Genomic DNA, 128,302 nt, shown 5'->3' on the forward strand with positions numbered 1-128,302 from the left:
CTGTCTTATCCGTTGTCCTGTGTGAATTTAAGTATGCTCTTTCTAATTCTCTTTCTCTCAGAGGACCTGAGCCCTAGGACCATGCCTCAGGACTACCTGGCCTGATGACTCCTTGCTGTCCCCAGTCCACCTGGTCGTGCTGCTGCTCCAGTTTCAACTGTTCTGCCTGCGGCTATGGAACCCTGACCTGTTTACCGGACGTGCTACCTTGTCCCAGACCTGCTGTTTTAAACTCTCTAGAGACAGCAGGTGCGGTAGAGATACTCTGAATGATCGGCTATGAAAAGCCAACTGACATTTACTCCTGAGGTGCTGACCTGTTGCACCCTCTACAACCACTGTGATTATTATTATCTGACCCTGCTGGTCGTCTATGAACATTTTGGCCATGTTCTGTTATCTCCACCCGGCACAGCCAGAAGAGGACTGGCCACCCCTCATAGCCTGGTTCCTCTCTTGGTTTCTTCCTAGGTTCGGGCCTTTCTAGGGAGTTTTTCCTAGCCACCGTGCTTCTACACCTGCATTGCTTACTGTTTGGGTTTTTAGGCTGGGTTTCTGTACAGCACTTTGTGACATCAGCTGATGTAAGAAGGGCTTTATAAATACATTTGATTGATGCAGCACTCCAACACTCTCCTTCTCGGTCAAATAGCCCTTACACAGCCTGGAGGTGTGTTGGGTCATTGTCCTGTTGAAAAACAAATGAGCGCAAACCAGATGGGATGGTATATCGCTGCATAATGCTGTGGTAACCATGCTGGTTAAGTGTGCGTTGAATTATAAATACATCAGACAGTGTCACCAGCAAAGCACCCCCACACCATCACAGCTCCTCCTCCATACTTCATGTTGGGAACCACACATGCAGAGATCATCCGTTCACCTACTTTACGTCTCACAAAGACACAGCGGTTGGAACCAAAAATCTCCAATTTGGACTCATCAGACCAAAGGACAGATTTCCACCAGTCTAATGTCCAGTTCTTTTGTTTCTTGGCCCAGCAAGTTTCTTCTTATTATTGATGTCCTGTAGTAGTGGTTTCCTTGCAGCAATTTGACTATGAAGACCTGATGCACGCAGTCTCCTCTGAACAGTTTATGTTGAAATGTCTTATCTGAACTCTGAAGCATTTATTTGGGCTGCAAATTCTGAGGCTGGTAACTCTAATGAACTTATCCTCTGCAAAAGATGTAACTCTGGGTCTTCCTTTCCTGTGGCTGTCCTCATGAGAGCCAGTTCCATAGTGCTTGATGGTTTTTGCGACTTGAAGAAACTTTCAAGTTATTCATTTTCTGCATTGACTGACCTTCATGTCTTAAAGTAATTGTGGACTGTCATTTCTCTTTGCTTATTTGAGCTGTTCTTGACATAATATGGACTTGGTCTTACCAGATAGCCCTATCTTCTGTATACCACCCCTACCTTGTCACAACACAACTGATTGGCTCAAAAGCATTAAGGAAAGAAATTCCACAAACTAACTTTTAACTTGAGAAATAGACGCCTCACAAGTCCTCAACTGGCAGCTTCGTTAAATAGTACCCGCAAAACACCAGTCTCAACGTCAACAGTGAAGAGGCGACTCCGGGATGCTTTGCAACTCTGCCTAGAAGAACAGCATCCCGGAGTTGCCTCTTCACTGTTGACGTTGAGACTGGTGTTTTGTGGGTACTATTTAATGAAGCTGCCAGTTGGGGACTTGTGAGGCGTCTGTTTCTCAAACTAGACACTCTAATGTACTTGTCCTCTTGCTCAGTTGTGCACCGGGGTCTCCCATTCCTCTTTCTATTAAGGTTAGAGCCAGTTTGCGCTGTTCTGTGAAGGGAGTAGTACACAGCGTTGTACAAAATCTTCAGTTTCTTGGCAATTTCTCGCATGGGATAGCCTTCATTTCTCCGAACAAGAATAGACTGACGAGTTTCAGAAGAAAGGGCTTTGTTTCTGGCCATTTTGAGCCTGTAATCGAACCCACAAATGCTGATGCTCCAGATACTCAACCAGTCTAAAGAAGGACAGTTTTATTGCTTCTTTAATCAGGACAACAGTTTTCAATATTAATAATATAAATAATAATGTATATATAATATATTTGGCTATTATAAAAAGCTAAAACGTTGATACAAATACCTGTCATTGAAATGAAAACATCATTTGTGGAATTTTAGGTTTCTACACGATGTAAAAGCTCTATTTTCCTATTGACATGCATTACATAGAAAATTGTCAGAAGTTTTATAGTATGTGAAATTTCAAAAATCGAGTTTACTTTAAATGCCTGGATGTCATTATAATTTAGGCTTTCCATCTAGTAGAATTATCTGCACACTATTGAGGAAGACAATCGTCTTTTCACATCCATGTGTATTCGACAACAGCTGAAAATCAGAATAGGGGACGCCCTCTCCAAAAATGAACAACAAAAATGATTGAATGGCGGGGAACAAGCACGATTGCTGATTTGATGATGCCTTCTCCGTATAGATGAGCCTAGCTGGCTACCTAAAGCCAACTTAATAAAATTGCTAGGTGGCTAGTATTACAGAGAAAAAACTACAAATTTTAGTTGTATTTATTAATCAAGAAGGAATTGATAGGCTACATAGCTTGATCAAATACATTTACAAACATACATTTGAAGTCGGAAGTTTACTTACACTTAGGTTGGAGTCATTAAAACTTGTTTTTCAACCACTCCACAAATTTCTTGTTAACAAACTATAGTTTTGGCAAGTCGGTTAGGACATCTACTTTGTGCATGGCACGAGTAATTTTTCTAACAATTGTTTACAGACAGATTATTTCACTTATAATTTACTGTATCACAAATCCTGTGGGTCAGAAGTTTACATACGCTAAGTTGACTGTGCCTTTAAACAGCTTGGATAATTCCAGAAAATTATGTCATGGCTTTAAAGCTTCTGATAGGCTAATTGACATCATTTGAGTCAATTGGAAGTGTACCTGTGGATGTATTTCAAGGCCTACCTTCAAACTCAGTGCCTATTTGTGTGACATCATGGGAAAATCAAAAGAAATCAGCCAAGACCTCAGAAAAAAAATTGTAGATCTCTACAAGTCTGGTTCATCCTTAGGAGCAATTTTTAAACACCTGAAGATACCTCATTCATCTGTACAAACAATAGTACGCAAGTATAAACACCATGGGACCACGCAGCCATCATACCGCTCAGGAAGGAGACGCGTTCTGTCTCCTAGAGATGAAGCTATTTTGGTGCGAAAATTGCAAATCAATCCCAGAACAGCAGCAAAGGACCTTGTGAAGATGCTGGAGGAAACGGGTACAAAAGTATCTATATCCACAGTAAAACAAGTCCTATATCGATATAACCTGAAAGGCTGCTCAGCAAGGAAGAAGCCACTGCTCCAAAACCGCCATAAAAAAGACAGACTACGGTTTGCAACTGCACCTAGGGACAAAGATTGTACTTTTTGAAGAAATGTCCTCTGGTCTGATGAAACAAAAATAGAAATGTTTGGCCATAATGACCATCGTTATGTTTGAAGGAAAAAGGGGAAGGCTTGCAAGCCGAAGAACACCTTCCCATCCGTGAAGCACGGGGGTGGCAGCATCATGTTGTGGGGGTGCTTTGCCGCAGGAGGGACTGGTGCACTTCACAAAATAGATGGCATCACGAGGGAGGAAAATTATGGGGATATATTGAAGCAACATCTCAAGACATCAGTCAGGAAGTTAAAGCTTGGTCGCAAATGGGTCTTCCAAATGGACAATGACCCCAAGCGTACTTCCAAAGTTGTGGCAAAATGGCTTAAGGACAACAAAGTCAAGGTATTGGAGTGGCCATCACAAAGCCCTGACCTCAATCCTATAGAAGATTTGTGGGCAGAACTGAAAAAGCATGTGTGAGCAAGGAGGCCTACAAACCTGACTCAGTACACCAGCTCTGTCAGGAGGAATGGGCCAAAATTCACCCAACTTATTGTGGGAAGCTTGTGGAAGGCTACCCGAAAAGTTTGACCCAAGTTAAACAATTTAAAGGCAATGCTACCAAATACTAATTGAGTGTATGTAAACTTCTGGCCCACTGGGAATGTGATGAAAGAAATAAAAGCTGAAATAAATCATTCGCTCTACTATTATTCTGACATTTCACATTCTTAAAATAAAGTGGTGGTCCTAACTGGCCTAAAACAGGGAATTTTTACTAGGATTAAATGTCAGGAATTGTGAAAAACTGAGTTTAAATGTATTTGGCTGAGGTATGTAAACTTCCGACTTCAACTGTAACTCCTGTGAGTCCTGCCCATCACCGGCAGCTAAAATGAAATCAAACGCTACAGTACGTGTGCCACTCTACACACCCTTTCCTCCTCCACTGATGATACTGTCTGCACACAATTGAGGAGCTAGTGTCCTGCCAAGCATATCTTTGCTCCAGGGGGATACTCTTTGCCTGCTCCAGTCTGTGTGCCCCCCCCCCCCCTGACAGATCTTTTTATATATAATTATGATAAAACGGGGGCTTAAAAATGTAATTCATATTACATCTGAACATTTTAAAAACAGGACAAATCAGAGGGGGCACATGCCCCCTATGGGCATGACGCCTCTGCTCTCATCTTGCCCATAACTACACAGATGTATGACATCCAAACAGAAAAGTAATCCTTTGTCTGCTTGTGTGATTTCCCTCCGATGATTTAGGTTGCAAAGAGAGGCTTTTCTGTAAAGCATTTCAGTAAAGACACAGATTTGTTAACCAGTAACAGATATGGAGTTGTGTAGATTATAGCTATCTGTCATCACTGTTGTCGGTTGGTCAGCACACAGGTTTCCACTGAAATGGTGATAATCAGGAACATCACTACACTGATGGCCGTGTCTTATGTTCCCAAGGAAACCAGTATACCGTAAGCTGCCAATATTCCTCAATCACTGCACCATCTAGTGTTTGACGACTTAACTCCACATCTCTACCACTGCTTGTTGACATGGCGTGCTTCGTTTACGTAAACTACGGAAGAGAGATGTAACCAAATGCAGGAGTTTTCTCCTTGCTTTTCCCTGAGTTGGAGCTGTATGTTAATGTAGACCAGGGGCATGTGTCCTCAGCAGAGGGAGGGAGTGTTTTTTTGTTTTGCCAAACTGGCTCCCACCCTGGGCCTGTGTCCAGCAGAATGACAACACCCTCTCCCAGGGAGGAAAGATGGAGTGGGGAGGGGACACTGGGCTTAAATTAAACCCCCGCTGGCAGCCACAGCTCTCATATTATTCTTAGAGGTGTCGGTTGTATTCTTAAATGTTTTCTGTTGATCAGGACGCGGGGTACCACCACCAGTTCGTATTCAATGTCCCTACTTTGACCCTTTTGTTTGTGTGTACGTGTGTGTGCACACCTTATTAAAATATATTCTCAAGTCTCAGAATTCAGAACTGTTCTGTGTACTCCCGTTCAGTGAATTCCTATTCCCAGAACTGAGTAACGATACAGGGTAAGCCCACAGGGACACAGTATAATGGCCTCTAGTCCTCCCAGTAGGAAAAGACCGGTCCTGGTCAGACAGATGAATGGACAGACAGTCCAAGTTTCCTCAGGTGGTCCTGGTGTAACTGGATGTGTGGTAGCAGCCAGGATGATCAGTGGTTGGCTCTGAGAGCGTGGCCATGAGAGAGAGCAGAACCTCTTCTTGAGTGCCCCACTTCCTGGTCCTGTGTAACAGATGAGGAGCCATCAGTATAGGCTCAGTACAGGCGCCATCTGGCACTGTAGCAGATCCAAGGCCTGTAAAACATCTGCTTACTGTTTACCATTACAACCTGAACAACCTATTCAAAGTCAGCGCTGAGAGGGAGTCTTGTAATATGTTTTAGTATTAAACTTTTTCCTAGTGGCCATGTGAGATGTTTTTCTTTATTTGAACATTATGGTTGGGGAATGTCGTGCAGACATGAGAGCAGTCAGAATCCACTTGTAAATACTATAATAGATCTGTACATAATGTTATGTGACAGTGTCAACAGATATGAAGGGTCTTTTCATCGTTACTATGTCAGCCTGCTCCCTCTAACCACTCCTTCTTGCTACTTTCCATCCCACAGAGTACTTCTTTAACCCCAATCGATTTACATGGTCTATCACTAGCCATGCTTTTCACGTCACACTAAGAACATGTCTCACTCTGAGGACTCTTTTAACACCACAGATGTCCCCTCATTCCCACCACTCCAGTCATATTAATCACTTCACACATGCACCCGCACACATGTGCACTTCACACACATACAGTATACACACACACACACCTATACGCGCACACACACTATAGGGTGAAGAATTAGCACTTTCAGTTAACTGTGTATGTGAGGCTGGCAGCAGGCTCCTGCAGTGTAATTTATGGCCACAGAGCTTTTCAAAACTACCTCTTTGTTAAGTGAGTGACATACGCTGATCACAAAAGCCTACATGGAAGAAGGTAAAGCTGAAAGAAGCTAACATTATTTTCTCACAGTGCAACTGGCAGTGTCTTGTGTAAAGAGCTTGAAAACACACCAATCACACAGCAATTTTCTGCAATTGTCATTTTCTTTGTGGCTGTTGTGGTTGAAGGGCTCTGTGTAGTGGTCTTCGTCCTTATTATACTGACTAGAATGTAGCAGGGCCTTCACTCCACTGGATGTCAGGGCTCTGCTCGATAAAGTGCACTTCCCCTACTTGTCCTCTCAAGTGCTTTATCAATCACTGAAACAGATAGACAATGCTGAGTTCACCGCTTAACGCCAACAGCATGTCTTTGAAGCCTTGGCAGTAGAATTAAGTTCCATGTTGATCACTTTTCTCTTTCTCACTGCAGTTTTGGTTGACACAATAGCAGCACAATAACGTAGGATAAACTGATTCAAACAATGCGGTCTCCATAGTGACAAACACACAAACTCCTGCTAGGGAATGTGTAATGCGCACTATAGTTTAAGAAGAAAGAGGTCAAGATAATTCCATATAACTACACATAAACACTAGAGCAGGAGAGAACAATGATTTGTTTACTACATTTAGAGCAGTGTTGGCCTCCAACAGCTCATAGCTGATTTAGACAGGGGGAGGTGGGGGAGATCGGCTAGGAAGGGGGTCGCAATGGTCAGCAGCACAGTATGGGGATTTGAGCAGACTCTGTTTTTGGGAAGGGGGGGTGCACGCCTCTCCCCCCGATCCCCTCAGCCCTACGCTGAGCCCTTAATGCGGCCCTGACGCCTCGCTGGCGCAGAGGCCACGCTGCCCCGCATCTGGAGCCAATTACCCAGGAGGAGCTGTGACATAGAACCCCACTCCCCCGCTCCGCTCTGCTGTCCCACACAGGACGGCCCAGTCTCACATTCACACATTCCTCTACTTTTCACAACCTTATTCTCTCTCACTCTCGCTTTCTCCTTCCTTCCCTTCCTCTACATCTCTGTCTACCAGTCTAGATTTCCATATCCTGTCTTCTCTCACCCCCATAACTTATCTTATTACATCTACTATAGTACTATTCACACACAGTCTGCTTGTCTCTCCATATTAAACTTGAAATAGGAAACACAGAACTCGCTCTCTGACTCTACTCCAAAAAGGGTGGAAGGAATGGTAAAGTAGGATAGTGAAGTCAAATGCACCCTGACTGGGACAAACTTTCTCTCTCTCTGTCTTTCTCCATCCATTCTAAACCTGCAAATATGAAGGTGTCACGTTTCCCAGTGGCAGAGTGCTGGTATGAAATATGCACATGTAAATAAAGGAACACTTAACACCAAATCAGCTTTTACGACTGATTTATGGCATGCTGGTTCTCCCCTCATCTCATCTAAAGGACTGCTTGTTTTATTTTGCAGGTGAGGAAGCAAACTAAGGGGTGCAAAAGCTAGAGGAGGGCAAACATACATTGACTTAGTTCTGCAAAGTATAAATAGTATGTTCTCACAATAACAAATTATCCCCAAAATAAATGTTACTGTCATCCAACGTTGACCACAAGTTGCATTCAACCAAATGAGCTTTTTATAGGGTTTACTTAAGCAATAAGGCACGAGGGGGTGTGGTATATGGCCAATATACCACGGCTAAAGGCTGTTCTTATGCACGACGCAAAGTGGAGTACCTGGATACAGCCCTTAGCCGTGGTATATTGGCCATATACCGCAAACTCGAGGTGCCTTATTGCTATTATAAACTGATTACAAACGCAATTAGAACAGTAAAATAAATGTTTATTCATACCCATGGTATACAGTCTGATATACCACGGCTTTTAGACAATCAGCATTCAAGGCTCAAACCACCCAGTTTATAATCTGGTTTATCATATAGCTTTATCTCTGTTTATAGCCCTGTGAGAACAGTGAATAGGAAAGAGTGTCGCCGATGGTGGATTACATATCAGCTCATTTGGCCTGGTTCTCACACATACTTACACCCCAACACACACTACATACGCCCACACACACATAACATGCGCATACATACATTTGACGCCACAAACACACACCACATACGCTACTGCTCCACATACACTGCTACCACAGCTCAGTCTATTATCTATCCTGTTTCCTAGTCACTTTACCCCTACCTATATGTACATTACCTCGTACCCCTGCACATCAACTCGGTACCGGTACTCCCTGTACTGTATATAGCCATGTTCATTTTACTTATTGTTATTCACTGTGTATTTATCCCTCGTACCACTATTTCTATTATATTTTTACTTTATCTTTAACTCTTAACTGACTTTCCTAGTTAAATAAAGGTTAAATAAAAACATGTAAAAAACTCTGCATTGTTGGAAAATGATCCGTAAGCATTTCACTGTTAGTCTCCATCTCGTTTACAAAACATGTGACAAATAACATTTGATTCTGTATTCAGGACTTTAGTTCTCTCTAGTCTTATCAAACATGAGGGGGCTGATGGGGTATGGTGTTGAGGCAATGCCCCTATAAGTGATGGAGGTAATTGGGTTCGGGCTGAGGGGATGATAGGGAGGGGGTTGATGTGGGAGGCATGGTGCTTGTATACTAGCCCCTCGGGCCTTTCCTTACCGGGGTCAACACTCACATACAGAGGGCTGGGAATGGAGCTCACCATACCTGGCCCATATTACCCATATTCCCTGTTGTCCTGTTTAGCACCAATGCTATGGTTCATTAGCTGCAGCTATAGAGTGTACCTGGGCAGGGAGCCAGAGAATAGAGCTGTCCCGGGTTACAGAAGTGGAAATCTGTGGACGGTGAAAGGAAATGTGGAATCACTACAGGTGGCAGTTACTTCAGTCATTCCAATGAATATCCTACACTGTGATACAGTTGTTGTGGTAGCTGCTTCTCTGTTAATGTGTACAAGAACGTTAACATGCCGTTTTTGTGTTTGTGGAGTACACACCAGAACATGCGTTTGAGTTCATATGTCTGTAGTGTATGATAACTCTTGATTTGGGTTAGGCAACAGCTGTAGAGAGGAGAGTGTAGAAAGGGATGACAAGCAGGTGAAAGTAGGGGAGAGACAGGAACAGTTGGGAAAACAGGGAGACCAAACAAATCATCCTCCATGATCGTAAAAACGCCTGCCATGGATGGCACCAGTGAAACTGTGGGAGGAAGATGGCTATCAAATCAACACTTGAGTTCAACAGCAGTCTTAGCCTGCCCTCTGCTGGACAGTAAGGTGTAATGCTCCACAAACCAGGCAATGAACCAATATTTAATGGAAATAATGAAAGTGAGGAATGGTTACTCACAGACAATGGATGAATTGAATGTGAATACCTGAAATGAACATTTTCTCAAGGGGTTGTTAAAGACCAACATGATGTATTAGCACATTTTTGTCCCTGAATGCCATTTCAACGGGCTCTTGAGTGGCGCAGCGGTCTAAGGCACTGCATCTTAAGGCTTCACTACAGACTCCCTAGTTCGAATCCAGGCTGTAGCACAACTGACCGTGATTGGGAGTTCTATAGGGCGGTGCACAATTGGCTCAGTGTTGTCCGGGTTTGGCCGATGTAGGCTGTCATTGTAAATAAGAATTTGTTCTTAACTGACTTGCCTAGTTAAATAAAAAAAATGAAGACATATCCCTCTCTGTAATGTTTTTATGTCTGACTGAACACACTGACACCTACAGTATACAAATACATCTGTATTCAGGTTAGTCATTCTGTGGTGATGATTGTGAAACAGATGAACCCACACTATCCTATCTGTCACTTTTATCTCATCACTCTCCTCTTTTTATAAGGGCAGGTAAAAGCTGTTGTTTATGACAGCCTTTATCCCTGAGATGTGTAAGAGCCGTGTTAAAAGCTTTGTCTTTTACGACCACCTCTCTTCCCTGGGATGTGGCCTCTTTATTTGAAGCAGCTGAAAGAGAGAGATGTGGGGCGCTGACATTTGGCAGAGAAGGGTGAGAGGTCATGTCTAACACTAATAACGACCAGACTTTGATCATGACATTTATGGATGGACTAAACTCCCCTAAAGCACACCACATAGAGAGAGATAGACAGAGGGGAGAGAAATAGAGAGAACAAGAGGAAAGAATGACAGTTTGCACCGAATGGGGAAAAAATGGAGACCCACAGAGAGTGGGGTCAAGGGAGTTTGGAAATGAGGGCAGAGGGAGAGTGTGTGTGTCAGAGGAAGATATTCAGAGACAGAGGGTGCAAGTAGGGTTAAGACTGGAGGGGAGTTAGGACCAATACATGAGTTTCAAGGTCATCATTTGTGGTTGCTGGTGACTTTTATAGGTTATAGGTCCTCTGAGGCTCTCAGAAGAAAACTCATGCCTTTTCATTATTAGAACTCAGCATAAATCAACTCCACATCTCCCATCCTTTTAATTCACATTAAAAGCCCCGTTGTTTCTCCTATGTCTTGCAGCTCATGGCCATGTGCGTTTAGATCTTCACAGCTGTGCCAGGTGAGCTAGGATTTTTCTCACACAAGAACTGTACAAAAGACCTCAGGGATGAACTACTGAGACTAGATAGCTTGCAGTCTCCATTCTGAGTATTTATCTAAGTGTGAAGTTGAAGAATGTGTAGCTCTAGTTATTCACACTCTCTGTTTATCACAAGAGGGTGCTATTTGATCATTTATTTACAGTGCCTTCAGAAAGTATTCCACATTTTATTGTTACAGCTTGAATTTAAAATGAATTAAATTGAGATGTGTCACTGGCCTACAGACAATACCCCATAATGTCAAAGTGGAATTATGTTTTTCGAAATTATTACAAATGAATTAAATGAAAAGCTATTGTATGCAATAAGTGTTTAACATGATTTTTGAATGACTACCTCATCTCTGTTCCCAAAACATACAATTTCTGTAAGGTCCCTCAGTCAAGCAGTGAATTTCAAACACAGATTCAACCACAAAGACTAGGGAGGTTTTTTATTGACTCGGGGGTGTTAATACTTATGTAAATTATATATTTCATTTAATACATTTGCAAAAATTTCGAAAAAAATATTGCCACTTTCTCATTATGGGGTATTGTGTCTAGATGGATGGGAGAAAAAAATAATAAATTTAATCAATTTTGAATTCAGGATGTAACAACAAAATGTGGAATAAGTCAACGGGTATGAATACTTTCTGAAGGCACTGTATCGGCTGAGGACAGGTGAGTCATTTCGATACCTGCATGCTTTGAGGCAACCCTAAGCACAGCGGTGCATCATGGTAGTTATAGTCGTAATGTACTTTCTCACAGTTTTATATTAATCCTTGACAGTAACCGAGGAGACTACAATCTCTAACACATATTGGCAAGACCTTTTACAGTTGCATGCAGGTAGCAATCAGATTAGTCAGAACAAAATGTAAACACATTGAGAAAGAAGAAACTTTACAGGGAAATCATTGTTGCTACTTCTGGTAGGCTACTTCCTTTTTACGGAACTTGCTTAGAGCTTCTTTGAAGAAGGTCGTTCTCCAGGACGTGCGAGCTTTCTGTTTTAGTTGACTTCAGCTGGGGTGTTTCGGAAGGCAAGGACACACATTTGACCAGGAAAGTGCTCAGGACCAAGGGTCAAGAGCACTGTGAGAACGCATCACCTGCAGATGGCAAATGACAAGAGCAACGCTTTCGAATCGCTTTAGGACCCAACATTGGACTCCAATTCACAGTCAACGATATTGATGTATATTCTTTAGAAATTATATCAGAAAATAAGAATGCTTTGCATGCATGTTAAATCCATAGCGTATTTTTTATTTTAGTTAAGTATATATTGTTTTTACTTTGAGTTTGTAGACGTGTTTTTTTTCTTTAGAGGAACAATATCATGAAGTTCAACGGGTATCTAAAGCTTAGAATTGGTGAGGCGTTGGACCTCAAACCAACTACCTTTTCCCTTCGCCATTCTACAATGTTCAACAAAACAGCTCCCACTTTAGACCCTTACATTGTGATAAAGGTGGACGAGTACAAAATTGGACAGACGCATACAAAGCAGAAAACCAACATGCCAACTTACAACGAAGAGTTCTGCCTCAATGTCAACGACGGCAAGCATATAGAGTTGGCTGTATTTCACGATGCGCCCATAGGGTATGACGATTTTGTTGCCAACTGCACATTTCAATTTGAGGACCTGATGAAAACATTGAACACAGAAGAGACTTTTGAAGGATGGGTGAGTAGCTAAGTCCTGGGCAGTTTGCACTGTGAGGATGGATAGGGATGTGATTGACATGCTTGCCTGACACTTTTATCCTCTTGGCTATTCGGTATAAAAGCTTAATTAATATAGTCAGACTGTAAGACACATACAGTCATTAAAGGGAGTCAAAATACACTGATCATGCTTTTTTTACTCTTTAGTAGTTCCCTTGGAACTTTTGGGGATTTTGCATATACAGGTATTCCTGTAAATAAACACATTGGACCTCAACATTTCTAAATGGTTTGAAACAAAAATAAAAATGATTTTCATGCAGTTCCACATTGTGTACTTAGAGGAATAAAAGTGAATATATATACAAATTGGCCTGTAACTCCACTTATACAACAAGATAGGCCTAGTACTACAGTCGTGGCCAAAAGTTTTGAGAATGACACAAATGTTAATTTCCACAAAGTTTGCTGCTTCAGTGTCTTTAGATATTTTTGTCAGATGTTACTATGGAATACTGAAGTATAATTACAAGCATTTCATAAGTGTCAAAGGCTTTTATTGACAATTACATGAAGTTGATGCAAAGAGTCAATATTTGCAGTGTTGACCCTTCTTTTTCAAGACCTCTGCAATCCTCCCTGGCATGCTGTCAATTAATTTCTGGGCCACATCCTGACTGATGGCAGCCCATTCTTGCATAATCAATGCTTGGAGTTTGTCAGAATTTGTGGGTTTTTGTTTGTCCACCCACCTCTTGAGGATTGACCACAAGTTCTCAATGGGATTAAGTGTCACGTTCCTGACCTGTTTTCTCTTGTTTTTGTATGTGTTTAGTTGGTCAGGGCGTGAGTTGGGGTGGGCATTCTATGTATTGTGTTTCTATGTTGGGTTTAATGTGTTGCCTGATATGGTTCTCAATTAGAGGCAGGTGTTTGACGTTTCCTCTGATTGAGAACCATATTAAGGTAGGCTGTTCTCACTGTTTGTTTGTGGGTGATTGTCTTCCGTGTCTGTGTATGTCGCACCACACGGGACTGTTTCGTTTTCGTTCGTGTTTGTAGTCTGTTCCTGTTCGTGCGTTCTTCGTGTTATTATTGTAAGTTCGTAAGTTCAGGTCTGTCTACTTCGTTTATTGTTTTGTAGGTTGTTCAAGGATATTTTCGTTTTCGTTATTATTATTAAAATTCATTATGTATTCATCACACACTGCGCCTTGGTCCGCTCATTCACCACAAGACGACCGTTACAGAATCACCCACCTCAAAAGGACCAAGCAGCGTGTGAAACAGCAACAGGACCCACCTACACAGGATTTCTGGACATGGGAGGACGAATTGGATGGTAAGGGACCTTGGGCTCAACCAGGAGAATATCGCCGCCCCAAAGCTGAGCTGGAGGCAGCGAAAGCAGAGAGGCGGCGTTTTGAGGAGCTAGCTCGGAAGCAGGAGAAGGATCTGGGCTACACTACGTGGGAGGAGATCGACAGGTGGGCGATCGACCGAGGGCGAATGCCGGAGCCCGCCTGGGATTCTCTGGCGCAGTGCGAGGAGGGATACCGGCGAATGGAGGCAGCACGACGACGCGGTAGGAAGCCTGTGAGTCAGCCCAAAAAATTTCTTGGGTGGGGGCTAAAAGGGAGTGTGGCGAAGTCAGGTGGGAGACCTGCGCCTACTCCCTGTACTTACCTTGGAGAGCGAGAGTACGGGCAGACACCGTGTTACGCAGTAGAGCGCATGGTGTCTTCTGTACGTGTGCATAGCCCGGTGCGGTACATACCAGCTCCTCGTATCGGCCGGGCTAGATTGAGTATTGAGCCAGGTGCCATGAAGCCGGCTCAACGCGTCTGGTCTCCAGTGCGTCTCCTCGGGCCGGCTTACATGGCACCAGCCTTACGCATGGTGTCCCCGGTTCGCCTACATAGCCCGGTGCGGTTTATTCCACCTCCCCGCACTGGTCGGGCGATGGGGAGCATACAACCAGGTAAGGTTGGGCAGGCTCAGTGCTCAAGGGAGCCAGTACGCCTGCATGGTCCGGTATATCCGGCGCCACCTCCCCACCCCAGCCCAGTACCACCAGTGCCTACACCACGCACCAGGCTTCCTGTGCGTCTCCAGAGCCCTGTTCCTCCTCCACGCACTAGCCCTGTGGTGCGTGTCTCCAGCCCATTACCACCAGTACCGGCACCACGCACCAAGCCTCCTGTGCGTCTCCAGAGCCCTGTTCCTCCTCCACGCACTAGCCCTATGGTGCGTGTCTCCAGCCCATTACCACCAGTGCCTACACCACGCACCAAGCCTCCTGTGCGCCTCCAGAGTCCTGTGCGTCCTGTTGCTGCTCCGGTGCGTGTCCTTAGCCCGGTACCTCCAGTTCCGGCACCACGCACCAGGCCTACAGTGCGTCTCAGCCGGCCAGAGTCTGCCGTCTGCCCAGCGGCGCCTGAACTGCCCGTCTGCCCAGCGGCGCCTGAACTGCCCGTCTGCCCAGCGGCGCCTGAACTGCCCGTCTGCCCAACGCCGTCTGAACTGCCCGTCTGCCCAACGGCGCCTGAACTGCCCGTCTGCCCAACGCCGTCTGAACTGTCCGTCTGCCAAGCGCCGCATGAACTGCCCGTCTGTACTGAGCCTTCAAAGCCGCCCGTCTGTACTGAGCCTTCAAAGCCGCCCGTCTGTACTGAGCCTGCAAAGCCGCCCGTCTGCCATGAGCCTTCAGAGCCGTCCGCCAGACAGGAGCCGCTAGAGCCTTCCGCCAGACCGGAGCAGCCAGAGCCTTCCGCCAGACAGGAGCAGCCAGAGCCTTCCGCCAGACAGGAGCAGCCAGAGCCTTCCGCCAGACAGGAGCAGCCAGAGCCTTCCGCCAGACAGGAGCAGCCAGAGCCTTCCGCCAGACAGGAGCAGCCAGAGCCTTCCGCCAGACAGGAGCAGCCAGAGCCTTCCGCCAGACAGGAGCAGCCAGAGCCTTCCGCCAGACAGGAGCAGCCAGAGCCTTCCGCCAGACAGGAGCAGCCAGAGCCTTCCGCCAGACAGGAGCAGCCAGAGCCTTCCGCCAGACAGGATCAGCCAGAGCCGTCAGCCAGCCATGACCAGCCAGAGCCGTCAGCCAGCCATGACCAGCCAGAGCCGTCAGCCAGCCATGACCAGCCAGAGCCGTCAGCCAGCCATGACCAGCCAGAGCCGTCAGCCAGCCATGACCAGCCAGAGCCGTCAGCCAGCCATGACCAGCCAGAGCCGTCAGCCAGCCATGACCTGCCAGAGCCGTCAGCCAGCCATGACCAGCCAGAGCCGTCAGCCAGCCATGACCAGCCAGAGCTGCCGTCCCTCAGTCCGGAGCTGCCGTCCCTCAGTCCGGAGCTGCCGTCCCTCAGTCCGGAGCTGCCGTCCCTCAGTCCGGAGCTGCCGTCCCTCAGTCCGGTGTTGCCCCTTAATCCAGTGGGGTTAATTTGGAGGGTGGTCATTGGGAGGAGGCTACAAAAGCGGGGATTGACTATGGTGGGATGGGGACCACGCCCAGAGCAATTCACACGCATCACACGCTGCGCCTTGGTCCGCTCATTCACCACAAGACGACCGTTACATTAAGGTCTGTTTTGTTCCCCGAGCCACTTAGTTATCACTTTTGCCTTATGGCAAGGTGCTCCATCATGCTGGAAAAGGCATTGTTCGTCACCAAACTGTTCCTGGATGGTTTGGAGAAGTTGCTCTCAGAGGATGTGTTGCTACCATTCTTTAATCATGGCTGTGTTCTTAGGCAAAATTGTGAGTGAGCCCACTCCCTTGGCTGAGAAGCAACCCCACACATGAATGGTCTCAGGATGCTTTACTGTTGGCATGACACAGGACTGATGGTAGCGCTCACCTTGTCTTCTCCGGACAAGCTTTTTTCCAAATGCCCCAAACAATCGGAAAGGAGATTCATCAGAGAAAATTACTTTACCCCAGTCCTCAGCAGTCCAATCCCTGTACCTTTTGCAGAATATCAGTCTGTCCCTGATGTTTTTTCTGGAGAGAAGGGGCTTCTTTGCTGCCCTTCTTGACACCAGGCTATCCTCAAAGTCTTCGCCTCACTGTGCGTTCAGATGCAATCACACCTGCCTGCTGCCATTCCTGAGCAAGCTCTGTACTGGTGGTGCCCCGATCCTGCAGCTGAATCAACTTTAGGAGACGGTCCTGGCGCTTGCTGGACTTTCTTGGGCGCCCTGAAGCCTTCTTCACAACAATTGAACCACTCTCCTTGAAGTTCTTGATGATCCGATAAATGGTTGATTTAGGTGCAATCTTACTGGCAGCAATATCCTTGTCTTTGAAGCCCTTTTTGTGCAAAGCAATGATGACGGCACGTGTTTCCTTGCAGGTAACCATGGTTGACAGAGGAAGAAATATGATTCCAAGCACCACCCTCCTTTTGAAGCTTCCAGTCTGTTATTCGAACTCAATCAGCATGACAGAGTGATCTCCAGCCCTGTCCTCGTCAACACTCACACCTGTGTTAACGAGAGAATCACTGACATGATGTCAGCTGGTCCTTTTGTGGAAGAGCTGAAATGCAGTGGAAATGTTTTTTGGGGATTCAGTTAATTTGCATGGCAAAGAGGGACTTTGCAATTAATTGCAATTCATCTGATCACTCTTCATAACATTCTGGAGTATATGCAAATTGCCATCAGAAAAAACTGAGGCAGCAGACTTTGTGAAAATTAATATTTGTGTCATTCTCAAAACTTTTGGCCACGACTGTACACATTGTTTAAGCAGAGTTCATGTAGACATTGGCAAGTCAAATTCAGGGACTTTTCAAGCGCTTAATAATTGATATAATTGTACATATAGGGCCTAATACAGAACCCCCCCCCTCCCCCAATATGCAAAAAGTGTAAAAAAAAAAAAAATAGGCCATTACCACTTTAAGAATAATGCTTTTTTTAAACCTTGCCAATGCATTGATACTCAAATTATTATTACATTCTAAAATATGTGAGAATAATGTGAACATTGCCTGACTATAGCCTATGTGGCTGACACAGGCCATGGATAGTGGTAGCCTTAATCTCACCATCGCTGTTTTTATAATGAGAAAGTGCCCCAAAACCAGTTCCCCAAAAACCAGTTCCCCTATTTATATGGAATGCCAACATTAGATGTCGTCATAATAACCACACATGGTTTTACCACAACGGAGTAGCACAACACCCTTCAAATGAACCGGCGGGAAACAAATGAAAGTGGCCACATCTCTCACATAAACTGTAAAAAATGAATTCACAGATGAATAGTAATTCTAATTACTTTTCAAGCACCATATTGAGGAAATGTCGGATTTTCAAGGTAGGCCTATTCCAGTAGCCTACTTGAATTTCTGAGCTCCAAATTCAAGTTAAAGTACAGTAGCTTAGGCTACTTCAAGCTCCTTGTATTATTTAAAATTGCAGGTGTAACATGTAAACCAAAATATATTCGTCATGTTATTTCATTACCAGATCATGTTGTGAAGAAGCCCACTAGGCTATGTCATTTGTTGTCATTATATTCAGAATAATGAATAGGAATAGCGTTGGGTGCAAGCAGTAGACTTGGTGTCCAATCCGAGGCACAAAAACATATGAAGCTGGCTGAAAAACATGAACTCATAAGTATAGCCTGATGCTTTTTCTTTTAAATCTAAGAAGACACTGCTGTTAATCAAGCAGACAACAACAGAGGATCAATGTCAGTTGCTAAGGATATTAGATCCAATCTGGATCCAGGCACAACTGTCTTCCACGGCATATTCTGGACATTCCTCAGAAGCACCTTTTTTTCCAGCACTTGGGCTGTTGTTTCATTGCATGCACCATCACAACAGCTGTTCATCACTTGACTGTCAATTGGAAAATTCCTTCCTAGATCAGATGATGATGTGTGCAAATATCATGGCTTAACTAATCAGCTGCACACCAAATGTTCATCCGACAAGTATTTTGCATAATTATTGAAGAACCACATCAATGACAGTATCAGTTTAGGTTTTAAGTATTAAGGTACAGTGACTCTTTCAGTTAGAAGCATTCGATTTTCAAATGCATAGCCTACATGGATTTGTGTGCCCATAAACTCTTTGCACCCAATAATAGGAGACACTAAATGTAACATAGTTGCACTGCATTTCTAAGAGCTGTCTGAAAGCGAGATCCAGGATTCTTAGGGGTTCAATGTCTTATTTAACTGATTAATGCTTAATATGATATAACAATTTACATGCCGTAAATGCAAGGACAGAAAAGGGCATGTTTTATCTCACACGATTTTGAACAAGTTCGTCAAGACACCAACCACGATAAAGGGTTAAACAACTTGTGAATTTTATTGACCATGGCTATGATCCCCCTTATATCTTCATGTAATTACATGAAAAAGGTTGGCAGATTATTATCAGTGACTTATCAACAGTTGTAACAAGTTGTTCAGTGTAGGAAATCCTCACTGGTACCCAAGTTTATAGAAAAGCCCCATACACATTCCATAATGTACTGTATGTTGATAAACTGATGCCAGGAGCCATGGAACACAAGATTCTTCTTGTAGACCTGCATCGTTTACACTCATTCTGCCATTCCTTTTCCAGTCCTTTCTGTACAGGGCAAGTGATATCCAAAGCATGCAGATCCCATAGTCTCCTTTTCCCATAAGAATCTTCAGCAGCTCATTATAGGTGGCATCTGGGTGGATACCTCTGTGTGTTTAACTTAAGCCTGTCAGAAAGGCAAAGGTGACATCATCAAGAGGTATTTGTATTTATTAGGGATCCCCATCATCTGTTGCCAAGGCAGCAGCTACTCTTCCTGGGGTCCAGACACATTAAGTCACTTACATTACACATAAAACAAAAGATAAAACAGTACATCATATAACATTATTACACCACTACATATCTACAATACAAAATGTATAATACCACCATACAACAATATTACAATGTACGTTTGTGTAGAGTGTGTGTTCTAGCGTGTGTGTGCATATGTGTGTGTCTGTACCTGTGTCTGCGTCTCTTCACAGTCCCCGCTGTTCCATAAGAGGTTTTGATTCTGATTGATTCTGATTCTACTGCTTGCATGAGTTACCTGATGTGGAATAGAGTTCCATGTAGTCATGGCTGTTTGTAGTAAAGTGCACCTCCCATAGTCTGTTCTTGACTTGGGGATTGTGAAGAGACCTCTGGTGGCATGTCTTGTGGGGTATGCATGGGTGTCCAAGCTGTGTGCTAGTAGTTTAAACAGACACCTCAGTGCATTCAGCTTACAAAAACAACTAGTGATGAAGTCAAGAGATTGACATGCATATCATTGTTAGCTCCCCGTCTACATTTAAGGGCCATCCGTGCTGCCCTGTTCCGAGCCAATTGCACCTGACGACACGACTGAACAGTAGTCCAGGTGCGACAAAACTAGGGCCTGTCGGACCTGCTTTGTTGATAGTGTTGTTAAGAAGGCAGAGCAGCGCTTTATTATGGACAGACTTCTCCCCATCTTAGCTACTGTTGTATCAATATGTTTTGACCATGACAATTTACAATTCAGGGTTACGCCAGGCAGTTAAGTCACCTCAATTTGCTCAATTTCCACATTATTCATTACAAGATTTTAGTTGAAGTTCAGGGTTTCGTGGATGATTTGTCCTAAATACAATGCTTTTAGTTTTGTATTTAGGACTAACTTATTCCTTGCCACCCATTCTGAAACTAATTGCAGCTCTTAAGTGTTGCAGTCATTTCAGTTGCTGTAGTAGCTGACGTGTATAGTGTTGAGTCATCTGCATACATAGACACTGGCTTTACTCAAAGCCAGTGGCATGTGGTTAGTAAAGATTGAAAAAAGTAAGGGGCCTAGACAGCTGCCCTGGGGAAATCCTGATTCTAACTGGATTATGTTGGCGAGGCTTCCATTAAAGAACAGCCTCTGTGTTCTGTTAGACAGGTAACTCTTTATCCACAATATAGCAGGGGGTGTAAAGCCAAAACACATACGTTTTTCCAGCAGCAGACTATGATCGATAATGTCAAAAGCCCCACTGAAGTCTAACAAACAGCCCCCACAATATTTGTATCATCAATTTCTTTCAGCCAATCATCAGTCATTTGTGTAAGTGCTGTGCTTGTTGAATGTCCTTCCCTATGAGCGTGCTGAAAGTCTGTTGTAAATTTGTTTACTGTAAAATAGCATTGTATCTGGTCAAACCCAATTTTTTCAAAAACTTTACTAAGGGTTGGTAACAGGCTGATTGGTCGGCTGTTAGAGCCAGTAAAGGGGGCTTTACAATTCTAAGGTAGCGGAATGACTTTTGCTTCCCTCCAGGCCTGAGGGCACACGCTCTCTATTAGGCTTAAATTAAAGATATGGCAAATAGGAGTTGCAATATTGTCCGCTATTATCCTCAGTAATTTTCCATCCAAGTTGTCAGACCCCGGTGGCTTGTCATTGTTGATAGACAACAATAATAACCACACGTGCCTCTGTCGTGCTAACTATGCTACCCGGTAGCAGTATGTGAAGTATTGCATTGTAAAGTATGCTGGAAACCACAACTAGCAGAGACTTTGCATCTAATTCCTGTGACTTGCCTGTACAAACAAGCTGAAGTGTGATAATACCCTATCTTAGGGCATGTCATATACAGATGTTAAAACTTCTTATGGCTGCAGGGGCAGTATTGAGTATCTTGGATGAAAGGTGCACAGAGGTGCCCAGAGTAAACGGCCTGCTCCTCAATCATAGTTGCTAATATATGCATATTATTATTAGTATTGGATAGAAAACACTCTGAAGTTTCTAAAACTGTTTGAATTATGTCTGTGAGTATAACAGAACTCATATGGCAGGCAAAAACCTGAGAAGTTCCACTTCCTGTTTGGATTTTTTCTGAGGCTGGTAGATTTTCAACCAAGCTCCCATTGAAATTACAGCGAGATATGGATGAGTTTTCACCTCCTACGGCTTCCACTAGATGTCAACAGTCAATAGAACTTTGTCTGATGACTCTACTGTAAAGGGGGGCCGAAGGAGACAGGAATGAGTCACCACTGGCATGAGGTGACCATGCTTTGACCACTCGCGTTCACGCTCCGTTCCATCGCTCATCTGAAGTCAATGTAATTCTCCGGTTGGAACGTTATTCAAGATGTATGTTAACAACATTCTAAAGATTGATTCAATACATCGTTTGAGATGTTTCTACTGACTGTTACGGAACTTTTGGACATTTCGTCAAGTTTTAGTGAACGCGCTTTGTGACTTTGGAATTGTTTACCAAACGTGCTAACCAAAGTAGCTAATTGGACATAAATAACTGACATTATCGAACAAATCAAGCATTTATTGTGGACCTGGGATTCATGGGAGTGCATTCTGATGAAATTCATCAAAGGTAAGGGAATATTTATCATGTAATTTCTGGTTTCTGTTGACTCCAACATGGTGGCTAATTTGACTCTTGTTCTGAGCTCCGTCTCAGATTATTGCATGGTTTGCTTTTTCCGTAAAGTTTTTTTGAAATCTGACACAGCGGTTGCATTAAGGAGAGGTATATCTATAATTCCATGTGTATAACTTGTATTATCATCTACATTTATGATGAGTATTTCTGTTGAAACGATGTGGCTATGCACTATCACTGGATGTTTTTGGAACTAGTGAATGTAACGCGCCAATGTAAACTCAGATTTTTTTATATAAATATGAACTTTATCAAACAAAACATGCATGTATTGTGTAACATGAAGTCCTATGAGTGTCATCTGATGAAGATCATCAAAGGTTAGTGATTCATTTTAGCTATATTTCTGCTTTTTGTGACTGCTATCTTTCGCTGGAAAAATGGCTGTGCTTATTGTGGTTTGGTGTGACCTAACATAATCGTTTGTAGTGCTTTCGCTGAAAAGCATATTTGAAATCGGACACTTTGGTGGGATTAACAACAAGATTACCTTTTAAAATGGTATAAGAAACATGTATGTCTGAGGAATTTTAATTATGAGATTTCTGTTGTTTTGAATTTGGCGCCCTGCACTTTCACTGGCTGTTGTCATATCATCCCGTTACCGGGATTGCAGCCATAAGAAGTTAATGTGATGGTATCAAGAGCTGGTATTACTCTCCACGTTTGTCTTTGGTTGATGTGTGTTGCTTTCGGGGTTACACCCTCTGTATACCATAGTAGACTACTACTGGTTTGGAATTTGTCTGTCACTGGAGAGAAAATTTCCCTCTGCAACAGTTTCGCTCGTCTGGTTTACTTTCGGTCCTAGAGGAGTAAACAAAAAATGTGATTGGTGTGTAACCTGAACTTGTACATGCCTGGTACAGGTAGATCTGGTAACGTCTGTGCTCCTTGAGACGCAACGCCCTCCAGTGGCTATCTGGGCTTCTTATTATCTCTCATGGTCATGCAGTACAGTGGTCTGCCATACTCAAAACCTCATCTGTGTCATGGTGCCCAAAAGCTGTTAACAGACAGCTCACTCCTCTTGAAAAGTAGAATCTGAGCTAGATTTGTTTTGTAAAGCTTCCACCAGGAACCAACCAATGAAGGCCAGAGTCAAGTACAGTGCGTCTGTGAGGTATGGCAGACATGTGTGCATAGCCTGGCTTCACTCTTTTACGAGATGCAGCCTTGAAAGTACTCATCTGATAGATCTGAACTGTGAGACCAGGGTGACGTGTTCGCTGCCGATATAGCGATGTGACCCGCGGTGTTTGTCATTATACCCTGATGAAGATAGCTTGGCTGTCGAAACGTTGGTTATTAAATTATTGCATCTGAGCTCCTAGAGCGTGCAGCTCTCCTTTTGTTTTACAAGTATACTACTCTGCTAGCCAAAACCTAAACAGGTGTGCGTTTCTTCCAGCTCAAGATCTGAACTGAGACTTGTTTTGCTTCGTTAACTCTCAGATGAAGTGCTTGGGGCCCTATACCTATGACGTGTAGAGTAGGGCACAGGCCTCCACACGCCCACACCACTGTTGTTGAAGGTTTCCCACCGTCTGCTTTACGCTCAAAGGCTCCCAAGTCTTTCCCCATCTCATCTCCCTTGTTTTATAGCTTCTCTTGGTTCAGAGCCAAAGACAGCACTTTCTCATCGGTGTTCCTCTCTAATCAGTACAATGTTGCATATTAAACACTAAACTTCAGTGTCTTTGATCTAAGGGCTCACACACACACACACACACACACACACACACACACACACACACACACACACACACATGGGTGGATAGGTTTCTTTATCTAAACAAGTAGCAGTATGAGGCGTTAACCTCGAGAGCAGCTCAAAATAGAAGCATGCAGTCATATCTGTTGTCTCATGGGCCTGCGGCTCAGCCTTACAGTATGTGCCATCCACCCACTCCTCTTACACCCCACTCACAGCCTTAACACTGGAGGGAAGATTCCACTAAGACCTCAAATTTGACATCTGTGATGACTTCATTAGTGTTCTGTGTTGAACCATCCTTCAGGTTCATCTTGACAGTCTTGTCTCTGCTTTTAAGCAGAAGTGGATGGAATAGACTCAGTTTAACTGTAAATGTTTATCAGGAACTATTGCTCCTCCCCCAGAAAAAAATCACTTCCCCTTACTGCCGTGTGGTACTCAGTCAGACAAAGTTCCTGCTTTTTAAATTTAGTATGGTCGTGTCAGCATCAAAGCCTGATTTAGTCTGAACTCTTCTGTCTTCATCTGACTTTTTCTGTTTGCCTCAACTGATTCACTGAAGACACAGGTCCAGCACTCTCAGAGAAAGAGAACAGGACAGTAATGGGTGACTGTAGGCTAATAGTTTATGAGGATGTGTGTGCTCAGCTGTACACAAAGGAAACATGTGTGGAGGGTGATGTCATGTTAAGGAGAGAGAGAGAGGGGGAATTATCATGATCTTACATCTGATGGTGTACTTAGTCTGGGGTTTTACATGTCCTTATGTTTGAGCCTCAGCAGTAGAATGTGATATGTTAGAGATATGCCCTCCTCATAGCAATACAGAATGATATAACTGACCAAGTAGATTGAATGGAGAGACAGGCTGGTAGAGATGACTGAATCAGGATGGAGATGATCTTGCAGTATCCGCCCAATCATGTCACTTTTGTTGTGGGTTGTCAAGATTTTCCATTGGGGGGTCTGTCTGACGAGAACCGTGTCTGTAGTTTGTGCTGTAAGTAACCTCAGTTTCAATGAAGTGGTTAGTGCATGGCCTCTGCAGCAGTGGAACTCTTTTCAGGTTTCTGACTGTGTCTTATTATGTCTATTGTCTGTCTCTATCCGTATGTCTTCTTTATGCTGATGCTTATGTCTGTGTGAGATAGCATCTATTTTGAGTGAAGCAGGGTGTCATTTACTGAAGCTAGCTAAACAAGCTGGACCTGCTCTCTAGTCTCTCTTCCACATTGCTCACATTCTCCCCACATTACATACACACTCAACCATTCACAATACACGCACCTACACGCTACATACCGGTATGTTAAACAAAGATCTAACATCATGTCTACACACATTTACATACCTATAACACACTCCCTACACCTTGCATAGTGGGGTAAATTGAGCCATGTTTTACATTGAGTCACTCCGTCAAGGGAAATATAGTATTCTTTCTAACAAAGATATTTACACAAACTGTATTTCAGGATGTTGTGTATCCCTGGAAATAATCACAATTCATGTAAACATTACAGTTTTGACAGCATAGCTTGTCCAAAAAGAGAGGTATCTTGGCACAACATAGCCCGGGTATGGGGTAAGTTGAGCGCCGGACAGGGTAAGTTAAGTCGCCTGAAAGTTCCTCGACTGAAGAAATAGTTCCACTACCTTTTTAAAACCATGTCTATCTTTATTTCCCAAACACAATTCAACACAATTCAACACAGTCACTAGGCTTATTAACACCTACTGTAACAAACACGTTGTACTTTTTTTGTACACTTTTATTGTTACCTCATATCCCAGCGATAATGCCTTGCATTACGCCTGGGAAACAAAAACAAATCTATTTGCTCAACTTGCCATTGGCTCAACTTACCCCAAGGCAAACATTTAACCCACACAACTTCAAGGATGCACTTTCATGCTAGGTTTAGGACCTCATATTGAAGCTTAGAGACCCAGACTGATGTATAACACAATCTTAAAATGATCTACTTTGATTTAGATACCAGCATCATGAAACCTCTAACACAATAAATGCATTTGACTTGGTGAAAAGCTGTTTTTTTGGACCTAACTTACTTACCACTTTTCCCATGTGTTTTTTTTCCTCCGTGAAATAATGGTCTCTTCCAAAATATTTGTGTATGGTTTCCTAGAAAAAAAGAATGGCTCAACTTACCCCTTTGGCTCAACTTACCCCTTACCCCTATCTCCCCTACAATAAATATAGGTTATATTGCATTACATATGTTGGTTTGGGAGTTACCTGGTTGGTTGGGAGTCACATGGTTAGCTTTTGCTCATTGACTAGTCTTGTCTAATGTCTAGTCTCCTGTGTTTGTGTGCAGGTGGACCTGGAGCCAGAGGGCAAGGTGTTCATCCTCATAACACTTAATGGCTCCTTCATTGATGGTAAGGATTTTTCATTGTGTATATCACACCAACCATCTATCTATTTCATCCATAGATAGTATTGCCATCTCCCTCCCTCTCTGTTCGTGTCTTTTTATTTATCTTACACTAAGATGGCACACATTCTTTCAAGTCCTTAAATATTCAGTAACACTTTGTTCTGTTCGACATAATGTCCCTCCTCCCTCTAAAGTTAATTGTCTGTCTGCTTCAACACAGCCCCTGATGCAGCTGATTACGTACAGGCTGTCAGACACAGATATTCAGCATCACAGAAACCTGTTTGTGTGTGCGTTCATGCATGTGTGTCGTGTGACTGACTTACTGTAAGTCATACTGCAGATGCTTTGACTGATGGGAATCTTATCGACTTCTTTGTTTCCTTTCCAGTAGAACATTGTTGCTTTAATCATTCATATTTTATCCTCTGTTCTCTGTCTGACAGACATACTCCCCTCTGGGTCGTTCCATTTAATTTCAGCAAGACATCTCTGATTTTTCCGAAATCGTTTCTGTAGTTAGAAACAGAAAAGATTAGCATTCCTACAATATTATTTTGTTGAAATATAATTTGACCTCTGATAATTTTTTGTTGTTGCCATTTGTAGGATTCATATAATATTCAATAAATATAGTACCTAACATCCAATTTGGACCAAACATTTTTTCTAACAGTGAGTAAGACACGAGTAATCTAAATAAATTGTCAAAAACCACCCACGGACCCCCCATCCCACGGCCATTCCAACCAAATAATGAGTATACAGTATCAGTTCTCTGTGCTTGACAAGTAGTATTGGGCTGCGGCTCGGAGTATTGTTTCTTCATCTTATCTAATGCATTCTCCGTGAAATTGTTGCTGGGTTTTTTTCTGCTCAGGGAAATTGGTTATTGAAGTTGTTAGCTTTATGTCCCATTCTACCTCCTTATATTACCAGGTTTTGACCACTAGATGGTGCTGTTCCTACTATTAGGTGATTCGTTTTAAAGGGGATTTTTTTTAATGACTTCCTCATCTGTACCCTACATAAACAATTTTCTGTAAGGTCCCTCAATCGAGCAGTGAATTTCAAACACAGATTAAAAGACCAGGGAGGTTTTCCAATGCCTCGCAAAGAAGGGCACATTTTGGTAGATAGGTATATATAAAAAAGCAGACATTGAATATCCCTTTGAGCATGATGAAGTTATTAATTACACTTTGGATGGTGTATCAATACACCCAGTCAACACAAAGATAACTCAGTTTCCAGAGAGGAAGGAAACCGCTCAGGGATTCACCATGAGGCCAATGGTGCCCTTAAAACAGTTACAGAGTTTAATGAATGTGATAGGAGAAAACTATGGGTATACTTGTAATCGTTAAGGACTGAAGAGTTTTTCAGGATAAAAAAAAGACATGGAATTGAGTCAAGTACAGGCAAAATTCTAGAGGAAAACCTGGTTCAGTCTACTTTCCACCAGACACTGGGAGATGAATTCACCTTTCAGCAGGACAATAACCTAAATCACAAGGCCAAATCTAAACTGCTTACCAAGAATGTTTGTGAGTGGCTGAGTTACAGTTTTGACTTAAATCTGCTTGAAAATCGATGACAAGACCTGAAAATGGTTGTCTAGCAAAGATCAACAACCAATCTGACAGAGCTTGAAGAATTTTGAAAAGAATAATGGGTAACTGTTGCACAATCCAGATGTGGAAAAAGCTCTCACAGTACCCAGAAAGACTCACAGCTGTAATCACTGCCAAAGCTGATTCAAACGTATTGACTTAGGGGGTGGAATACTTATCTAATCAAGATATATTACTATTTTATTTATTTATTTATAAAATTTTCTTCCACTTTGACATTTCAGAGTTTTGTGTAGATTGTTGGCAAAAAAATGTATTAAATCTATTTTAATCCCACTTTGTAACACAACAAAAGGTGGAAAAAGCCCAAAGTTAGCATTTGAAACAGTGGCCAACAAAACCAAAGCATGGGTTGCTGTCATACCTTGTCAATAGACTGCTTATTGGCAGGGGTTGGATTCAGGGAACCGAAAATCATTTTTTTTTTTTTTTTTTGGAGGAACAGAACGAAAACTAAGAACGAAAGTGATCTATACTGTTCCGGAACAGGACCGTTATATTAAAAGCATGGGAACAGGTTAATAACATCCTTTTTTCCCCCAGTCCCACAAAAAAAATCGCAACAAAGCGCCTATGCAAAGCCCAAACTGTCACTCAGAAACGTATTCCAGTGTCTGCCTGTCTGCCAGCTGAAAATCTTGCCAGAGTGTGAGTGTGTAGGCAACCTGTTCCTCGCCCTCCCTCCAAAGCATGCATAGTCTACTGTAGCTACTGACGTTACAGGCGAGATTCAGAAATTAGGGAGAGAGATTTTTAATTTGAGAACAATGGATTTACTTTTTCATTGCTAGTTAAGTATACTATAACGTTTCACATTGGATTTATTAAGTACAAAAAAGTAAGACTTTTTGTTTTTATTTTAATTCTGGTGCCGCTCTGTACACACAAGCTTGTTAGCTAGCTAGCTTGTTAGCTAGCTCTGGTCTAGCTCTCAAACTCTAAGCAACATTATGTGTAATTTAATGGAACTAAGAGTCATTATCAAGGGCTAGCTCTGGTCCAGCGTTAGTTAAGCCAACTTTCTGAAGTTCAAAGACGTTCCTTCACAGAAGCCGTTCCTCTGTAGGTATAATTCTGTGGGCCTAACTCAGATAATGCATGTCATAGCAACAAGATGCCCAGCGCCCTCCTCACCACAAAATTTCAATCGCATGTTACACCCTACACTACACTTGTTTGTCCAATGCCTATATAGTTGAAGTCGGAAGTGTTCATACACCTTAGCCAAATACATTTAAACTCAGTTTTTCACAATTCCTGACATTTAATCCTAGTAAAAATTCCCTGCCTTAGGTCAGTTAGGATCACCACTTTATTTTAAGAATGTGAAATGTCAGAATAATAGTAGAGAATGATTTATTTCAGCTTTTATTTCTTTCATCACATTCCCAGTGGGTCAGAAGTTTACATACACTCAATTAGTATTTGGTAGCATTGCCTTTAAATTGTTTAACTTGGGTCAAACGTTTCGGGTAGCCTTCCACAAGCTTCCCACAATAAGTTGGGTGAATTTTGTCCCATTCCTCCTGACAGAGCTGGTGTAACTGAGTCAGGTTTGTAGGCCTCCTTGCTCACACATGCTTTTTCAGTTCTGCCCACAAATTTGAGGTCAGGGCTTTGTGATGGCCACTCCAATACCTTGACTTTGTTGTCCTTAAGCCATTTTGCCACAACTTTGAAAGTATGCTTGGGGTAATTGTCCATTTGGAAGACCCATTTGCGACCAAGCTTTAACTTCCTGACTGATGTCTTGAGATGTTGCTTCAACATATCCCCATAATTTTCCTCCCTCATGACGCCATCTATTTTGTGAAGTGCACCAGTCCCTCCTGCAGCAAAGCACCCCCACAACACGATGCTGCCACCCCCGTGCTTCACGGTTGGGATGGTGTTCTTCGGCTTGCAAGCCTCCCCCTTTTTCCTACAAACATAACGATGGTCATTGTGGTCAAACCGTTCTATTTTTGTTTCATCAGACATCAGACATTTTTGTTTCATGTTTCATCAGACATTTCTCCAAAAAGTACGATCTTTGTCCCCATGTGCAGTTGCAAACCGTAGTCTGGCTTTTTTATGGCGGTTTTGGAGCAGTGGCTTCTTCCTTGCTGAGCAGCCTTTCAGGTTATATCGATATAGGACTCGTTTTACTGTGGATATAGATACTTTTGTACCTGTTTCCTCCAGCATCTTCACAAGGTCCTTTGCTGTTGTTCTGGGATTGATTTGCACTTTTCGCACCAAAGTACGTTCATCTCTAGGAGACAGAACGCGTCTCCTTTATGACGGCTGCGTGGTCCCATGGTGTTTATACATGCATACTATTATTTGTACAGATGAACGTGGTACCTTCAGGAGTTTGGAAATTGTTCCCAAGGATGAACCAGACTTGTGGAAGTCTACAATTTTTTTCTGAGGTCTTGGCTGATTTCTTTTGATTTTGCCATGATGTCAAGCATAGAGGCACTGAGTTTGAAGGTAGGCCTTGAAACACATCCACAGGTACACCTCCAATTGACTCAAATTATGTCAATTAGCCTATCAGAAGCTTCTAAAGCCATGACATAATTTTCTGGATTTTCCAAGCTGTTTAAAGGCACAGTCAACTTAGTGTATGTAAACTTCTGACCCACTGGAATTGTGATACAGTGAATTATAAGTTAAATAATCTGTCTGTTAACAATTGTTGGAAAAAATAACTTGTCATGCACAAAGTAAATGTCCTAACCGACTTGCCAAACTATAGTTTGCTAACAAGAAATTTGTGGAGTGTTCGAAAAACGAGTTTTGATGACTCCAACCTAAGTGTATGTAAACTTCCGACTTCAACTGTACATAGTTTGCCCGCTCCATAGCAAGCTCCTCTATCCATTGAAGCAATTTAATGTTGAGCTTAATGTAAAAAGGAACAGAAAGGAACTATCTAAATTGTTCCTTTTTTTGTGGTTCGAACTGGTTCAGAACTTTATTTTGCTGGTAGGAAAAGTGGAACGGAACGATAAAAAGGATGTTTCTGTTCAGAACGAAACGATTGGGAAATAATTTCAGTTCCAACTTCTGCTTACAGAGGTAGAAAGAACATCACCATCTAGTGGTCATAACCTGGTAATATCAGGATGTAGGATGGGATATAAACCTATTGACTTCAATTACTAATTTCTCTGAACAAGGGGAAACAAACTTCACCAAATTCACTGAGAATACATTACATAGGATGAAGAAACAATACTCTGAGCCGCAGCTCCATACTACATAGAAAACTGATACTGTATACTGGTTGTTGGAATGGCATTGGTGTGGGGTGTGGAGAGTCCGTGGCTGGCCTTTGACCATTGTTTTGGATTCCTCAGGTCTTACTCCTTGTTAGGAAAAAAATGTTTGGTCCAAATCGGGTGTTAGGTACTTTATTTATAGAATATTATATGAATCCTATCAATTAAAATGGCCAATTTGGATGCAACTAATTAGCTTAATTTCTCAAAGATAAAATAATATTTCAACAAAATAATGTTGCAGGAATGCTAATCTTATCTGTTTCTAACAACATAATTGATTTCAGAACAATCTGAAATGGTGGGTGTCAGTCCTCTTTCTTGTGCTTTTTGAGTAGGAACAACCCCCCTAGCAGTTTGTACAGTACTCTGTCATAGTTAATTCACCACTGAAAATCATCAAGACCTTATCTAAACTGCATCTGACCGATGCACTGTATAGATCATAACTGCACTGAGCTCTGCACATTTCTCTCACTTTATCATAATATAACTCCAAAACATCTGTTTTAAAGATCCCTTCCCTGATACATGTATGGTTGGGAGTGAATGCTTTAGAGAAGGTCCATCCATTGAATTACTGTGTTTAGCAAACTCTCACCCTCAAGTTCCCTTTTTATCTGCTGTCACTGCTGACTGCTTTTCAAACCCTGCTCCAATAAGCATGTAGAACGTGCATGTTTTCCCAGTGAACAACCATAGTGTGTTTAGCTGCTGTGTTTGTTTGTATTTAGCTGCTGTGTTTGTTTGTTTGTGACTGCCCAGCATTGCTGTATGTTCCGTCTCATACCCTAACTCTCCTATGTTGTTCTATTCTGCTGTGTGTTTAGCTTTGCCACAACACTGTTATGGGGGTTATTGTGATGTGGAAGGAAATCCAGGGGTTAGGTTCAGCACTGTAGGAGGGCTGCTTTTGACCATGAGTAGTGTTGGCAAACTGGGACTTCATACAGGAACTACCAAGACCTGACCATAACTCACTGATCTGTATTATCCCTTTGGAAACTCGTCTCGCATTACGTCTGCTCAGCTCTAATGATGGTCCATGATAGTGGCTGACTGGATGGTGTCACTTAGGGGTGCACCAAGTGACATTTTGTCTTATATCCTAGTTCAATAAAGAGAAATAACTAGTTTTTTTTGCTGTGGCGAGCAAATCATTCAAAAGCAGTCAATATCTGACTGTTGAATGCCGTACTCGCTGTAATACTCCACCATCTCTCTCTCTCTCTCTCTCTAGGGTGTTGGGACTCCACATCATGCACGTTTCTGTTGTATACTTGTGGTTTCCACACCTCACAAATAAAATGTCAGTTTAAAAACGACTCTAGACATACACACACACACAAACGCGTACCATCCATGATATGCTTGTTGTGTACTCATTTTAACATGTCTGTCTGACCTCCATCCCATTGTGTTCCCTGGGTTCTCAGATGACGCCACGGGGAAGGCCAAGGTGTTCAAGCAGTTCAACAGGAAGAGGCAGGGGGCCGTGAAACGCAAGATCCATCAGGTCAACGGACACAAGTTCATGTCCACCTTCCTACGGCAGCCCACCTTCTGCTTCCACTGCAAAGAGTTCATCTGGTAAGGGCACACACACTCCACTGCCCTTACCTCAGAGAGTTCATCTAACGTGGTACACCAACTGTGACTGTATTGTCAATTGTGTATAATAGAAACAGCCCATTACAATGTCTTTATTATGTAAACATTATGCCTTGCATGATTTCTGATTGTCAGGTCTTTGGTTACAGGGGTGTGTTTGGGAAGCAGGGCTACCAATGCCAAGGTAATTGACACTGTTTTCTTTGTTGGGTCTTTCTTTCTGCTTTCTGTCTCTCTTTTCTCCTTCACACCATTCTGTGACCACCCGCCCACTCAGACAGGAAGTAAGTGCTACTCCACAGAGACTGAGCTCTCACACCTCTTTTATTATAAAGTTGCTAAACCCAACCTCCATCTCAACATACGGTGCCTGGCCTCCATCTCACAGACACTCTGTTTAAAGTTCACTTTCATTAAAATAATTTGGCATCGTGCTCTTTCTCTGAAACAATTGATTAAAATCACCAACGTTTCAGCAGGAAGATGCCTTTGTCAGAGTTTCTTTCTCTAAATGAAAGGATCAGTGACAGACATGGTTTGATTGTTTGCTGTTTAGTTTCCATGTTTTCATTCTATCTGTGTCTGTTTCCCAGTATGCACCTGTGTGGTTCACAAGCGATGTCATCAGTTGGTTGTCACGGTGTGTCCACGTATGAAGAAGCCTGTCAAGGAGCCGGTGAGACAACATACAGAGACCAGCCATTTTACCTTCGTCACCAAACCCCTATTCCACTACAATAATGCTGTAACAGCTCTGTCATGTCATCACTATGACACCCACACCTGCATGCATTCTCCAAAAAAACACCCCTCCCCCGTCAATGGAATGTGTTCTGACAATGCAAAGACAAAAAGTTGTCTTTTTACCTGAAATACACTGTGAAAAAAGTCAGGGGATTCCAGAGTCAAAATAGACTGTTCTACAGGTGCATTGTGTTACAGCTGATAGACCTTAGACGTATGATGAACATACATGTATTCAGCCGCTGTGTGTTGATCAGGGACCCTGCCCAGGATGCTGTTTGTGTTGAGTTGTTCAGTGAGGCAGAAAGGTGTGGGCCAACAACATCAAGCTACTGAATATTATCACACATATTCTACAAGTACACTAAAGACATTTTAGGGAACTTGTCTCAAACTGAGGTTCAATGTATGCTGAACATTCAAGTTTCATGTCTCGGTCTACTACACATATGAACAAACCATACCACTGAAGAAAAATAGGAACTAGACAGATTGACACATGACTTATTAATATACTGGTATGTGAAGAAAAACATTTATGTTTTGAGAAGTAGCATAATTACTTGCTAATTAATTATGATGCCATATGATGGTTTGCTTGAGCAAGCCTAGGTCAATGGGGTGACATACTGATGAAATCTCATTCACAGACCACCAACCAAGGCTTCAGTATCAACGTCCCTCACAAGTTCAACATCCACAACTTTAAGGCACCCACCTTCTGTGACCACTGTGGTTCTCTACTATGGGGCCTTGTCAGACAGGGTCTACACTGCAAGAGTAAGATTCTTTCTCTTTAATTTCTCATACTCTCTCTTTCTGTCGGATGTTTATAGACAGGTAGAAATCTGCACGGCTTATTAACCTGTACTTCCTGTGTATTGTGTGTCTGTCCTCTGCAGGCTGTAAGATGAACGTGCACATCCGTTGTAAGGGCAACGTAGCACCCAGCTGTGGGGTCAACAGTGTGGAGCTGGCCAACAAGTTGGCAGAGATGGGCCTGCAGGCCGGGGGCTTCTCCAAACGGAATTCACTGGTAGGAGAGAGAGAGAGATTAAGACATACATACATACAGTGCCCTCAGAAAGTATTCACACCCCTTGACTTTTTCTACATTTTGTTGTGTTGCACCCTGAATTTAAAATGTAATAAGTTATATTTAAGATCCCTCAGTTGAGCAGTGAATTTCTAACACAGATTCAACCACAAAGACCAGGGAGGTTTTCCAATGCCTCGCAAAGAACGGCACTTATTGGTCGATGGGTCAACAACAACAAAAAAGAATGGTAATGTTTTTAATTACGCTTTGGATGGTGTATCAATACACCCAGTCATTAGAAAGGTACAGGCGTCCTTCCTAACTCCATTGCCGGAGAGGAAGGAAACCCGGTTAAGGATTTCACGAGGCCAATGGTGACTTTAAAACAGTTACAGAGTTTAGTGGGTGTGATAGAAGGAAACTGAGGATGGATCAACAACATTGTAGTTAGTCCACAATACTAACCTAATTGACAGATGGGAAAGAAGATTGCCTGTATAGAATACAAATATTCCAAAACATGCATCCTGTTTGCTACAAGGCACTAAAGTAATACTGCAAAAAATGTGGCAAAGTAATTAACTTTTTGTCCTGAATACAAAGTGATATGTTTGGGGCAAATCCAATACAACACATTACTGAGTACCACTCCATGTTTTCAAGCATACTGAAAATCTACAGCAATACCTGGAAATGGTGGTCTTGCAATGATCAACAACCAATTTGACAGAGCTTGAAGATTGTTTTTTTTTAAAGAACAACGGGCAAATGTTGCACAATCCACTGTGTGGAAAGCTCTTAGAGAATTACCTAGAAAGACTCACAGCTGTAATTGCTGCCAAAAGTGCTTCTACAAAGTATTGACTCGGGTGTGAATACGAATGTCAATTAGATATTTCAGTATTTCATTTTAAATAAATGTGCAAACATTTTGATAATCATGTTTTCACTTTTTCATTATGGGGTAGTGTGTGTAGATTGGTGAGAAAAATGATCAATTTAATCAGGCTGTAACAACAAAATAAGTCAAGGTGTATGAATACTTTTCGAAGCCACTGTACATACAGTGGGGAGAAAAAGTATTTGATACACTGCAGGTTTTCCTACTTACAAAGCATGTAAAGGTCTGTAATTTTTATCATAGGTACACTTCAACTGTGAGAGACGGAATCGAAAACAAAAATCCAGAAAATCACATTGTATGATTTTTAAGTAATTAATTTGCATTTTATTGCATGACATAAGTATGTGATACATCAGAAAAGCAGAACTTAATATTTGGTACAGAAACCTTTGTTTGCAATTACAGAGATCATATGTTTCCTGTAGTTCTTGACCAGGTTTGCACACACTGCAGCAGGGATTTTGGCCCACTCCTCCATACAGACCTTCTCCAGATCCTTCAGGTTTCAGGGCTGTCGCTGGGCAATACGGACTTTCAGCTCCCTCCAAAGATGTTCTATTGGGTTCAGGTCTGGAGACTGGCTAGGCCACTCCAGGACCTTGAGATGCTTCTTACGGAGCCACTCCTTAGTTTCCCTGGCTGTGTGTTTCGGGTCGTTGTCATGCTGGAAGACCCAGCCACGACCCATATTCAATGCTCTTACTGAGGGAAGGAGGTTGTTGGCCAAGATCTCGCGATACATGGCCCCATCCATCCTCCCCTCAATACGGTGCAGTCGTCCTGTCCGCTTTGCAGAAAATCATCCCCAAAGAATGATGTTTCCATCTCCATGCTTCACGGTTGGGATGGTGTTCTTGGGGTTGTACTCATCCTTCTTCTTCCTTCAAACACGGCGAGTGGAGTTTAGACCAAAAACCTCTATTTTTGTCTCATCAGAACACATGACCTTCTCCCATTCCTCCTCTGGATCATCCAGATGGTCATTGGCAAACTTCAGACGGGCCTGGACATGCGCTGGCTTGAGCAGGGGGACCTTGCGTGCGCTGCAGGATTTTAATCCATGACGGCGTAGTGTGTTACTAATGGTTTTCTTTGAGACTGTAGTCCCAGCTCTCTTCAGGTCATTGACCAGGTCCAGCCGTGTAGTTCTGGGCTGATCCCTCACCTTCCTCATGATCATTGATGCCCCACGAGGTGAGATCTTGCATGGAGCCCCAGACCGAGGGTGATTGACCGTCATCTTGAACTTCTTCCATTTTCTAATAATTGCGCCAACAGTAGTTGCCTTCTCACCAAGCTGCTTGCCTATTGTCCTGTAGCCCATCCCAGCCTTGTGCAGGTCTACAATTTTATCCCTGATGTCCTTACACAGCTCTCTGGTCTTGGCCATTGTGGAGAGGTTGGAGTCTGTTTGATTGAGTGTGTGGACAGGTGTCTTTTATACAGGTAACGAGTTCAAACAGGTGCAGTTAATACAGGTAATGAGTGGAGAACAGGAGGGCTTCTTAAAGAAAAACTAACAGGTCTGTGAGAGCCGGAATTCTTACTGGTTGGTAGGTGATCAAATACTTATGTCATGCAATAAAATGCAAATTAATTACTTAAAAATCATACAATGTGATTTTCTGGATTTTTGTTTTAGATTCCGTCTCTCACAGTTGAAGTGTACCTATGATAAAAATTACAGACCTCTACATGCTTTGTAAGTAGGAAAACCTGCAAAATCGGCAGTGTATCAAATACTTGTTCTCCCCACTGTACATACATACATACATACATACATACATACCAATATGAACATACTCAGTAGTTAAATGCTCATCCTGTTGTTCCCCAGTCCACTGGAGTGCAGGGCCAGGAGCGGGCCCTCAGTGTGAGGAGAGAGAGTGAAACCCCTCAGCAGCAGACCAGACAGCTGGGCATCTCTGACTTCACCTTCCTACAGGTGCTGGGGAAGGGCAGCTTCGGCAAGGTGAGACAACCACCATAGAGCAATACCACCATGGACTGTGTGATGGTCTAGAGTTGGGTACCGGTAATTAACGTCTGTGTGCTGTGTGTTCCTATTTCAGGTGATGCTGGCTCGGTTGAACAGCGGTGAGCGGGTGTTTGCAGTGAAGGTGCTGAAGAAGGACATAATTCTGCAGGACGATGATGTTGAGTGCACCATGACAGAGAAGAGAGTGCTGTCACTGGCCAGCTGCCACCCGTACCTCACTCAGCTCTACTGCTGCTTTCAGACACCGGTAAGAGTCTCTCACGCACGCACGCACGCACGCACGCACGCACTGGCAAGTCTGTAGCTGTAATGCCTAGAGTGTCCTGTTGAGGGCAGCAGTGCCCTGACGTTATCTGAGTGGGAATGCAGCACAGTGTGAATGACCCTCTGCATGACAGAGCTATTCTCCCACCCAGTAGCCTAATCTGCTTTAGCTGTTTGAACCCTCGCTGGCCTACTTCACTTTGGATCAAAATAGAGCAGCGTTGAGTGATGGTTCCATGATACAGCCCATTCCCTTCCTCTGTTACTAAAAGTTAACTACCTTTACTCCTTCCTATACCCCTGCTCCCTGTTCCTCAGGCTACCACTTCATATCACACCCATTGTGTTTGATTAGCCCACCATAAGCTCATTTTGCCCTGGCTCCTATACACAGCTTTCTTATTCTTAACTGCCCCTAGACCCCATCTATCTTAACTTAATAGTTTGCTGTCTTTTTCCTTTGTTATTAGAGGGGGTAAATTGACTTGCTTCAGGTCTAATTGCACCTGCACTCTCACAGAGCCTTTCCACACCATTCATAACCACGACTCTAATGCAGTTGTGTTACTAGTTAATATCTTATAAGCTATAAAAAATGGAGCCGCTTATAGTTTATTCGCCGTTAGTCACCACCTCTAGATAAAATAATTTTTTCTGGGTGTGCGCCTGCTCATGTTTTGTATTCGGCTTGATAATATCTTACCAATGACATGAAGTCAATGTAAGACATGTTTAGGAGATGATCATAGTAAGGTCAATCGAAACTCTATAGACTCTCTACTTAGCTAGTGTTCACAGGGTCTGTTCTACCATGTGCTGGCTAGTCATGTCTGGGACATTTATGACCCAGACAGTACTGCACTTCGTGTTCCACAGGGAAGTGTTTTTTCCTGCTCCCATGTTCTGGAACATGCGGGTGTCTAACTTGTAATGAGAAAAAAGGATGTATGTATTTGCACAGTGTATTTTCTCATTAGTATCATGGAGTTGTGGCTCTGCAGTGATTGCTGCATGAATCTGCTATATGGGCTCATGAAATGTATGAGTATTAGACACCATTACCTCCTTGACACAAGGAATTGGTATGTCCTCGAGCTGTTGTGGAGGTAGTGGGGTTTCATTGTTGTGTATTTGAGAAAGGAGCCATTGTCCCTGTGTTCCAGGACCGCCTGTTCTTTGTGATGGAGTTTGTCAATGGGGGCGACCTCATGTTCCACATCCAGAAGTCCAGAAAGTTTGAGGAGTGCCGCGCTCGCTTCTACACCGCCGAGATCACCTCTGCACTTATGTTCCTGCACAGCAAGGGCATCGTCTACAGGTCTGACACACAATCACATGCTCTTATATAGAGACCGCTAACATTTAGTTGGAGTGATGCCAAGGTGGCCTTTGACTGGTTCTAATCCATCTCGTCTTTTTACGGGGCTGTTGTCAACTTACAGTGATGGCCAACACAAAGGTCTCTGTCAAGCCTCATGTTGATAAAGGTGGCAGCATCATGTGAGCGGCTACGCTAAATGTTGAGTTTATATTTAGATAGCCCTCCGTGTCAGCGCCACATAGCATGACTGCTAGCTTCACGTGACGAGCTAATGTCCTTTCCTGGAAATAGCCTAACGCTAGTACTCCAGGTCTTGCTCTATAACAGTACTAAAGACCTTGTGCTGAATTCTCAGCTCATGGCCCCAGATGTAGCCCAAGTGTATTATGTAAAGTAATGTCTTTATCGTGTCTCAACTATCTCTTCCTTGTGCTCTTTCACCCTGAGGTAAAAGGTTGATAATATTAGCCCATCAGGGGCAATAACATTTTAATAATTGTTTTTGCAAAAGTGCTTTAACCTCGATTTTGGTCCATTAATATAGTCTTGAATCGAAGACCAGAGCTAATAGTACCTGATGTCAACATGTTACAGACCACCAGCTTACCCTTTTGGAGAACACATTAGTTTTAGCGTTTGTCTCGAATGTATTATGACTAGATCGTAATCTCTTTATGTTTGCTGACTGTGCTGTTAGTCATTCTCACGTTTGAAGACCAAAACCGCACACAAACTACCCAGCAAGTACATTTGGTTCCTTGGAAGTTGAGGGAACGTAAGTTTTTGGTTCTGGGAAATAAGCCATAAGTTTCCTGACCGTTTAAAAAACATTCAGTTTTACCGTTCTGAGAACGTACGTGAAAATGTAGCTTGTTCTGGGATCATACGTACAGGAGATTCTGAGAACGTTTTACTATTGTTCCCTAAATGTTTTCCTGGGAGGTTTTATTAACATCCTGAGAACGGAAATTCTAGATTAACTTTCACTGAATGTTTCAATAAGACTATAACACTGCTAGCTCAGGTTAACTGTTTTGCACTCCAAGCACAGATAGGACACATGGAAATGAATTAAATTAGGCAATTATCATGTAGACACATTTTTTTGATATTGTGGCAAGGCATCAGTGAGATTCTAACCTATGATCTTCTGTTATGCTGAACTATTGAAATTCCCCCAGGAGACTGTTGTTTCTTAACATTCTCTGAACTATTTGAGAACATTCACCATATCAAATCAGTTGGAGAACGTTCATAAAACATTGCCAAAACTGTAACTAAATGTAACCATGTTTTGAACTTTTAGGAAATGTAATGAAGTACCAAGAAAATGACGTTATTTTGTCAAGTTCCTTAAATGTGCAGAGAATGTTCCAAAGCCAATCAACTGTTCTGCTCCATTCCCAGAGAGTTGTGGGAAGATAGAATAACCATAGGACAACCACGCTCTAAGAAACATATGGTTCTCAGAACATTATGTGCTAGCTGGGTAACCATTAATATGTAAAACAGTCTGGGTGTACATCACTAACTCCTCCCTCTCCTAGAACTTCCCCCTCACAGTATTTTAGTGAAGCACTTTGTTCCTCTTCGGCTGCAGCTGTTTCACAATCACCAGTTGTAGATGTGATTCTCAGCAAATCAGGATGACTGTTTGTCCCCAAGGTCATGACCACACCTTCACTATGACCTACATCTCACAGACAAAGGTCTAATGTATATTGTCTATGTTAATTCCCTACCCACCCAGCCATGCCTCACAGGAAGTGATGAAGAGGAAGTGAGTGGGTGAGATAGAGACTGCAGTTGGCTTGGAGATAAACACTGAGATAAACCAGAGGACAGGAAGCAGGCAAGGTTTGTGATTAAGTAGAGGGTCACTGAGTAGAACAGTGCTTCATTAGACTCAAGCCTAAAAAAAACACCTGGCTCCCTCAACAGGCAGCTAGCTATCTGTTGTTTCTATGGAAAACTAACTCTTGTGGGACTGCTTGTCGGTGTTGATGTTGTACTGAAGCTTCATGATGCCCTATGACCCTCAAACTCAATTCTGGACCTCAAAGCCAGTTCCACTGCATCTTTTCATTGTTCCCCTCTAATCAGGGACTGATTTAGACCTCGGGACACCAGGTGTGTACAATTCATTTTCAGGTAGAACAGAAAACCACTAGGCTCCGGACCTCGTAGGGTAAGAGTTGAATACCCCTGCCCTATAACATGTAGTGAAATTAATACTCCTGGGTTGAATTCACATGACATTAGTGTTTGGTTGAAAAGAGAGCTGCCCTCACTTGGCCTGTGTTGTTTGTTTTCCCGTAAGCCAAAGGCACCATGAGGAAGTGAGTCAGTATTACACAATGAGTTTACGGTCAGTCAGGACAAACCAGCTTAAACCAACCACACTCTCCTTCCAGTAGTGTGTGTGTGTGCGTGCGTGGCTTAACCTGTAACACTGTCTTTATCTCTTTCTCTCCCTCTCTCTCATACACTTAAATGATTTGTCAGATCATTACCTCACCTTTACCTGCTCACTCAGCTATGCCTGTCGATCACCTTGGTGACATGACATCACTGCTGTGTCACCTGATCTCAGATTAATGCTATCGGCTTGGTTAATCTGTTTTTCAGACTGCCAAGGCTCCAAAGGCCTCAGTGGGGGGGAGGAGGAGGAGGGGCAGCCATTAGAGACAGAGACACAAGACAATTTAGTGTGACTGGGGAAGATTTATTCTGTAGGAAATTACTTATTACTCTGCTCTGCTCCTACCTTATAGTTTCTCCTAATAATAAGTATTGCTAATTCAAAGACGCTAGACAACCTTCAAAGATACTAGAGCGACGAGCACAACGCCAAAACATTTTGTTAATGTCTATGTTTGAAGTCTTCCATTCATTTCCCATTTTGACAGGTCAATATTGACACTGCAGCACACACCCCCAGCCCCATTATGCTCTGTCATGAATGTGACAGACTTCTCTCTGCTGCCAGTACTGTAGCTCTCTGTTCAGCTCTATTCTCCATGTCTCCTGGTCCTACAGGTGGTCACTGTCCTCATGTGGCCTATACTCACCACACTCTTTCACCGCACAGACTTACTTTTAGCAACAACTCAACGGGGTTGGCATGGGACAGTTTAGCAGTCACAAAATGTAATAAAGCAGTATTTGCTGACTCGCTGATAATGAGGAACATACTAGAAGTGAAATAGTTGCCCCAAACAAAATGTAAAGTACAGATTTATGGGTTTAGCTGTGGCGTCACAGGTCAGGAGATGTCTGTAATGAGGTATTTGTGTGTGAATGTTTGTGCTGTTGTGTTTTCCAGGGATCTGAAGCTGGACAATGTGCTCCTTGATAAGGACGGACATTGTAAGCTGGCTGATTTCGGCATGTGCAAGGAGGGCATGTTTGAAGGTGTGGCCACAGGCACCTTCTGCGGGACTCCTGACTACATCGCCCCAGAGGTCAGTTTACCCCCTCCACTCATACACCCCTTCCTCTGCACTAAGATGCCATTCTTTACCCCAATGGTAATCATGAAGCATCAGTTTCCCATAAATCTAAGGTCATTAGAGTTCACATTCTTTATAGGAGCCAGCCAAAGTCCCAGCCCCACTACATCACCCCACCACTCTGAATACCGACACTGTGACCACTGGTCCTCTAGTCCAGCCTCTCTGGTGGTTAACAGTTAGGTAACACACCTGTGTTGGATTGGCCACCTACCACCGTTTCAGTTCTGTCAGGAGAGCCCCATCTGCCTCTCACAGGCTCTGTTTGCCAACATTTTTAAAATCCCCACCACCAAATGTACCAAGAGAGGGGTCCTTTGTGAATATGAATGTGTGTATTGGAATGTGCATGGGTTTGTACGGGAAGCATATAGTTCCATTTTTATGACTGAAGGGCACAAGTTTGGATTTATGAAGGGCTTCATTGCAATCCCCAACACTCAGTCCTCAGTGTATCCCAATGAAGAGCAGCTAAACCCAGTGACCGGTCTTGGCTTAGTGGTTTCTGATGTTACCTTCTGTAATATTCCAGTACAGAAATTCCAGGCGATGAAGTACAGTACAGGTTCTTTGCTGTGGTGTGTAATGTGGTTTGATGTGATGTGGTTTGATGTGATGTGCTGTGCTGTGGGTACCCAGATCCTCCAGGAGATGCTGTACGGGCCGTCTGTGGACTGGTGGTCTCTCGGCGTGCTGCTCTACGAGATGCTGTCTGGCCACGCCCCCTTTGAGGCGGAGAACGAGGACGACCTGTTTGAGTCCATCCTGAATGAGGAGATCAGCTATGCATCCTGGCTGAGTGCTGAGGCAGTCAATATCCTGAAAGCTGTAAGTCTATCCTCAATGCGGAGCTCATCAATCTTTCCTAATGACCACAGTTAATCATGTCAATAACAGTCCATGTTGTTCATGTTACAGAGGCCTTTATAGTGTTTATGTCAGAGAATGTACAGGTGACTGCCAAAATAAAGGAAACCCTTGAGTAAATGAAGGACACAAAGTATATTGAAAGCACGTACTTTTATCCACACAGGCGTGGTTTTCTGAGTTAATTTAATGAACTACAGTTGAAGTCGGAAGTTTACATACACTTAGGTTGGAGTCATTAAAACTCGTTTTTCAACCACTCCACAAATTTCTTGTTAACAAACTATAGTTTTGGCAAGTCGGTTAGGATATCTACTTTGTGCATGACACAAGTAATTTTTCCAACAATTGTTTACAGACAGACTATTTCACTTATAATTCACTGTATCACAATTCCAGTGGGTCAGAAGTTTACATACACTAAGTTGACTGTGCATTTAAACAGCTTGGAAAATTACAGAAAATGATGTCATGGCTTTAGAAGCTTCTGATAGGCTAATTGACATAATTTGAGTCAATTGGAGGTGTACCTGTGGATGTGTTTCAAGGCCTACCTTCAAACTCAGTGCCACTTTCCTTTACATCATGGCAAAATCAAAGGAAATCAGCCAAGACCTCAGAAACAAAATTGTAGACCTCCACAAGTCTGGTTCATCCTTGGGAACAATTTCCAAACGCCTGAAGTTACCACGTTCATCTGTACAAACAATAGTACACAAGTATAAACACCATGGGACCACGCAGCCGTCATACCGCTCAGGAAGGAGACGCGTTCTGTCTCCTAGAGATGAACGTACTTTGGTGCGAAAAGTGCAAATCAATCCGAGAACAACAGCAAAGGACCTTGTGAAGATGCTAAAGGAAACAGGTACAAAAGTATCTATATCCACAGTAAAACGAATCCTATAGCAACATAACCTGAAAGGCCGCTCAGCAAGGAAGAAGCCACTGCTCCAAAACCGCCATAAAAAAGCCAGAATATGGTTTGCAACTGCACATGGGGACAAAGATTGTACTTTTTGGAGAAATGTCCTCTGGTCTGATGAAACAAAAATAGAACTGTTTGACCATAATGACCATCGTTATGTTTGGAGGAAAAAGGGGGAGGCTTGCAAGCCCGAAGAACACCATCCCATCCGTGAAGCACGGGGGTGGCAGCATCATGTTGTGGGGGTGCTTTGCTGCAGGAGGGACTGGTGCACTTCACAAAATAGATGGCGTCATGAGGGAGGAAAATTATGTGGATATATTGAAGCAACATCTCAAGACATCAGTCAGGAAGTTAAAGCTTGGTTGCAAATGGGTCTTCCAAATGGACAATGACCCCAAGCATACTTCCAAAGTTGTGGCAAAATGGCTTAAGGACAACAAAGTCAAGGTATTGGAGTGGCCATCACAAAGCCCTGACCTCAATCCTATAGAAAATGTGTGGGCAGAACTGAAAAAACTTGTGCGAGCAAGGAGGCCTACAAATCTGACTCAGTTATACCAGCTCTGTCAGGAGGAATGGGCCAAAATTCACCCAACTTATTGTGGGAAGCTTGTGGAAGGCTACCCTAAACGTTTGACCCAAGTTGAACAATTTAAAGGCAATGCTACCAAATACTAATTGAGTGTATGTAAACTTCTGACCCACTGGGAATGTGATGAAAGAAATAAAAGCTGAAATAAATCATTCTCTCTACTAAGACAGGGAATTTTTGCTAGAATTAAATGTCAGGAATTGTGAAAAACGGAGTTTAAATGTATTTGACTAAGATGTATGTAAACTTCCGACTTCAACTGTATGTAAATGTTATATATATTTTTTTTTTTTCATAATTTCACAAAAATTAAAAAAACTGTTGCTTTGTCATTATGGGGTATTGTATGTAGATTGATGAGGGGGAAAACATTTTTTAAATACATTTTATAATACGGTTGTAACGTAGCAAAATGTGGAAAAAGTCAAAGGGTCTGAATTCTTTCCAAATGCACTGTATGCCAAGGTGCATTGAAGCTGTTCCGGCGGCACGTGGTGGCCCAACGCCCTATTAAGGCACTTTATGTTGGTGTTTCATTTATTTTGGCAGTTACCTGTATGTCAGAGTACATTTTGTCTCTGAACCAAAGTGCAAGGAAATCAATATCTTCACAGGTGTATATTTAGAGCTTCGTGAGAAAAACCAATAAGTACAATTAGCCTACCAGTCAGCTGTTTGCATAATAGGATACCAACATTATAGACTGTATGGAAGTGTTGCTACTTAAAAATGGCAAACGTAACTGGCACCCAGACATCTGTGGCCAACAATGTACGCCACTAGTGCTATATAAACAGGTAGAGAATGCATATAAGCCCCAGTGGTGTAAACTACTTAAGTAGTACGGTATTTTATTTAAGTTGTTTTAGAGCGGTTAGACAGGGCAGAGGTTTGGGGATAGTTTTAGGTCAGTGCAGCGCTGTAGCTATGTGTATAACAGATCACCTGGGTCTTAGTGTATGACAAGCCTCACACACAGTGCTCCCTCACTCAGCCAGCTGTTGTGTTGGCCCTGTCCTCTTACCTAACTATATTAAGGCACAGTCTGCTGCTCTGCTGCTGCTGCTGCTGCTCTGGCTATAAATACCCCCCCCCCCCCCCCCCCCCCCTCAAACAGAGAGCACATTGTTTGGTGTTTGACAGTTGAAATGCTGAGGTGGACATTTTCCCACCTCATATTTGACTCTCAAATAAGAGCAGGGTAAATGTATTTTGGTGTCTTGTTGCTTTGCATTAGAGGTCTTCTCGGATCCCAAAATTGAGATCCGAATTGGATCTGTTAAATTCCTTCCCGTCCCCGACAGGAAAAAAAATATATATCCAATTCGGATCCGAGGTGGACCAGATCTGACCCAAAACATGTCTGAGCTGAGAGAGAATTGCATCCACCCGTCTGTAAAAAACAATATGCAGCTTTATTGCCGCGCCAAACAGCAAAAAATTGGACATGCCTGGTAGTGAACTTTAATGTGCATTTTCAGTTGTATCTAAAATAATTGCAGTTTGGTATTTTCACAATGATATCCCTATAGTTAGACGGAGAACATTATGAGGTTTTCATAAATGTTTTCCTTATTTGTGTTGACCAAATATTTGAGAAGGATGATTTTATATGTGATGATCATTGCGTGCCAGACAAAGCAGCGAATAGTTCACTTTTGCCTGTAACCTAATATTATGTAGGCCTTTTCTTTTACTGAGCAACATTACAATCTAGCCTATTTAACTATTTGATCAACATTGATTTAGATGAAAGTTAGGCCTGTTTGACCAGCAAGCTTCAAATTCGAAATACATTTTGAATAGGCTACGGAAGGATGGAGTCTCCCATCTGCATTCCCGTGTAATTTCCAAGAATTAGGATCTGTAGGTCTTGGTTAGTATTCCCGCTATGACAACGCTATTTTTGGATTGGAGAGAAGAGTAGAGGATCAAAGGAAATGGGTCAGTCAGTTCATGATGATTCAGAGAGAAATGCACTATGTAATTCTGTCCTCCTCAACCGACCACAAAGTTGAAATTGGGCAATCCTATTTGAGACGCCTTGTGAGTTCTGTGTGGTAAGACATATTTTAGTAGGCTTTCTTTAACTCGGGTCTAACTCATTATATTAGCCTATTATACTCATTATATTTGTTCTAAATGAAATGTAGATACAGTATATCCTTTAGGCCTACAGATTTAGCCTATACAGCCTGAGATTGGTTTGGATGCGGATTTGATAGAAAAGTCATCCACGCTACGGCTGTGTAGTCCTACCGTCTGGAGAGTTAATAAAATATTAATTATTGAAGAGACAAATTGTCCTGATTTCTTATACCTATCCATGCCATACACAATCATTAAATCGGCATCCCTTCAGTATTAGGCATCTATGTTTTCTGCAGATAAACCTATGGCTATCAGTCTACCACACACACACAACATGAGCAAATCAAATTTTATTTGTCACATGCGTCGAATACAGCAGGTGTAGACCTTACTGTGAAATGCTTACTTAAAAGCTTTTAACCAACAGCGCAGTTCAAGAAATAGAGTTAATACAATATTTACTAAATAAAGTAAAAATAAAAAGTAACACAGTAGAATTACATAACAATAACGACGCTATATACACGGGGTACCGGTACCGAGTAAATATGGGGGGGTACAGGTTAGTCAAGGTAATTTGTACGTGTAGGTAGGGGTAAAGTGACTATTCATTGATGATAAATAGCGAGTAGCAGCAGTGTAAAAACAAAGGTGGGGTGGGGGGTGTCAATGTAAATAGTCCGGGTGTCCATTTGATTAATTGTTCAGCAGTCTTATAGCTTTGGGGTAGAAGCTGTTAAGGAGCCTTTTGGACCTAGACTTGGCGCTCCGGTACCGCTTGCCGTGCTCGCCTATGAATCCTAACAAGGCACCCCAACCTTCTCCCTCAGTATCTCCACCTTTTCTTCACGCGAATGACAGGGATTTGGACCTGTTCTCCGGAAAGCAATATATCCTTTGGACTCATTAAAGAAAATCTTTGTCCAGTACGAGGTGAGTAATCGCTGTTCAGATGTCCAGAAGCCCTTTTTGGTCATAAGAGACGGTAGCAGCAACTTTATGTACATAACATGTTACAAACAAAGCAAAAAAATAACAAAATAGCACAGTTGGTTAGGAGCCCGTAAAACGGCAGCCATCCTGTCCGGCGCCATTAACTTGGTCAAAAATGTTCTTTATTAAAGACGATCAGAAAGAATGTATCGGTAACTTTGCATTATAGAATAACTTATTTATTTTAGATGAAAGCCACAACTAGCACATGAATGAGTAGCTCATCTTTGCTGACAAATATCACACTTGACTTGAGTCATTCAACATTAGTTAACAAACTGTTATTTTAAACAAAGAAAATACTCAAATAAAATAGCAAGATAGCCTAAACAAATAAATTAGCTAGCCTACATAACTAGTCAATTGAATATAAATTAAATAGCTCAGGTCTTGAAAATATGGGCGACCGTCTTTTCCCCTCCATATTCACAATGTGCATAGATGAGGCCCATACAGAGGATTTCCCTGTCGGTTTTGCCTCCTTGTACTCTTTTTCATTCAGTTTCATCTTCACATCAGTAAAGAATGTCTCAATGTTTCATTAACTCACTTTATATAGACGGGCTATCACTCTTTCCCGCTGCCTCGTCGTCCTCCTCTCCTACAACAAGTAGCCTATTTTACCCCACGTCACTGACATACAGTGGCTCGTTTTCATAAAGTGAATATGCAGTTTTGTTGCAAAATTATATTGACACATTTGGTTTGATGAAAGAGGTAGTCCTTTGAGAGAATAAAATGTAAATGTGTGAAATTTGTGTTGATGTTGTTTAGGAAGTTAGGAACTCTTCAAATATAATACCGACCTCAGATCCCGGGTCACTGAGCGGGATCCGGCTCGGGATCGGAGGGTTAACTACAAAATGTCGGGCCGGATCCGGGTCAGATATCGGGTTCGGGTAGATCCGTGAAGACCTACTTTATATGTCTCTCTACTTGATATAATTGGCTTTTTCCCTGCATGGTGTCTCTATGCAGAGTGGATGGATCGCACAGCCCCGGTAGAGCTAGTGGAAAATATGATAGACTCAAATAGGATTGCCAAATTTCAACTTTGTGGTCAGTTGAGGAGGACAGAATTACATAGTGCATTTCTCTCTGGCTCATCATGAACTGACTGACCCATTTCCTTTGATCCTCTACTCTTCTTTCCAATGCTCTCCTAGCCTCTGCTTGTCTCCTCCTTTCTCTACATCTTCTCTCTTCTCCTCTTTCACTGTGAGCTGCTTTGTTCAGGTGGAAAAAAACAAGATGGCACTCGGGTGATTAAGAGTGTTACTTTGATTAGATATTGCTTTCATTTTGGTCTAGTCTCTGTTTGTTAACTGTGTTTGGGTCTGGTGTGACAAGACCTATTAATGTTAGGGTGGAATGGGGTTGAATCCGGTCTCATTCATCCTGGGGGAGAGAGAGGGCTGCTCTTTAGTTTTGGCTGAGTGGGAAAGCCACTGCTAGCCCAAAGGTGTGTGTTCAGACTCCTCCGCTAACACAAGGCTGGCCAATATACATTCATTTGTTAGTCTGGAATCGCTCCTTTGGGAAATGTGTTTTTAATGTTGGTTTGTTGTGTTTTCTTTTACTGTTAATTCCCCTCAAATGCTCTTACACTCCAACTTCAGATGTTGGACAGAAGAATGTGATAGGTCCACGTCTTAAGTCCACGAAATGGTTGCTTGGTTTTGTTGGCTCACATTTAAGATTAATAGAATTTGCAAAACACATTTGTGTCTTGCCAGATGCCAAGATGAGCTGGATAAGAAGGTGCTACTGGGCCTCTGTGTCTGTGTGTCTGTGTGTGTGTGTGTGTGTGTGTGTGTGTGTGTGTGTGTGTGTGTGTGTGTGTGTGTGTGTGTGTGTGTGTGTGTGTGTCAGGGAGGTGGATGGGATGTTATTCAAGTTCGAACCAGAGCTGATGTAATTCTCAAAAGTCTAATTATAAGTCACACTCAAATGATATATTCCACCCTTTCATTAACACACATTTATATAATTTTATTGTACTTTTATTCACTTCTCATATGCAGTTATATTTCTGTGCTCTCCACAGTTCCTGACTAAGAACCCTGCCCGGCGTCTAGGCTGCGTGGCAGCGGAAGGTGGGGAGAACGCTGTGACTAGCCACGTCTTCTTCACTGGAATCAACTGGGACAAGCTGAACTGCAGGGAGCAGGAGCCGCCCTTCAAACCCCGCATCGTAAGACACACACACCTGATACACAAACCCCGCATCGTAAGACACACACACCTGATACACAAACACCGCATCGTAAGACACACACACCTGATACACAAACCCCGCATCGTAAGACACACACACCTGATACACAAACCCCGCATCGTAAGACACACACACCTGATACACAAACCCCGCATCGTAAGACACACACACCTGATACACAAACACCGCATCGTAAGACACACACACCTGATACACAAACACCGCATCGTAAGACACACACACCTGATACACAAACCCCGCATCGTAAGACACACACACCTGATACACAAACACCGCATCGTAAGACACACACACCTGATACACAAACCCTGCATCGTAAGACACACACACCTGATACACAAACCCCGCATCGTAAGACACACACACCTGATACACAAACCCCGCATCGTAAGACACACACACCTGATACACAAACCCCGCATCGTAAGACACACACACCTGATACACAAACCCCGCATCGTAAGACACACACACCTGATACACAAACCCCGCATCGTAAGACACACACACCTGATACACAAACACCGCATCGTAAGACACACACACACCTGATGCACCTGACAAATTACACACACACTTGATACACGTGTTTGATGTCAATACAAACTGTTTACAGTAGACACTTCTGTTGAATTGCAATACCTCCTTCTGTCTTATTGTACCATTTACAATGCACACCCAGTTTCCTCTCTTATCCATTGTATTATGGTAGGTAGTGGCCTGGGATATGAAGGTGGTATCTGTTGGCAGTTACCCCAAATTCTTTATAGAACCTCTCACTCATCTTTTGTGTTATTGTAACGTTACCTCCTATGCTGTCTATGCTCCAGAAAACTGCAGAGGACGTGAACAACTTTGACCCAGACTTCACCCAGGAGGAGCCCACCCTGACGCCCATTGAGGATCTCCTTCCCTCTGTCAACCAGGACGAGTTCCACAACTTCTCCTTCACCTCTCCTGAGCTGCTGGACGATTAGGAGGCCCTGTGTGACCCCCCAGCACCTCCAGACTTCTGCTCTACCAACTGAGCCATACAGGATCCCAATGTGTCTTGCTCTGGCTAGTTCACTGGCACAGTTGACTGGTTGGCACTGCCTTAGCCTGTATCTCTAATTTTGAAAGGCAGTTTAGACTCAGCCCTCGTCACTGTGGTATATGACTGTCTGGTTCTCTGTGGAGAGAGAGAGAGAGAGAGGTTACTCAATGAGGCCAGATTTTAGTCAGATGTTGTTTTTCCATGATCCTTCCCTTTATCTTTGGAAAACATGTGACAGTCCTGACTTGTAACCTTGTGTATTAATGCGTAATAATGCTCTTACAGTATCTGACTGCAATGCAAAGCAATTTTAATAGCAATTTTAATGGCAATTTGTCCCCAGATATGGAAAGATGAATTTGCCTACAGGTACTTCAAGATGAATACAAGCCGTTTTTGAACTAATGGGAATTGTGTGTGTCTGTGTGTGTCTTTATTAATTTGGCATACCTTTTGTTCAATGCTGGGATCATTATTCAACATAACTGCCTGTGACTCTAGTACAAACGATGGCAGGGAAAAGGGTAACGTAACCAGCACTGCAAAGGTTTCCCAGAACAACTGAGCTGCTCGTTAATACTGGAAGGACTGCAGAGGGGGCTGTGTGAAATAGTTTCTCAGTGACGTAAGTCCTTTACGGAGAACACACACTCAAACACAAACACACACACACACACACTCACTCACTCACTCACTCACTCACTCAATCATTCGAGCAGATACATGTCAGACACTTTCCCCTTCACTCAAACACAGGGATGTGGTATGTGGAGAGAGAAGAGGAAGGGAGAGAGGGAGACATTGTGTCTTACACCTTGTTTTGTCTCTGCTTTTTAAGAATACATCTCACCCTGTGCCCTGTCAAAATGGTACATTGCTAAAGCTTTGTTCCCTGCATTTAAGATGGGTTTATGAAAGCATGTTTCTAATGAGAACTAATGAGAATGTTTTAATACATCATTTTCTGAAGGAATCTTTTATCATTGGTCATCAGTGCGAGATGATGCAACATTTCATCTGAATTGAATAAACTGGTGATTCAGAGCTGTTGTGAAATTTCAGAAAGTTTTTCTCTGTTGCATCTGCCTGCACATGTGGTGACGAGTCGGGCAAATTGAGAGGGTATAGCAGATGTCAGACAATCAAGAAAACCAATTACGAACATGCCAATGGTCAAAACAAAAGCATATTTTAGTTTTATATGGATTAAGGTATGCTTTAATAACTGCCAATAGCTCAATTCTCTCTTTCTATGTTATCCAGTTCTTCGTGATCACAGTCCTTCAACAGTTAAATGAATACCATTTATTCATTTCCCCCCCAGACCCACCCTTTCTCACACACACACGGAATTTATCTGCAATGAGACATTCCTTGTTTGTGGGCAGACATGCTGGTAGACAGGCTGCAGGCTGCCAGCACAGTGAAAGCTGTTTTCAAGGCTGTAAAACCATGAAGGTGATGGAAAATTCTCTCCAATGTCCGTTGACTTCAGAAAGTATTCATACCCCTTGACTTATTCCAATTTTTTTTGTGTTCTAGCCTGAATTGAAAAATGTGTAAATGTATGTTTTTTCTCACCCATCTACACACAATGCTCCATAATGACAAAGTTGTAGCATTTAAAAAAAAAATGAAATACAGAAAAATCTAATTTACATAAGTATACACACCCATAAGTCAATACTATGTAGAATCACCTTTGGCAGTGATTACAGCTGTGAGTGTTTCTGGGTAAGTCTCCAAGAGCTTTGCACACCTGGATTGTGCAATATTTGCCCAATTTTATTATTTTATAATTTCTTCAAGCTCTGACAAATTTGTTGTTGATTATCGCTAGACAACCATTATAGTCTTGCCATAGATTTTCAAGGAAATTTAAGTCAATACTGTAACTCAGCCACTGAGGAAGATACACTTTCTTCTTGGTAAGCAACTCCAGTGTAGATTTGACCTTGTGTTTTAGGTTATTATCTTGCTGAAAGGTGAATTCATCATCCAGTGTGTAAGGGGTGCGTAACTGGTGGCAGAGAAGTCAAACGCAGGAGAGCAGTACTGCGTAATAACTGGAGCAGTTTAATATACAAAACCACCGGCATCCAGAATAACAACTTATGGGTACAAAACCCGTCGCACACCAGACAATAATGTGCACAAGCACTTACAACAAACAATTCCGCATAAAGACATGGGGGTAACAGAGGGTTAAATACACAACACGTAATGAGGGAATGAAAACAAGACAAAACAAATGAAAAATGGATTGGCGATGGCTTGAAGACCGGTGACGTCGACCGCCGAACACCGCCCGAACAAGGAGAGGAACCGACATCTGTAGATGACACGCGGCTCCAGCAGCGCGCTGACACCGGCCTCGGGGATGACCCGGAGGGCGAGGTGCAGGGCGATCCGGACGGATACGGTGGAACTCCCACAGCATTGAAGGGTCCAACACGTAGGTACTGAAGGCCCCTCGCCGAACGCCTCGAATCCAGTATGGAGCGAACGGAGTACGCCGGGGCCCCCTCGATGTCCAGAGGGGGCGGAGGAACCTCCTGCACCTCAGACTCCTGGAGTGGGCCAGCCACCACCGGCCTGAGGAGAGACACAAGGAACGAGGGGTTAATACGGTAATCGGGGGGAAGCTGTAACCTGTAACTCACCTCGTTCAGTCTCCTCAGGACTTTAAATGGCCCCACAAACCGCGGACCCAGCTTCCGGCAGAGGGGCAGGGTGCGAACATCGGGGCCTCACTGCGGTGACAGTCTGCGCTGGCTTTCTGGCTCAGCACGGCACGCTGAAGGTGAACATGGGCGGCGTCCCATGTTTGCTCCGCGCACCGGAACCAGTCATCCACCGCAGGAGCCTCGGTCTGACTCTGATGCCAAGGAGCCAGAACCGGCTGATACCCCAGTACGCACTGGAAGGGGGAGAGGTTAGTGGAGGAGTGGCAGAGCAAGTTCTGGGCCATCTCTGCCCAGGGCACGAACGCTGCCCACTCCCCCGGCCGGTCCTGGCAAGAAGACCTCAGAAACCTACCCACATCCTGGTTAACTCTCTCTACCTGCCCGTTACTCTCGGGGTGAAAACCCGAGGTAAGGCTGATCGAGACCCCCAGACGTTCCATGAACGCCCTCCAGACCCTCGAAGTGAACTGGCAACCCCGATCAGACACTGTCCTCAGGCACACCGTAGTGCCAGAAGACGTGTGTAAACAAGGCCTCCACAGTCTGTAGGGCCGGCCGTAGGGAGACCGGGCAGCTGGAGGAGACGGCAGGACTTAGAAAAACGGTCCACAATGACCAGGATCGTGGTGTTACCCTGTGAGGGAGGTAGCTCGGTAAGGAAGTCCACCGACAGGTGCGACCAAGGCCGTTGTGGAACGGGTAAAGGGTGTAACTTACCTCTAACTTACCTCTGGGCAGGTGCCTAGGAGCCTTACACTGAGCGCACACCGAGCAGGAGGAAACATAAACCCTCACGTCCTTAGCCAAAGTGGGCCACCAGTACTTCCCACTCAGACAGCGCACCGTCCGACCGATGCCTGGATGACCAGAGGAGGGTGACGTGTGGGCCCAATAGATCAGCCGGTCACGGACAGCAGACGGAATGTACAGACGCCCAGCGGGACACTGGAGGGGAGTGGGCTCTGCACGTAGCGCCTGCTCAATGTCCGCGTCCAGCTCCCACACTACCGGCACCACCAGGCAGGAGGCCGGGAGTATGGGGGTGGGATCCATGGGCCGCTCCTCTGTGCAATACAGCCGGGACAGTGGGTTTGCCTTCACGTTCTGGGAACCTGGTCTGTAAGAAAGGGTGAAAACAAAACGGGTGAAAAACATGGCCCACCTTGCCTGGCGAGGGTTCAGTCTCCTCGCCGCCCGGATGTACTCCAGATTGCGGTGGTCAGTCCAGATGAGAAAAGGGTGTTTAGCCCCCTCAAGCCAATGTCTCCACGCCTTCAAAGCCTTGACGACAGCCAACAGCTCCCAGTCCCCCTCGTCATGTTTTCGCTCCGCCGGGCTGAGCTTCCTCGAGAAGGCACATGGGCGGAGCTTCGGTGGCGTACATGAGCGCTGAGAGAGCACGGCTCCTATCCCAGCCTCGGACGCGTCCACCTCCACTATGAATGCCAAAGAGGGATCCGGATGGGCCCGCACGGAAGCCGAGGTAAACAGAGCCATCAGGTGACCAAAAGCCCTGTCCACCTCAGCCGACCACTGCAAACGTACCGGTCCCCCCTTCAGCAGTGAGGTAATGGGAGCCGCTACCTGACCAAAACCCCAGATAAACCTTAGGTAGTAATTGGCAAACCCTAGAAACCGCTGCTACTCCTTTACCGTGGTGGGAGTCGGCCAATTACGCACGGCTGAGATGCGGTCACTCTCCATCTCCACCCCTGAGGTGGAAATGCGGTACCCTAGGAAGGAGATGGACTGTTGGAAGAACAGGCATTTCTCAGCCTTGGCGTACAGGTCATGCTCCAACAGTCAACCAAGCACCTTGCGCACCAGGGACACATACTCGGCGCGTGTAGCGGAGTATATCAGAATGTCATCAACATACACCACTACACCCTGACCGTGCAGGTCCCTGAAAATCCTCGTCTACAAAGGCTTGGAAGACTGATGGAGCATTCATCAACCCATACGGCATGACGAGTACTCATAATGCCCTGAGGTCCTACTGAATGTCGTCTTCCACTCGTCTCCCTCCCGGATACGCACCAGGTTGTAAGCACTCCTGAGATCTAGTTTGGTGAAGATGCGCGCCCCGTGCATTGACTCAATCGCCGTGGCGATAAGAGGTAGCGGGTAACTGTACCTCAGTTATCTGATTTAGGCCTCAATAGTCAATACACGGGCGCAGACCTCCCTCCTTCTTCTTCACAAAAAAGAAACTCGAGGAGGCGGGTGAAGTGGAGGACCGAATGTACCCCTGACGCAGGGATTCGGAGACATATGTTTCCATAGCCGCCGTCTCCGCCTGTGACAGGGGATAACATGTGACTCCTGGGAAGTGCGGCATCTACCAGAAGATTTATCGCACAATCCCCCCGTCGATGGGGTGGTAATTGAGTCGCCTTCTTTTTGGAGAAGGCGAGAGCCAAATCGGCATATTCGGGGGGAATGCGCACGGTGAAGACCTGGTCTGGACTTTCCACCGTAGTAGCACCTACGGAAACCCCTAAATACCTCCCGAGCACTCTCGCGACCACCCCGTTAGAGCCCTCCATTGCCATGAAACACTGGGGTCATGACAAGCTAACCAGGGTAGGCCTAGCACCACGGGAAACGCAGGAGAGTCAATGAGAAGAGAGTCAAAGAGACTGATTCTCTACGTGTGACCCCCCTGCGTCACCATGCCCAGAGGAGCGGTGGCCTCCCTAATTACCCTTTACCCTAATGGTCGACTGTCTAAAGCGTGAACTGGGAAGGGCATAGCCACAGGAACGATGGGGATCCCTAAACTATGTGCAAATGATCTGTCTATAAAATTCACAGCCGCGCCTGAATCGACGAGCACCTTATGCTGGGAATGCGGGGAAAACTCAGGAAAAGTAACAAACAAAAACATGTGTGCAACAGAGAGCTCTGGGTGAGAATGGTGCCTTCTCACCTGGGGTGACGCCAGAGTGCCCTGCCTGCTGCCTCGACCCCCAGAGGAACCAACCCGGCACCGACCGGCAGTGTGACATCTGCGGCCACAGACGGTGCACGAGATGGAACCTCCTCCAGTCTCCCTGAGCGCAGCACCTCCCAACTCCATGGGCATCGGAGCGGTGGTGCTGGGGGATGGAACCAACAGACCCGCGCTCTGGACGTCCGCGGGTAACCAGCAGGTTATCCAGCCGAATGGACAGGTCCACCAGCTGGTCGAAGGTGAGGGTGGTGTCCCTGCAGGCCAACTCTCAACGGACGTCCTCACGCAAACTGCGATCAGGGCCCTGTCGTTCCATCCTGCTCCGGCGGCCAGGGTCCGAAAGCCCAAAGCAAACTCCTGTGCGCTCCTCGTCCCCTGCCGCAGGTGGAAAAGACGTTCACCTGCCGGTGGTCGAAGACTGCCCGGAAACGACGGGTGAACTCCTCAAAGTGGTCCAGCACCGCATCTCTTTCCACCCACACGGCTTTGGCCCACTCCAGGGCTTTCCCCGAGAGGCATGAGACAAGGGCGGACACCCTTTCACGGCCCGAAGGAGCCGGGTGGACGGTGGCCAGGTATAATTCCAACTGAAGCAGGAAACCCTGGCAGCGAGCAGCCGTCCCATCGTACTCCCCGGGGAGGGCGAGGCGAATCCCACTGGAACCGGGTGCAGAGGAAGCGAGTAGTGGATGCCCCTGTTGTGCTGGTGGAGGTGCCGAAGGAACTCCTTGTCTCTCCCAGCGGTCCATAGCTTGGATGACGCGGTCCATGGCGGCACCGAGATGGTGGAGCATCACCCTGTGTTCCTGGACTCGCTCCTCGACCCCCATACCAGGAGCACCTGCTAATGCTGACTCCATAGATTCGGTGCGGAATTCTGTAAGGGGTGCGTAACTGGTGGCAGAGAAGTCAGACGCAGTAGAGCAGAACTGGGTAATAACCGGAGCAGTTTAATATACAAAACCACCGGCATCCAGAATAACAACGTATGGGTACAAAACCCGTCTCGCACCAGACAACAATGTGCACAAGCACTTACAACAAACAATTCCGCACAAAGACATGGGGGGAACAGAGGGTTAAATACACAACACGTAATGAGGGAATGAAAACCAGGTGTGTGGGAAAACATGACAAAGCAAATGGAAAATGAAAAATGGATCGGCGATGGCTAGAAGACCGGTGACGTCGACCGCCGAACACCGCCCGAACAAGGAGAGGAACCGACTTCGGCAGAAGTCGTGTGTTACGTTCTGACCTTAGTTCTTTTGTGTTTTCTTTGTTTTAGTGTTGGTCAGGATGTGAGCTGGGTGGGCATTCTATGTTGTGTGTCTAGTTTGTCCGTTTCTATGTATGGCCTGATATGGTTCTCAATCAGAGGCAGGTGTTAGTCATTGTCTCTGATTGGGAACCATATTTAGGTAGCTTGTTTTGTGTTGGGGTTTGTGGGTGGTTGTCTTATGTTTTTGTGTTCTCTGCACCAGATAGGACTGTTTCGGTTTTGCCACGTTTGTTATTTTGTATTTGTGTAGTGTTCACGTTTATCGTCTTTTATTAAACATGTTGAACACGAACTACGCTGCGTCTTGGTCCGATCCCTGCTACACATCAGACGAAGAGGAGGAAGACAGCCGTTACATCGTGACACAGTATCTGGGGGAAAGGAGAATGAACCAGGTTTTTCTCTAGGATTTTGCCTTTGCTTAGCTCCTTCCCATTTAATTTTTTATCCCCAAAAACTCCCCAGTCAAGCATACCCATAACATGATGCAGCCTCCACTATGCTTGAAAATATGGAGAGAGGTACTCAGTAATGTGCTTTATTGGATTTGCCCCAAATATAAGTACAAAAGGTGAATTGCTTTGCCGCATTTTTTTGCAGTATTACTTTAGTGTGTTGTTGCTAACAGGATGCATGTTTTGGAATATTTGTATTCTGTACAGGCTTCCTTCTTTTCACTCTGTCAATTAGGTTAGTATTGTGGTGTAACTACAATATTGCTGATCCATCCTCAGTATTCTCCTATCACAGCCATTAAACTCTGTAACTGTTTTAAAGTCACCATTGGCCTCATGGTGAAATTCCTGAGCGGTTTCCTTCCGCTTCGGCCACTGAGTTAGGAAGGACGCCTGTATCTTTGTAGTGATTGGGTGTATTGATACACCATCCAAAGTGTAATTAATAACTACACCATGCTGAAAGGGATATTCAATGTCTGCTTTTTTATTTTTACCCATCTACCAATAAGGACCCTTCTTTGCGAGGCATTTTGTGTTTGAAATTCACTGCTCAACTGAGGGACCTTTTAGTCAATTATCTGTGTGTGGGGTACAGAGATGAGGTTGGCATTCAAAATTCATGTTAAACACTATTATTGCATACAGAGTGAGTCCATGCAACTTATTATGTGACTTGTTAAGCAAATTTTATTCCTGAACTTTTTTAGGCTACCATAACAAAGGGGTTGAATACTTATTGACTCAAGAAAGTTCAGCTTTTCATGTGTAATTAAATTGTTTGTTTTTTTAAATTGAAAAACATAATTCTACTTTGACATTATGGGGTGTTGTGTGTAGTCCAGTCACAAAACAATCTAAATTTGATCAACTTTAAATTCAGGCTGTAACACAACAAAATGTGGAAAAAGTTAAAGGGTGTGAATACCACCTGCCTAGAGCTAACACTATACATGACCTATTCAAATATATCGGCGAATTCTTCCGATTATACTGTCTATGTTGCTTCATGGATCTCCTGAGAGAGGGAGAACGAAAATGCAACCCTACCCATAACAGACATCCATCTGTTTGAGTCATCATGTACTGAATATCTTACATTCTTACTGTCGTCACAGACGATAAACAGGAAACCACAGAGTGTCACGAATGTCGCATCTGATAGCTACAGGAAGGTGAGGTTTCTGTTCGTTGAAAGAGACTCCGATGTTGGCCAAGCATTGTGCTAATAAGCAGCTGGTCCAGGAGATGGAAGATGGGTTTGAAAACAACACTTCTCTGTCCTTGAAGGAAATGACATTAGTCAGTAGAAATAATGTGCTGCCCTGTGTTGAACCTGCTCAGATCTGGATGTTCTTGACCCTGAGATGTGCACTAATATGTTCAGATAGTATGGGAACTTCCTCCCATTTTAGCACTGAGAAAGTCTTCAGACTCCTTACTAGAGTCACTGATCTTTCCTGTGGGTGTTGTGCTGGAAGAAATTATTACAGTAAGTATAAAAAAATAGCATTGTCTGAAAACAATGCCAGACAATGTCCCTCCCCTAAACAGAGCACAACCCACTTGGCAAAAACTGTTAGAATCAAGGTTCTTTCCACATAAAAGTATATGTGATGTTGTTGAATCAATGTGGGAAACTGATTGGATTTGCAAAAGTCATGAACTTAAGGGAATGTTGTATTTTTTCCCATTTAAAAAAAAACAACTAATTCCAATGACGTGATCATTTTTGTTGATTTCAGGTTTAATTTGTTAGTTGACAACTAACCAAATGTAAATCAAAACTAGGTTGAAATCACGTCTGTGCCCAGTGAGAAGTAATGGAAAAGATGGTACAATGAACATTTTGTACATTGTTGTTCCACTAGCCTGTGCTACAAAGACACATAGGCCTTAGTTGGAAAAGAATGCCTTGCACGGCTCTAAATGTAAAGTTGCAGAAAGATTTGGATGAATGAAACTTTCTATCCCATAATATTTCAGTAAAACCCTGCAAGCACTAAACTCACATAATCCCACCTCTATCTTCTTTATTCTATGATTTACTGGAGCATCAATTTAGCTCAAGGTTAAATACATTAAATACAAATACATTGACCTCTGGAGTCACCAGTGCAGCCTACTCATCTGCTTTATTCAGTCCTTGCCAAAGATTGAACCCCTGTGCAATGTGAGTACTGGTGTGGGCATTGAGCTAAACCACTTGCATCTTTGCCTCTATTTGTTTACCTCCCTATGCCTCTGTCTGGCAGCTTTTCCTGAGGCCTGTTATGGGTGGATAGACATACTGTCCAAACTGCCATTATACACCAGTTCTGGTTGCTGCTGGCAGTGACTCTGCAGTAGCTGATTGGATCTCAGTTTACCTCCTCTGTCCTGGCTGATTGATGACCTGGAGGGGACTATTCAAACTGTCTAAAAGCATTATGTCACAGGCCTCGATTTGGCATCTACCCCACACAGAAAATGACTTGGTTGAAACAGGACTATGTTTATGTTTCAAAGGTGCTTCAACAAAGTACTGAGTAAAGGGTCTGAATACTTATGTAAATGTGATATTTCAGTTTAACTTTTTAATACATTTGCAAAATTGTCTAAACCTATTTTTGCTTTGTCATTATGGGGTATTGTGTGTAGATTGATGAGGGGGGGGAAATAATTGAATACATTTTAGAATAAGGCTGTAACTTAAGAAAATGTGGAAAAAGTCAAGGGGTACTTTCCGAATGCACTGTACTTACACTGACACTCCAACACACACACACACACACACACACCACTTTCACACTCCACATACTATCCTGATTGCCTAGTCACTTTTACACCTACCTACATGTACATATTACCTTAACTACAATACATCGTACCCATGCACATTGACTCGGTATCGGTACTCCTTGTATATAGCCTCAATATTAGTTATTGTGTTATTTGCAAATGTTCTTACTTTTTAACTCTGCATCATTGGGAAAGGGCTTTTACGAAATTATTTCACAGTGAAGTCTACAGTTGTATTCAAAGCACGTGACAAATAACATCAGAGAAACTTTAAGCTTTTGACCCTCTCCACTGTGGCCCTGTCAATGTGGATGGGGGAGTGCTCTCTCTGCTGTCTCCTGTAGTCCACGATCAGCTCCTTCGTTTTGTTGACGGTGAGGGAGAGGTTTTTTTCCTGGCACCACTTCGCCAGGACTCTCACCTCCTTGTAGGCAAGTGCCAAACTCATTCCACGAGGGCAGAGTGTCTGCGGGTTTTCACTCCTCCCTTGTAATTGATTGATGAATTCACCTGGTTGTCTAGGTCTTAATTGAAAGGAAAAAACTAAAACCTGTAAACGCTAGGCCCCCCATGGAATGAGTTTTGACACCCCTGCTGTAGGCTGTCAGTGCTCACCTGCTGGGGGGGGGGGGGCCTGCCTGCCTGCAAAGCTGCAGATGTGTTTCCTGGAATACGTTGGCTCAACTGGGTGACACAAGACCAGAATGACAGGCAAGTCTGCTAGCAAGAGACATTCAGCAAAATTGATGCTCAAACATTGTCAGTGGCTCCAAACATGGCAGCAATTACATTTTTCTCTGCAGATCCTCTCAAGCTCTGTCAGGTTGGATGGGGAGCATAGCTGCACAGCTATTTTCAGGTCTCTCCAGAGATGTTCAATTGGGTTCAAGTCTGGGATCTGGCTGGGCCACTCAAGGACATTCAGAGACTTGTCCCAAAGCCGTTCCTGCGTTGTCTTGGCTGTGTGCTTAGGGTCGTTGTTCTGTTGGAAGGTGAACCTTCGCCCCAGTCTGAGGTCCTGAGTGCACTGGAGCAGGTTTTCATCAAGGATCTCTATGTACTTTTCTCTGTTCATCTTTCCCTTGATCCTGACTAGTCTCCCAGTCCCTGCCGTTGAAAAACATCCTGCATGATGGCCAAAGAGTTCAATCTTGGTTTCATCAGACCACAGAATTTTGTTTCTCATGGTCTGAGAGTCCTTTAGGTGCCTTTTGGCAAACGGGCTGTCCAAGCGGGCTGTCATGTGCCTTTTACTGAGTGGCTTCCGTCTGGCCACTCTACCATAAAGGCCTGATTGATGGAGTGCTGCAGAGATGGTGGTCCTTCTGGAAGGTTCTCCCATCTCCACAGAGGAACTGGAGCTCTGTCAGAGTGACCATAGGGTTCTTGGTCACCTCCCTGACCAAGGCACTTCTCCCCCGATTGCCTTTCCAAATCATGTCCAATCCAATTGAATTTACCACAGGTGGACTTCAATCAAGTTGTAGAAACATCTCAAGGATGATCAATGGAAACAGGATGCAGCTGAGCTCAATTTCGAGTCTCATAGCAAAGGGTATGAATACTTAAATAAATACATTATTTCTGTTTAATTTTTTTTTATAAATGTGCAGACATTTAAAAAAAAAAACTGTTTTCACGTCGTCATTGTGGGATATTGTGTGTAGATTGATGAGGGGAAACTATTTAATCCATTTTAGAATAAGGCTGTATCTGAATACTTTCTGAATGCACTGTATGTGTGAGTGTGTGGGTAGAGTCCAGTGAAAGTGCAGAGTCGGTGTAACAGAGTCAGTGTAATAAAGCGTCAATGCAATAGTCCAGGTAGATATCCAACATACATACTGCTTTAGGCTACACACCTGTTCTATTAATATACACACCATTTATATATATTTATACCCCGGACTCTGACATTGCTCGTTCTGATATTGCTCGCTCTGTCTTAATGTCTTGTTATTTTATTTTTTACGTTTGAATCATGTGTTTATTGTTATTGTATTACTAGAAATCACTGCACTGTTGGAGATAGAAACATAAGCATTTCACTGCGATAACATCTGAAATCTGTGTATGCGATTCTATATGTATAGGCTAGTACTGAACATATTTTTACATAACGTTTGCAGAGCTAGACTAATGGGACTTTGAATTGAAGGATCATGGGCTTCAAATATCTCATATTCATTGTCTCCTCAAGCACAGGTACAGGTTCACTCTAAACCCTTACCCCTACCCATTTTTACATGTCAACTTCAATTTGATCGGGACGTCCCAAGGATCCCGGATAGCAGGGGCAGGTGGCATTAGCGCGCGCTCCCGAAAAGGCAACGAAGAAGTGGGAGGGGATAAGCAGCTGATCAGCTAGCTGCTATGCTAACTAGTTACAACATTGTTCCAAGCAACCTCTCCAGCGTGGCACCTCATGCCATTTCGAAGGAATTAAAACACATTCTTCTGCACTCATGTTTTGACTTTCCGCGATGGAGGCTTGACCTCTCCGAACTGCATTGATCAACAACACTTAAGGAAAACACAATTTACGGATTTAATTGTTTTAATAGTTACGTGGATTTTTTTCGCTCATTTCCGTACGGGCCCGACAAACACAGTTTGATAGCTAACGTTAGCTAACGTCACAGTACAGTAGCTACTGATTGTTCGAGTTTGTGCTCAGAAAGTCAGTTGTCCTCGTCCTGAAATGGACACAGGAGTTGTCCCCGAAAAGAAAAGGTACGTTAACCTCTAGTTTACTAGCAAGCCAATGTTTTTTTTTTACTTAAATAAATAGATAGCTAGCTTCTGTTTGATTTTTTTTAACGTTAGATTTTGATGCGTTTGCGTAGCTAACGTTACTACAGTAGCTAACTATATAGATAATAAGCTAAAGCTAGCCTAGCCAACTAGCTAGATAGACAACTATACTTAAAATATATATGTATACACTTAACGTTAGTTAGCTAGTAACTACCAGCTAGCTTGTTAGATGTCTGATAGTTAACTAAGCTTCATTATGTTTTAATAAGCGAACGTTAACTTGCTAGGTTCTTCTCTCCCGTAAGTGACAGTTTACAGCCAAGAGGTCGCACGATATGGGTATGTGATTCAATCTGTATCGCTGAAACTCAGAGTTATGGCGCGATTAAAACGTCAAGGTCATTTTTGTTTGAGGTGACACTTTTGTCCATGTAGTATATGTGGACACTCCTTCAAATTAATGGATTCGGCTATAGGTGTATAAAATCGAGCACACAGCCATGCAATCTCCATAGACAAACATTGTCAGTAGAATGGCCTGTACAGAAGTCTTTCAACGTGGCATACTATCATAGTAATCCACCTTTCCACAAGTCAGTTAGTCAAATTTCTGCCCTGCTAGAGCTGCCCTGTTAAACAGTATGTGCTGTTATTGTGAAGTGGAAACGTCTAGGAGCAACAACGGCTCAGCTGCAAGGTCGTAGGCTACACAAGCTCACAAAATGGGACCGCAGAGCGCATAAAAATTGTCTGTCCTCGGTTGCAACACTCACTACCGAGTTCCAAACTGCCTCTGGAGGCAACGTCAGCACAATAACTGTTTGTCGGGAGCTTCATGAAATGGGTTTCCATGGCCGAGCAGCCGCACGCACACAAGCCTAAGATCACCATTCGCAATGCCAAGTGTCTGCTGGAGTGGTGTACTCTGGAGCTGTGGAAACGCGTTCTATGGAGTGATGAATCACGCACCGTCTGGCAGTCCGACGGACCAATCTGGGTTTGACGGATGCCAGGAGAATGCTACCTGCCCCAATGCTTAGTGCCAACTCTAAAGTTTGATGGAGCAACAATGGTCTGGGGATATTTTTTGTGGTTCGGGCTAGGCCCCTTAGTTCCAATGAGGGGAAAACGTAACGCTACAGCATACAATAACATTCTAGACGATTCTGTGCTTCCAACTTCGTGGCAACAGTTTAGTGAAGGCCCTTTCCTGTTTCAGCATGACAATGCCCCCGTGCACAAAGCGAGGTCCATACAGAAATATTTTGTTGAGATCGGTGTGGAAGAACTAGACTGGCCTGCACAGAGCCCTGACCTCAACGCCATCGAACACGTTTGGGATGAATTGGAACGCAGACTGCGACCCAGGCCTTATCGCCCAACATCAGTGCCCGACCTCACTAATGCTGTTGTGGCTGAATGGAAGCAAGTCCCTGCAGCAGTGTAACAACATCTTGTGTAAAGCCTTCTGAGAAAAGTGGAGGCTGTTATAGCAGCAAAGGGAGGGACCAACTCGTGATTTTGGAATGGGATGTGAGTACTTTTTGCCATGTAGTGTATGCAGCGTTTACAGTGAATGCAGTCTCAACGCGGGAATATTGCCTTTAAATTTCTGTCGCACTATAGCGCTGAACTTCAGCGATACGGATTGAATCGAGCCCTTACCTTGTTGGCTACCTTGACCTTCTTGGTCCTGAGAAGACAAATGTGACATGTTTGACCAAGGTATACACAGGAATGTTGATATGCCACACCTGTCAGGTGGATGAATTATATTTGCAAAGGAGGAATGCTCACCAATAGGGATGTAAACAAATTTGTGCACAACAGTTGAGAGGAATAAGCTTTTTGTGAGTATGGAACATTTCTGGGGTTTATTTCAGCTCATGAAACATGGGACCAAAGCATTACATGTTGCGTTTCTATGTTTGTTCAGTGTAATTTGATGTAGTCCTACATTAGTTTTGACAAGTCCTACAATGACAAGATGGCGCCGGAGAACAAGGCTGACGTTTTACGTATTCCTAACCAATAGTTTTTTTTTTTAGTTTCTTTTGTGTTTGTAACATTTTTTTTAACTTACTTTGTACATGATGTTGCTGCTACCATCTCTTATGACTGAAAAGATCTTCTGGGCATCAGAACTGCTATTACTCACCACTGACTGTCAGAATCCTTTTTTTCCTTTAACAAGTCTGACGAGCCCGACGTGAATCGTATACTCCTCTCCTGGGAACAGGCCCAGATCCCCGTCATTTGCGTGAAGAGAAGGCAGAGCAAGGGGCCAGAGGGCGGGCTGCCTTCTGAGAATTCGTAGGCGATCGAATAAACACCCACTTCCCTCCATTCTGCTAGCAAACGTGCAATCCTTGGAGAATAAAATCTACAAGTTACGCGGAAGATTAAACTACCAACGGGACATTAAAAACTGTAACATCTTATGCTTCACGGAGTCGTGGCTGAACGACAACAAAATCAACATACGGCTGGCTGGTTATGCGATATACCGGCAGGATAGAACAGCGGCGTCTGGTAAGACATGGGGCGGCAGACTATGTATTTTTGTAAATAACAGCTGGTGCACGATATCGAAGGAAGTCTCGAGCTATTGATAGCCTCATGATAAGCTGTAGACCACACTACCTACCGAGAAAGTTTATCTGTATTCTTCGTAGCTGTTAACATACCTCCACAGTCAGAGGCTGGCACTAAGACAACATTGAATGAGCTGAATTCCTCCATAAGGAAACAAGAAAATGCTCAGCTAGAGGTGGAGCTCCTAGTAGCCGGGGACTTTAATGCAGGGAAACTTAAATTCGTTTTACCAAATTTCTCTCAGCCCGTTAAATGTGCAACCAGAGGAAAAATAACTCTGGAACACCTATACTCCACACACAGAGACGCATACAAAGTTCTCCCTCGACCTTCATTTGGCAAATCTGACCATAATTCTATCCTCCTGATTCCTGCTAACAATCAAAAATTAAAGCAGGAAGCACCAGTGACTAGATCAATAAAAAAGTGGTCAGAAGAAGCAGATGCTAAACTACCGCACTGTTTTGCTAGCACAGACTGGAATATGTTCCGTGATTCCTCCGATGGCATTGAGGAGTACACCACATCAGTCCCTGACTATATCAATAAGTGCATCGAGGACGTCGTCCCCACAGTGACTGTACGTACATACCTCAACCAGAAGCCATGGATTACAGGCAGCATTCACACTGAGCTAAAGGGTAGAGCTGCTGCTGTCAAGGGGCTGTACTCTAACCTGGAAGCGTATAAGAAATCCTGCTATGCCCTCCAACGGACCATCAAACAGGAAAAGTGTCAATACAGGACTAAGATCGAATCGTACTACACCAGCGCTGACACTCGTCGGATTTGGCAGGGCTTGCAAACCATTACAGACTACAAAGGGAAGCACAGCCGAAAGCCCGAAAGCTGCCCAGTGACACGAGCCTACCAGACGAGATTAACTTCTATGCTCGCTTGAGGCAAATAACACTGAAACATGCATAAGGGCACCAGCTGTTCCGGAAGACTGTGATCACGCTCTGCAGCCGATGTAAGACCTTTTTAAACAGGTCAACATTCACAAGGTGGGCCAGACACATTACCAGGATGTGTACTGCGAGCATGCGCTGACTAACTGGACAGTGTCTTCACTGACGTTTTCAACCTCTCCCTGTCCGAGTCTGTAATACCAACATAGTGCCTTTTCCCAAGAACACTAAGGTAACCTGCCTAAATGACTACCAACCCATAGCACTCACGTCTGTAGCCATGAAGTGCTTTGAAAGGCTGGTCATGGCTCACATCAACACCATCATCCCAGAAACCCTAGACCCACTCCAATTTGCATACTGCACCAACAGATCCACAGATGATGCCATCTCTATTGTACTCCACACTGCCCTTTCCCATCTGGACAAAATGATCACCTACGTGAGAATGCTATTCATTGACTACAGCTCAGCCTTCAACACCATAGTGCCCTTAAAGCTCATCACTAAGCTAAGGACCTTGGGACTAAACAGCTCCCTCTGCAACTGGATCCTAGACTTCCTGATGGGCTGCCCCCAGGTGGTAAGGGTAGGTAACAACACATCTGCCACGCTGATCCTCAACACGGGAGCCCCTCGGGTGCGTGCTCAGTCCTCTCCTGTACTCCCTGTTCACTCATGACTGCACGGCCAGGCACAACTCCAACACCATCATTAAATTTGCTGATGACACAACAGTGGTAGGCCTGATCAACAACGAGACAGCCTATAGGGAGGAGGTCAGAGACCTGGCCGTGTGGTGCCAGGACAACAACCTCTCCTTCAATTTGATCAAGACAAAGGAGATGATTGTGGACTACAGGAAAAGGAGGACGGCGCATGCCCCCATTCTCATCGACGGGGCTGTAGTGGAGGAGGTTGAGAGCTTCAAGTTTCTTGGTGTCCAATTCACCAACAAACTAACGTGGTCCAAGCACACCAAGACAGTCGTGAAGAGGGCACAACAAAACCTATTCCCCCTCAGGAGACTGAAAAGATTTGCCATGCGTCCTCAGATCCTCAAAAGGTTCTGCAGCTGCACAATCGAGAGCATCCTGACTGGTTGCATCACTGCCTGGTATGGTAACTGCTCGGCCTCCGACCACAAGGCACTACAAAGGGTAGTGTGAACGGACCAGTACATCACTGGGGCCATGCTTCCTGCCATCCAGGACCTCTATAGCAGGCGGTGTCAGAGGAAAACCCTAAAATTTGTCAGACTCCAGCCACCCTATTCATAGACTGTTCTCTCTGCTACTGCATAGTATGCGGTACCAGAGCGCCAAGTCTCTAGGTCCAAGAGGCTTCTAAACAGCTTCTACCCCCAAGCCATAAGACTCCTGAACATACAATCAAATGGCTACCCAGACTATTTGCATTGCCCCCTCTTTTACCCTGCTGCTACTCTATCATCTATCCATAGTCACTTTAATAACTCTACCTACATGTACATATTACCTCAACTAACCGGTGCCCCCCCCCCCCCCCCCCCCCCCCGCCCCCCCCGTGTATAGTCTCGCTATTGTTATTCTTTTGTTACTTTTATTTCTTATTCTTATATTTTTTTTAAACTGCATTGTTGGTTAAGGGCTCGTAAGTAAGCATGTGACTAATAATATTTGATATGTCAACTCTGTTATCTTGTCTGAAATAATATGAACAATTTGTCATTGTAAAGAGGTTCATCTATTGGAAGATACTGCTGTTAGTGATTTTTCTTTAAAATATTCCAAATTCAAAGCTGTTCTTTGGCCCATCTATAATTTCAGTGGTTTAGTTGCCATTGGCCAACTTAGAGTGAACCGAGGTAGGCTGGAAAATGGTTTTGTTAGTGTTGAGTATAACATTCTCTGGGTGTAGGTGGGCAGAATTTAGACATGTAGGGAATATATTTAGGTATGTTGTGAGGTTTGACTCGTACAGGGGGCTAAACTTGTTACCTTTTTATATACAATTTAGTTCTTATTTTACTTAGAACTGCTAAAATGAATTCAGGAACATCCTATTTTGCGCTCTACTTTCACAACACTGCTTTGCCCACAGGTTTTATATAAACGGAAAGCAAAACCATTGCAAAAAGTAGCAAGGTTATGGTACACTGATTTTGTGTGTGGCAGTCTACACAGGTTGTTGTGATCTTATTTCCATCTAAATTCTTAATCACTGAGAGCCTGACGTCAATGGGAGTTCCTGGCACGAAGTGTGTGTGACAATTCACTGGGTGAATTTAATTGGCACTTTCTGTGTACATTGGCCAAATGAAGAGAAAGGCCATTACGCTGAACAAACCATCTATTTTAATTATTTTTTTAAATATATTTTTGTTATATGCAAGTAGGCCTATGGGTATTTTATGATCTGTGGTCTTAAATATATTTATCATAGGCATAGGGCTAGCCTACTTCCTGTTCTGTACTAAACCTGTAGCTACATGATGGACCTATCATGAGCTTAATTTTACACAAGAGCCTCAACCCATAGCCTGGAGCGATTGTGTCTGAGATTGAGCAATTTGGTTTTGTGAGATACATGCAGGCTGTAATACAATTTGGAGAAATCAGAAATGAGTAATTTATCACTGGTCAATTGAAAAGAGGTTAGAACAGCTTGTAACGTTTGTTTTGCACAGTGCTCTACTGTCCACTGGGGCACTTTACAGCCTGAAAGAGGTTACGTAACACAACAGACGAGGCTATGTTTTCCTTCACACTGGACGCTAGTGACAGATCACCCCAAACAGTTCCAAGTAAAAGCAGGTCAGTCCATTTTATTAATTCAGTCAGGGAATGGGGTTACAATAAAATTGATAATGCCTTTCTACAGCATTGAATGTGAGACTTGTCTTTTGACCCATGTCCACCTGTTTGCATGACTGAGCTTTATCCTCAAGTGTTATATAATATATTTGTTATTATTATATAACAGGGCAATTAAGACTAACATTATACAACAGATGTGCTGGTTAGGCCTGTGCTATATCTGCGAGCCAAAATGGCATGTAGGACACTGTTAGGCATGTATGTGCATAGAGATGTTTTGTAATGGTGGCCTCTCTTAGCCTTTGTTTTCAGCCCATACTTGTGATTCTGATGAAGGATGAGGATCATTGCAGTGCTTTCCCTGCTTTTAGAGAAAGGAAAAAACAGCCTCCCATCTGTACTGTGGATGGGGCAATGCACAATTAAAACTGCAGCAGAAGATTCCTGTATGCTGTACTAGCCTTTGTTTGTACTGCACAGAGTTCACTTTGTAGAATTTGACCTCCAACCTAAACCAGCACCTTTTCAAATAGTTGTCCAGAGAATTCATGTCTCTGCATAAGCCAAAGTTGTCAGTCAAATCTGAATAGAATCCTTACAAATATTAAGCACAGAGATATTTTTCTAAATGCTAGGTTAGATTTTCATGTGGCTGATTTCCACAGGTGGAGACCTAGATACTCAGATGTTTTTTTATGTTGCTCTGCCTCTTAGCAGCAGTGGTTGGTTAGTTGGAAGATATTGCTCTGGGCTATGGCCAGAGGCCAGGACTCTGTAACAGGGGCCCGGAGGGTGAGAAGTGTGTTTATGCTATGCAGAACTGGTTGCGTAACACACAGGATCAGCTTTCAAACTCAGATCCCAGAGAGGCAGACAGTCAGGTCCTGATGTAGTCTGGCAGAGCTGACGTAGGAGAGCGTAAATCCGGGTTCCCCAACTGGCGGCCTGCGGGAAGAATTGGGCCCATGGTTGGTTTTATTTGTCCCCCCAAGCTTTCTGAGCAAAAAAATAATATATACATTTGTATTGTTAGAAATGTAAAAACACCAGGAAATCAGCCCCAAATCATTTTAATTTAAGAAATATGTTCCCAAGTATTCTTACACGAGGGACACTTGATCGTATACAAATGTAGGCAAGGGTTGAAATTGTTTTAGTCAAACATTATAACTGTTTGAGCATCTTGTGGTCAATGTGCAGTCCACTAATTATTTGTAATTATGTTCCGGCCACCCGACCATCCGCTCAACAAAAAAATTGGCCAGCGGCTGAATCTGGTTGATTTTATCCCTGGTATAAATATTTGGCCTCCGCTGACTGAGCTCCTGACCTGCACAGTCAGCTTGAGGAACAGACTGACTGACTGCCAGCCTGTCTGTTTGACTTCAGGCTGAGGGAATGCATGGGTTAGTCTCATCCAGGGTTTCCATTAGCCAGTAATAGCCAGCTTATGTCGGATTTTATTAATTAATTTTTATTTATATTAAATTGGCGCCTACCAATTGTCCGGGAGAAGGAAAAAATGGCATTGTGAAATAATGCTTTTTAGCTTATTCATTGATGGAAATATCAGTTGAGGGGAAATACATTTGAATGGTCATGCTTATCGGTCTATAGGTTAATTAGCTTAACTAAGTGGAATTAAATTGGTTCGTGTATACAGTATGTTCGTTGTGTATCTTATCACATCGTGCAGCATACCGATACAGAGCCTTTGAGTGGAAACTCTGTCAGGGAGTGTGAGAGCTGCTGTCATAGCATCTCAACAGCCAATGCATAGGCAATGGAAGGCAGGCTTCGTCAGCACGTCACACCACTTTGCAATGAGCTGGAGGCTGTATGCATTTTGAAGGCATATACTTAATTGTTTGAAACTTGAATGTTTTCTTACATATTATGAGGCATGTCTTACCTTGCTTCAAAGTAGCCTAGCCAAAATCAGACCATATCCATGGAGGCAATTATTTATCAACCAACTTTCATTTTCCAGTAAGTAGCCAAATGGCACAATCGTAGTCATATTAGTAACCCATGCTAGTTTGTTGCATATTAGATCTCACCTCTTTCTAAATTTCGAACAGATATTTTCATCTGCCCCGTAAAACTGCTTGCATGTGCAGTGCTCTTTTGACAAGTGTTTTCCTACTAATTGCATTATAGAACAAACATTCACGTGTAGCCTACTGCCCTGTGTGCATTGCTGCGCTTATAATGTGAATAAATCATAGTTTAGCAACATTTTAAGCAAAACATTCTGTTCTGTGGCATCACTCATACATTTTTTGTATTTTTATGTAGCCTAGACAAACTGACCAATAGAATAGGTCAACTTTTCTACTATGGGGGATAGTAGATTGACATAGGCCAGTGATTTTGCCGTTCGTTACTCGTCTTGAAAAGTAAATGTGGACAGTTTATTTCTAACATCTTCAAATTGCGCATCAGAATTATTTAAGAAGGACCGCACATCGTTGCTTCCTCGACTTGCATGTTCTGTTTTATATGAATTAGCATAATCTAAATGTGATTTCTGTCATTCTGAGCACTGTGGGTGGACTCCCTAATCCCTAATCAGCATATGGGTCCGGAAAATTTTTCGTATGTCTGTTAAAATGCTGCTGGTCAAATGTCCTTTGTCTCATCATGCACATTATGCAAAACCTGCAGACATATTCACTGAGCACAGGGCTCTACAGCGCAACCATTATATTCACATATGCGCCTAACCATTTTGCTGTGTGACCTAGACTTTTCATTTAAGATTCTAGCTTTAATAGCTGACATTTTTTCATTGCTCCTACATATCTTTGTTTGCGCCTACATTTTTTCAACTTAGGCGCACACATGCTCCTTGTACAAAAGGTCAGCGTTGACCCCTGAATAATTCCAAATATTTTGGTCACAAAGCAGGTCTTCATCTAGGCTACTCATGTAGGCCTACACGCAGGTGGATAAGCTTCTGTCATTAACTGTTTAGTAGGGACGTGTTTCTGAAATGGTCAGGCTAATAGTGCATTTTTATATAAAAACAATGTCAATTCAATTATCTGATGCATTTAGACAGCCTCAAAACGTAATGATGTTACTGTAACTCCGTAACAGATCGTTTCACGTTTCGGAGGGCTTTTATATTGATGTCTTTATTTTTGTGGGGAATGCTGCACACTTTGTTTGATTTACGCTTCTTAATGTAGGGTTAAGAGTACAACTCAGCAGCATCCCCTGGTCTGCATTGGTGTCTAATCTCTACATGCCTCTATACAGCCGCACAAGACCGACAATAAGCAAAGCATGTGATCACATTTGGGAGATAAAAATTCAAACTCTGAAAGGGATTGAAAGATGTTTTGTCTTTGTTTTCAGCAGGCCTTTTTTCAACATCAATAAAGCCTCCTTTCAATTCCCTTGGAGTTTTTCTAAAGTACAGTGCCTTCAGAAAGTATTCAGACCTGGACTTTTTTCGCATTTTGTTACGTTACAGCCTTATTCTAAAATTAATTATTGTTTTTTCACCTCATCACTACACACTACCCCATAATGACAAAGAAAAAACAGGTTTTTATACTTTTTTGCAAATGTATTAATTAACTCACATATGCATATGTATTCAGACCCTTTACTCAGTTGAAGCACCTTTGGCAGTGATTACAGCCTCGTCTTCTTGGGAATGACGCTATGAGCTTGGCACACCTGTATTTGGGGAGTTTCTCCCATTTGTCTCTGCAGATGTCAAGTTGGATGGGGAGTGTCGCTGCACAGCTATTTTCAGTTTTCGCTGAGCGCTCTGGAGCAGGCTTTCATCAAGGATCTGTTCATCTCTCCCTCGATCCTGTCTATTTTCCCAGTCCCTGCCACTGAAAAACACCCCAACAGCATGATGCTGCCACCACCATGCTTCACTGTAGGGATGGTGCCAGGTTTCCTCCAGACGTGAAGCTTGGCTTTCTGGCTAAGAGTTCAATCTTGGCTTCATCAGACCAGAGAATCTTGTTTCTCATGGTCTGAGAGTCCTTTAAGTGCCTTTTGGCACACACCAAGTGTGCCGTCATGCCTTTTACTGAGGAGTGGCTTCAGTCTGGCCACTCTACCATTACTGCCTGATTGGTGGAGTGCTGCAGAGATGGTTGTCCTTCTGGAAGGTTCTCCCATCTCCACAGAGGAACTCTGGAGCTCTGTCAGAGTGACCATCAGGTTCTTGGTCACCTCCTTGAGCATGGCCCTTCTCCCCCGATTGCTCAGTTGAGCTGGGCGGCCAGCTTTAGAAAGAGTCTTGGTGGTTCCAAACTTCTTCCATTTAAGAATGATAGAGGCTACTGTAATCTTGGGGCCCTTCAATGTTGCAGACATTTTTTGATATCCTTCTCCAGATCTCTGCCTCAACACAATCCTGTCTCGGAGCTCTGCGGACAATTCCTTCAACGTCATGGCTTGGTTTTTGCTGTGACATGCACTGTCAACTGTGGGACCTTATATAGATAGGCGTGTGCTTTTTACAAAATCATATCCAATCAATTGAATTTACCACAGGTGGACTCCAAGTTGTAGAAACATCTCAAGGATGATCAATGGAAACATGCTGCAGTTGAGCTCAATTTTGAGCCTTATATCAAAAGGTCTGAATACTTATGTGAAGGTATTTCTGTTTTAATAAATTTGCTAATATTTTCTAACCTGTTTTTTGCTTTGTCATTCAAATCAAATTTTATTGGTCACATACACATAGTTAGCAGATTTTATTGTGAGTGTAGCGAAATGCTTGTGCTTCTAGTTACGACAGTGCAGTAATATCTAACAATTCCACAACAAATACCTACTACACATGTCTAAGTAAGGAATGGAATAAGAATATAGACAAATATATGGATGAGCAATGTCAGAGCGGCATAGGCTAAGATGCAATAATATAGAATACAGTATATACATATGTAAACATTATTAGTGGCGTTATTAAAGTGACTAGTGTTCCATTTTATTAAAGTGGCCAATGATTGAGTCTATGTAGGCAGCAGCTTGTATATCCTAGTGGTGGTTGTTTAACAGTCTGATGGCCTTGAGATAGAAGTTGTTTTTCAGTCTTTCGGTCCCAGCTTTGATGCACCTGTACTGACCTCGCCTTCTGGATGGTAGCGGGGTGAACAGGCAGTGGCTCGGCAGGTTGTTGTCCTTAATGATCTTTTTGGCCTTCCTGTGACCGAGTGGTGTAGGTGTCCTGGAGGGCAGGTAGTTTGCCCCCGGTGATGCGTTGTGCAGAACACTCCACCCTCTGGAGAGCCCTGCGGTTGTGGGCGGTGCCGTTAGCGTTCCATTATGGGGTATTGTGTGTAGATCTTTTTTTTATTGTGTAATAAAATGTGTAAGGGGTCTGAATATTTTTGATGCACTGTTTGAAGCCTTTCTCCAGGGGATATTTATTTTGCCTTGTAATTGAGCTCTATTACACTAGCCTACATGTTTTAACATTCCCTCACTTAATGGAGAATCACACTGGCCTATTTTTGTAGAGAATTGATCTTTGTATTCGGACCTTTGAGGGACCGATCTTAGAGAATCCGAGGTCTAGCCTGCATTCTTAGGTTTTTTTCACGCTTCAGAAGAGGCTCCTTTGTTCCTGCAATGGTCGTTGTTGCATGCAGTGTACACGTTTAGGAGGCAATCTTCCCAGTAGTCTGTCTTTAAAAAAAATATGAATCGAAGTAGACTGGTGAAAGGCGTAGGGCTCATTGTAATGGCTGGAATGATTTTAATGGAATAAAGTCAAACACTTTTGTTTTCATGTGTTTGTGTTTGTTACCATTCCATTGATTCCATTCCAGCCCTTACAATGAGCCTGTCCTCCTATAGCTCCTCCCACCAGCTTCCTCTGTAAGTGTATGTGTCCCACAAGAGCCCTGTCTGTCCCTCCTTGCTGTCTCAGTAGTGGGAGATGGGAGTGTTGGCAGCAAATGTTAGGATGATAGGCGGTGCACAAAGCAGGCAGAGTGGAGGGAGTACTGCACATCACACACAACCAAGCCCTGTCTCCTTGCCAATCACTCCATGGGTGATCGCTGCGCTTCCTTTTGTTCGCAGCCAATAAGACGTCAGACTGAGCCAGCGTATGTAAATGAGCCTGCTGTGGGGAGATGGCTGGACTGAGAGCTTGTTGCTGACCCTGCATCCTTCCCCACTGTGTCTGGCCAGTGGCTGAGTGAGCAGCTCACAGAGTAGAGCAGGCAGACACAACAACAATGCAAGCCCTGGTGGTGTGTGTGTGTGTTTGGTCTGGACCCAGACTCTGACTTGCCTTGATTGTTCTGTCTCCAACAGCAGGGTGAGCTCGGACCGGAGGAAGGAGAAGTCCCGGGATGCGGCACGATGCAGGAGGGGGAAGGAGTCGGAGGTGTTCTACGAGCTGGCCCAGGAGCTGCCCCTGCCCCACAGCGTCACCTCCAACCTGGACAAGGCCTCCATCATGAGACTGGCCATCAGTTACTTGCACATGAGGAATCTGCTGAGCACAGGTCCGTACCCCAGGGAAAGGAGGGGGAGGATATATAGGTTTGTAGTGTCCAAATTACCTTGGAGGTTAAGGGGTGGGTGTAAGAGAGAGGTGGTGACGCGGTGAGCAGCCTTTGTTAGCCAGGGCAGCTCTGGGAGATCTATGAACTTGCAGACAGGAGGATATAGATCCTTTTGTCCTCCTCCCTCTGTGCACTCTTTCTGTGTATGTCGTAGTGCCCTGCTCCACAAGCATGTGCGTTGGCTAGTAATCATATATCCCGGTCACCACGCGGTCCCTTCTGCTACCTCCTCCTTTTTTCTCTCTAGACGACGATGAGGAGGAGCAGGAGGAGAGTGAGCTGGACTCCCAGCTGAATGGCTCCTGTCTGAAGGCTCTAGAGGGCTTCCTCATGGTGCTGTCTGAGGACGGGGACATGATCTATCTCTCTGAGAATGTCAACAAGTGCTTGGGTCTGGCACAGGTAGGTTTTCTGCTCCATTAGTCAGAGACAACTGACTAGGACAGACGGATAAAGAATGCAGATCTTTTTGCTATTCTTCCCTTTGCTTGAATATGTTGTATGTTTCTAAATGTCTTTCCTCTCTGTCCATGGGCAGATTGACCTGACAGGACTTAGTGTGTTTGAGTACACACACCCCTGTGACCATGAGGAGCTGAGGGAGATGCTGGTACACAGAACAGGTGAGATACGCCCCTATGAAAACACACAAACCAAGGTTTCTACTGAAACAACTGTGTTACACACAGCACTCTGGGATATCAGAGTAACAAATAGTGCAACAAATAGTGCAAGTCAGAACCGGTTATTTCCCCCACCATCCCTGAGGTCAGTGATTAGTGGGCTACAGTCTTCCCATGTCATTCACTCTGCTTCACTGGTAAACTGCTACATTCCTTTTTGCACATCACACCAACACTAAATGTATTTTTTTTTTCTTAACCTCAGTCTCACCTCTCTCTCTGTCTGTTCAGGGACCTCTAAAAAGTCAAAGGAACCAAACACAGAACGCAGCTTCTTCTTGCGGATGAAATGTACCCTCACCAACAGGGGTCGCACTGTCAATGTCAAATCAGCCACCTGGAAGGTTCTCCACTGCTCAGGCCATGTGCGGGTCCATGAAGACCCAGCTGAGCAGAGCCCCGGTGGGCACAAGGAGCCGTCCGTCCCCTACCTGGTGCTGGTCTGTGACCCCATCCCCCACCCCTCCAACATCGAGGCGCCGCTGGACACCAAGACTTTCCTCAGCCGCCACACACTGGACATGAAGTTCACCTACTGTGACGAGAGGTGAGACTGAGACCTACCACTCCACTGACTGCAGCACCAGCATAATGTAGTAAAATAATACTGAATCTTGCACAAATCTTTATTCCATATCAGGGCTATTGCTGTAAGAATATATGTTGCGTAAAAATGTTTTCCCTGAAAAGGAAAATGACTTGTATTCGCACACAAATATGTGAGGAAAAGAATAGGTAGCTCCTGAATGTAGTGCCACAGAGCCACCTGGTGTCCAATAAACAGTAGGATTAACCTGTCCCCTATCTCTGTGTTGTCAAGGATCACAGAGCTGATGGGCTATGATCCAGAGGACCTGTTAAATCGCTCTGTGTATGAGTACTACCACGCCCTGGACTCAGACCACCTCATGAAGACCCATCACAACTGTAAGCACCCCTACCAAAATATGACCATGCAAAGATATTCCCCCGGAAAGCAGACAGGCTGGAAATGTCCAATGTTGGCAATAGGCTTCAGTACATAATACAATGTTCAAGCTACTTGCTGTCTCTTTTCTCATAGTTTTTTTTCTCACCCTCTTCTTCTTTCTTCGTCTCTCCAGTGTTTGCGAAGGGCCAGGTGAGCACAGGCCAGTACCGCATGCTGGCTAAGAGAGGAGGCTTTGTGTGGGTGGAGACTCAGGCCACTGTTATCTACAACAACAAGAACTCCCAGCCCCAGTGTGTTGTGTGTGTCAACTATGTGCTCAGGTATAGTTATGGACCCCACAATGTGTTTCAAATAGGCTATTTTGATGGGGGGGTTTAAACTGTCTGGGGGACTGACTTCACTAGGTTTTGACTCAACCAATCAGATTTTCACTTTGTACGGGGGAGTAATACATTGATATGTAACTGTTTTTGGCTCCCTCCTGCTACAGTGGCATTGAGGAGGAGAAGATGATGCTGTCTCTGGAGCAGACGGAGGATATGAGGCCTGTGAAGAAGGAGCTGGAGGAGGAGGAGAGCTCTGAGGCAGAGGTGTCCCCTGTGCTCCTGAAGGAGAAGAGCCCAGAGCTGGATGTGATCAAGCTGTTCACCCGGGCGGTGGAGGCCCAGCCCCTGTCCAGCCTGTATGACAGACTGAAGGAGGAACCAGAGGCCCTCACCCTTCTGGCCCCGGCCGCTGGAGACACCATCATCTCCCTGGACTTCAGCAGCCCCGGTCAGTACCCTGCCTGAAGCTCTGTGTGATGGTTACTTTTGAATGGAAAAATGAACGGGATAATTAGTGATAGAACTCACACTTTACTGGTCCCAAAACAGACTCTGACCCCCTCTTTCCTGTCCCTGCAGACTCTGACATCCTGCAGAAGGAGGTGCCTCTCTACAAGGATGTGATGCTGCCCTCCACCAGTGACAAGCTGGCCCTGCCACTCTCTCTGCTGCCCCCCAGTGATCAGCACCTGGTGCCCAGCACCTCAGTGGACACCAAGGCTGGTCCAGACTCCTCCAGCACCCCAGGCAGCCACAGCTTCACTGAGGTGAGCAGGGATATCACGTCCAGACAGACACCTTTTGAAACTGCCTATCAGGAAATCAATGGAAAGTTTATATGTCAAAAATACTTCTGTTCTCAAATACTAGTCTTTAACCAATGTAATGTCATCTGCAGCCTGACAGCCCATTGGACTTCTGTTTCCCAATGGAGTCTGACATCAGTGCTGAGTTTAAACTGGACATGGTGGAAAGACTGTTTGCCATCGACACAGAGCCAAAGACTCCTTTCACCTTACAGGTACGGTACCTATCTATGGTGAGACATTGTGGGTAGACTAGCTGTATTGATATAAAAAAAATCCTCACTATTTGTAAGTTTGCTACAATATCCATGTGTGATGATCAGAAACATTTCACAAGTTTGAGTTACACACTCAGCATTGGAGTCAATATGGGCCAGCATCCCTGTGGAACACTTTCGACACCTTGTGTTGATGAATTGAGCCTATAAGGGGGGGAGGGGGTTCAACTCAGTATTAGGAAGGTGTTCTTAATGTCTTGTACACTCAGTGTATGACTTGAATGTGAGTTTGAACTCTTTGGTCAATCGTATGCATATGGTCACTTACGGACCATAATGGACTTCACCATCATCTCAGTACAATGGTAGACCCGAATGAAACACAAGAATCACACCACTCTCACTTGAGTATCTTACCTAGTTATTTTCAGACCTAATTTTTCTGTGTGTTTTCTATACCAGTTTGTGCCACTCCCTGTAGGCTTTAGACACTCCCCACCCCTTGGCTACAACCCTTTTAATTTAGTTTACTCTGTGGGCACAACCCATGTGGATTCCTGGTCTCTGGCAGCGATTGGAAATGCCGATCTGTGGTCAAGAACACAGAGTTCATCTCAGCTTATGCTGCCCTTCGGTCCCTTGACTTTTTGGCCCTGACAGAGACATGGATCACCCCTGAGAACACTGCTACTCCAGCTGCTCTCCATCTGACTACGTTTTCTCTCCTAGTCCGAGAGCATCTGGTTGCATCTGGTCGCGGTGGTGGAACAGGGCTACTCATTTCTCCTAAAGTGTAGATTTTCTAAATTTCTCTACTCACCTGTCCATCTCCTCATTTGAATTCCATGCTGTCACTCACTTGTCCTCTCAAGCTTAACATTGTCATCTATTGCCCACCAGGTGCTCTTAGAGTTCCTCAATGATCTCGACACCTTAATAAACTAATTTCCTGACAATGGCTCACCTCCCTTTGTACTTACCGACTTCAACCTCTCGACGTCTGCCTTAATTTATTTCCAACTCTCCCCGCCTTGCCTCTTTTGACCTCACGCTTTCCCAGTCCCCTCCCAATCACAAGGCAGGTAATACGCTTCACCTCATCTTAACTAGAGGCTGTTTACCTACTAATTACACTGCAACCCCCCTCCAGGTCTCTGATTACTACTTTGTTTCATTTTCTGTCTCCCTCTCCTCCAACCCTAACCACTCAGCCCCTACCCAGATGGTCATGCGCAGCCAAAATCTTCTCTCTCTTTCTCGCTACTCTCTCCTCTTCTATCCTATCATCTCCCTTCTGCTAAATAATTCTCCCTCCTGATTCTGCCTCTTCGACCCTCTTCTCCATTTCCGCATTCCGTGACTCGCACTGTCTCCTTTCCTCCCGTCCGGCTCGGCCCTCCCCACCTGCTCCCGGGCTGAGTGACTCTTTGCGAGCTTACAGAACAGGGCTGCGGGCAGGAAAACTAAACTTCCGGAGGACCTATCATCCTGTCACTCCCTACTCTCTACCTGCTCTTGCTCTGTATCTGCTGCTAAAGCCACTTTCTATGACTGTAAATTTCAAGCTTCTACCTCTAACCCTTCTCCCTCCCTCCTAATCCTCCACCTCCTTCTCTGCAGATGGCTTTGTCAGCCACTTTGAAAAGAATGTTGACGACATCCGCTCCTCATTCACTCAGCCTATTGAGTCCACTGGTCCCACTCACTCAGAACTAACCTACGCCTTGACCCCTTTCTCCCGTCTCTCTCCAGATGAAGTCATGTGACTAATGAGGTCCAGCCGCCCGACAACCTGCCCGCTCGACCCAGCCCCTCCTGCCTTCCCCAGAGCATCTCTGGGAACTTCTCACTTCCCTCATCCATGACCACTGGCTGCGTCCCCTCTGACTTCAAAATGGCCAGAGTCACTCCCCTCCTCAAGAAACCAACACTAAACCCTTCTGACGTCAAAAACTACGGACTGGTGTCCTTTCTTTTATTTCCATAACACTAGAGCGTGGTGTCTCTGACCAACTCCATCGCTACCTCTCAGAACAATCTTCTTGACCCTAACCAAGACTGCTCTTCTCTGTGTCAGAGTCTCTCCTCACTGCCAAAGCTGACTCTCTCCTCTGTTCTCATCCTCCTAAATCTATCCTCTGAATTCGACACCGTAAACCATCAGATCCTCCTCCCCACCCTCTCAGGGCTGGGCGTTTCAGGCTCTGCACACTCTTGGATTGCATCCTACCTGGCAGGCCGCTCCTACCACTGACATGGAGAGGATCTGTGTCTGCACCACGTACTCTCACTACTGGTGTCCCCCAGGGCTTGGTTCTTGGCCCTCATCTCTATACACCAAGCCACTCGGCTCTGTCATCCTTACATGGTATCTCCTATCGTTGCTATTTGGATGACTTTCAACTACTTTTTTCTTTCCCCCCCCCTTCTGACACTCAGGTGGCTACACGCATCTCTGCATGTCTGGCAGATATCTCCGCTTGGATGTGGTCCTACCACCTCAACCTCGGCAAGACGGAGCTGCTTTTCCTCCCGGGTAAGGCCAAGACCTCGCCATCGCGTTTGAAAACTCCATGGTGTACCCCTTTGAGAGTGCAAGAATGTTGGCGTGACTCTGGACAACACCCTGTCGTTTTCAGCAAACATCAAAGCAGTGACTCACTCCTGCAGGTTCATGCTCTATAACATCTGTGGAGTACGACCCTACCTCTCACGGGAAGCGGCGCATGTCCAAATCCAGCTACTTGTCATCTCCAGTCTGGGCAACTGTTGGCTGGGCTCCCCGCTTGTGCGGTCAAACCCCTGCAACTTATCCAGAATGCTGCAGCCCGACTGGTGTTTAACCTTCCCAGATTCTCCCATGCTCCTCCAGTCGAAGCTCGCATCCACTACAAGATCATGGTACTTGCCTACGGAGCAGCATACCTTCCATACCTTCAGGCTGTGCTGAAACCCTACACCAGGGTTCCCTGACTGGCAGCCCGTGGGCTGAAGTTTTCTGAGCAAAAATACATGTAATTCTTTCAAATTTTCATTGTCGGACATGAAATACTTTAAAAACACCTGGAAATCAGCTCCAATTGATTTTTCTTTTTGGGAATCTGTTTCCAAGTATTCCCACGCATGATAGAGAGACACGTGATCGTATACAAATGTATTGAAATTATAATGTTTTAGTCAAATTGTATATCTGTTTGGGATTCTAGCACTCTTCTGCCACCTCTGGTCTCTTGGGCCTCTCGCCCCCCCCCCCTACTAGTGCTGACTTTGCTGATAGCTACTTTATTGAGGAACATCTTACTTATGACTGATATGTGGTCCCACCTAGTTATCTTAAGATGAATGCACTAACTGTAAGTCGCTCTGGATAAGAGCGTCTGCTAAATGACTAAAATGTCAATGTAAATCAGCTGGTATGAGGAAGAGATATAACTTGATTCAAGGAAGAGCTTATCTGATATGTGCTTGTTTCCACCTGTAGGCCATGGAGGACCTGGACCTGGAGATGTTGGCTCCGTACATCCCCATGGATGATGACTTCCAGCTGCGCACTCTGTCCCCAGAGGAGCCTCTGTCTTGTGGCCCAGCCCAACCCCTAGAGAGCTCTTCTCTGTGCTCTTCTGTGCACCTCACCCAGGAGGTCCACAGCTACCCTGACTCCCCCTTCAATGCCTCAGGCAGCCTGGCAGCTTCCCCAGCCCTGGCAGCCCCGGAGCCAGCAGATAGCCCTTGCCCTGCTTCCTTACTCACCAAGACGTAAGCCCCCCCACACACACAGAAACAGACACACTCCCTCAAACTGAGCCTCTCCTCAAAACAAAACACTGTGCCGACATGGTGTGTGACTGACTTTTTGTGCTCCAGGGTGCCTCAGATGGACGGGGAGATCTCCCTTAGGTCACTGGCCTCCCAGAATGCACAACGCAAGAGGAAGATATCTCTGTCTCAGGCTGTCGGAATAGTAAGTGTGTAGGATCAAAGTTTTAAAAGTTCTTATATCAATTCATTATGTGTAAAATGTTTTTCATTTTAGTTGAGATATTGTGTTCAAAAACATTTTGGCCCATATTGAGTGCTAATTTGAATCTGTTTTTCCCCAGGGGGGATTGCTCCAGGACCGTCCTGGTCCAGGTAAAAAGCTCAAAGTGTCTGAGCTGGGACACTCTGATGCTCCCTCCAACAGGACCATACTGCTCCTGCCTACAGGTAGTTTGTCCTGGAACACAAAACAGCCAAGGCATGTTTTACACATCGTTTACATGAAACAATGACACTAATGACCCATATATTCTCTTGTTTCTCTTAGACCTGGCAACCCGTCTGCTTGGCATCTCATCGGAGGGCAGCGGCTCACCCTTCACCCTTCCTCAGCTGACCCGATATGACTGTGAGGTCAATGCCCCCGTGGGAGGTCGCCAGCTCCTGCTGCAGGGCGAGGAGCTGCTGAGTGCCCTGGACCAAGTCAACTGAGTCAACGCTTAGCCTGCCCCCTGCTGGACCAGACCAGACACTACAACTTCTCCTCACTCACTCTGTCCCCACCCGCTGCCCCTTTATTTGTCTCTCTCTGTATCAGTGATCTTATAGTTTGGCTGCTGTCTGCATCCACCAAGTGATATCTGCAGCGTTAGAGTTGGTGTTGGGGATGTTGTAGTGTTTGCAGGTAGAGGCACCTAATTGTTTCTTTCTCGGGAGTCTGACAGCAAACGTATGGCACCTCCATGAATGGCTCTGTTGTATCAGGTCTCCATGAAAACCGGCGGTGCTACTGCCAGCAGTGTATTGTAAGCTTCAGTCGCACAATTTATATTTTCTTAAAAAGAAAAGATTACCAGCAATCTATATTAAGCCTTTTAAAAAGTAGTTTTAATGGAATTTCAACCATTTTATTTTACTTTTTCCTCTGCATTCTTAAGTCGTATATAACAATACTATTTGGTCCAGAAGGTATTTTTGAATGTTTCTCCCCATTACTGGTTACCAGTATTTTAGGCAAATGCATTAAATGTGTAGTCATTCAGTACTTGTCACTTTATTACTTTACTACTGTAAGTGTGTGTTTGTTACTGTGCATAGACCAGGGGAACGTTCAGTGATTGCTTTAACGCCTTGTCATGACTAATAAATACATGTGAGCGGTATAATTAGATCTAAATCCATTTGTTTTTAAGATTGGAGGATTGGCCCCTCAGTTTGATCATGTAATCAATTCATTTTTAGTTGTCAGACCCAAATGGTTTATTTAGATTGAAGTAACATGTACTTCTTTAGCACCATCATATGATCATGTTTTACCAGTATAATTATCTCATTTATTAGTAGCAAGTGTTACTCTTGCATACCTGTTTTCTCAGTTATCTCTTTTATGGTATTGGTCCACATACTGCAGTTTTGGGTTTCTTTCATGCTTCCTGTTGCTGTCTAACATAAATTTACTCCCCAAAAATTATCATAGCCTTGGTTGTTTTTCTTCTTAAATATTTCAACTCTTTAATGTGAACATGGAATGTCATTATTGTATTACACAAGCAATTAATATATATTATACTGGGCCTAACAAAACTGTTAATAGTTTATTTGTCCTATTTCACACATGTAAGTGTGAATTGGAAATGTGTTGGTTCCTGGTTCTGAGACACCCTCAGAACCAGGAATCAGCCATTATTGACAACCCTAATTGCTCTAGAGCTGCTAAGTGCCTTGCTCAAATGCACATTCACAGATTTGTCACCTAGTCTGCTCAGGGATTTGAACCGGCAACCTTCCTGGCCCAACACTCCGAACAGCTAGGCTACCTGCCACCCTGATAAACGCTTGAAATATATACTGAACTGCACCAAGTGGCACAGCGGTCTCAGTGCAAGAGGCGTCACTACAGTCCCTGGTTCGATTCAAGGCTGTATCATCTCTGGACATGATTGGGAGTCCCATTGGGCAGCGCACAATTGGCCCAGCGTTGGCCGTTATTGTAAATAAGAATTTGTCTCGTTAAATAAAATAAAAAAATGTGAAGTGTTAGTGCCATGTTTCATGAGCTGAAATAAAACTGCACCTGTGATCTTTTGAGGGAGTGTGCAATTGGCATGCTGACTGCAGAAATGTCCACCAGAGCTGTTGCCAGAGAATTTAATATTCATTTATTCTACCATAAGCCACCTCCATCTTTGTTTTAGAGAATTTGCCAGTATGTCGACCAGCTTCTCACCATCACCTCATGTTTCAGCATGATAATGCACGGCCCCATGTTGCAAGGATCTGTACACAGTTCCTGGAAGCTGAAAATGTCCCATTTCTTCCATGGCCTGCATACTCACCAGACATGTCACCCATTGAGTATGTTTAAGATGCTCTGGATCGATGTGTACAGCAGCGTGTTCCAGTTCCCGCCAATATCCAGCAACTTCGCACAGCCATTGAAGAGTGGGACAACATTCCACAATCAACAGCCTGATGTACTCTATACGAAGGAGATGTCGTGCTGCATGAGTCAAATAGTCACACCAGATACTGACTGGTTTTCTTATCCACACTCCTATTTTTTTTTTTAAAGGTATCTGACCAACAGATGAATAGTTGTGTTCCCAGTCATGTAAAATCCATAGATCAAGGCCTAATGAATTTGTTTCAATTGACTGATTTCCTTATATGAAGTGTAACTCAATAAAATCTTTTAAATTGTTGCGTTTATATTTGTTAGTTATGTTTATAGTTACGTTTAATTGATTGGGACACTTTTGTTACATACTTGTAATTGAATTAACATATATACAGCGCATTCGGAAAGTATTCAGACCCCTTCTCTTTTTCCACATTTTGTTAAGTTAGCCTTATTCTAAAATACATCAAATAAAATTGTTTCCTCATCAATCTACATACAATACCCCATAATGACAAAGCGAAAACATTAGAATTTTATTTACATATGTTTTCACACCCTTTGTTATGAGACTCAAAATTGAGTTTACGTGCATCCTGTTTCCATTGATCATCCTTGAGATGTTTCTACATTGGTAAATTCAATTGATTGGACAGGCACACACCTGTCTATATAAGGTGTTACGCACACCTCTAAGAAGAGGGAACGCAACACCCTGCTACAACTCAACTCCCTGTGAAGTGAAAGAGGTATGGGACTGTAGGTGCGAGTAAGGATGACAAAAGGCAGAATTTACTGTTTACTAGGAATTTATTCCTTCACACGGTAATATGGGGAAAAGAGGCTGGATGGAACCAAAGCAAAGAAAGTAAATATCAAAGCCCCCTCTCCTACCTTACCATCCACTACTTACCTAACTAGCACCACCTGGTGCGCTAACTAAAATACAGGGGGTGGTCCACCCAGGTCTTTCCTAATGTGTCTAGACAGTGAATATACTACGGGTATATGTATGCCCACGGGCCTCTTGCCTAAGCCCTCCCTAGGTGCCTTCCCCTTCCCCCCTGGGAACAAATGAAACAGAATTATCCAAACAACTTCAATAATCAAAACACTTTGTCCTATTGACACACAAAAGACATAACCAATCAGCTCTCTCACTCAACCAATACAGGACACACTAATAATCTCCCTCTGAGAACAATCAACACAGTATATCACCCTCACAGCCATCAGCCGCCTCTCTCAGCAATCATCTCTCAGTTATGATCTCTCTCTCCGCATTCTTTTCTCTTGAACAGAACACTGGCTTTTATATAGCTTCAGAAGGAGTCTAATCGGATACAGCTGTAACTTGACGAGAGGGCGGGGTCAGCTCCAATCATCAATGGGGCTGACCAATCAGATGCGTGGGGAGAATTCAGGAAGCCATCTCCTGAAACACACACACTCAAATACACAAACTACAACACAGAAACTGGGGAACGTAACAAGGTCCCACAGTTGACAGAGCAAGTCAGAGGAAAAAAACAAGAATTGTCTGTATATCTCCGATACAGAATTGTGTCGAGGCACAGATCTGGGGAAGGGGACCAAAAAATGTCTGCAGCATTGAAGGTCCCCAAGAACACAGTGGCCTCCATCATTCTTAAATGGAAGAAGTTTGGAACCACCAAGACTCTTCCAAGAGCTGGCCGCCCGGCCAAACAGCAATCGTGGGAGAAGGGCCTTGGTCAGGGAGGTGACCAAGAACCCGATGGTCACTCTGACAGAGCTCCGGAGTTCCTCTGTGGAGATGGGAGAAACTTCCAGAAGGACAACCATCTCTGCAGCACTTCACCAATCAGGACTTTATGGTAGAGTGGCCAGGCAAAACCACTACTCAGTAAAAAGCACATGACAGGGCTGTGAGTTTGCCAAAAGGCACCTAAAGGACTCTCAGACCATGAGAAACAAGATTCTCTGGTCTGATGAAACCAAGATTGAAGTCTTTGGACTGAATGCCAATCATCACATCTGGAGGAAACCTGGCCCCATCCCTATGGTGAAGCATGGTGATGGCAGCATCATGCTGTGGGGATGGTTTTCAGTGGCAGGGACTGGGAGATCAGGATCGAGGGAAAGATGAACAGAGCAAAGTAAAGAGAGATCCTTGATGAAAACCTGCTCCAGAGCGCTCAGGACCTCGGACTGGGGTGAAGGTTCACCTTCCAACAAGACAACGACCCTAAGCACACAGCCAAGAGAACACAGGAGTGGCTTTGGGACAAGTCTCTGCATGTCCTTGAGTGGCCTAGCCAGAACCCGGACTTGAACTCAATCGAACATCTCTTGAGAGACCTGAAAATAGTTGTGCAGCGACGCTCCCCATCCAACCTGACAGAGAGGGTCTGCAGAGAAGAATGGGAGAAACTCCCCAAATACAGGTGAGCCAAGCTTGTAGCATCATACCATAGACTCAAGGCTGTAATCACTGCCAAATGTGCTTCAACAAAGTACTGCGTAAAGGGTCTGAATACTTATGTGAATTATATATTTCAGTTTTTATTTTTAATACATTTGCAAACATTTCTAAACCTGTTTTTGCTTTATTATTATGAGGTATTGTGTGTAGGGTGATGAAGGAAAACATTTTTTTTTAAACCCATTTTAGAATAAAGCTGTAATGTAACAAAATGTGGAAAGAGTCAGGGGGTCTGAATACTTTCCAAATGCACTGTATATACAGTACCAGTCAAATGTTTGGACACACCTACTCATTCCAGGATTTTTCTATATTTTTACAATTTTCTACATTATAGAAAAATAGTGAAGACATCAAAACTATGAAATAACACATATAAAATGATGTAGTAACCAAAAAAGTGTTAAACATATTTTAGATTCTTCAAAGTAGCCATCCTTTGCCTTGATGACAGCTTTGCAGACTCTTGAAATTCTCACAACCAGCTTCACCTGAAATGCTTTTCCAATTGTCTTGAAGGAGTTCCCACATATGCTGAGCATTTGTTGGCTGCTTTTCCTTCACTCTGCGGTCCAACTCAAGGCCAGGTCATCTGATGCAGCACTCCATCAGTTTCCTTCTTGGTCAAATAGCCCTTACACATCCTGGAGGTGTGATTTGGGTCATTGTCCTGTTGAAAAATAAATGATAGTCCCACTAAGCCCAAACCAGATGGGATGGGATATCGCTGCAGAATGCTGTTGAAGCCATGCTGGTTAAGTGTGCCTTGAATTCTAAATAAATCACTGACAGTGTCACCAGCAAAGCACTACCATACACTCACACCTCCTCCTCTATTTTTCACAGTGGGAACCACACATGTGGAGATCATCCGTTCACCTACTCTGCGTCTCACATTGACACGGCAGTTGGAACCGAATATCTCAAATTTGGACTCATCAGACCAAAGGACAGATTTCCACCAGTCTAATGTCCATTGCTCATGTTTTTTTGGCCCAAGCAAGTCTCTTCTTCTTATTGGTGCCCTTTAGTAGTGGTTTCTTTGCAGCAATTCGACCATGAAGGCCTGATTCACGCAGTCTTCTCTGAACAGTTTATGTTGAGATGTGTCTGTTACTTGAACTCTGTGAAGCATTTATTTGGGCTGCAATCTCAGGTGCAGGTAACTCTAATGAACTTATCATCTGCAGCAGAGGTAACTCTGGGTCTTCCTTTCCTGTGGCGCTTGATGGCTTTTGCGACTGCAAAGTTCTTGAAATGTTCCGTATTGACTGACCTTCATGTCTTAAAGTAATGATGGACTGTCATTTCTCTTTGCTTATTTGAGTTGTTCTTGCCATAATATGGACTTGGTGTTTTACCAAATAGGGCTATCTTCTGTATACCACCCCTAACTTGTCACAACACAGCTGATTGGCTCAAACGCATTAAGGAAAGAAATTCCACAAATGTACTTCTAACAAGGCACACTTGTTAATTGAAATGCATTCCAGGTGAAGCTGGTTGAGAGAATTCCAAGAGTGTGCAAATCTGTCATCAAGGCAAAGGGTGACTACTTTGAAGACTCTCAAATATAAAATCTATTTTGATTTATTTAACACTTTTTTGGTTATTTCATAGTTTTGATGTCTTCACTATTATTCTACAATGTAGAAAATAGTAACAATAAAGAAAAACCATTGAATGTGTAGGTGTGTCCAAACTTTTGACCGGTACTGTATACAAAGTATGTGGATACCCCTTCAAATTAGTGGATTCAGCTACACCCGTTGCTAACAGGTGTATAAAGTCGAGCAGACAGCCATGCAATCTCCATAGACAAACATTGGCAGTAGAATGGCTTTACTGAAGAGCTCAGTGACTTTCAACGTAGCACTGTCATAGGATGCCACCTTTCCAACAAGTCAGTTCGTCAAATTTCTGCCCTGCTAGAGCTCCCCCGGTCAACTGTAAGTGCTGTTATTGTGAAGTGGAAAAAACATCTGTCCTTGGTTGCAGCATTCACTACAGAGTTCCAAACTGCCTCTGGAAGCAACGTCAGCACAATAACTGTTTGTCGGGTGCTTCATGAAATGGGTTTCCATGGCTGAGCAGCCACACACAAGCCTAAGATCACCATGCGCAATGCCAAGCCGGCTGGAGTGGTGTAAAGTTTGCCACCATTGGACTCTGGAGCAGTGGAAAGGCATTCTCTGTAGTGATGAATTACACTTCATCATCTGGCAGTCCGATGGACGAATCTGGGTTTGGCAGATGCCAGGAGAAAGCTACCTGCCCGAATGCATAGTGCCAACTGTAAAGTTGGAGGAATAATGGTCTGGGGCTGTTTTTCATGGTTTGGGCTAGGCCCCTTAGTTCCAGTGAAGGGAAATCTTAACGCTACAGCATACAATGATATTCTAGATGGTTCTGTGCTTGCAACTTTATGGCAACAGTTTGTGGAAGGCCCTTTATTGTTTCAGCATGACAATGCCACCGTGCACAAAGCGAGGTCCATACAGAAATGGTTTGTCGAGATTGGTGTGGAAGCACTGGACTGGCCTGCACAGAGCCCTGACCTCAACTCCATCGAACACCAGGCCTAATTGCCCAACATCAGTGCCGACCTCACTAATGCTCTTGTGGCTGAATGAAGCAAGTCCCTGCAGCAATGTAACAACATCTCATGGAAAGCCTTCCCGAGAAGAGTGGAGGCTGTTATAGCAGCAAAGGGGGGACCAATTCCATATTAATGCCCATGATTTTGGAATTAGATGTTCAACTAGCAGGTGTCCACATACTTTTGGTCATGTAGTATATCTTCCAATGCGTTGTGCTCATACGGCTTAGTGGTTGCGCTCAAACAATTTTGTCCTGACACCCGCCCTGTAGCAAAACACATGACGTCATCAGGAATGCGCTCGTGGTCGTTGATGAGTCGAACTAGCTGGTTAATTGCAATGTGTTGGGACAATTTTCCTTGCTTTATTTAACCAAGCAGCAAAACCATTGCGGAAAAGTTGTTGATAATGGATTACTGCAAAGACCGTCTTAAAGCAGACTGTGAGCTGTTGCTGAGTAGATTTCAGCAGACAGAATCGGTGCGATACGAGCTATTTTTGACGATATGGAAAGAGATGAAGTTCCAAAGTATTTTCTAGTAAGATTCTCTTTTTTTTGTTAGACTAAAATCTACTGCTCTTCCACCTGTAAAATATAGTCTATCGTCTGTCTCAACTTCTCAGTGAATTTCATTAGCATCACGTGTTCCAATCCTGAGTGTTGCGATGAGTGTAACGTTGTCATGTAAATGGTTTCATATTTGCGTCTGTCTTGTGTCTTTTACAGTGGAAAAATTGAAAACAATCTAAAGAGGCTGTTCAGCCGTGAAGTCCTGGCTACAGCGTACACATACTTTCTGCCACCATACACCTTTCAGATTAGAGTTGGGGCCTTGTACCTGCTCTATGGGCTATACCACTGCCAACTGTCCACACCAAAGGAAAAGGTTAGATACTCTGGTTTCACTGAAATACAGATTTCACCACCCACTATATAGCAGAACTACCATTCAATGTTTGAGATACAATTTCTAAAGTCAGTCTTGGACAACATATTCATACACAAACACATTCAATTATTATCTGTATACACTTGCATTTGTGTTCATTCATTATTCACATATAATGCATGCTTTTTAACATAAGCTGTTATTTTTCTCTTGTCTACAGATAAGGCTAGCCCTGAAGGACTGGGAGGAAGTGAGGAAGTTCCAGCAGGATGCAGTTAGTGCCCAGCACTTTGATGTGGTCTACATCATCAGACAGCTCATCTCACAAAAAGCCTTCTACTTCACTGTCATGCCCACGCCAGTAAGATCTCCAGTCTTCTTTAGCTTGCTGTCCACATCAACAAATGGATAGACCCTGTAGAGTTAATACAGAATCATCCCTAGTTGAATGATTGCACATGAGTAAAGGGTTAGATGTGTTAAAAATACTAACAAATGCTTGAACATTTGTGCTATAGCCTCAACATCATTGTTTTATAAGAAGGCTGTGAGGAACATTTGTTGTTGTTTTATTTGAATCCATCTACATGACATCTTTCTCCTTGTGCAGCTGATTTTCAATGTGAAGAAGAGCAACAAGAACTCAAGAACCGTGTGTGAGGATTTCCTTGAGCGAGCGGCCCGGCCACAGGAGCTGGTCAGCATGGATATGCTTGAGGTGAGCTAGTAGAATGACCATGTATTCCTACACACGCACACAAGCAGCTGGTTGGAATGGTAGACAAGTGCCTGAAGGATACTTATGTCTTTACTTTCTCAGAGATTATAAACCGGGGTACGTGTAGTTTAAGAGGCACTACTAGTGTCACTGCTGTATTAGGGCCTACATTTTACTGTGTGTATTACAGGCTCTGATGTGGTGTATGTGTGTATTCTATGGATGAACACAGGAGCTGGCGAACGTACATGAGCACTATGAGCAGGTGAAGGCATCAATTTCAGCCAAGCCAGGCCAGTCAGACCCATCCATCAATCTGATCCACAAGAACTTGGTGCCACGGCTACACAATACTGTCGTGGGATTCTACAACTGGCAGAAGGCTCAGGTTAGAGATCTGCTCATCGTGTGTGTTTGTGTGAGAGAGAGAGAAAGTGTGTGATACACCTACCGTTATACTAAGATTGTGTGCTTTATGTTAAATTATGTTTAGGGTTCGGAAGATAGAGTAGATGGAGATAGCGGCGAGGGAACTTCAAATAAGCAAGAGGTGAGTTTTAATATACCAAAATAAACAACTATCAGAAGATTTCTTTGTTCCAAATTCACCCCTATGTTGAATTAAGACTGATTATTATTTGTGTGTCGTGTCCACAGATTTTCTCCACTGCCCTCAATACACATGTCTTGCAGTAATGACTTTGGCCAGAGGGTGGCACTGTGGTCAACATGTTTTCTCTTTTATTCTCTTCCCAGAGTTCCCAGCGAGCTCAGCGTATTGCATCCATCAAGTCTAAATCATATGGTCAGATAGTTGAGGTTTGTAAAGTTTTTCCTATGTACCAACATACCGTTTTTGATCCCGCTTCATTTGAAGTGCATCTTATGAAAGCTTCATAAAGGTTTCATATAGGCTTCATAAGCACTACATAAATACTTCACAAATCATCTATAACCGTATATCATGCTCTATAAAGATTCATAATGTGGCATAACCATCCATTTATTTGTTCACATTTATTAATCCTTTATAGAGCATATATGGTTATAGATTATTAGTGACCCATTTATGTAGTGCTTATGAAGCCTATATGAATGCTTTATGAAGCCTTCATAAGATGCACTTCAAATAAAGTGGGACCCAGTTTTTGTATCATCACAAGTTAATTGGTTCCTGTTAATTATAATCTCTGTAATGATTGGAATGGTGGTTACGTTTCTCCCCATAGGCCTCCAAGGCCCGGCGACACCGGCAGGTTGAGAGGGATGAGGTAGTGCTTGCTAAGGAGACCTCACACCATAAGAGACTCAAGTCACTCAAACAAAGGACCAGTCATCTGACCCAAGGCAAGTCCCTATGTACCCGCCTGCCAGTAAGGCCTGTTCCTCACATCACCTTAAAATGGTCCTGATCAACTGACAGTCTGTGTGTCCAACTAACAATCTGTATGTCCAACAGGCGCTGCAAGGGAAGAAGCTCTGAAAACCACCAGCCTGTGGTGCATGAGTCAACTTGAAGCTCAAGGTATGTAAGGGCTTTGACACACGGGGTGAATGGATGTGGTACACTCAAGTATCTGCTCAGACAGTTTTGAATCAGATAGTGGTAGTTCTAGAGATTAATTTGATTGGATAATACAATTATGCTGTAATGTATTTGATATGAATGATTAGGGCTGGGAATTGCCACGGACCTCACTATACAATATTATCATGATACTTACACTACCGCTCAAAAGTTTTAGAACAACTACTCATTCAAGGGCTTTTCTTTATTTTTTATTATTTTCTACATTGTAGAATAACAGTGAAGACATCAAAACTGTGAAATAACACATATGGAATAATGTAGTAACCAAAAAAGTGTTCAACAAATCAAAATATATTTGAGATTCTTCAAAGTAACTACCCTTTGCATTGATGACAGCTTTGCACACTCTTGGCATTCTCTCAATCAGCTTCACTTGGAATGCTTTTCCAACAGTCTTGAAGAAGTTCCCACATATGCTGAGCACTTGTTGGCTGCTTTTCCTTCACTCTGTGGTCAGACTCATCCCAAACCATCTCAATTTGTTTGAGGTTGGGTGATTGTGGAGGCCAGGTCATCTAATGCAGCACTCCTTCTTGGTCAAATAGCCCTTACACAGCCTGGAGTTGTGTTGGGTCATTGTCCTGTTGAAAAATAAATGATAGTACCACTAAGCCCAAACCAGATGGGATGGCGTATCGCTGCAGAATGCTATGGTAGCCATGCTGGTTAAGTGTGCCTTGAATTCTAAATCAATCACAGACAGGGTCACTAGCAAAGCACCCCCACACTATAACACCTCCTCATGCTTTACGATGGGAACCACACATGTGGAGATTATCCGTTCACCCACACCGCGTCTCACAAAGACATGGCAGTTGGAACCAAAAATCTCCAATTTGGACTCCAGACCAATGGACAAATTTCCACCAGTCTAATGTCCATTGGTTGTGTTTCTTGGCCCAAGCAAGTCTTTTCCTATTGGTGTCCATTAGTAGTGGTTTCTTTGCAGCAATTTGACCATGAAGGCCTGATTCACACAGTCTCCTGTGAACAGTTGATGTTGAGATGTCTGCTACTTGAACTGTGTGAAGCATTTATTTGGGCTGCCATTTCTGAGGCTTGTAACTCTAATGAACTTATCCTCTGCAGCAGAGGTAACTCTCGGGCTTCCATTCCTGTGGTGGTCCTCATGAGAGCCAGTTTCATCATAGCGCTTGATGGCTTTTGCGACTGCACTTGAAAAAACTTTCAAAGTTCTTCAAATGTTCCATATTGACTGACCTTCATGTCTTAAAGTAATAATGGACTGTCATTTCTCTTTGCTTATTTGAGCTGTTCTTGCCATAATATGGACTTGGTCTTTTACCAAATAGGGTTATCTTCTGTATACCACCCCTACCTTGTTACAGCACAACTGGTTGGCTCAAACACATTAAGAAGGAAAGAAATTCCACAAATTAACTTTTAAGAAGGCACACCTGTTAATTGAAAGAATTCCAAGTGCAAAGCTTTCATCAAGGCAAAGGGTGGCTATTTGAAGAATCTCAAATATAAAATCTATTTTGATTTGTTTAACTCTTTTTTTTTTCATGATTCCATATGTGTTATTTAATAGTTTTGATGTCTTCACTATTATTCTACAATGTAGAAAATACTAAAAATAAAGAAAAACCCTTGAATGAGTAAGTGTTCTAAAACTTTTGACCGGTAGTGTAGGTTCCAATACGATATGTATTGCAATTCGATGTTCAAAACATATTGGTCACTTGTCTGCTGCAGAGGGACAAGAGAGACCCATGAGAAAACGAGTTTTGATCAGTCATGGAAATAAGTGCTAAAAACAAATTGGCTCCCTATTTAAATATAACATGGAGAACAAGCTATGAAGGAAAAATACTGGAGTTTTGGTGCAGGTACAGCCAACTAGTGCAAAAATAATATTGTGATATTGTCAAAACGATACGATATATTGTGAAAAATAATATTCCGATATGTAACTATCTATTTTTTCCCCCCATCACTATGAAGTTTGGAATATTTTATTTATTATTTAAATGTAACCTTTATTTAACTAGGCAAGTCAGTTAAGAACAAATTCTTGTTTACAATGACGGCCTACCGGGGAACAGTGGGTTAACTGCCATGTTAGGGGCAGGATGACAGATTTTTACCTTGTCAGCTCAGGTATTCGATCCAGCAATTCCCGATTACTGGCCCAATGCCCGATTACTGCTGCCCCAGGAATAGAAGTGTAATGCTATGAATTTTGCTCTCTGCTTGTCCCATTTTAGAAACAACGAAAAAGAAAAAGAAAAGGAAATTCAAATGGTGACGTCACAGAAGAGGAAAAAGTTACCGAAGAGTTGGTTTGGTTTAGAGAGTCAGTCAGACATCAATCCCTGTGTACAACCACAATCATCATCTTTGGTACAACTGATTTTATCCAGCATACATCTGGTTTCACCATAGGTGTTGTTAGTCACTCAAAATGCAATGCTTTTAAAGTCTGGCACATAAGGAAGTTAGTCTCTCTAGGTGTTACCCTTCATTTATGAAGGCTTCGAAGACATGCAAAGATTTTGTTCATGTCGCAGTAAAACATTTAAGAATTGTATTGTGCTGGTATCAGTCAATGATATGGATAATTTGTTTCTGTCACTGACAATTTTATTCACTACTTGATGCTTGAAAATATTGAGAAACAGTTCAATTACATCGAAAACCAAGTTCCCTTTTCAAATGCCTATGATGTTTTTGATACTGTTGTTGGAACATCAAATGTTATTACTGTTATGGAGTTATGAGTTCAGAGAACATAATGTTGTCACAGATATGTAAGTCTCTATCAAAATGTATTGTTTACGTGCCGAATACAACAGGTGTGGACTTTACAGTGAAATGCTTACTTACAAGCCCATTCCCAACATTGCAGTTAAAAAGTAAGACAAATATTTGAAATAAGGAAATAGTAACACAATAAGAAACAGTAACAAGGCTAGGTACAAGCAGTATGAGTTCTGAGGTCTCTGTTTATATGATGTCACTTTTTTCTAAAAATGTATGTTTACAGAATGTTTGTGGTTTCTCCTTTTTATGCTGTTCTGGTTCCTGCATTCCGGTCTTTATCCTCTTGCCCACCATCTTACGTTGCGTTTGTGTATATGTTTCTCTGTGTGTGTGTTTGTATCTTTGATTGAATGGGCATCCAGGCAATTTAGCTGGATGGCACTGGCAGTATGACCTCTGAGGTCAGTATGGACTGCTCTCCTCTCTGTTAGTGTGTTTGCACATGCATGATTGACTTCTACACATGGGTGACTCTGTCAAGCGGATGTGTGTGCGTGGTTTTTAGTACTATATTATGTCACAATGAGAATACGAACCACTAATCTAATCCCCAGATCAGATTTACACTCAGTTGTTTTATCAATCTCTGCATTACATGCTGATGCGTGTCACCACCACAATGCCTGACCTGGATAACCAATGTGCTACCAACCTTAGGGCAGCCTACCACACACACACACTCACTACATGCTTATTTTTTTCAATTCCAATATTTATTTCAGATTAATTGGAAATAACGTTTTAGACTACAATTTGCAATTATGCAAATGTTTCCATCAAATGGAATTAACTGGGTTGTAGGGTGCTGTAACATACTAGTCTGGCAGTAAATTGCTAACTGAAGATGGAGAACTAGTCTGGCATTGGAGGTGCAGAGGCGGGAGAAGAGGACAGGCAGGACACACCATAAGTATCAGCCAGTAACTGTGGGGTTTGTACACTTAAATAAATAATTCGATCATTACTATTGTCACTCCCAGTCGCGGTAAGTAGTAGCCTATCGTTTTTCAATTATGTCGAATTGTTTCGAGTCATTTATTTATCCTATAATCTATCTAGGTCACTCACTTGGCCAACGTGTCTTTAGCAAGACCGACCTGGTCCAAGTACATTTGTGTCACGAAAGTGTTTATTTAATTTGAAAGAAAATAATTTGTGGTCTGTTGGTCAAAGCCAGGTAGGTGCACATAAGGTCACTCGTGAGAAGATGAGAGAGAGACGGGAGGGAGAGGTATGGGGGCGAGCACGTCATTGTTTTGAGGCTAGGAGGGACGGTGTGTTGGCGAAACGTCAGGGTGGTAGGAAGAGTCTAAACCGTGAATGCGGCTAGAGAGCTGGGCAACTGCGGAAGGAGGCGAGGAAACGGCCCACGGCAGCCAGTATACCCCTTCCCGCCGCTATCCGTGCGGCAATCTATGGACAATGTGAGCCACCGGGAATGCCACTGCAACGTTAATCCTATTCACATCTAAATCGGACTTTAAACAGACTCAACCATGGCCACAGATAGTAAGTATCCCAATAGAGAAAATGAACAAATTTGTTTGTTTTTTTATAGCAGAGGAAAGGCAAGAGATAGGCTAGTACAATTATTTAATTTCACAATCTGCTGTTGCAGATGCTATGCGGTTGAGATTGAAGCTATCTTTTTTTTTGGTGCGTCTGGCTACAACGTTTCCATTTTACACTGCTTGATACAGCGATACAATATATAATTGTGTTGGCTGCGTCGGCTGACATAATAGGCTATAATTCCGCTATTTCAGCTACGACTTGAACACGCATGTTGTGCTCTGCAATTGTATGTTGGCATATGTTGAGAATTCCCCTTTGCCATATTTCCTGTGACGACCTGCCATTGCAGTCATTATTATTGACTTTTCTGAGGGCTATTTGTGTTAAATTATGACACAAATGATTAGAACTCGATTCAGTGTTGAAATAAAGGATAGGCCTGCGCCCAGATCAGTACTTGCATTTTATGTAGGCTATGGCACACAGAAGTTATATGTTTGATATAGCCTGCCATCTCCAATGGAATGGTTAATCTAGGTCAACATTTGACAAGGTACAACATTAGTTTATACAAATCAGGCCATGAATAGGATACCACTTGTGAGGTTGAATAATGGCTGACAGGAGCCTGTATGGACTTCAATGAATGGTAGAATCCCCTAACTGACTCACACACACACACACACACACACACACACACACACACGCTATAAGCTCCTTATTAAATGTGTAAAGTTATCTAACAACTGACCTATCTTTACTATTCTGTCACATTATTTCAATAGCCTGTTGTACCAAAGCTGAATGGCCCTGCATTGTCGTGATGAAGTAACAGAGAACCTGTTGGAGTAACTCACCAGCAGTTGGACTCACCCTCACTTGCCAAACATAGACATTTAGAAAGACATAGTAATTTCTAGTTGCCAGCATGGACATTCATGAGGGGTGTGCCTGCTTTTTCATTCATAGTATATTCATTAAGAATGCCTAATCGTGTTTATATAAACTCATGGAAAGGTGTGGGTGGAGTCGAGACACCCTTTAAGGTAAATATGCGGATTTACTGTGAGACTAGAAAGTCTGTACATGCATCCATACTTTTAGATCCCTTTTCTGGGTCATATCCCTAGAGGTGGCCACTCTCTCCAATGGACATTCTATCCCTGAACAACTGGTTTGGAACCATATCTCACCAAACTGCAAAACAAAGCCTGGGAAAACCTAGACATACTGTATTGTATACTAACTCAGTCGTAACCATCCTCCTTTCTCAGTTCCCACAATGGAGAGACTGAAGTGATGCTCTCTGATCTCTTATCTCTGTATGTTTCAGAGCTTTGTGTTGTGCAGGAGCTCCTCTGAGCTGGAGAATATGGTTGAATAAGTACAGAGCACTCTGTTGTGTCTGCTGCTGCTGCTAATGGTGGCCTAGTTACAGGGCCATGCGTAATTCATACATTTCTCTCCATGTTGGGCAGACAGGGCTGGCCTGGAACTGACAGTGTGTGTGCATGTGTGTGTGCATGTGTTATTCATGTACAGGATTTCCTGTTTACTGTAGTCTGTAAACTCTGTTCAGAATATAGCATATTCATCTATATAGTTTCATGAAAAGTCAGATGTTCACAGACACGGCTTGTTTAATTATTTTGGTAATCATCAAAAAAAAATTGGGCCAACACTTTTTTATCTTAGATGTGTTTGAACCTTACACCAGTGGAAAGGCAGTCTAGACTTTTTGAACGATGTCATCACCTCGCTCCATGTTATTGCATCTGAGAGCATTATTCAGGAAGGGTGTTTGGCCTAGCCCAGTTGGACAGGAAGAACATTAGGAGAGATTGAGGGAGCTAGTTCTTGTAGAGTCAGACAGAACACAGGGAGGGAGAAGGAAGTAGGTTGAGAACAGAACAAAGGTTACGTATGTAACCACAGTTATGTGAGCTACATAATTAGTTCACTCCAATATGGTATACTCCCTCGCGGCAGTATACATTCTGAGTAAGGATTTCAGATTAGTCCAGTGTATCGTGTAGTGCTGAGGCTGTGGCTGACCCCCTTAAACAGCTTCCGCCACTCTACTTCCACCTTGTCCTTTTTCGAGGCGCAGTAGATCACAGACAAAGAGGATTGAAGTGATCCAATAGCTCACATAACCATGGTTACATACGTAACCTTTGTTATGTAGCACTATCTTGGATCACTCCATTATGGTATCACAATACCAGATGAATCGGTGAACTAGGTAAGGGCCAGGCAGAGAGCAAAGTCCTGTAGGACTGAGCTCAGGGCAGACATAGTCGCGGTGTTCCTCCGTCCCGACTCAGGGAAGCGGAGGCAGCATCCAGCAAAGCCGTCCTGACCTCATTGGCGGGGGCAATATTGACTCGATAGTACCTCTTGGCCGTCATCATGGCATGCCTATATTGCGGCTAGATACACTCTCAATGTGGATGCCGCATCGAGCTGTGACTGTGAAAACCGTAAAACCGTTTGCACATATGACTCTCTCACCAGGTACAGAATATGCCCCGCCACATTTGATATGATGCGTTGGTGGAAGAAGCCATGGCGCTCCGCAAAGTGTTCACCACATTGTCCTGAAGGCCTAGACTGGTCCACTAACGCCTCTCAGAGGCCAAGCCCGAAGCTGGAAACGGTGCGAGTCCGTATGCTACAGTGTCCCCCCAGCCTGAAAGAGCAGGTCGGGCCTTAGGGGCAGCTGTCATGGAGTCCATGAGAGGAGGGACAACAGGAGGCTGAATCATGGTGGTCTCGGCCAGCATGAAGCTATCAAGAGCAGCTGGTGGCCCATCAAGATGACCCTGTCTAGTGTATGGGAAATGGTGGGAACACGTAAAGCGTCGTTGCCGGCCAATCGTGAGCTAGGGCATCCAGACCCAGAGGGCCTATAGGGTCTGACATCGAGAAAGAGCTGGGGAAATCAGTGTTCTCCTGAGCTGCAAACAGGTTCACCTGTGCTCTCACGAACCTGTACCAAAGCAGTAGCACCACCTGAGGGTGTAGACTCTAGTCCCCCTCCGACAGGCCGAGAGAGCATGTCCGCTGCATTGTTCAGGACCCAGGGGATACTGTATGTTCTGCTTGCAGCGATGCCAAGCGGGTTTGGGCCCATGGCAAGAGCTCCCAAGCCATTGAACCAGGAAATGCTGTCCTACCAGGTAGGGCTGGAACTGTTGGAGAGCTAGGCGAACCAACCTGAGCTCCAGCACATTGAGGCACCATGGGGGCTCCAGCGGCCGCTGGCTGCCATGCCACTGAACACGGCTCCCCAACACATCAGAGAGGCGTCAGCGCACACCAGCTCTCTGCGGTGGACTCTGATCAGGCCCACCCCCTTTTACAGGAAGGAGCAGGATAGCCACTCAAACATGCACTCATCACCAGCAGTTGACGGTGTCTATGTTGTTTTGGGTAACGGCCGTGGGAGTTGAACCATTGCTGGAGTGGCCTGATGGAACCAACAGGGTAGCCACCAACAGTAGGCCGAGTAACTGTTGGCACTCTAACACCGACATGGCTCATCCGAGCCAGAAAAGGTTGAGGTAGGATAGGATTTTGTTACTCTCACCTTTGGGAGATGTGTCCTCATGAGAGTCGAGTCTATGGACATCCCGAGGAAGATCACCTTCTGTGGGACTTAAGGGAAAGTGTGTTTATTACTGTGCTTAGTCCTGCAATGGTCACCTCTTGTTAAGCTAGCTACTTTGAAAACTTGTTCACCGTGGAACACACAAAAGTCTAGGCAAGATGGCTGCACCCTGTGAGAGATGAAAACGTGGTGCGCCGCGAAACCTAGCTTACATAGTTTCTTGATCTTGCGGGGTAGGCGTGGTCCCTGAACCCCAATACTAAAACCGTGAGGGTTCCGGTGTACGGACAAGTCAAACAGACAACTAAGACAAACTCTCAGCGCCGCTATACTGGTCGACCAAACCGAGTATCGACTAGGTTTGTACGCTGTCACAAAAAATAAAAACAAAGACAAAACCCAAACAAGATGGCACAAGCCAAACCGGGTGGGGGGACAGCAGACCATCTAGATGGAGAGGCTAGCTAGCTAGCTGCTCCAAGCTATTGAATAGCTGCGGGTATACTTCTGCGCTAATACATGCTAACGTAGAGCTCTTACCAAGCAAATCCTCTCTGGAATGAACCAAGAAAAGGAAGAGCTGGAAGTAGTGTGGCGGCAGCTATTTAAGGGGGTCAGCAGTAGCATCAACACTAACCGGTACACAACTCCAATATGAAATCCTATCTTGCCACGCGGAAGGATACCATATTGGAGTGATGCAATATAGTGCTACATAACTGAACTGAGACTGGGGGCAGGAGTGCTAGATTTAACTCTAACTGGAAGCTCAGTGTGAGACATGAAGGGTGAGAGAGGACCTAGAGACTCACAGTTCCCGTCTACAGGGACAGAACCTGCTCTACTCCACTCAGCCAGGACCTTTGAGCTGCTTTCATTTCATCAGTATATCCTCAGTCTAGTTTGTGTCGGCTGATAGGGAGATGTATGAACATGATATCGGCTGATTAGGGAAAAAAATCTTGATTGATTGATTTTCAAATGTTTGAAGATGAGAGAACTTGACATTTACACTTTCTTTGGACCTCTATACCGTTTGTATCAGAGGAAACAGCAGATATTTTTCTTACATTGATAGTAATGTAACAAAATGAAAGGTTCCCGTTGTAGAAGGTTAATTTCCGCAGACCTCTGGGAGTCATTTGATAAATTGGTTGTTCTGTTGAATGCCATGACTAAATTGTCCAACAGATGGCGCTATCCTCTTTAGTCTCATGGGTTTAGGACCTTCTCTTTCTAAATCATCAAAGACAGAGCAGTTTGGGGAAGACAGATATTTCCTCAATTTGAATTCACGTAGATTGTGACCTCATTCCAGTGTGTGGCTCTGTGTAACTTTGTATTGTATTGTCTTTCAAGATGTTGCATATGCTACATGAAATTGCTCAGTCTGCAGAATATTCATGCACAACCTCATGGAACCAGCAGAGGGCATCTGCACATCAACATTGTGACAGTGCTCTTGATATTGGTTATTGAAACAAGACTGAAGACCTTGATCATTCATGTGAATGTTCAGTCTTACTTATTTCCCTGCGTCAAGATTATTCTATGTTGACGTTAGTATTACCTTCTTCTCATATGCATGGCTAGACAGAATAACACAGCACATACAATACAGTAGCTATAGCCCACATGTTCATGACTGTTATCAATCACAACCCCCTGACTATTGTTGTGCTTCCTGGTTCCCACTCTCTCTGGGCCTTGCCCTTTGTCTCTGATCCCTACTAACACACTAACCTCATCACTGAAGAGCTCTTGTCCTCCTGACCAATCATGGCAAGACTGACTGGCAGTGCCATGGTAACATGGGTCCTTTCTCTGTGTGTGGGCAAAGACACTCATCACATTATCCTCAACAGAGCCATTGGGCTGTTTCCAAGGAAACCAACTACTGCTGTGATGCTCAGGTGTTTCTGAGCTGTGAGATAGGCGTTGTGGTCATAGGGTTTGAACTAAGGAGAAAACATAGTGGATATGGGTTGGGTTCTTCAACCCCCTGCCCAGAAACTGAATCTCTCTCTCCCAGGCACAGTGTGTACCACAAACACATGTTGGTGTCCTCACCTCAACATCAATGTGCCAATCTACATAGTCAGCAGTACATTTTATAATAAAGATCAGGCTTGGAGACTGGACACACACACACAGTCCTGTACCTTGGCACAACTACAGCTGCTACCCCAAACAATAGGACCACTCACACAATCAAACAGCCAATAGACAGCATACAGTACCAGTGTTTGTTCACTGCCCTGCCCCTCTCTCTATTACACACCTGTCTTCTCCAAGTCTCACTCTCCTGAAACAAGTTCATTAGCAGAGAATACATCCATATCTTCAAGACTTTTCCTTTGTAGCGAGACGATCTGATTCTACTGTAGTCGTCTAGTTGAGTGATGTTGCTTTGGCTCATTCTGTTCATTCTGCTGGAGGGCTGTGAACTAGCTGGGTATGTGAGATTTATTTTGATGTGAGTGGGGAGATGCGTTTGAATGTTAATGCCTGTCTGTGCATGATCCTGTTTGATTATTCAGTAAGAGCATGCCTGCTGGAGTGTCAATGTGGTTCTGCGTGAATATTAAAACATTAGCTTGATTATTATGCTGCCCACCCAGCGTTGAAATGAAACCAGAGAGAGGAGAGAACACTTTGAAGTCAGGGTTAGATTCAACGGATGACTAAAAGCATGGTAAAATTGCACCTCAACTACATGATGATGAGATCAGTCCATAGAGCTTCTTATTAGTGTGAGAATGATCACAGTGGTGTTTAGATTACCTTATAGTGGAGTTGAACAAAGGAACTTCACACTGTCTTTCAGTCTGGTGTAAAGTCAAACAGGGATAATTAGGTTTCCTCTCTGCTTGGCTCGGCACTACTCTAGGTATCATTCATCTCCCTGCTGTTTCAAATGCAGCTTTTGAATTGGTATTGGTTTGTTTTCCTAGTCCAGACTCAGATGATATTGTCAGTAGTGTTGGCTCTGATTGTGTGTGTGTGTGTGTGTGTGTGTGTGTGTGTGTGTGTGTGTGTGTGTGTGTGTGTGTGTGTGTGTGTGGTAGAGGCAGATTGCCCTGCTGAGGGCTCTGTGGGAGGAGCAGGTGTCGCCCCAACCCCCTGACCCTGGTCCATTTCCTGTCCATCTGTATGGGGACACAGGGGGCTCTCAGAGAGACATAGTTGAGCCTTTGTGTGCAGCAGAGAAGGAAACCCCAGTTATCTTGTTTTGGGTCTCACCACAAATCTCCTCTGGTTGTTGTATGTGGATGTGTAACAGACCACAGTGAGAGACCTTGGGGAAATAGCAGATCCAGAGGCTCAGTGCGAGAAGAGTAGTACAACAGAACAGAGAATGACGAGAGGCATCATGGAATAATGGAGAAATGAAATAGATGAAGGAATTGTATTACATGCTTCAGCGTCTCGTACACACACTCCCCCACGCACACCTACAGTAATCCTCCCAGTAGTGTTGACTTCATATCATCTGTAGAGGGTGTTTCTCCAGGGCATAGAGTCATGGCAAAGCTCTACTTCTCCTTTTATGGATTCCATTGCACTTTGGAGGTTGTCATGGAAACCACAAAGAAAGACATGGCTCTCTCTTGTACTGTACTTGTATTCATTGGTTGGAGGAGTCATTGAGAGTGGAGTGGAGTACTCTATTTTTCTGTCTTTCTCTTAGGGGCCATTTACATCAGTAAAATATGTTCACTGAGATCTACCTATCTTCAACATCCGATGTGCAACTTTTCTGTTCACACTAGCCTTGGATGTCGTGTGGCCAAAGCCACATTCCTGCTTCATGTGTGACTTAGAAGGAGGTTGTGTGGGAAAAATCTCTTAACGAGAGATTTGAATCTAGGTCTGTCTCTTTACACTTCACAGGTATCTCTCCTGGACTTGGTTTTGTGTTGTCAAAGTAGTGTAGTGTAAAGAGGCTGTTAGTACACAAGTCCTCCTCATGGCCTTCACAAGACAGCTCACTAAACATGCCCATAGAAGGACAGGATTCTGAAGTTGAGCTCAGGCAGAGGGGGATATTTAACTACTCCTTCTATTTGACTATTTATTAGAGTGGTTTCAAAATAGTTGTGTAATACATGGCAAGTTACGTAACACTTACAACCCTGAATCAGAATCAGAATGTTCAATATGCAATGCTAAATCCCAAGAAAGTTTCATAAGCTTATGTATTGCAGACAAATGTATTATTATTTGAAACATGTACAAATGTATGTATATTTGCGCTAAAATTCAATAGGCAGATACCACAACCAGAATATGTAACTTCTGCCCTGTTAGCTTAATTAAACTGAAACTCTTACTAAAGTGTTGCCCATTCTGTCTGTGTGTGTATCCTGTGTGTATGACTGTGTGTGTGTGTGTGTGTGTGTGTGTGTGTGTGTGTGTGTGTGTGTGTTCAGGCTGTCTGTTTATGTGGTCTGATCAGTGTGTCTTTGTGTGTCCTCTCTCCTTCACAGTCACCCCAGAGGCCATCGGCTTCCTGTCTGCGGTGGGTGTCTTTGTGGTGTTTCTGGCCGTCCTCTTCCTCTTCATCAATAAGAAGCTGTGTTTCTCCCGCGTTGGGGGTCTGCCCTGTCTGGAGCAGCATGGCCGCGGGAAACGCTCACGCAGCAGGCCCGGAGTCCGCCAGGGGCTGGGTGAGTGGACTGGCATGGTGCCTGACTAGGGCCTAGGGGTTATGAGCCTGGGGCAGGGGAATACGGGAGGCAGAGGGGTGGGGTCTGTCTGCTCTCTGGGTCCTGAGGTAGGGTTTCTGGTATTGGGTGACCAGTTGGAGGGGTGGGCCCTGGGATGGAGACTGGAGGTGAGAGACTGTCAGTGGGGAGGGAGCGGGCCTAATGCAGGGAGACAGGTAGGAGGCCAGAGAGTGGCTGGCTGGGGAAAATATGTTATATTCATGTAATTCACTCTCTTTCTTTCTTCTCACAAATTGTAGAAATGCTGTCACTTTATCTTGAAACATACGGTAGTAGAACAATGGTACCCTTTAATGCTAATCATTCAGTCAGGGAGGAGGCTGTGCTTTGTTCTTCATTAGTCAAACACTGCAAACATTTCCCATAATCCCCAGGTAAACGTTAGGCTCTCTGTGGTTGGAGAGGGCGGTGTTCTTGGCTCCGGTATTTCCTGGTCGTTCAGTCCCTTGAGCAAACATCTCCTGCTTGGATAGGCAGAGTTTCGGCTGATACTGTACTCAAGTCAGCCGTTGCAGTCATGTCACTCTGAAGTAACAGTCGTTTACAGCGCGCTGCTACGAGATGAAGCGAGATGATCCTGTATCGGAGATCCTTTCTTTGAAAGGATGGTTCGTCCAGGTATCGGAGTCTTTGTCTGCGGCCCTCCTACCCTCGGGCCAGGGACCGGGCCAGACTAGGGAGTCTCAGGGAGTGTCTGCTGACCCAGCACCCTCACCAGGAGAGACCCAGGAGGTGTCTGATCCCTCAGAGCTCCAGAAGGACTTAGGGTCCCAGACCTCCAGGGCTGTTGTGTCCTCCATGGACCCCCAGCAGAGGCTACAGGCCCTCCAGGCTCAGCTGGCTCTACGGGGCATGAGTAGGCCTAGCAGCTCCTGTTCTGGGGCTTCCCCATCTGCAGAGTGTCTGTCTATCATACCCGAGGAGAGTGAGGTGGTGGGGAGCAGGGTGAGCTGGGCAGCCTCATGGCACTCCAGTAAGGCTGGCACAGCAGGTAAAGCGTTTATCTTTCATCACACTGGGTGGGTCAATATCAGAAGTAGATTCAGTCTGTTATGCTGTGACATACTGTGATGTCACACATCACCTTGAAGATTGTGAATAGAGAGACTCTTATGTGAATCCTCATTGTACTGTACTGATGTGTGTTTTACAGGAAGGATGGTTAGAATATGTGTGTAAGTGCGTGGGTGACAGATACACAGACCTCTGAGGGATGCACACACACACACACCAACACACTGTTGAGTGAGAGTTGTATGGATCTCTGCTATACTGTAGGCACTTGAGAGTGGCCTACTTTTAGACGTGGGCTCTGAGAGTGGCCGTCTAAATGAGCTCTCCAACATGTGCTACGGCTGTCACATGGAGACTGAGAGGACTGACAAATACTCTCAAGGTCATTCACTTCAGGAGTGGCCCTCCACCATATTAATTTGCATACCTTGATGGATGTGCTTGTGCAGCTCTCTGTGCCTGCACCTACAGGTCTTCTCAGCATTGTGGAGATGAACCTTCTCACTTTATTTTCTCTCCCATCTTTTAGTGCGGTCAAATGAGCATGAATCAAATATGTTTTTTAAAATGGAAACCTGCTTTGAGGGTTCTTCTGTGCACTCACTAGGCTTTAGTGAAGTGATGAGAGCTCTGCAAGAATAACTATTAGGATGTGGTAAAGGTCCTGGGCACAGGAATAATAAGCCTTGGAGTGATTGATGTAATGGTGGAGTACTGAGGTTGGAGTGGCAGGGAGCTGCGGTCAGTATGTTCCAGTAGTGATGACTTTGTGATAGGGTGAATATTTTCCCGGTATTTTACAAACGTTCCATCCAGAGAATAAATCACTTTTCTCCCTGGTAACCCGGTATTTCCCGCCAAAACCGGAAGTGTCATTCAAAAGCATTATAATGCATTTGATTTGATAAGAGCTTTGATCAGCATGAAAATTCAAACCTGATGCTACCTGAGTCTGTTGAGCCATAATTAAATACATTTTATGAGTACTACATTAAATACATTTTATGAGCCCAAGCCCAAAAAAGCCCAAATTATTGTGCCATTATCCAATACATAATATGATATAGGCTACTGCACATTACGCATGACAGAAAAATATAAAAGCCGATAGTATCATGACACTAGGCGAGACCCAAATGCAGACACATGAGGCAGATGGTTGGAGTTTAAGACGTTTAATAAATCCACAGGGAATAGGCAAGAGAACGGTCGTGGACAGGCAAAAGGTCATAACCAGATCAGAGTCCAGGAGGTACAGAGTGGCAGGCAGGCTCGAGGTCAGGGCAGGCAGAATGGTCATGCAGGCGGGTACAGAGTCCAGAACAGGCAAGGGTCAAAACCGGGACGACTAGAAAAAGGAGAAAAGGCAAAGCAGGAAAACGGGAAAAAACACTCGTAGGCTTGGACATACAAGACGAACTGGCACAGAGAGACAGGAAACACAGGGATAAATACACTGAAAGCCGTCAAACAAGCGACACCTGGAGGTGGTGGAGACAATAACGAGGACAGGTGAAACAGATCAGGGTGTGACAGATAGATGTAGCTAGCTATATGCTCTCTTGGGTAAATAAATGAAACTAGCTCCAGTAGGCTAGTCTTTTTTAGTGTGAACTGTATTACTGTATTGTATTATACTTTATTATATGGACTGGATTTAGGCCTACTTACATCGTTCAAACCATGATAAAGCAGAAGAGAACATGTGATTCGGGTGCAGCACTTGCGGCCTACAAAGCTACAAGTGTAGGCTAGCTAATTAGATTTTACATTTGAAATATAATAGGGCCTATTTGTATAATTAGTGGTAGGCTGACTCATATGTACCTTTTATAATATTTCCCCTAATGTTGTTATATATAGCCTACTCTCTCTTTCTCTCTATTGTTTCTTCATTCGTTCCTCGCTTACAACAGTTAAATGAAAAAAGTTTGTCCTCATCTTCATCATTTTAATGACATGCTTAATATAATATATAGTACTAGAATTAGATGCAGACGGCTTTCACTTCTCTTCACGAAGATTGAATGGTTATGTGTCTGAATAAATGAATGCATTAGCCTACCGCCATCACGCGTTCGCTCTTCTTTCAAACTACCCGTGAGTTCTATTGGCTGCTGTATTTAACATTCAGCAAACAAGAGCTTGCATCCCTCTTAGAATAATCTATTGGTATAAGAAATGCAAATAAATAATGTCCAGCAAGCTATTCTAGTCTAGCTTTTCCTGCATGGGACTCCAAGAGCTAAGAAGCATTTTTTAAAGAGAGGCCAGAGGAGCACAGGTGTTTGTGTATTGCGCAAGAGACAGAGACTATAAATTATACGCTTGTTATGCATAACCCATCATTAGTTAGCTAAATATTAGGCTAAAACTGCATTGAATTTATTACCTGGAAGAGGTAGGCTAGGAAATCTATATATAGAGGGCTATATATATCAATCTAGAACAGGATTATCTATTTTGGATGCAATTTGAATAGAGTTGATGGAGAGAGAGAATGGCTGCGAGAGAGTGCTCGCGTGTACACTGATTTAAAGCAACGATATTCGAGTGATAGGCTATTTTAAAACTCTGCAGCGGCAATAAAAAAATGTAAAAAATCTTTACAATAAAAAAACAAAAGGTGACTCCCGAAAGCCAGATGGAGATGGTGTCACGCCCTGGCCTTAGTATTCTTTGTTTTCTTTATTATTTTAGTTAGGTCAGGGTGTGACATGGGGAATGTATGTGTTTTTGGATTGTCTAGGGGTTTGTATGTTAAATGGGTCAGTGTCTTGTCTAGGTGTTTGTATGTCTATGGCTGCCTAGATTGGTTCTCAATTAGAGGCAGCTGTGGTTCATTGTCTCTGATTGAGAGCCATATTTAAGGCAGCCATAGGCATTGGGTTTTGTGGGTAATTGTCTATGTAGAACGTTTGTAGCTTTTGTATTGCACTTACGTTTGTAGCTTCACGGTCGTTTGTTGTTTTGTTTCGTTTTGTTATAAGTGTTCATTTCGTGTTTCACTCGTCTCAAATAAAAGAGATGTATTTTTCACACGCTGCGCCTTGGTCCACTCATTATCCTCAAGACGATCGTGACAGAATTACCCAACAAACCGGGACCAAGCAGCGTGTTAAGCAGCAGCAGGAGCAGCGCATAAAGGATTCTTGGACTTGGGAGGAGATACTGGAAGGTAAGGGACCTTGGGCTCAACCGGGAGAATATCGCCTCCCTCGTGAAGAGCTGGAGGCAGCTAAAGCCGAGAGGAGGCGATATGAGGAGGCAGCACGGAAGCAAGGCTGGAAGCCCGAGAGTCAAACCCAAAAATTTCTTGGGGGGGGGGGGGGGGGGGGGGGCTACAAGGGAGTGTGGCGAAGTCAGGTAGGAGACCTGCGCCAACTCCCCGAGCTTACCGTGGAGCGCGAAAGTACGGGCAGACACCGTGTTATGCGGTAGAGTGCACGGTGTCTCCTGTACGCGTGCATAGCCCGGTGCGGGTTATTCCACCTCCCCGCACTGGCAGGGCTAGATTGAGTATTGAGCCGGATGTCATGAAGCCGGCCCAACGCATCTGGCCTCCAGTGCGTCTCCTCGGGCCGGCATACATGGCACCAGCCTTACGCATGGTGTCCCCGGTTCGCCTACACAGCCCAGTGCGGGTTATTCCACCTCCCCGCACTGGTCGGGCTACGGGGAGCATACAACCAGGTAAGGTTGGGCAGGCTCAGTGCTCAAGGGAGCCAGTACGCCTGCACGGCCCGGTATTTCCGGCGCCACCTCCCCGCCCCAGCCCAGTACCACCAGTGCCTACACCACGCACCAGGCTTCCAGTGTGTCTCCAGAGCCCTGTTCCTCCTCCACGCACTCGCCCTATGGTGCGTGTCTCCAGCCCGGTACCACCAGTTCCGGCACCACGCACCAAGCCTCCTGTACGTCTCCAGAGTCCTGTGCGTCCTGTTGCTGCTCCCCGCACTAGCCCTGAGATGCGTGTCCCCAGCCCGGTACCACCAGTGCCGGCACCACGCACTAGGCCTAATGTGCGTCTCCAGGGTCCAGTATGCCCTGTTCCTTCTCCCCGCACTAGCCCTGAGAGGCGTGTCCCCAGCCCGGTACCACCAGTTCCGGCACCACGCACTAGGCCTAATGTGCGTCTCCAGGGTCTAGTATGCCCTGTTCCTTCTCCCCGCACTAGCCTTCAGGTGCGTGTCCCCAGCCCAGTACCTCCAGTTCCGGTACCACGCACCAAGCCTCCTGTGCGTCTCCGGAGCCCTGTACGCACTGTTCCTTCTCCCCGCACTCGCCCTGAGGTGTGTGCCCTCAGCCCGGTACCACCAGTTCCGGTACCACGCACCAGGCCTATAATGCGCCTCGAGAATTCAGTGTGCCCTGTTCCTTCTCCCCGCACTCGCCCTGAGGTGCGTGCCCTCAGTCCGGTACCACCAGTCCCGGCACCACGCACCAGGCCTACTGTGCGCCTCAGCAGGTCAGAGTCGGCCGTCTGCCCAACGCCGCCTGCACTGCTCGTCTGCCCAGTGCCGTCTGAGCTGCCTGCCTGCCCAGCGCCGTCTGAGCCATCCGTCTGCCCAGCGCCATCTGAGCAGCCAGAGTCGCCAGCCAGCCATGAGCAGCCAGAGTCGCCAGCCAGCCATGAGCAGCCAGAGTCGCCAGCCAGCCATGAGCAGCCAGAGTCGCCAGCCAGCCATGAGCAGCCAGAGTCGCCAGCCAGCCATGAGCAGCCAGAGTCGCCAGCCAGCCATGAGCAGCCAGAGTCGCCAGTCAGCCAGGATCTACCAGAGACACCAAAGCTGGTATTGACAATGGTGGAGTGGGGGTCACGTCCCGCACCCGAGCCGCCGCCATAGGAAGGCCCACCCCGGACCCTCCCCTTCTGTGTTAGGTTTTGCGGCCGGAGTCCGCACCTTGGGGGGGGGGGGGGGGGGGGGGGGGGTACTGTCACGCCCTGGCCTTAGTATTCTTTGTTTTCTTTATTATTTTAGTTAGGTCAGGGTGTGACATGGGGAATGTATGTGTTTTTGGATTGTCTAGGGGTTTGTATGTTAAATGGGTCAGTGTCTTGTCTAGGTGTTTGTATGTCTATGGCTGCCTAGATTGGTTCTCAATTAGAGGCAGCTGTGGTTCATTGTCTCTGATTGAGAGCCATATTTAAGGCAGCCATAGGCATTGGGTTTTGTGGGTAATTGTCTATGTAGAACGTTTGTAGCTTTTGTATTGCACTTACGTTTGTAGCTTCGTTTTGTTATAAGTGTTCGTTTCGTGTTTCACTCATCTCAAATAAAAGAGATGTATTTTTCACACCCTGCGCCTTGGTCCACTCATTATCCTCAAGACGATCGTGACAGATGGGTAAATTAGATGCACATTCGGTCTTCATATTACTGCAACATAGGCTACGCTGCAGCAAGTATAGGCCTACCTGTCACAAGAAAAAAAGTTACCATGATGAGATGGATGATGTAGACCTGTCTGTGGTTTTGGGCGGTATATCACGGTAACCGGTTTCCGCCATTCAACCCTCCTGTGTGATTATAAGGGTTAGATGGCTCTCGGTACTGCAGCCCTGGCGACGCATTGAACACGAGGTGGGCAGGGCCACAGTAAATCAATCAGCGGCCTCTCGCCCACTCACTAGAGCCATCCTGGGTTACCATGGTGATGGATGGTTCAGGTAAAGAGGGTGGTGTACTGGGTGACCTACACTGACGAGGGAGACGGGGCCAGAGACATGTGATACATCTCCATTACAGCCTCAATCAATATGTCAACAGACACTTACATAACCAAGTTACTCACTGTCTTTCTGGCCATCACTGGTGGAACTAATGGTGTTCAGATTAAATGCTTTGTTGAGAGGGAGAGAGAGGGTGGAGAGGGAGAGAGGGGGGAGAGGGAGGGAGAGAGAGAGAAAGAGCGAGAGTGTATGAAAGGATAACAGGTGACAGCTAATTTGTTTTGTAATGCTATGGGGATGTACAGCTGGCACTTCTCTCCTGCTCTCCTTGTTCTGGTTTCATAGCATGGTAGATCACTGGTTGACACTAAAGTCCCAGTGATCCAACACTCACCTGCCAGGGACAATCTAATTTGGATATGCGGGTCATGCTTGTGATCGTTTTATTAAATGTTCTTTGAATTAATTCCTGTGTTTGTCTTGCCCTCAGCAGTAGTTTTAATAAGCACACATATTGATGTGATCATATTCACATTGTTATTATTGATGTGTTTCTCTATCCTCCTCTCCTCTCCTACTATAATCCTACTATAATCATTAGGTTCTATAGTAGCTCTCCTGCCTGCACCTTCTCTCCTTCTCTTTGTGAACTCTGTATTCCGTGTTTGTGTGATCTCTGGTCCATCCAGTGAACAGTTACGGGGATGGTGAGGATCAGTCCAGCTCATCGGATAGCGAGGACGAGATAGTGAAGCAGTTTGAGATCTCAGTGTCTCGCTCTCAGAGCTTCCGCTCTACAGGGACCACCGAGGTTGTAGCCCAGGCTGCACCGGGAAAACGCCACAAGTTCACCCGCCTACTCTCTGACCAGGAGGAGGGCAGCACAGAGCCCTCAGACTGCGAAGGTACACATACACACGCACGCACACATACATAACGCACACAGAGACACACATTCTGACACAGTACAGAGTACAGATTAATTGGAGGATCTTAATTGGATCACCCTGTTGCAGGAGAGCTTTCTTGCAACGCAGGACATTTGAAACTTGTAGTGTATTTGAGGTTTAGAAAGGCTTCTGAAGTTTGTCATTTCCACATTTCAGACTTGATTTTCTCTTACGGAAATGTATCAAGCCCTACAAAAATGTCCATTAATTATATAATCCACATAATAATTCACATTTCCTGTAGCTGCAGAATTATCTTCCTGCTGTAGCAAACTGGCTCAAAATTAGATCCTACATCTGTACACACACTCAAAACATGTCCTCTAATCTGATCCAATGGGATGTAAATGAATCAACCCACTGCTCCAGAGCCCAAAAATAACATTTCATCAGACTGCTGTCTGTAAAGATCTCAGGCTGAGCTTGATTGGCCCACTCTGTGAGGGATCAACACAGAGATGGTGAGAGAGCGCTCTGGGTCTTTAGATTAATTAGTGACTTGTTTGGACTCAAGTCAGGCTATAAGAATGATCAGTGTAAGTGGTGACAGCAGACCCAGGCATTATACAGATGTCATGGCCCTGGAAGATAAGGGGGGATTTACCCACCCAACCCCCTCTTCCACCACTAGTTACTGGTACATAAAGAATACAGTTAAAGTCTAAGTGTTCATCAAGCCCCTGTTAGATCATTGGAGGCCCCTGGCATTATGAATTCCCTGACTATGCCTAATATTTTTTCATTGAATTCAATTATTTTATTGAACAAAGAATCCATTTGTTTGTATGACTGACATCCTTTCATGGGGGTTCACAATGCCTCAGTGATTCACAATAACTACCTGTGACTCACAATAACTACCTTTGACTCATAATAACTACCTGTGACTCACAATTACTACCTGTGACTCATAATAACTACCACATTTCCTTCCTCCAGCGAGCATGTGACTGGTGGTGTTATGATATAACTAGTGGTCTGATCGACCCTGGAAACACACAACACACACTGATGAGTCACACTGTGCCCTGTTGCCATGGTGATCACTCTCTGTAGTCGTTGATATAACTGTCGGTCTGCCCTTAATGATACGGAATTGGAAGTAATTGCCATTGATCAGCTCATGGTGCAGCCCCATACCAGCCACACTAATTGAAGGAACAGGTTTCTGAAAAGTTATGCAATTTCTGTTCAAATAGGAGGCTTTATATTGCTTATGTTTATAAAATGCATTCAATTACTATGTTATACACACAGGGCTGGCTTGTATTTCATATCCCAAGGATGTTTCATGACAATGTTTAATTGCAGAAGTCTGTTCTGTCAGATATGTTTATTAAGGGAAGCCTGTTCCATTTCAGACTGCATACCATACAAAATATCTCAGTGTGAGTGTGTGCTGTATGTTTCCATGTGATATTGTGTCTTTATGAAGCCCTGCTGTGATCGTCCCCAGACGTGGACGGAGACGTGAGCAGGCTGAGTTACCAGAACCCCCTGTCGTACGGGGATGAGAAGCTGGGCTCCCTGGGGTCCCAGGAAATGGCTGAGGGTCTGGACGGCCCACCACGGGAGGGCTCGCTGGACACAGGGGGCAGCCCGGCCCCCAACATGAGTCACCAGGCCACCGAGGGGAGCCTTGAGATGGAGACAGCCGTGGACAACCAGGGTGACGACAACAACGACCCTACAGACAGCTCCTCCACATGGAGCCCAGAGGTACTGCAGCCAACGAGCTCTCGCTGTCACCTTGGGCCTGGTGAACCAAGGTTTCCTGATCAGGGTTTTTTCTCAAGGGAAATGTTGGTTGGCAATAAGAGGCAGCTATGTCCATCATGCCACACTGATGAGGAACCTGACAAGGAGAAGATGTTTTGTATTTGTCCTACAGTTTTTTCTTGTCAGATGAATTTTGGGCATACCAAGAAAAGGCTGACATGAGGCCCAGGGGCACATTGGACACAGTACATAACTCCTTCCTTATGCCTCATAAATATTGATGAAATGTGGCACAACCTGTTGCTGTAAAGCGTTACTGAGTATTGCTAATGCTTGCATAAGCGTTGTGTTTGTGTGCTACTGTGCTAAAGCACTAATGTGTCATGTTTGATTTAGGCGCCCAGTTGGAGTGAGGTGAGAGCGAGTGGGCAAGTGATGCTGGCTAGCACTGCAGGCTTCCATTTCACTGTCTGCCCAGGCCCAGACGTGCTTTTGCGACAGCTTGTGTGTGTGTGGTGTGTGTGTGTGTGGTGTGTGTGGTGTGTGTGTGTGTGTGTGTGGTGTGTGTGTGTGTGTGTGTGTGTGTGTGTGTGTGGTGTGTGTGTGTGTGTGAGAGAGAAATGGGGAGCAATCTGTGCATGAGTATCCCACTAACTTTGTTTCACCTTTTATCCAACTCACTTTGTCAAATAGAACCTGGTATGTGGATGGTAGCTAATAGATACCTTCGACATGTATTGAAAGAGATATACAGTATATATATATATATATATATATATATGGATGTGAATGGAACAACACATACAGATATACGTGAAGGAAAGCAAATTGTTAGCATCATTGTATATTGTTTGTTTTGGATCATTTGAGTCGTGGCTAACCTTGAGCGTCAGGTTGTCGTGTCAGTAAATGAAGGGAGTGTTGGGGAGGGATATAGCTTGAAGAAGCTCATGTCGCCTGATCTGTGCAGTATATTGTAGCCGCCACTACGATTATCTTAGCTCTGGTTGCCGTGCCAACACAAACACTCCGCCTGCTCTGTCAACATGGTGACCCAATCGATGCTGTGTTTACTGACCGCATGAGCGCTGCTTGGCTGGCGTCAATTTTCTCTTCAACACCATCCTCTATCTTTGCCTGATACACACACAGCAAAATACAGTATTTGATTAGAATTATGACATTGATGACTATTTCATATGTTGGCTTCTCGCAAGGAGCATATATCAGCAACTGTCTGTGTTTTCTGCTTCCCCTCCTCTCAGCAGGAGCATCTTCCTGTAGAGGAGGTCCTCCCTTGCCCCCCCAGCTCCACCTCACGCCCCCCTATCACCAAATGTGGTGACCTCGAGGTCACCCTGGACTACAAGGCCGCCTCTCAGAAGCTGTTTGTTACCGTTGTGACCGCGCGGGACATCCCAGACAAAGGGCGCAGTGGGATGGACTCGTGGCAGGTGCACGTGGTCCTGCTCCCGGCAAAGAAGCAGCGTCATAAGACCTCCGTCCAGAAGGGGTCCGTGCCCGAATTCAACGAGACCTTCCGCTTTTCACACCTGGAGCCTTCAGAGCTGGGTACCTCTGCCCTGCGCTTCCGGCTCTACGCCCTGGGGGGCCGGATGTCCCGCGAGCGCATGATGGGGGAGAAGGTGGTCCGCCTTGAGGGGCTGAGCCCAGAGGGGGGAGATATGGACACCACGCTGGTGCTGGAGCCCCGCAGCAACATGAAGGTGAGAGAATAGACACCTAACATCACCCAAAGACACAACAAAACACTGCTAACATGTTACTGTATACGATGTAAACTTATACTGTATGTGTGTATCTTTCTCCTGTGCTCCAGAGTGTTGACTCTCAGGTCAGTCTAGCTGGGGTGTCCCAGAGTGACAGTGCGTCCTCCACCCAGTCTCTAACCCACGGGGGCGTCCCTGAGCTGCTGGTGGGCCTGTCCTACAACGCCACCACCGGACGCCTCTCTGTGGAGCTCATCAAGGGAAGCCACTTCCGCAACCTGGCCATTAACAGGCCGCCCGGTGAGCAAACACCCTCACACACACCCATGTTTACCATCATACATACAGACTATCAGATTGTAAGGGCAGTTCCAATTCGCCACTTGATGCATGAGTGATGTTTCTGATGCCCTAAACAGAAGAGACTGGTGGTAGGAGCTATAGGAGGACGGGCTCATTGTAATGGCTGGAATGGAATTCATGGAATGGAGTCAAACATGGTTTCCATATACCATTCCATTTACTCCATTCCAGCCATGACAAGGAGCCCGTCCTCCTATAGCTCCCCCCACCAGCCTCCTCTGCTGCTAATTATTTTATTTTATTTGGACTAAATTATGTAATGTCCAGACTTAGATATATTGTTGGGTGATGTAATGAATAAAAGAGTATGATGACACATTATACTTGATGATTCACCTTGATGGTTTGTGGTTCAGTAATCTGTGTTAAAGGCAATCTTGTGAATAGCGGTAAAATAATCTCCTGTTCACCCATGCATGACCACTACCTGGTTACCGGTGACCTTATACACCTGACCCACCACATGACCCATAACCTCAGTGAGACTGCTCTCTAGTGGTGAGAAATGACAGTCCAAAACAGACAAAACTATACAAACATACACCAGAGGAGGCTGCTGAGGGGAGGAAGGCTCATAATAATGGCTGGAACATAGCGAATGGAATGGCATCAAACCATTTGTTTGCGGTATTTGATACCATTCCACTCATACCGCTCCAGCCATTACCACAAGCCCGTCCTCCCAAATTAAGGTACCACCAACCTCCTGTGACATACACCCTATCAAAATGGCCCTTAAACAGAATGCACCCCCATGCAATCATGACTTAGTCAATCATACTTTTTTTGTTTATCCCTCTTGACTTCATTACCTCTATCTTTGCCTTTCTCCTTTCTTTCTGTCTCCCTCAGACACCTATGGGAAGCTGACTCTGCTCAACTCAGTGGGCCAGGAGATCTCCAGGTGTAAGACATCAGTGCGGCGGGGGCAGCCCAACCCCGTCTACAAGGAGACCTTTGTGTTCCAGGTTGCCCTGTTCCAGCTGTGTGACGTCACCCTCATGGTGTCCATCTACAACCGCCGCAGCATGAAGCGTAAGGAGATGGTAGGCTGGCTCGCCCTGGGCCAGAACAGCAGCGGGGAGGAGGAGCAGCTGCACTGGCTGGACATGAAGGAGTGTAAAGGCCAGCAGGTTTGTCGCTGGCACGTCCTCCTGGAAGCCTAGAAGCCAGGATGGAGAGGATGGGAAGCAATCCCCAACACTTACCCAGTCACTTAGGGCCCAATTCCGACTTATTATGCCTTTCTTACTCACCGCTTTCCTACGCACTTCTCAGTAGTTGGTATTCAGACTTACCTTGTGAAGGTGGGAACAGGGATTTGCAGGTGTGGTTCCCTTGCACGTTTTCATTCAATAGGGTTTTCTGTACATTTATCTTAAACCATCCTTTTAAATACGGTGTACCTTTAAGTTTGAATTTTGTCGACAGACTCACTAGAATATATAGTGAGAACGGTTCAGAATATTAGGGATCAATGAAAGAAAGCCATCTAAATATGCACCATCTAAATATATGCATATTCGTCTCTGTTTCAGCACCAATTGGTAGATTTAAAAATACTCTGATCTTGTAGATTATTTAGGGCTAGGAAAGTATTTATGAATCATAAAAAACAGGTTTGGAGAGCCTTTATGCACGAAAGAAAGAAAACGGTGGTTTGATTCATTCTTAAAATTGTTAACCCGTGGTAATGTTGGAAGATTAGTGTACATAGAATTATAATAGGGAGAATAGTGTACAATAGTAGGCTATACCCATGTTTATTGCCTGCACTAACCATGGAACTGTGTGATGACACGGCCAGGTATTGCGCCATGCGACTTACGGCTTGGTCTGCGCCCTGCTCCGTAATGATTTAATTAGCCTACATATATATTTTTATATTATCAACTGTTACTAATGATCCTCAGCAACAACCACATGGCCGTGGCAGCGTTTACAGAGGAAGCAGGTGAAGGTAAACGAAACAATGTAATTAAATGGAATGATAATGTAGGCTATACCAATTGAGGGAACTAACAGTAAATTGGCAGGAGAATGTGTGTTGTTGTTATTAGGCCTACTGACAGTCAATGCTGATAGTGTCTAATATTTAACATGATAGAAATAGGAGACAGAGAAAGTTGAGGTAGCCCATAATTAAGACATTCGAGAGTGCCCATCCCTGCAAGTTAAAAGGCAGTACAATTTAAATTCTGCATAATGGCACAGCATTTCATAAACTTTACAGTGGGAAAGTTGATATGTTGATATGCTTCAGTTTGCTGCCATATGACTGGTTTCACATTTTTCCCCCAGCGATTATAAGGTAAAATAGAGCTAAAACAAGTGTAGTTTATATTTACAATTTCCTTATCCAAACAGTTTGCTCATATACCTAGCTCTTATCAATAGCTCTTATCAAGTTGTAAATTAAAGTACATGGAAAATGGTGTTATTTCTTTTGGAAAAAATGAAGTAGCTTTTTTCACTTGGAACCAGCAGGTTCGCTAGACCTCATTCATAGTTTCCTTGCGCGCAAAGTTGATTAAATTATTATAGGGAATTAAGTCAAGGTCAGAATATCGCGTATCAGTAGACACACCTCAGCCACGCCTTAATTTAGTCAATCTCCACCCTGAACGAATAGCAGGTGAATAGCACGCTATTCTCATGCTTAATTTCAAGGTCAGAATACGCATAGAGAGAAAAGTGCATAAAAAGGGATTTCCGTTCCATTTATGCACTCTTAACTCGGGTTGGAATCGGGCCCCTAGTTACTAAGCTGGTTGTTCCCGGTAAGTGGAGGGAGTTATCCTGTCCCCAGTCCCCAGACAGACACCTGCTCTATGTAGGCAGGAGAGCCTCAACACAACTACTGTGGCCCCATCATGACTACAATCTGCAAACTACAGCTCCACACACCTGTTTACACCATTGATGAGCAAAAAAGGATATTACATAGCAAAAAAAAGCAAAAAACAAAGTGCTTCAATTATGCCGATATGGATATACAGAAAAGATAAATTGTTGCATTTATTCTATGGGGTTTTATAAGTTTAAATTCAGAAAAGGTTATTGAGTATTGGTTTCAACTATAGTTACATTGTGTTGTCACAGACAGCTAGAAGTTTGGTTGGTCTTCTCTGTATATGTATATGTATATGAAGATGTCAAACATTGTATCATACAAAAATGAGTATACTGTTATGATTGTCCAAGGACAATGGTTTTTGATGAATTACTATCGTACTTTATTCAGCCACACTTCAAGGTGAAGAAAACAAATATTTTAGAATGATTTCTTCCTTTATGAGGGAAAAGGGAGACTGAAATCTTTGTTATTTTGTATCATTCCAAACACATACATTTAATCATTTGGATTTCAAAACAGTTTTGATAGATTTCTTCCTGCTTTCTACTTTTCTAGGTTTTGAAACTGTATAGTTCAGGGTAATTTCACATTGAATGAGCATGCGTTTTGTTCTTTATCACACGTGTTTGTATCTTCATCAACTTTTACTCCTCCTCTCCTACTGTAAGACATGACCTGCTCTCAGACAAGTAACTAAAGGACTCTTTATTACTCTTTATATTACTCTATTGGATGAGAACATCTGTCCACTCTGTCTGACAGATTCAGTCTCTTCACTTAGTGGCCCTTAGTGACTTCCCAGGGTAAAGTTAAGTTCAACAGCCATCCATGCTGAGCTGAAAATAGGCTTTAAACATCCCAGTGCATCTGTTAATAACATCATGCCATGAATGACCCTCCCTGGCAGTGTATTATTTTTCTCTGCTAATTGGTAGTTACAGTCCTTGGACCATACAGTGTGATGATGATGATGCTGATGCTCATGGCCAAGTCTGCATCAGCTTCATTATATCCTATGGTAGTAGCTGCTTTTGGGTGATTACACTTATTACACACCCTAGGTCGAGGGCTTCTCACACCAAGGAGGATATGGATTTTTAAAAAAATATTACATTTTCACTTTAGAGCAACTGTATTCCTACTAAGCATATTTTGCAAAGCACCTCTCCCTGGACAGCAGTTTACTGGCCTTCTAGTCCACTGGTCTTCAACCTTAGTGTACCTACAGTTCAGTCAGTATCTGGCTTGTGGACTCCTATGGGGCCTGTCTGATTAACTCTATCTAAGCAGTCATTGATTGTTCAATGAAGTACTGAGGTGGAATGTAAATCAGTATTATTCTCTGCCATTTGAGTTAATTATCCATGGTCCATGGCCTGTGGGGTGTTATGGAGCATTGAACCTGCAACCTTCACAACCACTCCGTTTTCCTGGATAGACAACAGATGTAATTAGGTCCCTTGGGTTGCACAGGGGAATCATAGTCTTAATCAAAACACCAGGGTTTGACTCAATTAGAGAGCTGTGCTACATATGAACTTGTCCATTTCCTCCAATCAAACTAATCACCCCTACATCACATATGGAATTCTTCCAATGAGAAGAATGGATGGAGAAATATATTTGAGCTTCCTTGGAACTGAATGGCTGTCTTAGAATTGCCCAGGTTGGTCAAACGTTTACATTTGTATCAAAGGTTAAAACCACTTTTTTTTCACTTTTAGCGAGAACATTGACTTAGTAAGTAACTGATTCAGGGATGAGTATAGCACTACGTTTGATGATGAGCTTTTCATTACAAGATGACAAACTATGAATGCCACAGTTGGAGAGACTTTCCTCTGCTCTGTGGATGAACTCTAACCTAACCTGATATGACTGGTAGGTGCAGTTCATGTCATATTTATAACACAGGTTTGTATGGTTAATGATTTGACCAATGATTCCAGAATGACCATTACAGTGATAAGATGTTATTTACTGTACCGGCTGAACCAATTATGATGTATTGTATGCATGTCAAGAGTTGCTGTACATAATCCCTCTATATTTTTGACATTTTAAATGTTCAAGATGCCCTCTGAAGTATATGTTACTACCACAGCATGCTAGTTTTCAGCTTCCACACAGTGAGATTCTAATGAAGTGCCTGTATCGTAAGGGTAAGAGTTGATGCCTGTATGGGGTGAAATTGATAGATGCATAAAATAGAAATAGATGCATAAAAATGAGCATGAGTGTATAGTCAACCATGTTTAATGTTCCTGTGAGATGCAGCTGTATGCACGGACTGTTGATTTGTTCTCATGCCTATATACACAGTGCCTGCACCATGCATGCAAAGAATGACAATGACATAGATAGTACTTTTGTACATACTGGTCGTATTAGTTTTGTTCTTGCTAATAAAATAAAGGTCCATGTTGTAGTAAAACTGTCTGCCATCTGGTTTTTAAGTCTTCTGAGCGTGTTTGTTAAGATGCCTTAATTCTGAGAATGGCTGTGTCTTAATGATGGTCATCAGCAGTACATAGTTGGTCCCATAGTGTGAAAGGTTTTCAGTTGTAATACCTCCTTGCCCAAAACACTAAGGAAATCATCAGGCTCACAGGCAGGATTATGAAAGATTAGGAATAGAATCTTGTGGTTTCTAAGTGTTTTTGGATGAGATAAATGAAATCCAGCAGATGCTTGATTTAGTTAATAATTCCAGGTTTAAGAGGGGGAAACGAGAGCTCTATGTTTTGTACATAAGCCAAGTTGAATAGGGCACTATTGTTTATTTGTCATATCTGGGCTATCATAGCAGCTGTAAAATAGAAAGGTTAGGCCTACATTTAAATCAGACATCAAATAATTACTCATCCAGTCAATAGGTTGCCCATACACCAAAGTAGAGCGAGAGAGACACCCAGGTATAGATAGAGAGAGAGAGGAGGGGGGGGGGGGGGGGGGGGGGGGTGGTTGGGGGTGGTTGGAAACCAAGGAGCACATTTAGAGGATGTGAGAATAATGGAGCCTGATGATGAAGCGTCATCATTGCCTAGTGACTCTCCTAGCAACAGGAAACATCTGCTTCGGCGAAGACCAATGAGGTTGTAGAGAGAATGGTGTTGTTGCTTGTTGCACAGAAAAGGATATTTTAAGACCCTAGGAGTGTTTCGTACTCTGAAGGGATTATTTAAACGAAGATACGGTGACTGGGTGTGAAGCGCAAACTTAAGGCAGAGCTTGGAGCGAGAGCTTGGAGCGGGATAATTGGCACAGACGGTAAATGTCGCAGCAACGGACGGTCACACATTGGACAGACACATCCAGAAGAACGCATTACCTTCAAAGGCTGCCTACATATAAAAGGACTGCTGATTTGCTGAAGTGCTTTATGAACTGTTGGAGATCGCCATCATAAGGTAATTTTCCTCCTCCTTTTCCTTGATGTGATTATATTTGATCAAATGTGTGGGTTATTCTTACAAATAGGTGACATTCCAAACTGATAGAGATAGCTAAGTAGTATTAAGACATCATCATTGCATGGTATCATCATTATCAACATAATCATAAAGATCAATCAGTTGCATGATATTTTTTGTCACATGTCCAAGCAGGTGAATGCATTATTTGTGTTACAGGTATTTTGTTTGATACCTTGAATAGGAATATCACAGTTCCACTGTGCCTAACTGCAGTGGGAGTAAAATAACGTGTTATAGCAGGTGTCATTCAGTTGAAAATTCACTAATAAGTGCAATATACACACACACACACACACACACACACACACACACACACACACACACACACACACACACACACACAGAGATACACACAGACTACCCACGCATGTACTCAACCCAATTTCTTTGTAAATAGCCTTGTGTGGGGAAATGGCAATGGCTGTAAAGATTTCAGCTTCGCCTACAAAGCACATGCTGCAGAAATAAGACCAAAAGCTGTTTTGATATTTAAAAAATAATCTGTTTAATCTGGCCATGGTAAATAGCCTATGCAGTGAGATGACATCTGAGAAAACATAACCCACATTTTCAAATTGTGCAGAATATTTTTTTAATGGTTATTTTGAGATACAGATTAAAACATGTTGTGTGTGATTTACAACTTTAATAAAACAGGTGTCTCTCCAATCTCTTATTTTCTCTTTATATCTCATTCTCCTCCACTATAGGCCCCTGAAGGCAATGTGTGAGGCTCAGAGAGCATCCCAAGCAATCAGGACCCCAGTCAGACAACTCATTTGTGGCTCTGGGCTGTCATCAGGTAATGTACCGTGGCGTGGATATGACTCCACTACTGCTGGGGCTGTTATATAAATATGTGTCACTCCTTTAACCACATAATCTCGCCTTACTAATGTGTTCAAATGGAGAGCTTTATCAAGGTTGTAATTGCATTTTTCCTGATTGTGCTTCAAGCAGTCGATTCCCTTGAATAGAGATCAAACCATTCAACAACGTCGAAAGTTGCCTACTTCAAGAGGAAGTATGCGGAAGAGGAGGATTTACATGGCGACCTACATGGATATTTTCAAAAAGTACGAACTGCTTTGTTTGTGTTGACATGTTCAGACATCAATTTGTTGTTCTATGACATGACACTTTAGATGTGTCTGTTTCATAATCACAACCTCTTTTTCTTCAGCACCTGATACGCCAGGAGGACCGCAGCTGCATCCTCAAGCTCTCCTTGGAGAAGCTGAGATTCCTGGAGGACCCTGAAGCGTACCTGCGACGCTCTGTGCTCATCAACAACCTTCTGAGGAAGATCCACCATGAGGAGAAGGAGGTGGAGGAGGAAGAGGAGAGGCAGGGGACCTGTGAAAGGGGCTCAGGCGGGCAGCGGCTGCTCTACCCAGAAAGGAAACGTGTGAAGGTGGTGGTGGCAGACTGCTGCTCTCAGTCCTTTGGGTTGGAGGAGATACCCCACTACCACCTGGTTCCCTACCCCTCCCCCACATGCCTCTATGGCCTGGGCACATGTCCCAGCATCTCCCCTGGCCACGGGGCTCAAGTCCTGCTCTACAAACTGGATGATAATGGGTGACTGTGACTTGCTGACAAAGTACGGGAAGAAATTGATATGGACCATGCACATCGAAGTAATTGGCAGGGAGTGGTTCGGTGACAGAACCCCCTATTCACTCAGAGCTGCATTCTGTATCCTGCAGTCTGACGTTATCTACATCCAAAAGGGAGGCTACGGCTTCTCCTGTGTGATTTTTGACTAGGTCAACAGAGCAAGAGTCCAAATCAGGGTCTGTCTTCTAAGGGCATCTTTATTACAGCGTCACTGCCTTTACAAGCTGATGTGAGAGTCAGAGATTCCTTGCAGGAATTTGTTTTAATGGTCTTTGCACATGTGAACCTTAAGGGATACATATAGTACAACTCATGCACCCCGCCACTACATTACTCTCTAAGAAAAAAAGGTGCTATCTAGAACCTTAAATGGTTCTTCAGCTGTCCCCATAGGAGAACCCTTTGAAATATTTTTGGGGATTCCAAGTAGAACACTTTTGGGTTCCAGGTAGAACCCTCGGGTTCTACCTGGAACCAAAAAGGGTTATCCTATGGGGACATCCGAAGAACCCTTTTGGAACCCTTTTTTCTAAGAGTGTAGAGAAACAGACAAGGTTTGTGTTTGGAGGTTTGGATGTCTGCTAGTATGCTTGTGTGACCACAATCAAACTACTCTGTTGTGTATTTGAAAAATATTATATTTCACTAAACATATCCCTAATGTTAAATGATAGACTACTTATCAGAAGCTTGCAAAACATGATTGAAATGCATATGGGAAAAACGAATTCAAATGAATCTCATGATGGCATATTTGTTGAAGAATTAAGCATTATGCATTTGATATAGAGGTTTTGGTGTAAGTCAACTCTCTGGGCGAATCAATTGTTACACATTTCTGTCATAGTGATGCATGTCATTTTTTCCCCCTCCTGTTTCTGTGTTCTTTCCTACAACATTTTGCTGCCCTCCAGTGGTCAAGTTGAGTGTGTGAATTTTGGGGCTGGCTATTCAGTACTGTGCATCATTCTGACATCAATATTTATATTTTCTTGTCTGTTTAAATTAGCTCTCTGTAGCTCAAGCATCTGTTTTGAGGTTGAATCTATTCAGGCCAAGAAAAATAAAGCAGAACAGTAGGCCGTTTCACAGCCTCGTCTTGAATGTGCCAGTTTTAATGTATTAAATAATTTTCATTCTCAAAGAGACATGACCCTGTTTAGTGCTTGTTACTCATGCTCCAAGAATACACTAACTTTATTCAGCAAGAGCACATTGGCATATTGCTTTCTTTGACTATGCCTATGTCAAACAATTCCCTGTTTTTTCTAGCTAATTTTGATATTTTTCTGCAGATTTCTCAGTTTTATGTGTCAGGCAAACAATGTTAAGGTAAATAACATATTTATGAATAGATTGACTGTTCATTATCTTGTTTTTATTTTATTTTCAAATTTGTGCAACAATGTGAATATCGTTTGCTATTGTCCATTTTTTTCTGTAATTGAGTATCGGTAGTTGAGTGTGTTCAGTGTACGGATTGTTTTTCCATTATTGTTAAACGTCTTACAAACTACAGACTAAAATAGAATTTTAAATGCTACTTTTCAACACAATATTTTACTGTATGAAATGTATATTTGGAAGACAATTTACATAGGTCTATTCC

At 44.1% G+C, this 128,302-nt stretch overlaps 4 protein-coding genes across 9 annotated transcripts; all 4 read left to right on the forward strand.

Annotated features, from left to right (window-relative positions):
• Positions 1-12,019: 12,019 nt before the first annotated feature.
• On the forward strand, positions 12,020-51,654 carry LOC120059897 (protein kinase C eta type-like). The gene is made up of 14 exons (XM_039008969.1): positions 12,020-12,652; positions 26,152-26,215; positions 32,554-32,707; positions 32,878-32,912; positions 33,322-33,404; positions 34,123-34,252; positions 34,375-34,508; positions 37,253-37,387; positions 37,488-37,661; positions 38,842-38,996; positions 42,325-42,463; positions 43,151-43,339; positions 50,033-50,179; positions 51,055-51,654. The coding sequence occupies exons 1-14, from the start codon at positions 12,302-12,304 to the stop codon at positions 51,199-51,201; spliced, it is 2,037 nt and encodes a 678-aa protein (XP_038864897.1). The 5' UTR covers positions 12,020-12,301; the 3' UTR covers positions 51,202-51,654.
• A 12,152-nt stretch (positions 51,655-63,806) lies between these two features.
• On the forward strand, positions 63,807-85,455 carry LOC120060344 (hypoxia-inducible factor 1-alpha). 5 transcript variants are annotated; one of them, XM_039009569.1, is made up of 14 exons: positions 63,807-64,154; positions 76,789-76,982; positions 77,290-77,444; positions 77,581-77,665; positions 77,957-78,272; positions 78,546-78,652; positions 78,829-78,976; positions 79,147-79,430; positions 79,532-79,749; positions 79,881-80,003; positions 83,488-83,762; positions 83,871-83,967; positions 84,107-84,212; positions 84,313-85,455. In XM_039009569.1, the coding sequence occupies exons 1-14, from the start codon at positions 64,123-64,125 to the stop codon at positions 84,474-84,476; spliced, it is 2,304 nt and encodes a 767-aa protein (XP_038865497.1). In that variant the 5' UTR covers positions 63,807-64,122; the 3' UTR covers positions 84,477-85,455. The 5 variants fall into 5 exon arrangements, with proteins under 5 accessions (XP_038865497.1, XP_038865498.1, XP_038865499.1 ...); XM_039009566.1 differs by lacking the exon at positions 63,807-64,154 and adding an exon at positions 70,373-70,479; XM_039009568.1 differs by lacking the exon at positions 63,807-64,154 and adding an exon at positions 70,375-70,479 and having other exon boundaries at positions 79,562-79,749.
• Positions 85,456-91,739: 6,284 nt separating this feature from the next.
• Positions 91,740-97,661, forward strand: snapc1b (small nuclear RNA activating complex, polypeptide 1b). The gene is made up of 10 exons (XM_039008970.1): positions 91,740-91,985; positions 92,174-92,333; positions 92,557-92,697; positions 92,947-93,054; positions 93,287-93,442; positions 93,548-93,604; positions 93,811-93,873; positions 94,284-94,401; positions 94,514-94,579; positions 96,877-97,661. Exons 1-10 carry the CDS (start codon positions 91,855-91,857, stop codon positions 96,915-96,917), a joined length of 1,041 nt encoding a protein of 346 aa, XP_038864898.1. The 5' UTR covers positions 91,740-91,854; the 3' UTR covers positions 96,918-97,661.
• Positions 97,662-98,928: 1,267 nt separating this feature from the next.
• Positions 98,929-119,906, forward strand: syt16 (synaptotagmin XVI). Of its 2 annotated transcripts, XM_039008971.1 has the most exons (7): positions 98,929-98,941; positions 107,051-107,230; positions 114,668-114,883; positions 116,385-116,647; positions 117,913-118,374; positions 118,488-118,677; positions 119,593-119,906. In XM_039008971.1, exons 1-7 carry the CDS (start codon positions 98,929-98,931, stop codon positions 119,904-119,906), a joined length of 1,638 nt encoding a protein of 545 aa, XP_038864899.1. The 2 variants fall into 2 exon arrangements, with proteins under 2 accessions (XP_038864899.1, XP_038864900.1); XM_039008972.1 differs by lacking the exon at positions 114,668-114,883.
• Positions 119,907-128,302: the final 8,396 nt, after the last annotated feature.

Source organism: Salvelinus namaycush, chromosome 15 (genome assembly GCF_016432855.1).
Source record: "Salvelinus namaycush isolate Seneca chromosome 15, SaNama_1.0, whole genome shotgun sequence".
Classification (NCBI taxonomy): domain Eukaryota; kingdom Metazoa; phylum Chordata; class Actinopteri; order Salmoniformes; family Salmonidae; genus Salvelinus; species Salvelinus namaycush.

Coding starts and splice junctions, on each gene's coding strand:
- LOC120059897 (XM_039008969.1), top strand. CDS start 12,302: ATGAAGTTCAACGGGTATCTAAAGCTTAGAATTGGTGAGGCGTTGGAC. Junction 26,216..32,553: donor TAATGGCTCCTTCATTGATG/GTAAGGATTTTT, acceptor CTGGGTTCTCAG/ATGACGCCACGGGGAAGGCC. Junction 37,662..38,841: donor ACTGCTGCTTTCAGACACCG/GTAAGAGTCTCT, acceptor CCTGTGTTCCAG/GACCGCCTGTTCTTTGTGAT.
- LOC120060344 (XM_039009566.1), top strand. CDS start 70,418: ATGTTTTCCTTCACACTGGACGCTAGTGACAGATCACCCCAAACAGTT. Junction 70,480..76,788: donor ACAGTTCCAAGTAAAAGCAG/GTCAGTCCATTT, acceptor TGTCTCCAACAG/CAGGGTGAGCTCGGACCGGA. Junction 78,977..79,146: donor TGTGTCAACTATGTGCTCAG/GTATAGTTATGG, acceptor CTCCTGCTACAG/TGGCATTGAGGAGGAGAAGA.
- snapc1b (XM_039008970.1), top strand. CDS start 91,855: ATGGATTACTGCAAAGACCGTCTTAAAGCAGACTGTGAGCTGTTGCTG. Junction 93,443..93,547: donor ACAACTGGCAGAAGGCTCAG/GTTAGAGATCTG, acceptor AATTATGTTTAG/GGTTCGGAAGATAGAGTAGA. Junction 94,580..96,876: donor GAGTCAACTTGAAGCTCAAG/GTATGTAAGGGC, acceptor GTCCCATTTTAG/AAACAACGAAAAAGAAAAAG.
- syt16 (XM_039008971.1), top strand. Junction 114,884..116,384: donor AGAGCCCTCAGACTGCGAAG/GTACACATACAC, acceptor GATCGTCCCCAG/ACGTGGACGGAGACGTGAGC. Junction 118,375..118,487: donor AGCCCCGCAGCAACATGAAG/GTGAGAGAATAG, acceptor CCTGTGCTCCAG/AGTGTTGACTCTCAGGTCAG.